This window comes from Ursus arctos, unplaced genomic scaffold, assembly GCF_023065955.2.
Source record: "Ursus arctos isolate Adak ecotype North America unplaced genomic scaffold, UrsArc2.0 scaffold_18, whole genome shotgun sequence".
In the NCBI taxonomy this organism is placed as follows: domain Eukaryota; kingdom Metazoa; phylum Chordata; class Mammalia; order Carnivora; family Ursidae; genus Ursus; species Ursus arctos.
This window is the reverse complement of record NW_026622852.1, coordinates 26134929-26255683: the sequence shown is the minus strand read 5'-3', so window position 1 is coordinate 26255683 and position 120755 is coordinate 26134929. Positions and strand designations below refer to the sequence as shown.

At 43.1% G+C, this 120755-nt stretch overlaps 8 protein-coding genes and 3 pseudogenes across 8 annotated transcripts; 10 read left to right on the top strand and 1 right to left on the bottom strand.

Moving 5' to 3' along the window:
- Window positions 1–13305: 13305 nt before the first annotated feature.
- Window positions 13306–14380, bottom strand: LOC113260272 (olfactory receptor 13C7-like). Its single transcript, XM_026505979.3, has one exon. It carries the CDS (start codon window positions 14251–14253, stop codon window positions 13306–13308), a length of 948 nt encoding a protein of 315 aa, XP_026361764.2. The 5' UTR covers window positions 14254–14380.
- Window positions 14381–24035: 9655 nt separating this feature from the next.
- LOC113260273 (olfactory receptor 13C7-like) lies at window positions 24036–24992 on the top strand. The gene has a single exon (XM_026505980.3). The coding sequence runs from the start codon at window positions 24036–24038 to the stop codon at window positions 24990–24992; it is 957 nt and encodes a 318-aa protein (XP_026361765.2).
- Window positions 24993–30488: 5496 nt separating this feature from the next.
- On the top strand, window positions 30489–31445 carry LOC113260274 (olfactory receptor 13C7-like). Its single transcript, XM_026505982.2, has one exon. The coding sequence runs from the start codon at window positions 30489–30491 to the stop codon at window positions 31443–31445; it is 957 nt and encodes a 318-aa protein (XP_026361767.2).
- A 14718-nt stretch (window positions 31446–46163) lies between these two features.
- LOC113260275 (olfactory receptor 13C7) lies at window positions 46164–47120 on the top strand. Its single transcript, XM_026505983.2, has one exon. It carries the CDS (start codon window positions 46164–46166, stop codon window positions 47118–47120), a length of 957 nt encoding a protein of 318 aa, XP_026361768.1.
- A 7763-nt stretch (window positions 47121–54883) lies between these two features.
- Window positions 54884–57928, top strand: LOC113260276 (olfactory receptor 13C7-like). Its single transcript, XM_057313584.1, has one exon. The coding sequence runs from the start codon at window positions 56091–56093 to the stop codon at window positions 57048–57050; it is 960 nt and encodes a 319-aa protein (XP_057169567.1). The 5' UTR covers window positions 54884–56090; the 3' UTR covers window positions 57051–57928.
- Window positions 57929–71853: 13925 nt separating this feature from the next.
- On the top strand, window positions 71854–72813 carry LOC125283267 (olfactory receptor 2S2-like). Its single transcript, XM_048223438.1, has one exon. It carries the CDS (start codon window positions 71854–71856, stop codon window positions 72811–72813), a length of 960 nt encoding a protein of 319 aa, XP_048079395.1.
- Window positions 72814–74017: 1204 nt separating this feature from the next.
- Window positions 74018–76351, top strand: LOC125283266 (olfactory receptor 13C7-like; annotated as a pseudogene).
- A 12098-nt stretch (window positions 76352–88449) lies between these two features.
- On the top strand, window positions 88450–96211 carry LOC125283256 (olfactory receptor 2S2-like). Its single transcript, XM_048223314.2, has one exon. The coding sequence runs from the start codon at window positions 91375–91377 to the stop codon at window positions 92332–92334; it is 960 nt and encodes a 319-aa protein (XP_048079271.1). The 5' UTR covers window positions 88450–91374; the 3' UTR covers window positions 92335–96211.
- Window positions 94133–95027, top strand: LOC125283257 (olfactory receptor 13C7-like; annotated as a pseudogene).
- Window positions 96212–108390: 12179 nt separating the features above from the next.
- On the top strand, window positions 108391–112230 carry LOC125283265 (olfactory receptor 2S2-like). Its single transcript, XM_048223437.1, has one exon. The coding sequence runs from the start codon at window positions 111271–111273 to the stop codon at window positions 112228–112230; it is 960 nt and encodes a 319-aa protein (XP_048079394.1). The 5' UTR covers window positions 108391–111270.
- Window positions 112231–114033: 1803 nt separating this feature from the next.
- LOC125283255 (olfactory receptor 13C7-like) lies at window positions 114034–114928 on the top strand (annotated as a pseudogene).
- Window positions 114929–120755: the final 5827 nt, after the last annotated feature.

The window sequence follows — 120755 nt, the reverse complement described above, 5'->3', positions numbered from 1 at the left end:
AATGGCTGAAATCTGAGTTGTGATGATGAGCCACCAAATGGAAGCTGCTTGAGATTGTTCCACACCAAAAGATGGCTGACCAGCCACTATAGCCTGGGGGAAGTCAAGAAATAGGGACATCAAGGCCCTTCTTGGCCAAGCATTTTCTGGCCAACTACCTGGCTCATTAACCTTCCTGGGGGTGGGGGGGGGACACCCTAAAAGCATATAGGATCTAGAAACTATTGATGGTTGCCCACTGAGGCAAGTGATCTGACACTGGCCTCAGGCAGTATGCTTGAACAAGCAGCATAGCGGTTTTGGGATTACCTTACTGTATTCTGATGAAGCCAATAGCTTATTTCCTGTTTCCCTCTGATCAGACGACCAGAAGCAGTTAGGTTTCCCATGACACAGAAAGCAGCTATGTAATGTAGAGTAAAGAGCATGGGCTTAAGATACCCCTGAGTCCGAACTGCACTAACTAGCCGTTAATCACATTAGCAGTTCAGTGTGTTCAAACTAGCTCTCTGACCTTGGGCAAAGTCATTTAACTTCTCTGAGTCTCAGTTTTTTCCTTTACTTTTATCTTGGACTTCATAAGAAGAGGAAGGAAGATATTGTATTTAAAATGTCTAAGGCAGTGCTTGACAGACAGTGAATGATGTTAAACACTCTAGAACTATAATGAGAGATATGGACAACCTTCAACTTGGGTCACAGAACTGACTGGCTGGGTTTACTGCCCACCTTACTTCGCAGCTCCTCCCAGGAGAGAAGAATCAAAAGTCTCAGTTGTACTGTTTAATATGGTAGCGACTAGTCACATGTGGCTCTTGAGTACTGAAGAGATAGCAAGTCCAAACTGAAATGTGCTGACACCAGATTTTAAAGACTTAGGATGAAAATAAGAATGTAAAATATTTTTTTCCTTTTTTTTTTTTATAATGATTTTTTATTACATTATGTTAGTCACCATACAGTACATCCCCGGCTTCCGATGTAAGGCTCGATGATTCATTACTTGCGTATAACACCCAGTGCACCATGCAATACGTGCCCTCCTTACTACCCATCACCGGCCTATCCCATTCCCCCACCCCCTCCTCTGAAGCCCTCAGTTTGTTTCCCAGAGTCCATAGTCTCTCATGTTTCATTCCCCCTTCTGATTACCCCCCTTTCTTTATCCCTTTCTTCCCCTACTGATCAAGGAATGTAAAATATTATTAAAATTAATTCCACCTGTCTCTTTTTACTTATTTTGGGTTTTGTTTTTTGGGTTTTTTTTTTGGTTTTAAAGAGACTTTTTTTCTTTTGAGCAGTTTTTAGTTTGCAGCAAAATTGAGCAGAAAGTATAGAGATTTCCCATACACCCCCCACGCCAACATAGGCACAGGCTCTTCCACCATCAACACCCTGCTCTGAGTGACACATTTGTTACAATCAATGAACCTACACTGACTCATTATTGTCACCCCAAGTCCAGAGTTTACATGAGGGTTGATTCTTGGTGTTATACATTCTATGGGTTTTGACAAATATATGAAGACACACATCCGCCACTATTCTTTTTACTCTTTTTAGTGTAGCTGTTAGAAAACTTAAAATTACACATGTGGTTCACTTTGGGACTTACATAGTTCTATTCCACGGCAGTGTTGTAATTATCTTTCATTCTAAAGAAAGGTTAACGCTTAGAGGTCAGAATGGCAATTTTAAAATATTACCAATAGGGCGCCTGGGTAGCTCAGTTGTTTAAGCAGCTGCCTTTGGCTCAGGTCATGATCCCGGGGTCCTGAGATTGAACCTTGCATCAGGCTCCCTGCAGGGAGCCTGCTTCTCCCTCTCCTCTGCCTGTAGCTCGCTCCCCTTGCTTGTGTTTTCTCTCTCTCTCTCTCTGTTAAATAAATAAAATCTTTAAAAAATAAAATGAAATAAAATGTTACCAATAATTTTGTCCTGAGCTCAGAACATCTTTCTATATTTTAGATAAATAAAGCCCATAAAATCTTTTGATTCATGTTTGCGTGGTATGATTTCCCTATCATTTCATGTTTAATTCATCTGTTTCCTTATATTTAAAGTAGGTTTCTTATAGAAATTATATAGTTGGTTGCTTTTTTTCTTTTTAATTTAATCTATCTTTTATTTGGAGGGTTCAGGTAATTTATTTTATTTTTAAAATTTTTTTAATTTAAATTCAATTTAGTTAACATACAGTGTATTATTAGTTTCAGGGGTAGAGTTTAGTGATTCATCAGTTGCATGTAACACCCAGTGCTCATTACATCAAGTGCCCTCTTTAATGTCCATTAGCCCCATCCCCCCACCCCCCCTCCCCTCCAACCACCCTCAGTTTGTTCCAGTTAAGAGTCTCTTATGGTTTGCCTCCCTCTCAATTTTCATCCACTTTCTTTCTCCTTCCCTTCCCCTATGTTCATCTGTTTTGTTTCTTAAGTTCCACATATGAGTGAAATCATATGGTATTTGTCTTTCTCTGACTTATTTAGCTTTAGCATGATACCCCCTAGAGGGTCGTTTAGATTTAATATAATTTTTTTTTTTTTAAAGATTTTATTTATTTATTTGACAGAGATAGAGACAGCCAGCGAGAGAGGGAACACAAGCAGGGGGAGTGGGAGAGGAAGAAGCAGGCTCCCAGCGGAGGAACCTGATGTGGGGCTTGATCCCATAACACCGGGATCACGCCCTGAGCCGAAGGCAGACGCTTAACCGCTGTGCCACCCAGGCGCCCCAGATTTAATATAATTATTGATATGGCTGAGTTTAAATCTACCATCTTCCTATTTGTTTTCTATTTGATCTGTTTGTTCTTTTTTCCATTTTCCCATTTTTTTCTCTTTTCCTATGTTCTTTTGGAATAATAGAATGGAGTGTTGTTTTTATGATTTCATTTTATCTTCTCTATTGGCTTAGTAGCTCTCTCTCTTTATTTTTCAGTAGGTGCTCTAGGATTTATAGTGTACATTTTAACTTATTACAGCCTATCTTCAAATAATAATTATCACTTCATGTAAAATGTAAGAAGATGACAACACTATGATTCCATTTTCCCCTTCTTTTTTTTTTTTAAGATTTTATTTATTTATTTATTTGACAGAGAGAGAGACAGCCAGCGAGAGAGGGAACACAAGCAGAGGGAGTGGGAGAGGAAGAAGCAGGCTCCCAGCAGAGGAGCCTGATGTGGGGCTCGATCCCAGAACGCTGGGATCAGGCCCTGAGCGGAAGGCAGACGCTTAACGACTGAGCCACCCAGGCGCCCCTCCATTTTCCCCTTCTTATCTTTTATGCTAATGTTGTCATACACTTTGCTTCCACACACTATTATTATTTTGCTTTAAATAGCCAACTATTAAAACAAGGGATTATAAAGCAAGAAATAATGTCTTTTATATTTACCCACGTTAAGCATTTCAGATGCTCTTCATTCATTTACATAGATCCAAATTTCTCTCTGGCATCTGGAGGAGAGAAACTTTTTGATAAAGAACACAGCAGATCTTGATGATATTAATTAGCTAGGATTCCATACTTTGTTTTCAGGGATTTATGCACAGTAAATTTCTGAAATTAATATTTAAGGAAAATAATTTTTCTGGATTTGTTTAGCCTAAACACACTTTACTATCATGAATCGATCTATCTTGAAAAGGAAGAGGTCCATTTTGAATTCTTTAAGACTTGATGATATGTGGGAGCACTTGGGTGGCTCAGTCGGTTGGGCATCTGACTCTTGGTTTCAGCTCAGGTTGTGATCTCAGGGCCTTGTCAGGCTTTGTGCTCAGTGAAGAATCTGCTTGAGATTCTCTCTTTCTCTCTCTCTCCTTCCCTCGGTGTCTCCCCCATCAAAATAAATAAATAAATCTTTAAAACAAGACTTGATGATATCTGGCTTCATATGTATACAGTGGGCCAATTTTTAAAAATATTAGTATATTTATTATTTCTAGTAATTCCTTCATTAGAACTAAAACATGAGAGTAAGGCATTCATTTCTTCAGAGACGATTACTAGAGTAGAACAGTAGACAAAGAGGACAATTTCTAACTTTTTGGTTTTAAAAATAGACCTTTGAGATTCCAGGCAGAGACAGTGGTCATCGGAGTAAAAGCTTTTGAGATATCAGAATCTAGCTCCAAAGGCAGAGGGAGTAAAACATTTATATGAACAACAGACTTGGAAGAGTACTCTGAGAGACACAGTCCTGTCCCCCTGGAACTCGGGAAAGTGACATATGTCATAAAACTCCCCTGCCCTCATGTGATGTGAGTGTTGATGAGAAATGGCTGCAAGGATGCCTTGTTGCCTGGTCTCTGCTTAGAGTGCCACCGAAGAGTAGCTGAATGTTTGCTCTGCCCCTTGAGAGGGGCAAGCAGGAGTTGCAAAAGCACTGAGAGCCTGCAGAGGCCGTGGCTATCCTTTGCAAGATCTCTACAACTGGATACCACATGAGAGTGCAGGTGTCAACAGAAATTGACGATGACAACTGAGGACAAGATGTCCTGCCTTCTTTCCCAGTCCCAGCTGGTGGGTTTGGCTCTATCTAGGCCTCTGAAAGCTAGGGAGGGTGTTGAGGAGATATCCCATTGAATTGACTGAAATTAAGTTTTAGTCACTTAACAGGAGAGGGACTTGCAGAGACAACTAGCTGTCCATCAGCCCTTCTAGAAGTTGTTGCTTAGAAGCAACGGTCCATCCAGAGAAAATATTTTCTAACTGTTAATCATGTTCACTGCTGATTTAATAACTGGGAGTATGGCTTTGTAGAACAAAGGCGATCCCTGTCCCTTAAAGCAGAATCTGTGTGTATCTGACCTCCCCATTGGCCCCTGTGTTGAGATCTCACAGGAGGAAGAGAAGCCCTACGCCAAGGCACCCAATATCGACACATTATACAAGTCAGCACTGTGACCCTCAATCTGGGATGCTGGTAAAGTGCCTGCCAGCCTCTGATGAGCCCTCTAAAGACAGGAGACTGCCAACTATGGAGAGAGCCCAAATGTCCATCGAACTGATGAATGGATAAATGAATATTACTCAGCCATCCAAAAAAAAAAAAAATCTTGCCATTTTCAATGACGTGGATGGAGATAGAGTGTATTATGCAAAGTGAATAAGTCAGTCAGAGGAAGACAAATATCATACGATTTCACTCATATGCGGAATTTAAGAAAACAGATGAACATAGGGAAAGGGGGAATAGAAAAAAAGGAGAGAGGGAAACAAACCATAAGAGCCTCTTAACAATAGAGAACAAACTGAGGGTTGATGGAGGGAGGTGAGCAGGGGATGGGCTAGATGGGGGATGGGCATTAAGGAGGGCACTTGTTATGATGAACGATGGGTGTTATATGTAAGTGATGAATCACCAAATTCTACCCGAATCCCTAAATTCTACACCTGAAACCAATATTACCTTGTATGTTCATTAATTCGAATCTAAATAAAAATAAATAAAAACATGAGACTGTGAGAATGAAATTGGCCCTATTCTCTACTCTCTTTGCCTGTGTATTTCAGTAATTTTCAAACTTAAAAAATATTATTTTTATTTTTTAGCAGGGGAATCTTTTTTTCCAACAAAATCCTGTAGAGTCCTGCTATGTAAGAAAGGAGGGGGAAAGCTGAGTTTTATTGTTAATTTCTTTAATAAGTTTAAATTTATAACAATTACTTAGTTCAAAGATAATGAATGAGAATTCAAAGATAATGAGATTTTGATGAACCCAAAAACTTGAAATCTGGAATTATGGATGATAATTGCCTTCGTACCAGTTTCAGCCCCCAATTTATTTTGGTATTTTGTTTTGGTTGCCTGCTGTAGAGAAAATTCTCATTTGTACAGATGAGTAGTTTGCACAGGGTCATGGTTTTTGAAATAGCTCACCTTGCAATCTCAAACTACTTTTTATTTAAATTAAGATGGTACCTTGAAGAAGGAGTACTGAGAAATTTTTTTTCGGTATTGATTTGTGAAAGTTTATGTCGGTATTGATTTGTGAAAGTTTATGTCCATACCAAAATCTGCACATGGATGTTTACAGCAGTTTTATTTTTAACTGGCAAAACTTGGAAACAACCAAGATGCCCTTCAGTAGATAAGTGGATAAATAAACCGTGGTCCATGTAGACTGTGGAATAGTGTTCAGCACTATAAAGAAATGAGCTATCAAACTATGAAAAGACACAGAGGAAGTTTAAAAGCATGTTATTAAGTGAAAGAAGCCAATCTGAAAAGGTTATATATTGTATGATTCCCAACTATATGACATTCTGGAAGAGTAAAGAGACGAGGGGTTTTTAGGGGTTAGTGGGGAGGGAGGGATGAAGAGGCAGAGCACAGAGGCTTTTTAGGGCAATGAAGCAATTTTGCACAAAACTATAGTGCTGAACACATGTCATTATACATTTGTCCAAACCCACAGACTGTACACCAGCAAGAGTGAATCCTAATGTAAATTATGGACTCTGGGCAATGATGTGTCAGCGTAGGTTCATTGGTTGTAACAAAGGTAATCACTCTGGCGGGGGATGTTGATAATGAGGGGGATGGTACGCAGAGAGGGGGCTATATGGGAACCGTCTGCGCTTTTTGCCCAGTTTTGTTGTGAACCTGAAACTGCTTTAAAAGACAAAGTTTATTAATTAAAAAAATGCTAGTTTGACATTAAAAGTCAGAAATAATAAGATAATAAGATTGGCTAACCGCTCAATTCCTTATCTTAAATGTAGTCAGAGAAGTAGCACCCCAAATTTATGATTAATCCCATTACCAGTTATAATGTGACATTATTACCGTGGACCAGTTACACGTTCATTTGTCATTGTGCAATCGGCTATGACACCATGACGAGAACATGCACCGAGCAGATGATGCTGAACCTTGCCCGGCACTTTTTTTTTTTTTTAAGATTTTATTTTTATTTATTTGAAGAGATGGAGACAGCCAGCAAGAGAGGGAACATAAGCAGGGGGAGTGGGAGAAGCAGGCTCATAGCGGAGGAGCCTGATGTGGGGCCCGATCCCATAACGCCGGGATCACGCCCTGAACCGAAGGCAGACGCTTAACGACTGCGCCACCCAGGTGCCCCTGTCCGGCACTTAATTGAGAACGGTGCTTATGTGTACTCCCCGGTACAATTATATATACATGAGCGCATGCGCATCAGCCTAGATGAAAGATCGGTGCACAACTACACTTTTTCTAATCAAGGACACATTTAAAGAAGATAAAACAAATGCACAGAGATGGCAGGAAGAGATTTATTCTGAGGTCTTTGCAAAAGGAAGTCAACTCAATGGCATGCATACTAATGTGATCGCGGCCACTAGAGTGTAAACAAATCAAAACTTCGCAAATTTGCACGTGTCCATTGTTTTACTACCTCTTAAGAGTTACTGGGAATATATATATTTTAGAGAAATACTTGTGGAGTCTGACAAACTTCCTTTTGGGAGTAGTTTGGTACTTGTTTGATCAGACTTTATTATTCAGGATTTTTGTACAACGTATGTTTGAGCTTGTCTATTTTAATTCTGATAACTTCTTTCTTCCAACATAATGAATCACACCCCCTTCCACAGCTGGAATAAATATGTTTTTCTGTTCTTTTTTAGCTTTTTGTCGTTACGATGGTATTTTCTGTTTAATTCCGATCCATCAGAAGTGTGTGATAACGTATGGTGTGACGTGTGGATCAGAGGCAAACCTTCATTCAATTGGAAGTTGTGGCTGCCCACGATTGAAAAGTGATTTTTTTTTCTTCACACTGTGAATTTTGACCTGACATATATGTATTTAATTCTTACAGTTGGAATTTTCTGGTGCCTCTGATACCACTGATGTCACAAAACTTTAAAAAGCAATGGTATGGAGTTCCAGAAATTGCTACCTTGTAGTAAGCTCAAATCTGGTGGGAAAAATCTAACATTGTTCCCTTGAAAAAATATTTGTATTGTTCAGTTGTTCTTCACTAGCAATTTATGTAGCTCAGTGGAGCCTTGGAGGGATTTAAAAACACTAAATAACTATTTCTGAGCCCTGAGCCCATCTTTCCTATTGGCCTTACCTCTGACATAGGGGAATTGAAATATTTGGAGGTAGAGCCCGTATTAAAGAGGGTCTTCTGTTTGATACAATTTGAGAGCTTCCACCGTAGAAATTAAGGTCATTTTTATTGTATTTCTTCTCCCTTGCTTCTCCCGAGAGTGATCTCTGGTCAAAATTGTGCCTTCCCCTATACTCTCAAAACACTCTTACAATTTTTTTTTTCTTAACTCCGTCATGCCTGGAATTATGTTTGCTTCCAATTATTGGATATTTGTTGCCACTGTAAATAGCATATTATTCCTGCTTTTTTTCCTTTTGTATATTGATGGTATGTAGGAATACAATTGATTTTTGGGAAGTTATTTCTACCTCCTTAACTCTTCTGAACTCATATTACTGCTAATAGCATTCTGGTTAATTTCTGGAAATATAATAATTGTGTTTTTTGCAAAATTTGATGTTTCTTTCTCTGCTATAATTATGCCTCTTATTCTGCACCTGACCACATTTTATTTTATTTTATTTTTATTTTAAAGATTTCTTATTTATTTATTTGAGAGAGAGAGAGAGAAAGAGCACAAGCAGGGAGGAGAGGCAGAGGGAGAGGGAGAAGCAGGCTCCCCCCTGAGCAGGGAGCCTGACACAGGGCTCAATCCAAAGACCCTGAGATCATGACCTGAGCCGAAGGCAGATGCTTAACTGTTGAGCCACCCGGGTGCCCCTGACCACGTTTCATATTTGCACTTGACCGCACTTTGGAGCTATTTGAAAAGGGAATGGCTAGCTTCCGGTCTACCATGTAAGAAGCTAGGTAGTCAACACTCTACTGACAGGTAAGAAGCTGAACAAACCGATCAATCAACAGTCCTTAGATCCATAGAGAAGTGAGGTCACAGGGCAAACTGCTGCCCTGGAAACCTGCGAGACCAGAGTGGGTGGCTGACGCCAACGTACCCGGCACACGGCAGGAGACTTGCATGCGGGCGTTGCTTCCCTGCCTCTTCCTTCAGTCACTCGGTCCTGGTCCCAAGTCTTCTAGGGCTTGCTGCTCAAAGTGTGGCGTGCAGAGCAGCGCCATAGGCATCCCCTAGGAACCTGTCGGAGATGTAGGGTCCCGGGTCCCACCTCAGACGGACTGAACCCAAATCCGCCTTTTCACAACATCCACAGGTGACCCTTGAGCACGTTCGGATTCAAGCGGCACTGATCTCCGAGGCTTGCAGAACTGGCCACCAGATGGCGGGCGTGCAGCGGGCACACATAGCCAGGGCCACAAATCCGCCACCCGGGGCTCCTTCAAATCCTGCCCCAAGTGGCATTAGCAATTTGGAGCCATAGCTCATGGACTGTGGAGGGGGAGCATCCAGAAGGGACAAGTGGTGGGGTGTGAGCCGTGAATTCCTCCCTTCTGGGCTCTCCCTAGCTGTCTTCCCACGCGTTGTTTATTGAGAGGGATGGGGGGGGGGATATCTCTCATTTCACAGACAAAGAAACTGAGGCTCAGAGAGGGAAAGAAACTCAACAGTGGCAAACAGCGTTGGAAGCAGAACTGGAAGGCAGGTCTCTGGCTCCCTGGCCTGGGCTCACCATGCCTCCAGAGAGAGGTGGCAAGATGGCTCAGCCCCAGCCTGTGCCAACGGGAGCAGCCACGTGTCTACCTCCCAGTTCTCCCCGACCCAGCTGCTCTTTGAACTGCTCTCTTGTTTTCTTGGGGAGTGCTAGAAGCAGCTGTTGTAATAATTCAATTTGGAATACTAATGGACTTTCCACAATACTCCGGTTCCTGGCTTAACCCCCAGGGGAACAAAGCATCGGTCTTAATTGGGAGCAAACAGAACCAGCCCTGGTCCTCAAAGGATCCCCTGGGAATCTTAATGGTTCCTGAGTCTGCGGCCAGTACCAGCTGTGAGCCACTGACTCTTCAGTGAACTTTCATCTCAATCTGCTTAGTTTTGCTCTCTTAGTTAGAAGAACAAAGATTTACTTGCATAGGCGCACGTAAATTTTTTCTCATTTTTTCCCAAGAATTCATTTGGGTTGATGAGGGAAATCACCTAGAATTCATGAACAGAGTTTCGGTAGAGCTGAAGCTGATGGAGCCGAACATTGGTGTTCCCAGACTCTAAGGAAAAATTTTTAAATGGGGTAGGGAAGCAAAGGACTGTAATAAAGCTCAACTCCATCCCTCTTACCCGCTGTTAGTAAGACTTGCTCTGAGCACGCTGTTAACACAGCGAGTCATGAAACAAAGGAAAATGCAGAGACAGCAACAGATAGCCCCAGACCCTCCCCATATCCCCCACCCGCCTTCTCCTGGGGTAACCCACTTTCCTCTATTTGCCCAAAGCCCTGCTCACTTCTGGTGGTGAAGAGGGTTGGATTGTGGTTAATTCAACAAGAGTAGGACCCTCATTTTACAGCTTTCCAAGGAGGGAGGTTCTGACCCCTTTTCACTGACCCCAAGCCCAAAGAGAATTTTCGTAGAGACCTTCTTGGTGTTCTCTTTCCTCTCTCCTGCTAGAAGGCCCACAAGATGTCCTAAGCTTTGCAGGTTGTTTTGGTATTTTATGTACAATCCTACGTGAAAGGAACCTCTACCACCACCCAGAATCTGGGAATGAGCAGAATCTTTCAAGTACAATCGCCAGATAGCACAGACATACCTTTGGGGATGTCCGTGACAAATGACCTGAGATCCGCTCATAGAGCCTTGTATTCAGGTAAATCTAAGTACATATGTAGAAATAATTATAATCACCATCTCCTGTGTCATGTAACACATATAGTAAATCCAGGGGACTGGGAGTTGAGGAAGCAGCTCAGGACAAGGACGCTGTAGGGACCGTGATACTGGAAGGTGACTTTGACAAAGTCTCATTTCACCATCCCTAGTCTCATGCCTATGGCCGGGGTTAGAATCACCACCTTGGAAGGTCAGCCTTGAGAGGGCCTGGAGGGCATCCAGTCCCTAATGAAGCTAGAGCAGGGGAGAGACAGCAAGGCCCAGAGAAGGAGCTGTGAGGGGCTACACTCCAACAGTCCCCCCACTGCCGCCCCACTGCCATGTTTTGTCATTAGTTCATTTGGGTTTTGTTTGTTAATTCTTTTGCTTGCTTGCTGCTTTGTTCGCTTGTTGGTCTTATACGTCTGGCATCATTCCACAAAGGACTGACATAACCCAAAATACATCTGAAGCCAAAAAATTAAAAATAGACAAGTGAGAAAATGGGGCAAAGGAAAACTAAAAGTAGACAAATTATAAAATTACAAAGCCAAGGAGGAGTAAGATTCACCTTGGAAGGCAAACCATCAAGAGGACTTCTCAGCTGCAGAGTTGGAGACATGATACAAACAGACCAGGAACAGGTTTGAATCTAGGACAAAAACTCAGATGTACAAGGAATATTCTTGAATTTGTTTTCTTTAATCAAATTAAGTCTCGCAGTGAGCCGCCATTTGACCAGGCTGGGAATATTCTGCCTCCATATTCAATAAGAGACATTCTAGGGACACCGGGGTGGCTCAGTCGGTTAAGCGTCTAACTCTTGGTTTCGGCTCAGGTGGTGATCTCAGGGGTCCTGAGATCCAGCCTCTCCTGGGGCTCTGAGCTCAGTGGGGAGTCTGCTTCCCCTCCCTTTCCCCCTTCCCCTCCCCCCATTCGCACACACTCTGTCTAATAAAAAAATAAATAAAATCCTGAAAAAAAAAAAAAAGAGGCACTTTACCCTCCTAGGGATTTCACAGAGGCAGGAAGCCTCACATAGGGCCCAGAAAATGGTGGACATTTGTTGGCTGCCCTTCCGGGGTCCATTGCCCCTCTACCACTTTCTTACAACTCCAGATGTTCCTCTGGAGAGCAGCTGTAGACTTAGGTTAGCCTGACCCCACCTTTTGTTTCAGAGGAGCGTCCTGAGGGTCTAAGTCAATCTACATAATCTTATCTCACCTGCCACTGTGATAGGTTTGCAGTTTGCTTTGATGGGTCCAGTCAGAGCAAACCTCTGGTGTTCTCTGGTTGGAGGACCAGTTGTTTCTATCCCCTAAGTGAATGGGGAAACTGCAGGTCCAGGGCTACGGCAGCCATTTGTGACCATAAGAAGAGTCAGACTGAGAACAAACCCGACATTCGGAAGAGTGAAGAGTCAAGAGAATCTCAGAGCAAAGGAGCTAGAGCCTGATTAACTTTGCCTCAGGTTGGCCCTACTTTTGGATAAAACCACATCATTCTTAAACCAGGCTGAGTAAAATTCTCTCTTTTGTGCTGTCAAAGGTCTCTCACCCAATATGACCTCCATCCTCCAAGCTGTTATGGCTGCTACCCAAGAGCCCCAGCCTGTAGCCCCCCAGCCCGTCACGCATCCCAGCTGTGCCATAACCAACTCTTACTAATGGCTGATGATAGCTGTGCAATTGAGGATTATTATAACCCTTTGCTTTCCCCAAAACATTTTTTGGACTTCCTTATTGTCTGGACACCCGCATAGGAGTGTTTGATGCTGTGAGTCATGTAGTTTGTGTGGGGAACAAGAGATTGAGAGCTGCTGCCTCCCAGCCACGGATACCGCATCAGTGCGTGATTGCAGCTGGGGTGTGGGGAGGAGAGTGCAAACATCTCTGTGCCTCCTCAGAGAGTTCCACACTCAAGGTAAGAGTCCTCTTTTCCTGGTGATAAGATGTAAGGTGAATTCTTGCCACGGTGCTATCAGCCAACATGCTGTGATGGTATAGATGATATTTTTCATGTTATTCTTACTGAACACAGGCCTCTAGGATAATGCCAAAGCGTGTACAGTGATTAGCAGTTCTACATGGGGCCTCACAGTACATTCTAAGAGCCCAGGTCTACTAAAACCAGATTCTGTGTTTGTCTCTTAACGTTGCACACACCACACCAATGAGGCTTCTCGGACATGCACCAGTTTCTGGTGGCAGAGAATCTAAGATTTTGCTAGCATAAAATAGCTACGATACGATGTCGCTGTGGTTGTGCACAAAGCCAACAACTAGCTAACATTTCTAGAAATATGAAGGCTCTTTCCTTCTAGGGTCATAGACAGAAGCTTCCATTAACTATGGAACAATGGGTGGGTAGATAGAGAACCAGTTTACTTTTTAGTCTTAGTCCCATGGTCTACAGCATGGACCTTAGGAAACTCCCTTCTCTATACTGGGTCACCATTTCCCCATGAATACAATGAGGAGTTTGGAGGTCTTGCATTCTGGCAGCCTGGAAATCATTGACAGTCACTCAGGTGTTATTGACGTACCAGGTTCCTCACAGCAGCCTTCACGTCCTTGTTCCTGAGGCTGTAGATGATGGGGTTGAGCATGGGGGTCACCACCCCATAGAAGAGGGAGGTGAGCTTGTCTGAAAGGTCCTGCTTGTCTGCCCCGAGGGGGTCCTTGGATTTGGGTTTCCCATACATGAAGAGGATGGTCCCATAGAAGACGACCACCACTGTGAGGTGGGCGGAGCAGGTGGAGAAGGCTTTTTTCCTCCCCTCAGCTGAGGGGATCCTCAGGATGGTAGCAATGATGAACACATAAGAGACAGAGATGAACAGAACTGGGACCCCCAGGAAGATCACATTGGCCACGACCATGCTGATCACATTGATGGAGATGTCAGCACAGGTCAACTTCAGGACAGCCAGGATCTCACAGGTGAAGTGGTTGATGACATTGTCCCCACAGAAGGGCAGTCTCATAGCCTGGGACGTCTGAACTACAGAGTTGGTGATACCAGCTGCCCAGGAGCCGACAGCCATGGGCACGTAGGCAGCCTTGCTCATGACCACAGGGTACCTCAGGGGGTTACAGATGGCCACATAGCGATCAAATGCCATCATGCCCAGAAGCACACACTCTGTGGCTCCCATGGCAAAGGAGAGAAACATCTGCACGGCACAGGCTGAGAAGGGTATGGTTTTCCTGGGGGTCAGGAAGCTGTCAAGAATGAGGGGGACTGATGAGGTTGTGTAGCAGATGTCCAGGAAGGAGAGGTTCCCCAGAAAGAAGTACATGGGCGTGTGCAGGCGGGAGTCAAGGACGGTCACCAGGATGAGGACCCCGTTGCCCAGCAGGATCACCAGGTACACGGACAGGATGAGCACAAAGAATGTTTTCTCCAGCCTTGGGTGGGCTGAGAGTCCCAGGAGGATGAACCCCCCCACAGGGGAGGTCTGATTGGTACGGCTGTCCATGGTGCGGCTGCTCTGTCACCTGCGGGAACTCTGCTGTCAATTTCAGCATTCTCTGACTCCAAAAGTGCCTGGGCAGCAGGGCAAAAATCCCCACCCTGCTGAGCAACTGGACAATAGCTCTGACAATTTGGTCATCTCTATAGTATTCTAGGGAAAATGTAGTAGAGAATAATATTTAACTTCTGCTTCCAGTAAGAAAGAAGCGTTAAATTGGACTAACTCTCCTGCATATGACAATTAAAAAAAAAAAAACAAAACCCTACACAACCACATAAAACATGCGTATACAGCATTGGTGAGGTTGTAAGACAGTAAAGGATCATAGGGTCATGATTCTGGGAATCATGGAATTCTGGGAATCGGGAATTCAGAGAAGTCCAGCATTTGAGGCCATGAGTCAACGGAGGCACGTGCAGCATCTCGAGGTAGCTACTGAGAAGCTAGGAAGCACTGCGGACGGCCTTCTGAAGGTGGGGGACAGGGTTTGAAGTGCAAGGCTCACTGTGAAGGGCCTCTCAGTCAACTTCCTCCCTTTGGTAGGGGATCCCCAAGGGCAGCCCCAAAGAGTCAGAATCAGAAGGAGACCCTTTTTTTTACAGGCGTTGTAGATCGGCTTCTACTCTGCACAAGCCCTGAAATTGGTTTGAGGTGGTCCCCGATTTTTGGTGCTTCCCAAATCAGAAGCAAATATAAACCCATGCTGAAGGAAAGTAACGTCGCCCCAGTCTTCTAAATCACTTCCATAAAGAATTGTGCAAAGACACCATCTGGCACACATTAAAAAAAGAATAAGGCATGCAGGAGTCAAGACGGCATAAATGAAAACCAACAGAGAATCAAGCATCGCTTTTCTTGGGACCAAGGGGAGCCGACTGCCCGTCTGCCTTGGTGCCGCCTGCTGGGAGAATCCGCTCGGGCCGCAGCGCCGAGGTCCTAACAACCTGTTGATCCTCTGGTGCGTTTGGGGCAGCAAATGGGCCTCTTGTGCACCGTGGCCACACTATGGGGAATTCTGACTGAATGTCCCTTCTCCCTGAGACTGTTCACAAAGCCCCGAGTCCCACTCTGCCAGCTCTTCTTTCTGGAAAGCTTGAATCTCTCCTCAGACTTCTAAGAGCTCCCCAAACTGGGACTGATTCTGGACCAGTTAAAAAAGAACAAACTTGTAGGCAACATTGAGGGTGTTGGGCATTCCGTTTTACCTGTTCCGTATCTAAAACATTCATGAACTTTCCATCCAGCTCGCCAAGTGCTCTCAGCAATCCAGCCCCTTCCTCAGTTACGCAGGGCACATCTGCCTGGGGAGCTCTGAGACACTCTTCCATTGGTTCTTAGCATTGGAGCTGTGAGCAAGTAAGTGCCATCAAAATTCAGCTCAGGTTCACAGACGTTTATTGAGCACGTGCTCTGGGCCGGGCATCATTCTGGGGGATGGGAGCCCAACAATGAAAGGCACAGCCCATGACCTCAAAGAGCTGAAAATCTAGTGGTGAAGATAGTCATGCAAATAGTCATGCCAACGAGTAAGCACATCAGTAGTAGCGGCAACCACAATAATCACGCTAATGCTGACAGTGGGCCTTAGGATTTAGCTAGCAACGTGCCCCCTTTCCAACGCAGACAGCCCCTTCCACCTTGTCCTGGTCCTCCAGCCTGCGCCCGGCTCCCCCAGTGACGTGGGGCACTGCACCTCCTGACGAGGCTCATTCGCTTTGAAGTACTTTCACCCTGGACTGAGCTGAAATCTGCTCCTTTGCAACTTTAATCCCTCTTCCAAGTTGCAGGCCTCCAAATACCTACAAATCACTTGGCTTCAACATGAAGATAAGCAAGAGTCGATCTCCCTTTTTCTCCTAGCATCTTAAAAGCATTGATCTATCTCTTTGAGGCAAACGGACCATCCAGGAATTGACAAGGTTGCTCAGTACTGAGAATGGCCCCCAGCCTGGGGCTGGCTCCGGTGCCCAGGACACACTACTACTTGTGACGTCCGTCCTGGGGCAGTAAATCGGTCCCTGAGTTGGCCAGTCCTCTCCCAAGAACCTGGATCATGTGAAGAAAATATTCCCTTTATGCCATTATCACCAGACCCAGAAACATGGCTCATTATTATTACTGCACTTTGGATTCTTAACTACAAAAAAAAAAAAAAAAAAAAAAGAGCCCCCCCACCCCCGCCTTGGGTTTAATCAAGAAAGGACAACTGCATGTGTGGAAAAGACTATGAGCTGTGTGGTCCTGGGCAAGTCCTGCCCCCTCTGTATGAACTGGGCTGAGGCCAGATGATCTCTCTTAGAGACTGTTGCAGTTTGCTGGGTCTACGTGAGTCTATGAGAATAACACCATACCAATGAAGGGGCTTCTCCCCTTCCACTACAATCAAGTCTGACGACAGAAATGTAGCTTGCTAACGAAAATTTTGATATGATCAAAACCTGCACTTACCTGGATCAGAAACATGGTGAACACAACTGATCCATTCGTTTCCTAAGGGTTGGGAAGAGGCCACAGGTCAGAAGTAGCAACACTGGGTCTGAAGTGCCAGGGTGAGGGCTCCGAACGTGTGACAAGGAAGGTGAGGGGTCCAGCCGGTCCTCTCCCCTCCACCTGCCTCCTGTGCTCAGGGCACAGTCTCCAAAGGACTGGCCATCGCATTTAGGAGATAATTTAAATTCTAGCATGTTCTTCGGGACCATTTTAGTCCCTGAAGTCATTTAAAGTTTGGAAAGTGAGCGGTACCCAGTTTAGAAACTTTGTATCCTTCTGGGATAACATCCCCAAGATCCAATTATGCTGAAGGCACTGGAGGAAGTTTGTTGCCTGCTTGCTTCCCGCCCTCCCCCCCCCTTCTTCCCTCTGAGCACCATAATCCTGTTAAGACAGTCCTACAGCCTGCTGGGCAGTGATTCCAGGACTCATCCTGACTCCCAAGTCTTTTCTCCTGTGCTCTGGCCAAGCCCCGTCACCCCAAGTCTGTGCTTATGCAGTGGTTTTAGGAGTCTGAGTTGAAGACTTTTTTTTTTTTTTTTAAGAGATTGTATTTACTTATTAGAGAGAAAGAGAGGGAGGGAGAGAGAGTTTGCGAGCAGGGGCAGGGACAGAGGGAGAAGGAGGCTCCCCCTGAGCAGGGAGGCCCTGATGTGGGGCTTAGTCCCAGGACCCTGGGATCATGACCTGAGCCGAAGACAGACCTTAACTGACTGAGCCGCCCAGACGCCCCCTGAGTGGAAGATTTATACTTTCCGTTTAAATTTTCAACTTGTTGAATTAGGCCCTTTGAAGCAACCTGCTGCATTCTTCCTCAATCCTCACCCAGCCTCCATTTAAATCACTATCCTTTCCACTTCCTGTCATGTGTGCATGTGCTCTGAAACCTCCTGGAAGTCAATGACAGACTGTGGCCAAGAGCAGGGGTGGGTCCACAGGATGGGCACATTTTTTATTCGGCCAACAATCACGGAGTGTGAGCACGGAAGGCAGAGATGTGCCTAGCAACCGCGGTCTCCGCCTCCTGGACTGCGCCCTCTAGTGGCAAGAGGGGAACATGGAAAGAAATGGCCAAGGGAGGAAGTGCAGTAGGCGGGGAAGAGAATGCCCAGATGCTGGGAGGCCCCAGAGGGAGGCAGGGGTCAGACTCCTGGGATGAGGGGGATGATCCACAGCCCATCCTGTGCTGGAGCTGTTTGCCACTTGTGTACATTTCTTCCCAACTCCCATTCAGTGACTTTGTTGGTTGCTTGAAATTGGCCATCGTGGGAGTGTTTACACCACAGAAATCAGCAAATGCTCCAGACCAGGGCTTTTTGACCTGGAGATCCTGCTGTTAAACCTTGACCAGAACACCCCTGGAGTGCATGAGTGGCAACTGACCTGACAAAGGGGAGTGGGAATCATTCCAGGAAGAAGCAGCTGCATAAACAAAGATACAGAATGAGAAGGAGCCCCAGGGTGGCCAGCAGTGCAGTATTGCTGGGGCACAAGGGCAGGTGCTGCTGATGGGAAGGAAGGCAGGACTGGACTCTAGTTGGTCTTTGGGGGCATCCTGAGAAGTTAGGACTTACTCCTGTAAGGGCTACAGAGGCATTTAGGGAGTTTAAGTAAAGGTCTGATGTGGTCAAATTTACATCTGAGGTTGATCCTTCTGGACACTGTGTGGGGGAAGATTGGGGGCAGGAGGACAGAACTAAACAGACAGGAAAACACTAAAAGGCAAGTGAAGATAAGGACGTTAACTGAGAAGGGATGGGGGGATGAAGAGAGAGGTTCAAGAAATGTTTGGTGGATACAAAATACAATACTAGAGCTTGGATGCATATAGCAGGCAGGAAAGAAGGTAGAGTCACTATTTCCAGCTCAGATGATGGGTGGATGATGGTGACAGCACTGAAGTAGAGAAGACTGACCGAGTTGCTGGTTTTAGGAGAGAAGATGAATTCATTTTGGGGTATAGGTGTTTGGTAGAGATGGGAGAGATGTCTGCGCTGGAGACCCGCCGACTAAACATCTAGAGTGGCTGGAGCCCTGGGCTTGCTGGCACTGCTCTGCCGTCTCTGGATACAACTGCGACTGTACTACCGTAAGAGATGGTTGGCAGTCCCGGAAATGCAAATTCAGAGTAGCTACAGGATTTCCTTTACCTCTGGGCCGCTAACGTCCCACTACACTACTGTGAGAACCCTCTGAGAAAGTGAATCTCCAGGATAGAAAGACCCCAGAGAACAGTGACCCAGAGGGGGTCCGCAGGGGGTGAAGGGTCAGGAGTTAGGGGCAAACAAGCCTGAAAGAGCACTGACTCCAGAACAGAGGAATTCTAGGCAGCTGCTCTGATCGTTCACAAGAAATCCCTCCCTCCTCTTAGATTCCAATTCTAGGAAAAGTCTAGATGGACCCGTGCTGCTCAGACATTAGCATGCATCAGAATCACCCAGAGGACTTGTTAAACAGAAATTAGAAAAACACAGACCACACAAATAGAGATTTGGCACACACTGGCAGAGATTGATTCTGTAGGTCCAGGGAGGGGCCCAGGAATCTGCATCATTAACAAGTTGCCAGGTGATGCCAGTGCTGTCTGTAGTCTCACTTGAGGAGCACTGAGCTAGACCTCTTATTAACTCCGTGTGTGGGATCCCAGGGCATTGAGATTAGAAGTATTGCTGAAAATGTCTCTCTTCATTTCTCCTCACTGCCTAGGGAAGCTCTAGTCAGACCAGCCAGGGAATATTTGGGTTTTAATTGGCCAAGACAAAGCTTTGTGTGTCAGAAATACCCTTATTCCATGTGTTTGGGTGCGTGTTAATGTGAGTTTGCCAAAGATGAGTGGAGTTGACCAACGTGGTAGTCCAAATCCCAGCAACTCCAGCATTTTCTAGGGAGATATCTGCTTATTGTGGCTTCCTGGGGACAAATGTGGACATGACATCCCATGGAATTCACAAGGCTTGTGACCAGATCACTCGTCAAAACTTTTCAATCTTACTCAAAAACACTTTGAGATTCTTTCAGGAATTATTCTAGCACATTCTCTGTGAAGGCAAAAAAGAACCACCACCATTTTGAGATAAAACCAGGACCGGAATCAGGTGCTATAAGGTCAGAGAAACAGAACTTCCCCTAAAGAGGGAAAAGGGAAGAGGCAGGAGGGAGAAGTTGTCTCCATGGTAGGTGAGAGGGCCAAGGCTTTGCCTGTTCATGGAAAGAAGACCACTCATGCGGCAAGCACTAAGTGGAGATACAAGTGTATAATTTTTGAAGTCCAAATGTTGGATTATCTAAACAATATTTGTCTGATTCGCTGCTTCATGCCAGCAAGCCTCACTTACTGGATATACCCATGTTCTCCTGCCCCTCACATCCTCACATTGTTTCCATGCTTTGTACCATGGAGCACTTAGGCCTCAGGACTCACCTGACTAGACCAGGTGGACACCAGTTCTAGGGTAGTTAACGTGCGAGCTCTCTGGTGGCCTATACTAGATGACGACTAACCAAACCCTTTAGATCTGTCTCTCAGGAGCTTGAACTCAAAAGACCAGGCTGCAGTCAGCAGCTGGTGTAAGGAGGAAGGAGAGGAAGGAGAAACCACAGTAACGCAGGTGGTTAGGCCTGAGAAGAAGCCAGAGCCGTGGTAAGCTGAAGTCGAGTCAGAGGGAAGAGAGTCGGGGGCAATTAGTCCCACCTGGAGTAAGTCCAGAGTGGTTGAGTCTCCCACATGGTAGAGCCCTAGAGGTGGGGGACACAGAGCTCTGCCACAGAGGGGCCAGTGGGAGCCACCCAGATTGACATTCCAGTGCCTGTCCAACCATAAGGCCCACGTACACAAACCCTATAACATCCCCTCAGCCTAAAACCAAGAGTGAAAGAGGGACAGGCTCCCAGAAGTTCGGGGGCAGAGGTCAAAGATGTTAGACATCATGAATCCAAGGCTGGAGCCCAGCGATGGAGGGTCCCCCACCTGCTCACATCCAAGTGTCCCTCACACTTACCTCAAGGGATCTTGCGGAGCATCAGGTAAGACAAGGTTAAAGAAATAGTTATAAATTGATGGTAACTCTTCTTAATATCGACATCTCATCATCATCTCAAATATAACAAATCCAATAATCCATAAACTCCTCAATCACAGGAACTATTTCTTAGTCGCATCTTTATTACTAGTAACCAATGAGCTGGGGACAAAAGAGGTACAAAAACTGTACACTGAAATGTCGGAAATAACGCTGCAGCCACCCAATCCCTACCAGCCCGGACAGGCTCTCCTCCACGTCACTGGCCGGTTCCCAAGATCTGGGATTTGAGCCACTGTTGATTTTTCTCTCTCCTGCCTCTCTCCCAGATCGACCTCTAAATCCTATCATTTCCTCCTCCTGAATGTCTCCCTGGGCCCCTCTCTCCCCCACCCTTGTTATTTTCATCCTAGGTAAGTTCCGCATAGCCCTCCTGTGCACAGCCCCCTGGACGGCTTAGTGGCCCTCAGTCATGCCTCGCTCTCTAGATATTTCTGCTATGCCAGCATTCTCTGAAGACAAAGACCCATTCCTGGTCATCATGTCCCCCATTTCTACTCTTTGGTACTTGGCACAAGGCTTGGTACGTATGACGTGTTCATAGCAGTTGTTCAGAGTGGTTGTTGAGATAGACAGAGAGAGAGAGAGAATGAACGCCAGGTCATGGGTCACTGAGTGGAGGAGAGGAGGTGCCTGGTTGGCAGGGAATCTGTTTGGCTCAAAGTTCCTGGAATATTTGAATCACGGAGGCCCAGCTCTTCTTCCTTCCAGGCCCTCTGAGGGCAATGAGAGAGCGTCTTGGACCCATTGTTGTGATCCAAACCCAGGGAAACTCTGATTACCTGGCCAGAGAATGTTCTAAGCTGAGATTTCCTTGTAGTGAGAGGGGGGCATTGGGTAGACTTCACAACATTGCCTAATTGGGTCTGTGGGAGTGAAGTCTAAATTCTGAGCCTCTCTCCAAACTTTAAATTGCTTCTGGGATAAGGCCTGGCCCCAAAGCAACCCAGCCTTAATTCCTGAGAGAGTCATCATGGGGCCCTCTAGAGAAAGTGTGGAGCACAGAGAAGAGGGTGCTGGGCCCAGGAGCCAGGCATGGCTTGCCAACCCACCCTGGGATACAGCCTCCTCTGGGCTGAGGCTCCTGGCTGGGTCTCAGCCTTGAGAGTCAGCCTTTGTCTCCTTGTCTCACTGAACCCCAAGGTCAGGCAAAGGCACTGTGAGTAGCTGGGGCTTCTATGGGCCGTGACTTGTGGCTGCACTTTGGACCCCTCTATACCCAGGGTCATTTAGAGACCCCAGGAAGTCAGACGACAGTTAACAATGTGCCCATGTTAAGAACGTGTATCCTTGTTGCTGGAGCAGCTCTGAGAGATAAGGTCTGTATGGCCTGCTTGGTTATGGCTTTGGTAGCACCCAGATAGGCAGGTGACACCAGAGACAGTCATTTCTCCTTGCTCCTGTAAACTGGCAGCCTCCCCACTCCGGGCCTCCCTTCCTGCGAGCCGCTGATCCAGCCTAGACGTCACCCCATGCTGGGTAAGTGCCAGGGGATGTCTATGGCCAGCTCTTCGCCAGCTGGGAAGGAAGAAAAGAGGCTGATGCAGAGTGTTGTGCAGGGTGGTGGTGGGGGTGGGGTGGGGGGAGGACTGGGCTGGGGGACAAGACAACTATTTCCAAAGCTCTGTGGCCAGGGAGCAGGTCTGTTTTGCATGAGCCCAGAGGAGTCTTAGGGCCAGTGGAGGAAGGAAGAAGTGAGAAAAAGGGCAGATATCAACAGCCCAGCTTCCTGACAACAATATGTTGTTTCAGTGTTGAAGCAGAGGCAGAGAAATCACTTCCTGAAGAGAGGATCTCTGTAACAGGTGGGTTAGACAAGGGGACTGGACTGGTTTAATAGCTGAAGATTCTGCCAAGCCTCAAATTCTGTACTCCCTGGTACTAACGGAACCTTTCTCTAAAAACGATTCTCTGTCCTTTAATTCCACATATCCCGGGATAAGCTCTTCTGAGCGTTGTGTCATTACCAATTCGAAAAAGCACCCCTTCTTCAGGGCCACGTGCAATTCACAAACCTCTCTCCAGACCTCAGTTCCTCCACCTTTAAACTAAGAGGTCGGTGATTCCCGAGACTGGTGTGGATCAGAATACATGAGGAGCATTTCTTTAAAAAGCAAGCAAACAAGAAACTAATCTCTAAGATCATGTACAAATGTAGGACCCAGCAATCTGTATTTTTAACTGGCAGTCACGCCGTTCTGGGCGCCCTGCTGCAGACCCTGAAGACATCTGGTGTTCCTAATCTCGTAGAAGTAAAATTGTGATGATCTTCAGCGTGGCGTTGGAAGCTTCTGGGAAGCTGAGTAGATTTACATGTGACGAAGTCTGCAAAGCATCTAAGTGGCACTGGAAGGCCTGTGATTCAAGGCCCCACTCAACCTACCCTAAGGATGTGAATTATGAATGGCCTTTGACCATCAGGTACGATTTTATTCCTTGGGCCCAACTTCCAGAGAAGCAGAGGCGCAGACAGGTCAGCTGTGGTCACAGAGGCAACACACAAGGCCTGCTCTTCAGGCTTCTGGAGACTTCGGTGGGAGTTCCATGGGGTAGGCTCCAGAAATTCAATTTGGTCAGATTTTTCAGAGAAGAGGGCTAAGATCAGATAAACTGATTTACACTCACTAAACTCACAGAATACTGAAGTGTAAACCAGATACTGTATAAGAAATCAAACTATTCAAGATATAAGTAACTTTATGTTTTCAAGCCAGTACCTTCTCTTTCTATAAGACTGTGCTGGAAGTCCAATTATAATAGAAACTGGCCGCACAAAGAGGAACTAGATCCATAGGAATGGGCCACATGACATCAATGGCCAGTGTCACTGAGCTGTGCTAGTTTGAGGTCCCAATTATATGACAGAGACAGAGTTATTCAGAGGCCCCAGGTTCCCTGTAAAGTGTTGAAGACACACAGCATATGCAGACATACAATTTTTGCCTCAGGTATATTAATATCATTGACTAGACAGAAATGTCTTTTATTTTATTACGTTTTTTTTAGTTTTCCAGGTTCTGCATTTCATGCTTTGGACCGATACACAGCCTAACTTCAGATAGCTTGGTCTTTTAGTTGAATCCCACAGTTTAAGTTTATTTACAATTTTAGGGACATCATATTGTGATCCCTGTGTACGGACGCAAGCAAGCCATCAAAAAAACCAACACGTATTTCTGCCTTCAGTATTTTTAGGGATAAAGGAGAGAGTTTGAAATGGAAGCATCCAACCAATCTGCTGTGACAGAGTTTGTCTTGCTGGGGCTCTCAGCCCATCCAAAACTAGAGAAAACGTTCTTTGTACTCATCCTGTCCGTGTACCTGGTGATCCTGCTGGGCAACGGGGTCCTCATCCTGGTGACCATCCTTGACTCCCGCCTGCACACGCCCATGTACTTCTTCCTGGGGAACCTCTCCTTCCTGGACATCTGCTACACAACCTCCTCAGTCCCTCTAGTCCTGGATGGCTTCCTCACTCCCAGGAAAACCATCTCCTTCTCCGCCTGTGCTGTACAGATGTTTCTCTCCTTTGCCATGGGAGCCACAGAGTGTGTGCTTCTGGGCATGATGGCGTTTGATCGCTATGTGGCCATCTGTAACCCCCTGAGGTACCCTGTGGTCATGAGCAAGGCTGCCTACGTGCCCATGGCTGTCAGCTCCTGGGTGGCTGGTGGAGTCAATTCCTTGGTGCAGATCTCTCTTGCAGTACAATTACTCTTCTGTGGGGACAATGTCATCAACCACTTCATCTGTGAGATCCTGGCTGTCCTGAAGTTGGCCTGTGCTGACATTTCCATCAACGTGATCAGTATGGGGGTGGCCAATGTGATCTTCCTGGGGGTCCCAGTTCTGTTCATCTCTGTCTCCTACATCTTCATCCTCTCCACCATCTTGAAGATCCCCTCAGCTGAGGGGAGGAAGAAGGCCTTCTCCACCTGCTCTGCCCACCTCACTGTGGTGGTCATCTTCTATGGGACTATTCTGTTCATGTATGCGAAGCCGAAATCTAAGGACCCGCTGGGGGCAGACAAGCAGGATGTTTCGGACAAGCTCATCTCCCTCTTCTATGGACTTCTGACTCCCATGCTCAACCCCATCATCTACAGCCTGAGGAACAAGGATGTTAAGAGCGCTGTGAGGTACCTGGTGGCTCGGAAGCACTTCACCCAGTGACAGTGGGATATGTCGTGACCCACACTGATTCACTTGAGAAATTCAGTGCATATTAATACTAGGTGAGGGGCAAAGTGAGTTCAGAGCCATGCTGCTCACAGTGTGGTAGCTAGCATCACCTGGAGCTTTTTACACATGCAGAATCTCGGGGCCGGTTCCAGACCTACTGAATCGGAATCGACACGTTAACGAGATCCCTCAGGGGATTCATATGCACATTAAACCTTGAGAAGTATTGGTTACAGGTGTGTAGTGGATGCTGTGGTGGGTGTGTCACCCAGACCCCACTCCCACCCCACCCAGGACTGAAGCTCCTCTTTCCCCAGCTGTTGGGAGTGTTGGTAGCAGACAGAATTCAGTTGAGTTCCTGTGCTGGCTTGCCCTTGGCCCATGAGAATTATGGGCAGTTCAAGTCTGCCCTCTGAGCTCAGTCCTCCTCTTTCACCTCCACCCCATAAGAGCTCTCCCCAGTAAACATCCTGCGTGAAAATCTCCCCAACAGATTTTTCCTGGGAAAGTTTACCTGCAACAGAGAACAATTGTCACATCTCAGCACTGGCTCGTGAGCTGTGCGTGTGACTGGCCCACGTCCTTCTCAGGTGTTTCCTGCACCCTGGTTGCCAAGGATAGTAACTGGGCGAATTCCTTTTGTTCAAGGAAAAAATTATTCCCCAAAAATGATTTGCTAAGTTAAATTCCTATAAATGGATCTTAATATGTATTTACTGTACCAGTGTCTTTACTCCCGAGCAGAGTCAGCAGAGCTGTTTGACCCCCTGCGCATGAGGGTGCTGTAGTCAGCTCTATGGGGTGTTCGCCAGGTACAAAGGTGTTTGAGGTCCGGAGAACATGTTGGCTCTTAACTACAAAACCAACAAACAAAAACCCTTAAAAAATCTTAATAGTTGTTTATTTACATGCCTTAAAAGGGGAGCAATATGTCAACCTCAGTAATTGGTAAATGCTTGTATTTTAAAGATTTATTTATTTTACAGAGAAAGAGAGAGAGCAAGAGCACGGGGTGGGGGAGGGGCAGGTGGAGATGGAGAAAGAGTCCCAAGCAGACTCCATGCTGAGCCCAGAGCCTGAGGTGGGGCTCGATCTCACGACCCTGAGATTAGGACCTGAGTCAAAACCTAGAGTCAGATGCTTAACTGACCGTGCCACCCAGGCGCCCCATTATTTTAGAACAATCTGTAGTTACTTTCACTTTGCAAGAATCCCCAGAGTTTTTATGCTTATTTTTGAGAAGTCATAGAATTATAAACGGAGTCACTTGTAGGCCAAATAATTTTAAGAACAGAAGTAGAAACATCATTATAAAATACCACAAAATTATACTTCAAGTGGGATGCAGGTGCATTTTGACATGATTGGGGTGGGACCTTCTAAAGTAAGAATGTCCAGGTGAGGGGGGCAGTCTTGAGATGGACCCGATAGTTCCAGATGTATTTGTCTTCAGTGCCTAAAAATGTACTTAGCGTACAGGTGCTAAAGAAGACACACAGACGTCTCTCCCCAACTTCCTCTCAACATTCTCTTCTCCCCCCGCACTCCTTGTGCTCACAGAGATGTGGTATGTGGCTTGTAGACTTCTGGAGAAGGTCTAAGTGAGGACGTGAGGGTGAAACTTTCTCTTAAGAGAAAATCCAAACACGCCAGTCCCTAGCCTGAAGCCTGCGGTGGTCTGTGGGTTATAGAGATCCCCAGCCAGGGGGCTCCAGGGCTGCTTCTCCTCAGTCTTCGTGAAAATGACACCATTGGTGGAGAGGGGCTGAACCCACACTCTGTAATGAGATCTTTGTGCATTTCCCCCGTGGTAACATGGACCATGATGTCTACCCGGATGTTGGGGATATACAATGAACCCCGATACCAAATTCCATCTTCTTACCAAGGGAGAATTAGTACCCAAGGTCTTTCTTTCTTTCTTTTTTTTTTTTTTTTAAGATTTTATTTATTTATTTGACAGAGAGAGAGACAGCCAGCGAGAGAGGGAACACAAGCAGGGGGAGTGGGAGAGGAAGAAGCAGGCTCCTAGCGGAAGAGCCTGATGTGGGGCTCGATCCCAGAACGCTGGGATCACGCCCTGAGCTGAAGGCAGACGCTTAATGACTGCGCCACCCAGGTGCCACCCAAGGTCTTTCATTAGCAAATTCAGCCTCCAGATAAGTCTTTAGCAGTTGCTTTTGATAGATTAGGCTTCAATCCAAGGCTCCCCTACCTCCTCCCTGCCTTCCCCCTCATCAACTTCTAAGGGAAAATTCCTGTCCTCTGGCCCTGCTGAGCAGGCATTGCCAAGCTCCATGCTGCCTGACTCTCACCTCCTGGACCCCAGTTGAGGTTCCTGAAGGATTCTCCGTTCCCCATCACCAAAGATCTCTAACTAATAGAAGCTCTTAGGAAAATGCTAGTTACCTCGTTCCCTGCCTGGCCTGTGACTCCAGACCTGCTTCTAAGGCTGAATGTTGTTGTTCTCTCACCAAGCCCAGAGTTCTCTTCTGCCCTCGTGCCCTCTGCTGCAATCCGTAATCCTTGCTCCCTGAGTTACTATAGCATGGCAGGACGCAGGAAGAGTTGCTTCCTAGTTGAGACCTAAACTGCCTTGACTTCCGTCCTCTGACTCTTGTCTACTCTGGGCTCCCATACGGCTTAGAGGCACCGGGAAATCATCTCTCAGACCGTAGCTGTCACTGGGAACTTTCTGGAAATCAGAGGTGCCACCCTTTTCATTTCTGCCCTCTTTCTAGTGCCTGGTGCTGGCCTGTGGTACATGTCTGTTGCTTCCTGTCTTTGAGGGCAAGGGCTAGAGCTTGTCAGCCCTGGACGAGTGCCGAGGGACAGAAGTGGGGCTCAGCTCGTGGGGCATGAGGATGCCCGGTGTGTCTGCCAGGGCCTAGGCATAGCTTCCACCTCTTGTTTGGACAGTTAGCCTTGCAAAGACAAGCGCAGGCCCCCTCTAGCAGATACCATTGTGGTAAAAGCACAGTCAGAACTTAGTCATCTCCTCTACTTCTGGGAAGGTTGGCAAGGAGACGATGGGAATTTTCTAATCTAAGGGACATCTCTTCGTAATGAGAATTAGGATTTACATAGTGTTGTCTACAACTTCTTTAATTGGGTTCATAGGACACAGGCCCTAAACTCCTATGAGGCCTTCACCAAACTTTAAATTGCTTCTGGGATTAAACTGGCCCCAAACACCCAGAACTCTAAATTGCTCCATGGTTCTTTGACGGAGCCTATGGAGAGAGGGCAAGCGGCATAGAGCAAAGTGTGTCTGCTCCAAGCACGCAGGCTGGGCATGACTGTCAGGACCACCGGGAAACAGCAACTTGAGATGTCCTTCTTGCTATTATCTCACCGGACATGGAGAAGGCCAGGAAAGGGAACAGGGAGAGCCTCTTAGGCTATGGCCAACCCTGAATATTCTTTACCTTGCTGTGAAATTTGAAGGAACCGCTTAGCTCCAAGGCAGCTAAAGAGAACTGGCTGCACGTTTCCAGGCCCGGCCTCAACAGATAGAGCTGGACAGGGGATGGTGACGGTGGGCAATTGAAGCAATCACCTCTAAAGCCAGAAGCCTTCCAGCATCCTTCCTGCCATGAAACCTTCTGTCCAGGTAAGCTCCTGACTCCACCATGGCCTCGTCCCCATACTGGATATAGAGCGAGTTCTCTCTCTGGCCAGAACTTCTCCAAATAGGTGGGAGAGGAAAAAAGATGGTTGTGAGTGGGGACTTGGTCACAGCTCTCATGTCTATGAAGGGCTTTTATAAGGGAAGGGAGCGGGCATGTCCTGGGAGCCTAGGCCAGTGTGGTGGCGGGGCTGGGGGTATGGTGTGGGGATGACCTTAGAAGAATAAAGTTGTGCTTAATGTAAGGGAAAACTTTCCAACAATCAAGGCTGTATGACAAAGGAATGATACAACATAGCTCAGGGTGTTCAAAGCAGAAATGGGAAAATGGCATTTCACAGATGTTCATACAACGGAGGGGAAAGAGGCAAACCAGTTATGTTACAACATTCCTGCCGAGTCTGAGAGTCTCCAGCCAATGGTACTGATGTCTCTAAAAACATAACTTTTTTTTTTCCCCAAATGCTCCCAATGCCCACAGTTACTCTCTTCTGATAATTGCATGAGGCTAGCTTCAGACTGGCAGCAATAGTGTAAGAGTCACAGACACAGTGTGTGAAGTCCAGGGACACCCCCTCGCCCAAGCTCTGTACAAGGCGGATACCTTAGAGAAAGGTGTGGCATCCCTATTTTTCATGAGTGTCCTAGGAAAAGCAAGGATGACCAGGAATTCATAATGGATCTTTTGCGCCTCAGTAGACCTGCTCTGGTACAACAGGGGAGCACTTGTGAGCTTCTGTTTCCTCATGTTTAACATGAGAAGCCAAGGCTTAAGGTTTTCTCTAATGTATTGGATTTACTGGTCTACACAACTGGAGTACATCCTATGTGCAATGCCTCTTTGGAGCGACCGCTCTGCAAGGCTGCATAGAATTGTCTGCTTTTCTTTGGGGTAGAAAGCATTATTGCGGCATTGCCATGGCTTTAATGGTCAACTCAGATACAGAAGGGTTTGAGTGGGGAGTTGTAGCCTGCAGAGCAGCCTCAAAAGCATAGAGCCTGGTCACAAAGTCGCAGATGCTCACGCTGGGAGGCATGAGGGACATTTGTCCTTGGATTTTGTTCCTGCTCCCCAGCCCTGGGAGCTGGAGAACTGCAGTGCTGTGGACAAAGGCCACGGTTACAGAGGAGGGATGTGGAAGTGTTTCCATTAGGGTCTCTCTGAACTATTAGCCAGATATTCCCTATTGACAGCACAATGACTGGAGATCACCAACCAAACTCACAAGAAATGAAGTATAAACCCGACATCAAGTAACAAAGTAAACGCTAGGCAGCTCTTCATGTTCCTGGCCTCTGCCCATCACATTCTGTCCATGTAGGACTCCATGTGGAGCCAAATTATAGTCAGAAAATTATTATACAAACACAGAATTAGAGCCAGGGGAGTGAGTGAGGTGATGTCAGCGGTTAACATCACTGAGTACGACAGCTTGAAGCCCCCAAGGACACTGCAGGGACAATTATGGGCGGGCAGGGCTGGCCAGAAGAGCCAGTCAGTGCTCTGGACCCACGCGTGCAGCACACCCTCAGGGTCCCCCTTTCATGGTTCCCATATAGACCGTTCCTTCAAGTGTGTCAATACTATCGATCTGGCTAAAGTTCTGTCATATATCATGGTTTGGTTAGGTTTCCAGGGTCTGCTCTTCCTGCTTTTCATTTGATATATCCTGACTTTTAAGGTAATTTCAGTGGACAATGATTTTTATGACTTTGATGCTGCTACTACACGTTGGCATGTCAAAGGATAAACTTAACTTTAAGTTCTAGAAGGATCTCATTGTTACCCCACATATTGATTCTTATAAACATGTGTTTGCTGCCATCAGTTTTCCTAAGGGTAGAAAAGAGAATTTAAAATGGAAGTGGCCAACCAATCTATTCTGGCAGGATTTGTCTTGCTGGGGCTCTCAGATCAGCCAAAGCTTGAGAAAACGTTCTTTGTGCTCATCCTGTCCGTGTACATGGTGATTCTTCTGGGCAACGGGTTGCTCATCCTGGTGACCATTCTTGACTCCCGCCTGCACACGCCCATGTACTTCTTCCTGGGGAACCTCTCCTTCCTGGATATCTGCTACACAACCTCTTCCATCCCTCTAGTCCTGGATGGCTTCGTCACTCCCAGGACAACCATCTCCTTCTCAGCCTGTGCCGTGCAGATGTTTCTCTCCTTTGCCTTGGGAGCCACAGAGTGTGTGCTTCTGGGCATGATGGCGTTTGATCGCTATGTGGCCATCTGTAACCCCCTGAGGTACCCTGTGGTCATGAGCAAGGCTGCCTATGTGCCCATGGCTGTCAGCTCCTGGGTGGCTGGTGGAGCCAATTCCTTGGTGCAGATCTCTCTTGCAGTACAATTACCCTTCTGTGGGGACAAGGTCATCAACCACTTTACCTGTGAGATCCTGGCTGTCCTGAAGTTGGCCTGTGCTGACATCTCCATCAACGTGATCAGTATGGGGGTGGCCAATGTGATCTTCCTGGGGGTCCCAGTTCTGTTCATCTCTGTCTCCTACATCTTCATCCTCTCCACCATCTTGAAGATCCCCTCAGCTGAGGGGAGGAAGAAGGCCTTCTCCACCTGCTCTGCCCACCTCACTGTGGTGGTCATCTTCTATGGGACTATTCTGTTCATGTATGCGAAGCCGAAATCTAAGGACCCGCTGGGGGCAGACAAGCAGGATGTTTCGGACAAGCTCATCTCCCTCTTCTATGGAGTACTGACTCCCATGCTCAACCCCATCATTTATAGCCTCAGAAACAAGGATGTTAAGACCGCTGCGAAGACTCTGGTGAGTCAGAAATGCTTTGCCCAGTGAGAGTGGGAGGAAGCAGCATATCTTGTGGTTCTGTGCACACGGTTCCCATAGGAAATGGCTACTTCATAAGCATAGATTTGTTCGGTGGTCCCACACAACAGTTTCATCACAAAACTGCCCAAACAAAGCACATCAGGATGGGGCTTTCCTGAATGTCTGACAATGGAATACCAAGCCTTTCAAATGAAGAGGGGTTGTGTTAAATCACCCAGAAACGAGGATAAGTGACTATTAAATTTTATTTTTATTATGAAAAAGTAAGTAAAAACTAAAACTTTGAAAGAAAAACATACTTTCCTTGTTCATGTGCAGACCAGCTGCAGTTCGTATGTGCCATTATGTTGTTTTCTGCTCTACCGCGCAATGGGGAGGGAGGGTGGCAGTGAGGAAAAGTCACTTCTTAATTGTTGTCCAAACTGAAAGCCAACCTGCCATTTTGGAAAATCACCAACACCAAGACATCCCAAATGACACCATTTCACCCTGCAAGGAGCCCAGAGTGTTTCCTGTTTAATTATTTCCTGCTTAATATACTAGAACCAACTTTGGAAAACTCCTTCTTCTTTTACTGTACATAAAGCACATCTATTCCTACCCAAACTTGTGAAGGAGGACTTTGTCTCAACACTAATCAAACTCCAGATATTGTAGAACAAGAACAAAATTTCTAGCACTCTCGAGTTCATTATTACTACAATGCAAAGTTTATATTCTGAGTCCTTTTATTTCCCTGGAATTGATGTTTGCAACCATCCAGACCCCAATGGTCAAACTCAGTTTCCTCTCTGTCTTCAGGATTTGGACTGGATACTGGCACCAACTGCTAAAAATCTACTTGTAATTACCCTGGTGGTTAAGAGCATGGACTTTGGAGCCTGACTGATGTGAAGGTGCCTCTGCCTGTGTAATTTCAGGTATATTAAAAAAAAAACTACTTAATCTTGTAGACTCTTCGTTTTCTAATTTGCAAAATGGAGATAATTAAGCTAACCCCATAGAGTTGTTGTGAGGATTAAATTAAAATAAAGTGTGCGCGCACACACACGCACGCGCGCACACACGCACGCGCGCGCACGCGCGCACACACACACACACGCACGCGCACACACGCGCACACACACGCGCGCACACACATGCGCGCGCACACGCGCACACACACGCATGCACGCACACACATATAAAATGCACAATGGCTAACAAAGAATATCTTCCCAATTGATAAACGAACATTATTCTTATTACAGAAATATGTTAAATAACTCCTCTGTGGAAGCCTTATGACGTTTGAAGACAAAGTTCAATTCCGCCTTCTGTCTAACTGAATCAATTCTAATTTATTATTATAGCACATTTCTGTTTGGCTTTCTAGCTTATGAGCCAACAATCCCATTTCTCTGGGCATTTTTCCCAGTCACCTCTCTTCTTTATCCACATAGATGAGGTACTCATGTCTGTGCTGTGTGACACTGACCTTGCCTAAACCAATCAGATTCTTTCCGCCAGGTTTTGGGGATTGTTGTGAGTAGCCAGGGAGTGAGTCACTGGATCCATAACAGACAAACTTAGGGGTTTTGGGGTCATGTGTTTGCCCATGTGTACTGGGGTGGTAAAGAGAAACCAGGTCTGCAAAGAGCCAAGATGATGAGGGCATCCTCATATGTCCCCAGTTCTTGGTTTCCAATTTTCCCCAGGCTTGGCGCATATTCCTGCACTTTCGCTTCTAAAGGACACTCCTCTATATACTAGATTCTATTTTTCACAAATCTAGATTAAGTTACTTTCTTTGAAGGAGGGCAACAAAAGTTATATCTAATATGATTACTAACTTGTGTAAAGTAGATATTCTCTATAGTGTGCCTTGTGCAAAAAGAGTGCCAGGCTATAATGCACAGCAGAAATCTTATAGAACTCAGTTTTAAAACAACTGTTGTTAGCTCAATATGTAATGCTTCTTGTAATCAATTACTCCCTTTCTGCCACAATGGCTTTTCCCTCTGTGGATCCTATCACCTGCAAATTTGGAACATGTCCAGAAGGTCTAGGTTCAAATCCCTGCCCTCCCACATAGAGCTGAGAGACCAAGAGTGCATTCTCTGCTCTTGAAGAATTTCCGGTATATTCTTCCATACAATGAAGTGGGAGTACTAAATCTCAGGTGACACCCACCTGTGGATTTCCCTCGATCTGTGATTCCATTCTTTGGTGGAAGAATCCCTCTCCGTCTTATAACAGTATTTCAGTATTTGGAACTGAGTCCGGTTTCTCTCACTTCTTTAGCTCTTCATGTGCTAGGAGCATCTTCAGAACCTCCTTCTCTCCACTAGGCTCAACAACCAAACAGAACTCGGGGACTCAGGGAGCTGATGTCATCCAACCCCTGTCATTGGTACAATGAACAGAGCAGCCATGATTGCAGGAGGCCATTTGCTAAACAGCAGGGTCTCATTCACAAAGGCTGACGTAGACCAACCCTCATTCCAAGAGACTAATCAGCCACTTGGTGGTAAGAAGATTGCATTAGGCCATTTCCATTCTGAAAGGGCAGTGATTCGTCTTGATTAAAATCAACACGTCTTCTGAGTATGGGTTACCTTTCCTCTCTGTAGGGCATCAGCCAACACCACCATCTGAAAACTCACAGAGGATTTGATTTAATGACAGGGGATCCTGCATAATATCTCTCTTGGCCAAGACTCACTTAGTAAAGTTGGTATAGCTGTGAGATCATGATTATGCGCTCCACTGATCCTTCCGTACACTGCACCATCCAGAAGTAGCTGGCCCAAGAGAGTGACATAATGGCCTTATGAAAGCACAGCTAAGGCACCAGCTTAGAGATAATACTCTTCAAGAATGGGGCACCACCCTCCAGAATGTAGGCTGAACCCTAAATCAATGACCGTTTTATTGTACTGTGTTCCCAACAGGCAAAATACATGGTCCAGGAATCAAGGGTAGTAGCAAGAATAGCCCTGGTTACGTCACCTCCAGTTACCTACTGAGGGAATTTGTGCTTTCAGTCACTGTAACTCTAGGCTTTATAGGTCTAAGGATCCTAGTTCCTAACGGAGGGTTGCTTCCACCAGGGGACACAGAAAGAGCCTCATTAAATATTTGTAGCACTTAATTGAATTATAACTTATATACCATAAAATTCACCTACTGTAAGGTATAGTTCAATGATTTTTGATAAATCTTTACAGTTGTGCAATTATCGCTACAAACCAATTTTAGAATATATACATCATTCAAAAAGTCTCTCATGCCCATTTGCAGTCAATCCCCAACTCCAGCCCCAGGTACCTACTAATCAACTCATTTCTGGAAAGATTTGCCTTTTCTAGAAATTTCGATAAGCGGAACCATACAATATGTAGACTTTTGTGTCTGGCGTCTTTCATTTAGCATGTTTTTGAGACTCGTCCAGTCATAACACGTATCAGCCGTCTCCTTTTTGCTGCAAACAAGTGTTACACATGGGTCTACCACATTGTGTTTATCCATTCATCGATGGACACTTGGATTTTTCCGGTTTTTGGCTATCGTGAATAATGCTACTATGAACATTCAAGTACAGAACTTTGTTTGGAATTGGTGGGTCACACGGTACAAATGTGTTTAAGAAACCGCTAAACTATTTTCCGAAGTGGCTGTATCATTTTAAATGACCACAATGTACGACATGTCTAGTTTCTCTACGTCCTTACCAACCCTTGGTGTTAAAGTCTTTTCAATGCAGCTCTTGTAGTGGATGTGTCTTAGTATCTCAGTGTAGTTGTAATTTGCATTTCCCTGATGGCTACTAATGTTGAACATCTTTTCATGTGCTAATTAGTCATTCACATACCTTTCTGGTGAAGATATTTTAAATTGGGCTGTTTGTCTTTTTATTATTGAGTCATATGTAGGAGTTTTATTCTTTTAAAGATTTGTTTGAAAGAGAGCGCATGAGCGGGGGAGGGGCAGAGGGAGAGAGAGAATCCTCAAGCAGACTCCCCACTTAGTATGGAACCTGACATGGGGCTCAATCCCAGGACCCCGAGATCATGACCTGAGCTGAAATCAAGAGTTGGGCACGTGGGGCGCCTGGGTGGCACAGCGGTTAAGCGCCTGCCTTCGGCTCAGGGCGTGATCCCGGTGTTATGGGATCGAGCCCCACATCAGGCTCCTCTGCTGGGAGCCTGCTTCTTCCTCTCCCACTCCCCCTGCTTGTGTTCCCTCTCTCGCTGGCTGTCTCTATCTCTGTCAAATAAATAAATAAAGTCTTTAAAAAAAAAAAAAAGAGTTGGGCACTTAACTGACTGAGCCACCCAGGCACCGAGTCATATGTATGAGTTTTTTGTGTAACCTGGACATAAGTCCTTTAATATATATATAATTTGTGAATATTTTTAGCCTTTTTTGTCTTTTCATTTTTATGGTGTCATTTGAAAAACAAAAGTTTTTAATTTTGTAGTACAATACTCAATTTTTAAAAATAAATTTTGGTGTCTTATTTAAGAAACCTTTACTTAACCCAAGGTCACAAAGATTTTCTCTCATGAGAAACTTCTTCTAGAAGTTATATAGTTTTAAATCTTACATTTAGGTCTGTGATCCATTTTGAGTTAACTTTTTGTATGGTGTGAAATAAGTGCCTTACTTTTTTTTTTTTTTTTTTTACATATGAATATCCAATTGTTCCAGACCACTTGCTGAAAAGATTATCTTTCCCCCCATGGATTGCCTTGGCACCTTTGTTGAAAGGCAATTGACCATAAATATAAGGACCAATTTCTATAAGGACTTTCTATTTTGTTATATCTACTAAACTTACAGCTGTGACTATCCCCCAGTCATGATGAGCTTCTCATGTCAAGGGACCAGCAGTTATAATTACATATAACTGATCCTAGTCATCAGGAGGAGATAGGGCTGTTTTTACACAGTGAGGGCTGCTATGGACTAAATGTCTGTGTCCCACTAAAATTCGTATGTTGAATTCCTCAGAGTCTATTACCTGGGAAACTCAACCTATGACTAGTATGTATCCAACAGTAGGGCCATATCTCAGAAATTCAGAATCAGGTTGTCTGGATTTCAAGAGAGCTATCATTTCAGTACAGAAGTTATTCCATTGTAAGCACAACACAGCTGTGGAGATAGAAGACAACATTTCACCGAAAAATAAAATAAATGTGGCATTGCATGGAGCAAAAGCATTGTGCATCTTCCATTTAGAGGGGCTAGGTAAGCATCAGGTTTCAGAATGATGCAGAAAGCCAAGCAACTGCTAGTACAACAGAAGATTGGTTGTGTGGTTGTGGCCAATTGGGGACAGTATGCACAACAGGAGCAAACAAAACTACCCGAGTTGACTGAAGACGATCATGGTATGGTGGATTCCAAGAAGTGAGGGACATCATCAAATAGTGATGCTGATGTGCCTAATATTTGCACTGTTACTACAGATTGTCAATTACTGAGGACAGCACTTCCTAAACTTTAATGTGTATATGAATCATCTGGGGATTTTGTTAAAATGCAGATTATGGTTCAGTAAATCTGAAATGGGACTAGAGATTCTGCAGTTCTAACACGATCTCAAGTGATGGCACTACTGGTCTTAGACTGACTACAATTTGAATAGCAAGTACCTAGAATATTCTGGCAGAAGTAGTCTGTCACTGGGATTGATTTATTAATTTCTTTTCCTGATTGATTTATATATTCTTGTTTGAGTAATAATTTTGAGAAAGCTAAAAGATTCAGATGTATATAGTAATTTCTAGAGCAATGACTAGAAAAATAAGGCAAGGAGATATAGCCAAAAAGCCAATAGATAAATTAAAATGGAATTAGTTCTAAGAACTATTCAATTAACCCAGGAGATTGCAGGAAAGGAAGAACAGAGGAACAAAAAATAGATGAGATAAATGGAAAACAATAAGAAAATAGTAAATCTAAACCCAACCAATGAATGATTACGTTAAATAGAAATAGATTAAACATATTAATTAAAATACAGAGACTATCAGCCTGGGCAACAAAAATAAACCCAAAATGAATGAAAGACCTAAATGTGAGACAAGAATCCATCAAAATCCTAGAGCAGAACACAGGCAGCAACCTCTTTGACCTTGGCTGCAGCAACTTCTTCCTAGATAAGTCTCCAAAGGCAAGGGAAACAAAAGCAAATATGAATTATTGGGATTTCATCAAGATAAAAAGCTTTTGCAGAGCAAAGGAAACAGTCAACAAAACTAAAAGGCAACCTCCAGAATGGGAGAAGGAATTTGCAAATGTCATATCAGATAAAGGGATAGTATCTGGAATCTATAAAGAACTTATCAAACTCAACAACCAAAAACCAAAAGATCCAGTCAAGAAATGGGAAGATGACATGAACAAACATTTCTCCAAAGAAGACATACAAATGGCCAACAGACACATGAAGAAATGCTCCACATCACTCGGCATCAGGGAAATACAGATCAAACCCACAGTGAGATACCACCTCACACCAGTCAGAATGGCTAAAATTAACAACTCAGGAAACAACAGATGTTGGCAAGGATGCAGAGAAAGAGGAACCCTCTTACAGTGTTGGTGGGAATGCAAGCTGGTGCAGCCACTCTGGAAAACAGTATGGAGATTCCTCAAAAAGTTAAGAATAGAGCTGCCCTATGACCCAGCAATTGCACTACCAGGTATTTATCCAAAGGATACAGACATAGTGATTCAAAGGGGCACCTGTAACCAGTGTTTATAGCAGCAATGTCCACAATAGCCAAAATATGGGACGAGCCCAGATGTCCATCAAGAGATGAATGGAAGATGTGGTATATACACACAACAGAATATTACTCAGCTATCAAAAAGAATGAACTCTGGCCGTTTGCAATGATGTGGATGGAACTAGAGGGTATTATGCTAAGTGAAACAAATCAATCAGAGAAAGACAAATACCATATGATTTCACTCATATGTGGAATTTAAGAATCAAAACAGGTGAACATAGGGGAAGGGAAGGAGAAAGAAAATAAGATGCAAATTGAGAGGGAGGCAAACCATAAGAGATGCTGAACTCTAGGAAGCAAACTTGAGTTGCTGGAGGGGAGGTTGCTGGGGGGAGGTGGGTGGGGGAAGGGATAATTGGGTGATGGGCATTAAGGAGGGCACTTGATGTAAGGAGCACTGGGTGTTATAAGCAACTGATGAATCACTAAATTCTACCTCTGAAACTAATAAAAAATGGAAAAAAATACAGAAACTATCAGACTGTGTAAAAAAGAAAGACAACTCAATTCTGCCTAAAAGAAGCATTTTAAATATAAGGACACATACAGGTTCAAAGTGAAAGGATGTAAAAATGTATCAATCAAACAGTTAGCTGGAGGGTTATATTAATATCAGATAGGGTAGACTTGAAGAAAAGAGTATTACCAGAGATAAAAAGAGACATTTCATAATGACAAGGTGTCAGTCAGGAAGACATAAAGATTATAAATGTATTTCACCTAGTAAAAAAGCCAGAAAATAATATGAAACAAAAAATGGACATAATTAAAGGAACAGGAGAGAATGAGAGATTCTCTTTCTTTCTTTCTTTCGGTAAGATTTTATTTATTTATTTAACAGAGAGTGAGATAGCAGGAGAGGGAACACAAGCAGGGGGATTGTGAGAGGGAGAAGCAGGCTTCCCGCCAAGCAGGGAGCCTGACACGGGGCTCAGTCACAGGACCCTGGGATCGTGACCTGAGCTGAAGGCAGACACTTAACGGCTGTGCCACCCAGGCACCGCAGGAGATTTTCATACCCTTTTCTCAGTAATTGATAGAACAACTAAACAAAAAATTAAAAATTAAAAATTAGTTTCACTATGGATCATAGGTCTAAATATAAAAGCTAAAACTATAAAGGTTTTTATAATAAAACTTTAAAAAATATCTTTGTGTCTGGGGGTAGGCAAAATTTTCTTTGATAGGCTGTGGAAAGTTATAACTAAATAAGAAAAAAATGATAAAATTCATCAAAATTTAAAACATCTGCTCAGCAGAAGACACTATTAAGAAAATGAATATGGAAGCCACATACACTGGGAGAATATTCACAATACATATATCTGACAAAGGATTTGTATTTAAAATAAATAAGGACTCCTATAAACCATTGTTTTCAAAAACAACAAAAAAGTATGCTAAAGGGCAAAATAAACAGATAATTGGCAAAGATTTATAAATGACCAATGGGCACATGAAAAAGTGCTTGATGTCATTAGTTATCAGGAAAATGCAAATAAAAAACACAATGAGACCACTACACATCAATCAGGCAGGCTAAAACACCACTGACAAGAATGTGATGCAATGAGAAATCTCGTACATTATTGACAGGAATGTAAAATGGTGAGTCTTGGCAAAGGATCTGTTTATTATAAAACTATGTGTATACCTATGTTATGAGCCAGCAATCCCATATTCAGGTATTTAGCTAAGAGAAGTTGAAATACATGTCTACAAAAAGACTTGTATGAAAGGATACAAAAGTGCTGATTCGAAGGGACACATGCACCCCAATGTTTGTAGCAGCACTATCAACAATAGCCAAACTATGGAAAGAGCCCAAATGTCCATCAACTGATGAGTGGATAAAGATGATATGGTGTGTGTGTATATATATATGTAATGGAATATTACTTAGCCATCAAAAAGAATGAAATCTTGCCATTTGCAACAACACGGATGGAACTAGAGTGCATTATGCTAAGTGAAATAAGTCAGCCAGAGAAAGACAAATATCATGATTTCATTCATATGTGTAATTTAAGAAACAAAACAGATGAACATAGGGGAAGGGAAGGAAAAATAAAATAAGATAAAAACAGAGAGGCAAACCGTAAGAGACTCTATAGTTAAGAGAACAAACTGAGGGTTCCTGGAGGGGAGGTGGGTGGGGAGATGGGCTAAATGGGTGATGGGTATTAAAGAGGGCACTTGTCACTCTGGAAAACAGTATCGAGATTCCTCAAGACGTTAAAAATAGAGCTACCCTATGACCCAGCAATTGCACTACTAGGTATTCATTCCAAAGATACAGAGATAGTGAAAAGAAAGGGCACATGCACCCCAATGTTCATAGCAGCAATGTCCACAGTAGCCAAACTGTGAAAGGAGCTGAGATGCCCTTCAATAGATGAATGAATAAAGAAGATGTGGTTCATATATACAATGGAATATGACTCAGCCATCAAAAGGATGAATACCCACCATTTGCATCGACATGGATGGAACTGGAGGGGATTATGCTAAGTGAAATAAGTCAAGCGGAGAAAGACAATTATCATATGGTTTTACTCATATGTGGAACATAAGGACTAGCATAGAGGACCACAGGGGAAGGGAGGGAAATCTGAAGGGGGAGCAATCAGAGAGGGAGACGAACCATGGGAGACTCTGGACTCTGGGAAACAAACTGACAGTTACAGAAGGGGGGGTGGGAGGATGGGGTAACCAGGTGATGGGTATTAAGGAGGGCACATATTGTGATGAGCACTGGGTGTTATGCGGAACTAATGAATCATTGAACACTACATCAAAAACTAATGATGTACTGTATGTTGGCTAACTGAACATAATAAAAAATAATAAAACAAAGAAGGCACTTGTTGGAATGAACACTGAGTATTATATGTAAGCGATGAAACTAAATTCTTCTCCTGAAACCAATACTACAGTATATGTTAACTGACTTGAATTTAAATAAATTAAAAAAAAAGACTTGTATGGGAATGTTTTTTTGTTTGTTTTTGTAAGTAGCTCCATGCTGGGAGTGGGGCTCAAACTCACAACTCCGCGATCAGGACCTGACCTGAGATCGAGAGTCAGATGCTTAATTGACTGAGCCACACAGGGCACCCCATTGTATGAGAATGTTAATAATGACTTTATTCATAACAGCCCAAACTAGAAACAGCCCAGATGTTCATCAACAAGGAGAATGGATAAACAAACTCGGATGGTCATAATGGAACACTATTCAGTAATAAAAAAGGACAAACCACTAACTCATTTAATAACATAGACGAATCTTGATAATATCATTCTGAATAAAGACTTAGACAAAAGAATACTTACTGCATGATTCTATGCATATGATGTTTTTAAAAAGGTCAAAAATATCAGAACAATGGAGGTTGCTCTGGGAGGGTGGTACTGGGGACTGACTGGGAAGGGGCATAAGAAACTCATTGCAGTGTTGGAAATATTCTCTCTCTTTTTTTTTAAAGATTTTATTTATTTATGTGACAGACAGCCAGTGAGAGAGAGAACACAGCAGGGGGGGTGGGAGAGGAAGAAGCAGGCTCCCAGCGGAGGAGCCTGATGTCGGACTCGATCCTGGAACGCCGGGATCACGCTCTGAGCTGAAGGCAGACGCTTAACGACTGCGCTACCCAGGCGCCCCTGGAAATATTCTCTAACTTGACTGGATTTGGGTTGCATGGGTGTGCACATCTGTCAAAACTCACTGGATGATCCACTTAAGATGTATACATTTCACTGTAAGTGAATTTTACCAAAAAAAGGTGAACAGCTTATCAGTCTGCCTAAATGTATGGACTTGTTATAATGACTGCTATTGGCAAGGCACAGATTTGTCTAATGGACTTCCTAGTAGCCTCAACACCATAGGAAGGTGTGTTCTACTGGGAGCTTGTTACTGTATTTGTTACCATTTCTTTGCTCTTAATCATGTGAAAAGTTCCTCTCACAAGCAGGTCATTTGAGGGCCCAAGATTCCTTCTGCCATGGGGTCTGATGCTAGGGACTGGCTTCCCAGGATGGTTCTCAGTCATGATTTCATCATATGTTTATTGAGTTATTGTTTAGTTACTGTTAGTTACCTGCAAAATTATTGTGGAAGGAATGTTGTGCTTAGTTCAGGCTCACATCTTCAGTGTAACTGATCATGTCTACAATGACTCACTTTTTTTTTTGGAAAGGCTGATACACAAGAGGGAGCAACCGTGTCCTACGTGTCCCCCAAGAGCTAAGCAAGGACCCAGGTAGACAGATAAGCAAACTTTGGTCCAGAATGAGGAAAATCCTTCTGATCACCAATGTTCTCTGGCAGTGAGACAGACTTTTGGGAAAGTAGAGGGTCCCATTCACTGAATGACTTTTTCCTAGATGTGTCACCTCTTTCTTTTCCTAGCTTCTTCCTCACAGCTCATAACCATACTCCATGAGTCAGTTATTTACTGATTAGAAGAAATACGTGTATTGTTTCATAGTTTCTGTAGGTCGAAAACCTGAACACAGATTAGCTGGGTCTTCCCCTTCAGGGTCTTTCACAAGACTGCAGTCAAGATGTTGACTAGAGCTGAGATCTCTTCTGGGGTTTTCACTGGGGATGAGAGAAGAGCTTTATTTCCAAGCTCATTTACATGGTTGTTGGCCATGTAACTTGAGGGTAGTTGGTCTGAGGACCTCAGTTTTACACTGCCTGTCAGCCAGAGACTTCCCTCAGTTCCTTGCCACAAGTCCTCTCCAATATGACAGTTTGCTTCATCAAACCCAGAAAGACAGTGTAGCCTTTTGGTCAGAAGCAAGCCACTAAAAGGAAGGGAATTACACAAGGCCATGAATAATAGGAGGATAGAATCAGCAAGGGGAATCCTAGAGGCTGCCACCACATTCCGGATTCCACCAGCATAGAATATCTCCCCTGGACTTTGTTCTATACCTCCTGTTTCATGATGCTTTTCAAACAAATGACTTGTTGAGGCTATGGAAGAAATACTCAAGCCCAAGACCTGCCAAGCTCTGTCCCCAAGATAGTTTTCCCTTTCTCCCACCTCTTTCCTATCTCTTCATGTGTAAATTCCCCTCCATTGTTCAAGTCCTGGCCACAAATCTCCTGCTCCTTGAAGTCTTCTCAGGGTTCTCGGTGGAAGTCCCCCCAAGTGTCCACTGCCATGCCTTGAGCACTTGGCTTAGAAGCACTGTGCCCACAGCTGCTGGTTCCATAATGCCATGAACATAGAATGTTTGTAAATAATGCCTCTGGCTGCTTTTTTCAGAATTTTAAGCCTTTTGAAGTTTGTAGAAATTCAAGCAGGACATGGAAATGCCTCCCTTGATGTCCTTCAGTGGCTTAAGAGTGGGAAGTTCCAGCAGGAATGAAGGAAAGAGAAAAAGAAGTCCTCTTAGAGTGTTTTCAGCATGATTAGATCCTGGGGACATTGTCCCAGAAGTATAAAAAGTTTTCTTACTTTGTTTGATTCCATTTCCAAACTTTTAATCACTTCAGGGAACACAACAGTCCCAATTACTCCACTGATTTCAAATTGCCTTCTGCATGTACTGGCTGTTCCTCTGGAGAGTTTGCCTACAACACACAGTCAAGACAGATGGGAAGAACTGGTTTTCACCCCTTCTTCAAATCCGAGGTGGACATCTCAGCTTGGGCCTTTCACACTAGTGTTGCCATTTCTGGCCCATGCACTATTCCCAAACTGTAGGGATCCTTTCTCAGTAGGTTCCTGATAAAGGTAAGTGAGGGTTCTTATCAGAGTAATCCTCAACCATTTGTTAGCACAGTAACATTTCCAGCTTCTAACTTGATTTTTCAAAGGGGTTGGAGCTTGAAAAGAGAAGAGATGAAGCAATTTCAGTCTCACAAAGACTGAGGGCAACACAAACCCCTTCTTCCTGGATTAGAAAAACCTAGATGGCGAGAAGCCTATGAAACTTATCAGCCTCATTTAATGGACTCATCTAACTTTAGAGACACTCTCAGAAATGAGATGGGCCCATGGTTTCAGAGCCCCTTCTTGTATAACTCTGGGGAGCATCATTCACATAGTAGCCATGGAAAAGCTGGAGTTGTCCCAGAGTTAGGCTCTAGAGGGCGCCATTTAAACTGCCTGCAATGCCTTGAAGGCGCCTCACTGGCCGGATAGCCCAGACTTTCCCAGCCCTCTTTCCCTATTTCAACAAGAGCACCTCTGCTTTATATTCGGGGTTCTAAATTTAAGAAAATGAAAGTTCTCTTTCCTAAATAGTTTGAACATCCTTGATCTCTTATAATCCCAATACAGAATAGGGTAAGCTGAGGATGTAAGAGAGGGAAGGAAGTACTGAAGTCTACAAATCTCTGCCTTACAGACCTGATGACTTTCCACAGATTCAACGCAGTTCCAGAAGGAAGCTGACTACCATCATATGAATAAGGAACTCTTAGAAAATTGCCTGCTTGGTTCAACATGAAGAAACATTTTCTAATACTCGAGAGCCTGCAAATAATGCAGTATGCTGTTTGGGAATATAGTGAGCTCTTCGTTTTTAAAAGATAGTAAGGAGGGCACGTATTGCATGGTGCACTGGGTGTTATACGCAACTAATGAATCATGGAACTTTACATTGAAAACCAGGGATGTACTGTATGGTGACTAACATAATATAATAAAAAAATATTATTATAAAAAAATAAAAGCAAACTGAAACTGAAAGCCGTGCATCAGTGCAGTGCAGAAAATGATCTAGAGTGGGAGAGAGGACTGGACTAGATTACTTGGGGAGCATAATCAGTGACAGAATATTAGTCTGGGTGACATATCTAGCAGCTGCGTCAAAAGGCTCAAGGACTACTAATGTCCATTGATTCCTATAAGGGTGCTCATTCAGAGGAAGGGGGACCCAGGAGAATAAGAAAAAAAGCATTGCTTTAGTTATCTAAGAGACCTAGATTTCCAGAAGCTGTGATCCACTGTGCATTTTTAGAGCCAGTCCTCTATCTCCATGGAACATTAGATTCAACTATTGGGACATACCAGCATTTCCAGAGCATGAAGTTACTTTGGAGACCCCCTCCCACCAAACACACACAACTTCTATTTCCAGCTCTGCATGCCCAGTCTCTTTTTGTCCTTGAAAGCCCAGCTGGATTCTGTATCATCAAAGAAGACTTCTGTAAATCTATTCCCATCAATACCCTGGATGCCCTTTCAGATACTCTAGCCTCTCCTGAATCCTTCTGCTTCCCTTTCCTGCTAAGTTGTGAGCATACTTAAGTCTGGACTATGGGGCACCCCTGTTTCCCATAGGTACTGTCATACCCACATACTAGTTGATCAACAAATATTTTAGTGGAAGGATGTTCAGACACTAATGGATGAGTGGATGGGTGGGTGCGTGGGTGGATGGGTGGATGGATGAATGAAAATACAGATGGATGGAAGGTCCTGGAGCAGGTGGGGCCCATGAGAAAGGAAATCTTAGGAACAACAAGAGTATGGTTTCTGTGAGAATGATCTGGAGAGAAGAAAGAAAGTATGCAGCCACAACTAATCATTTCACTAGTAACTGGCACAAAGTTGGAGAACATGAGGCAAACTTAACGTCACTTTCCTGATCGAAGTTGAATGAGATGAACTGCCATATGGACATAGAATCATAAAAATGAATGTGTTATATGTCTTATCTCTGATGAAATGCATTAAATTATCAGAATCACCATTTTAAATATTGTAAATTTGATGTTCTATGGGCCCAAAGTAATTCATGATTTTATCGCTTCTTTTTCTTGGAAGAAATAGAGACTGTGGGCTTTCAAGATTATTTTCTAATCACTCAGCCTAACCGGAACTCCAGACCAGGTGCCCTGGACCTAAGCAAGGCAAAGAATATTGAGTTTGGATCTCTGAGTGTTTTCCTCTGTTGAAAGAAGAGACATACCATGGAAAGTGCCAACCAGACCGTCTCTGTGACAGAGTTTATTCTCCTGGGACTCTCAGCCCACCCACGGCTGGAGAAAACGTTCTTTGTGCTCATCCTCCTGATGTATCTAGTGATCCTGCTGGGCAATGGGGTCCTCATCCTGGTGACTCTGTCTGTTTCCCGCCTGCACACACCCATGTACTTCTTCCTGGGGAACCTGTCCTTCCTGGACATCTGCTACACAACCTCCTCGGTCCCCCTCATTCTCGACAGCTTCCTGACCCCCAGAAAAACCATACCCTTCTCTGCCTGTGCTGTGCAGATGTTTCTCTCCTTTGCCATGGGAGCCACAGAGTGTGTGCTTCTGGGCATGATGGCATTTGATCGCTATGTGGCCATCTGTAACCCCCTGAGGTACCCTGTGGTCATGAGCAAGACTGTCTATGTGCCCATGGCTGTCAGCTCCTGGGCAGCTGGAAGTGCTGCCTCTACGGTTCAAACATCCCTTGCAATGAAGCTTCCCTTCTGTGGGAACAACATCATCAACCACTTTACCTGTGAGATCCTGGCTGTCCTGAAGTTGGCCTGTGCTGACATCTCCATCAATGTGATTAGTATGGGAGTGACAAATGTGATTTTTCTGGGGGTCCCAGTTCTGTTCATCTTTGTCTCCTACATCTTCATCCTCTCCACCATCCTGAGGATCCCCTCAGCCGAGGGGAGGAAGAAGGCCTTCTCCACCTGCTCCGCCCACCTCACAGTGGTGGTCGTCTTCTATGGAACCATCCTCTTCATGTATGGGAAACCCAAATCCAAGGACCCGCTGGGGGCAGACAAGCAGGATGTTTCAGACAAGCTCACCTCCCTCTTCTATGGAGTGGTCACCCCCATGCTCAACCCCATCATTTATAGCCTCAGGAACAAGGATGTGAAGGCTGCTGTGAGGAACCTGGTGAGTCAGAAATGCTTTACCTAGTCATATCTGGAGGACAATTGTCCCTATAGTTCTGTGCTCTTGGCTCTCGCACCCATGAATCTCAGAAGAACATGCCCCCAAAGAAGAGATATGTGAAGAATGATTACCAGAAAATATAATCACATACATAATGGAGAACTTTGGCTATTACTGGACCCAAATTCTAAAAAGGATGAAACCTAAAACCTGACGGGGTGGGACTTGAGGGGATGGAGTGGGTGCTGCTGAAAAAACAAGTAGTGATTTTCTGGTTTCCTTCTGGGCACATCTGAATTCACCCTTGTGAGCAGTTGCTTCATTGTTTTGGGAAAAACAGCTTAGTGTTCTTTTGAGTTACATTAAGATCCACGATCCTTTTGTGCAAAGAAGACGTGGAAGACAGTGTGGGGCAAAACTTCATGACATAACAGTATAAAAAACTGTTCACATTGGAGATGAAATGGCACATCTTTCAATGTTGTTTTTCTTAGTGGCAGGGCTGAGATTGGGGATGAGAACAAAGTTGGCTCTTTCTTTCCCCTGATACTCAGAGGAGCTGGGATCATGTAGATTCCATGTAGAGTATTTCCTTTGAGGGCAAGAAAGCTGGTCTTACAAATGCATGTGGAAGATCTTAGCCCAGGAGCACTCATAGCTGGTATCTGGTTTTAAGCTTCCTTTTCCTGCCCTCAGTAAGTCTTACATATTTAAGTACATAGTCTGGCCCTGTAGTCCGGAGAGTTAGAGGGGGGACCTATGGGCAAGAGCAGAGCAGGAGCACCACAGGACCAGCAGAAGATGGGGCAAGGTGGCTGACCGAGGGGAAGTGGAATGATAAAACTGAAAGGCAGAACCAGTTCACGGAGCACCTGAGAAGGGGTCCACAGGTGTAATGTGGATCTCAGGATCTCAGTTACTAGAGACATAAAAAGGGACAAAGATTCTGTGAGGCAGTGAACTCTGAATGTCTCTCTTCCCTTGAGGTAACTGGACGTCTATTTTTTCCTGAGAATCAAAATTTCCTGATAAAAACAAATGCTCCCTGCTTGCCTTGCTTGGGTGTCCTGGACTTCTCCCATCTGAGATGTGGCCAGCCACCCCCTTCAGCCCTACAGCACTCTCCTGTCCACACTGGGCAGAAACGTGGTTGCTGGTCACTGCCTGTGTGGGCCCTTAAACAGTCTCTTTGGCTATTCCTGTCTCACCATTTCAAACCCAGTATTATCTGTCCCACTCTGGTGTGAATTTGCCTTTCCCTGTTGAGCACAGAGCCCATTTATGTCCTCTTAGCTCACTGCAGAGAGGATAACATCAATTCAGGATCAGTTCCATCCTTTATAAGTCAAGAATTGACTTAAAAAATGAAACATACTTGCAGAGCAAAATTCTTTTTCAACATACTTCATTTTGCTGGTTTTGACTTAGAGAACTGTAACTAGTTTCCACCCAGATCTTTCTACAGGACTCTCTACAGGACTTCTTCAGCTGATGGAAGTGTTACCCTCGGAAAGCCTTCAGTTGTCACTCTCCTTCAGGAATTAGCTAAAGAGTGCTCTTAGCTGAAGAGAGTTGACTCCCCCAAGGTCATGCCCCCTTCCTTAGGGAAGCTCATATCCAATGATTGACTGATGAAGAGATATAAACATCTTGCCCCTACTCGGGATACTTCTGAAGGGTGATCCTACTGCTAGAGGTCCCCATGAGGTTGACTGCGGCCTTTTTTGAGACCACATCATGGGCCAACTCCTCCGTCTCCCCATTCCTGCTTTCTTATCCTCCCTTCCACCAGTGTTGATCCCAAGAGCACTCCCTAATAAACATGATGCGCTGCGATATCCATACCAGAGTCTGCTTCCTGGCAAACTCAAACTGTGACATCATGCAAGCTCCATTGCTCACATAATGCATATATTCTCTTTTCAGAATCCATGGAGACTGGCAGTCCTCACAAGTACCATGTACAATACTGTGTTAGCACCAGAAGCTTTGAAACCAGACCTTGGTTAGGTTCTAGTTCTTCTATTTATCAACTTACTTTGAAGTTTGTTTTACACTATAGTTAAGGTCTCTGAAATCTCCCTACTACCTCCTTATTCAGTGTTTCCCATTCCCATTTTTTGCCATGAACCACATAGAAAATAATGGGATTTGTATGGGCACCCTGGGATAGGTAGATGGTGAAGGAAATTCACCTGGGGGATTAGATCACAACATGTCCTGCTTAATGACCCCAGGGGGACTCTAAGCTTGGCATATCTGGACCTTGTAGCAAACTAACTAGAAAGTTCTGCCAGAGGTAAGATGTTTCCTCCTTAGTAGCTGATGAGAGGACAGTAGTGCCCCTTCCCCTGGGCACAGATGATCGGACTATTGGCCAAAACAGCGTTAATCATATTTTCTCTCCAGGGAATATGAATGTGGATATAGAGACTCTTATTAGTTGGCATAGGGCTCTTGAGCTGAGAGGCTACATAAATGCAGGACGAATGTGGCTATGTGCCCTGCCAGAAAGAGAAAGGTGGTCTGCAGAGAAATGACAAATCAAAAGAGAACCGTACAATATATTACCCAAGACATGGAGAATTTCTCTCTCATTTTATGGAAAAATTTAAATCTACAGAAAAGTAGAAAAGATAATAAAATGAATCCTTAGGTATTCATGTCCCAGATCCAAAAATGAGCCATTCATGATGTATCTTTTTTTAAAAAATAATTTTTTATTATGTTATGTTAGTCACCCTACAGTACATCCTTAGTTTTTGATGTAGTGTTCCATGATTCATTGTTTGCGTATAACACCCAGTGCTCCATGCAATATGTGACCTCCTTAATACCCATCATCGGCCTATCCCACTCCCCCACCTCCTCCCTCTGAAGCCCTCAGTTTGTTTCCCAGAGTCCACAGTCTCTCGTGGTTCATTCCCCCTTCTGTTTACCCCCCCTTCATTCTTCCCTTCCTTCTCCTACCAATCTCCCTGCTATTTCTTATGTTCCATAAATGAGTGAAACCCTATGATAATTGTCTTTCTCTGCTTGACTTATTTCACTTAGCATAATCTCCTCCAGTCCCGTCCATGTTGCTGCAAATGTTGGGTACTCATTCTTTCTGATGGCTGAGTAATATTCCATTTATATATGGACCACATCTTCTTTATCCATTTGTCTGTTGATGGGCATCTCAGCTCCTTCCACAATTTAGGTGCATATGGCCCTTCTCTTCACTACGTCTGTATCTTTGGGGTAAATATCCAGGAGTGCAATTGCTGGATCATAGGGTAGCTCTATTTTTAACTTTTTAAGGGACCTCCACACTGTTTTCCAAAGTGGCTGTACCAACTTGCATTCCCACCAACTGTGTAAGAAGGATCCCCTTTCTCCACATCCTCTCCAACAATTGTTGTTTCTTGCCTTGTCAATTTTTGCCATTCTAACTGGCGTAAAGTGGTATCTCAATGTGGTTTTGATTTGAATTTCCCTGATGGTTAATGATTTTGAACATTTTTTCATGTGTCTGTTAGCCATTTGTATGTCTTCATTGGAGAAGTGTCTGTTCATATCCTTTGCCCATTTTTTGATTTGATTATTTGTTTCTCATGTATTGAGTTTGAGAAGTTCTTTGTAGATCTTGGATACCAGTCTTTTATCTGTAGTGTCATTTGCCAATATCTTCTCCCATTCTGTGGGCTGCCTCTTAGTTTTTTTGACTGTTTCCTTGACTGTGCAGAAGCTTTTTATCTTGAAGAATCTTGTTCATCTATAACTCCAAGGATTATTTCTCTCTCTCCTGAATTATTTTGAAACAAATCCCAGATAGTCAAAGCATATCATCCTTAAATATTTCTGTTTTTACCTCTAAAAATGACTAGCACTCTTGTAAAATATAAATAAGTAACCATTATCCTACCTAAAACTCACACTAATTCCTTGAAATCATCAATTATCCAGCATTTTCTATTTCCCCAAATGTCTTATAAATGCTGTAATTATTTCAATTTGTTTGAGCCAAAATCCAAATAAGACTATACATTATGATTAGTGTATTTTACTCTGCAAGTCCCTTTCCCCTCTCCCATTCCCCTCCTGTTCCACCCCCCACCCACTCCTTAATTTCCTCTTTATTTGCTAGAGCAGCTTCCAGAACTGAGAGAAGCATTTTACTTATTAGACCACTGGTTTATTATAAAAGGATGTAATTCAAGGATAGCCAGATGGAAGAGATGCATAGCGCAAGGTATGGGTAAGGGTGCAGAGCTTCCATGCCCTCTCCACTCTCCCCCATGTTCCCTGTTCACCAACCCGGAGGTTCCCTGAATCCCGACCTTTTTCATTTTTTTGGAAGATTCACTACATAGGCACAATTGACTAAATCATTGGCCATTAGTGGTTGTTCAATTTCCAGTTCCTTTCCCTGCCCTGGAAACTGGGGATGGGGATAGAGAAGGTGGGACTGAAAGTTCCAACACTCTATTCAAGGTTGGTCTCCCTGACAAACAGCCTCCATTCTTATATGCTTTCCAAAAGTCACCTCATTAACATAAACTCTGGTGTCTCTGAAAGGGGCTTGTAATAAATAATGAGACACCATTTCACCTTTATGGCTCTGAAGTGTTTCTCAGGAACTGAGGACAAGAGACCAGACATTATAACAAAGGTGCTCCCATTGCTCTTGTTCTGGAAATTCCGGAGGTTTTGGGAGCTGTGAACCAGGAATTCTTGACAAAGACCAAATATATATATGAGAAATATATTTTGGTCATCTGAATGAACAAATATATACCTCTTATCTGTTTCACATTACTACAATCTACTTTTTTTTTTAATAATGATTTTTTATTATATTATGTTAGTCACCATACAGTACATCCCCGGTTTTCGATGTAAGCCTCGATGATTCATTAGTACATTACTACAATCTACTGATTACTGTTCTGTAGTGTCTGTCCCTGTATTTCCTATAAGTTGATGATTAGGTCTAGATACTTGAAAGGTTTATGTTTTAGTGCAGTTATGAGCTCATGGCTCCTGAGTTCTTCTGATATGACCCTAGTATCTTTGATGGCTTCCTTGCTTTCTGGTAAAGATATTATAGGCTCAACATTTGTAGTTCCTTTACAGACATGGAAATAATTATTTTCTCTAAGGAGTTCTTGTTTCCTTTACTGGGGACTGGTATTTAGAAACCACAATCTGGGTGCCAAGGGTGCTATTGAGTTTATCATAGTTTCTAGGCCTTTCAGTGGAAAGAGGAAATATATGTAAATATAAAATATTTATACATATATAAAATTTATACCTACAATTTCTACAGAATTTTTACTTAACCTATTGATTAAGGTTATCTCTTCCCACATACAATCTCATTCCAGGAAAGTATGGAGAGGGCTTAAAGTTGTTAGAGGCAGTTAGTTAGGTTCTGACAGGATGCCTGGAAGCCAGCAAAGAGAAAGTCACAGCTAACTAAAGTCAGGGGTCTATCCTGACAGCACTCCAAAACAAAACCACAGGAAACCATATTAAACCAGACAGGCCCAAGATGGCTGACAAAGTCTCCTCCCTAAGGGTGCCATGACAGAAAACCACTGACCAAGTAAGGAAGAAAAGGCACATAACCCATATTCCTGGAAGAGACCACCTGCTTTGAAGAAAACTTCCACCTTTGAGTAAAGAATATTCCACCTCTTTGTTAAAAACTGTCGATTACAGATAGAAATCCAAACCCCTATGGGTGCAGCACTCCCTTGAGCTCGCCCACTCTCACATCTAGAGAGTGAATAATGAGACTTAATAAACTCTCCTGTTTGTACTGCTCATCAGCTGTGTTGTGTCTGTCCTTGAATTCTTTCTCATGATAAGACCAAGAGCCCCCCACAATATCTTTTAGATGGGCTGTGTCAAGGCCTTGGAGCTCAAGGTATCCCCAGTTCACCCAGCAACAAAGTCACACCAACGTAATAAGATGTTAAGAGCGAATGTGGGCAAAGCTCCTGTAAAGAGCAGAAGTGAATCAGGTTGTCACTATGATATGTGTCCCGATTCCTGTGTGCCTGGCAGTACTGGGGCCAATCCTAAGAGCTTAGGCAATGGTGTGGGCCCTCCCACTTGTTCCTGAGCTTTCCACAGGTGACCGAAGCTCATGAGTGGAATACTGAGGGGTGACAGACTGTAGAAGAGTTGCAGGAGAAACCGAAGTTAGGAGAGAGAGAGACTCCAAACTAGACCCTCAAGGCATCTCGAAGCTCAGAGGTGACTTTCGAAAACAGGAGCACCCACCCCTGTTCACCATGGATGGCCTCCAACAAAGAAATGTACATGGTACAGACAAGTGAGATGGCAGATTCTCTTTCAAAAGGGCCAAAAGTCCTGAGTTCTGCGAGCTTGTTCTACTCAAGGTAGATGTTTCCAGTATTTAAGAGCCACTTAGAAAAGAGAGATTTGTTACATATCTGAAAGGCTGGAGCCATAGCCAGAAGCTAGGTCTGGGGACAATGGTCCCCTAGGTTTTAAAGCCATGCTTCCTTTCAGTTTACACTGTCTGGTTATTTATTTATAAAATGCATAAATGTTCTACTGTACCAATATGTTATATACGTTATAAAATGTTTATAAAATAAAACTTTAAAAAGATGGAATAAAAGTAAAAATACAAAAAGAAGAGCTTCCACAGAGCAAAGAAGAAAACAAGAGTAGGTCACAAATTCATTTATTGATTTATTCAGCAACTCTTCATTGAATGCTTCCTGTAAACAAGGTCCAGTTTTTATACTTAGGGTACATTTATAAACAATGTAGAAAAAAGTCCTTGCTTTTGTGAAACTTGCATTCTAGCAGATGGAAACAGACAAGAAACAATTGACTAACACATATAAGAAAATAATAGGGGATGTTAGAAACTGCACAGAATCAGGACTGAGGCATACAGGAGGACTGAACACATGCACCTAAATTTGCTCGCTCCCGAAACACACAAAAACTACAGTTTTTTTTGTTTTGTTTCATTTTTTTAAAAATGGCAAACCGCAAGCTTAAGAAGAAGGGGGACATCAGAGTGATAACGTTTTGAAGGCTGGAAAGTGGATAAACTAGTGGTCATGGCTAAGGCAGATCTGACAGAGCTAAATCCTGAGCCAGAAACGGGGAGAGTGCTGTGCTGCAGTCAGATCTCCAGCATTGAGAAGCCGCTGTACCAGGTCCCTCTAGGTCCCAGGGTGAAGGGCTGCTGCTAAAACAAGGAAGATTAGGCCAAAAAAAAAAAAAAAGTATAAGAAACAGAGTCCCCACACCCCCTTGCTCAACCCATGACATTGGCTAACTGTCTCCTAGCCATCCCCCAAAAAAGTTTATTCTCTGGAAAGGATAAAACAAATAAGCATAAGAAAGACTTCAAACAGCAGGACATCACTTTTGCAATCAACTGGCTTTTTTCAAGTCCACAGCTTCTATACCTGTGAAACTCTCATGGCAAGAGCTAGAACCAGATTCATTTATGACTCTCCCAATGCCTTATAAAGGCCTGGCCTATGGCAGGAGCTCCGAATCTATATGGTGGGACACAGACAAGAAGGAATTTTCTAGGTCACTTGCCTCTTTCCAACCCCAACATCCTGAATTTGGAAATGCCAGTGATACTGAGCTGTAAGGATTTGTCCTGTGCAGTGAGTTTCACACTCTCCTAGAACTATCATGGACTCTACTGAGTATTCTCATTGACTGGGGGTTTATGTTAATTCTGGCAGGACCAGAATGACCCTTCCTTTCTAATGCTTTCCAATAGCTCAACAGGTTGGGTATAAAGGGAGGAAGGGAGAAGAAAGTATTTCTGGAAGGACTTCAAAATAATTGGATCATGGGGACATAATCCCAGATGTATAAAGTTTCTAAACTTTGTCAGTTTACTTTCAAAACTTTAAATCACTTCTGGGACTGGAATAATCCCAATAGCAGGGTGGAATTTAACTGGCTTCATATAGGCAATGCATGGTCCTTTGTGGATTTTACCTAAACATACAACAAAGACCAGAGAACTTAGCTCTCATCCATTTTAGGGGCTAACTCCTCTGGCTGCTACTTTCAGATCAGATTGGCTAATTTCAGACTCTGGACATTTCCCGGACCTCAGACAAGTGGTTTTCGTCATTGCCCTATTTACAGAAAAGGTAAGAGAGAACTTGTATAAGAGAATGTAAACTCTGTGGGCCCAGCCAAATTCCTGGCTTCATTCCTTGTGACTATGTGGCACGGGGTGAACTGGAAGGAAAGAGAGAAGGACATCTCAGTGGTAGGACAGAAAGTCCTAGAATGAGAAATTCATGAGATCAGTTAGTCCCTGGATAGAATATCTCAAAATATAATCCATTCCAAAATGAGTATTAGGGAAACAGAGCCCAGAGAGGAAAAGGGACTTGATAATCTCCATACATTGAATTATTGGTGAAAGTCAGTTCTTTGGTAAGTGCTCCAAGGAGTTTGGAAGGTGAGTGAAGAAATGAATGAATGAATATCCCAAGGGTCTGTGGACTGTGAGAGAGAACTATAAAAGAGGAGGGAAGTCATATCCAAAATTACTTGGAGAGGAAAATGATCAGGAATTGAGAATTAAGATCAGTTATTTCCACCAGTCTTATTTCCCAAAAGAAAAAAAAAATTCATACAAATGGAGTATAACAATTCTCATAAAATTGATTAGAATGAATCAGCCACATATGGTATAAGCTGAGGTAAATGTGTGATGGTAATTGTAAATGTGCTTAGGAAAATTAAATCCAATTTTGTGAAATGTCAAACACCTCTATGGGTGGCCAAATATCACAAAGTAGATTTTGACCAATTTCTCTGCATTTAATTAGATCAATGTAAAGAGCCCCCAGATTGCCAGAGCTGTTCTCCAGCTGCTTAGCAACGAAAGTATCCTCAATGGCTTTCTGGCCACTTTAGGTATCAAAGAATCCTGAAGTTGGCTTCCTGAGTTCCCACAGGTGACAGGGAAGATATACCATGGACAGGTCCAACTGGACCTCTCCTGTGGCGGGGTTCATCCTCCTGGGACTCTCAGCCTACCCGAGGCTGGAGAAAATATTCTTTGTGCTCATCCTCCTGATGTACCTGGTGATCCTGCTGGGCAACGGCGTCCTCATCCTGGTGACCATTCTTGACTCCTGCCTGCACACGCCCATGTACTTCTTCCTGGGGAACCTGTCCTTCCTGGACATCTGCTACACAACCTCCTCAGTCCCCCTCATTCTTGACAGCTTCCTGACCCCCAAGAAAACCATACCCTTCTCTGCCTGTGCTGTGCAGATGTTTCTTTCCTTTGCTATGGGAGCCACAGAGTGTGTGCTTCTGGGTATGATGGCATTTGATCGCTATGTGGCCATCTGTAACCCCCTGAGGTACCCTGTGGTCATGAGCAAGGCTGCCTACGTGCCCATGGCTGTCAGCTCCTGGGCAGCTGGAAGCATGACTGCATTGGTGCAAACATCCTTAGCGATGCAACTGCCCTTCTGTGGGGACAACGTCATCAACCACTTTACCTGTGAGATCCTGGCTGTCCTGAAGTTGGCCTGTGCTGACATCTCCATCAATGTGATCAGTATGGCAGTGGCCAATGTGATCTTCCTGGGCATTCCAGTTCTGTTCATTTTAGTCTCCTATGTGTTTATCATTGCTACCATCCTGAGGATCCCCTCAGCTGAGGGGAGGAAAAGGGCCTTCTCCACCTGCTCCGCCCACCTCACAGTGGTGGTCGTCTTCTATGGAACCATCCTCTTCATGTATGGGAAACCCAAATCCAAGGACCCGCTGGGGGCAGACAAGCAGGATGTTTCAGACAAGCTCACCTCCCTCTTCTATGGGGTGGTCACCCCCATGCTCAACCCCATCATCTACAGCCTCAGGAACAAGGACGTGAAGGCTGCTGTGAGGAACCTGGTACTTCGCAAACACTTCATCCAGTGATGGTGCGGGGTCCTGAGAGATCTCTATTCCCTAGTTTCTCTCACCTGAGGGTCTCAGAGGATAAGATAAAGGGCCAATTTCATCAAAGATGCATAGGCAAACTTGATCACACGAAAGGCTTTATGTGAATAGGAAGCATTTAATGGGACGTCTCAGCCCCGTTCTAGAAGCACTTCTGCGAAAGTATATACCACTGGTCAAGCCTTAGAGTTGTCTATTTTTGGGATGCATACTGAACTAATTGATGTCCAGGAAAAATAACACTTCAAGTTTTATTTTTAACTTACAAAAAGCGCTAGTCTATAGATCTGTAATTCAATCGCTCCTTGGCCTCTATCTTTGAACATATTTGGATGGGTCCTTGATTCATGTTACCTTTCAACATGTCCTATTCCATATTAAACAATAGTAATATTTTTATCTTTATGCTCATTGTTTCTTTCACTTTTTTTTCATATTAATTCCTAAAACTGTTTCTTGAATTGTTCTCTACCTATGTCTCCATAATTAACCTCTTTTTCTGTCCTCAATCATGGTCCCCACCAGAAAATCATTCACACCTTTGAAGCAGAGAGGAGAGTGAGTAGGTTGTGGCAAAACTGATGTAAGGGTCAAACACTCAGGCCTTTTTTCTTTCCCGTTTTTGAAGATGTTATTCACCCCTGGCTTCTGTCCCTGGATAGCTGAGGCTTCCCATAGGTCATCAGAGTGATGTGGAAGCTGAGATGTATTTAAGAGAATCAAATGAATTCTCTTAACTTCCTGACATGGCTTGACCAAGCATGTAGCCAAGTGGTGACTGTCAGTTGCTTTTCTACCTAAGAACACCCAACCTTACATGGCAGTCAGAGGGAGAAGGAGGTGATGTTCACCAGCAGACATCTAAGAATCACCCCCATGACTGGTGAGGAATTCCAAGCCAGCTCCCAATTGTTAGCAATCTAGACGTCCAGTTAAAAGAATGAGCGGGACAGAAAGCCTCTGAGAGCTGAAATGAACTTTTAACACAACAGGGAGGAAATAAATAAAGTAACCATGAAAACAAACAGCCTCTCCTGAAAAAGACTCATTGCAGGAAGATGGTGAGACAGTAAAGAGAAGCCTCAGTGGTATGGTCTGTGGAATTCAGGAGGTTGTTGAACCAATAAAGCAAAAGCAGTCTATCAAAGACAAGCTAGGAGAAAAGGTGACTGGGAGATAAAAATTTGTCTTAGGGGAAAAAATTGACATTGTTGATCAAATAAAATCCAGTAGAAAGTATTTAAAAGTAGATAAAACAATGCATAAAAATGAATTTTTAAATTGAAAAGAACTTAAGTTTCTCTCCCAGGCTTAGAGGGAAAAAGAGAGAGAGAGAGAGAGAGAGATAATTTGGTTATTTGAGAACAGGTGAGAGACATAAAAAGTAGACCAGGGGAATACATTATGTAATTCAGGAGGAGAAAACAGAACAGATGAAAGACAAACTATAAAGGAGGAGAAAAACATTTCACTGAACAGAAATTCTGCATATTTATTCATAAAAGGTTCATCAATCACCAGATAAGAATTGTAGCAAAAGACATACCTATGTACAGTTGATCCAAGGATAAGTTTGATTTTCATATATGCCAAAATAATTCTATAGACTTTTCCACAGCATAAAAGCGTATTTCCCAGCTTTGTAATATAGTTTGAAACGTGATGCCCCCAGCTTTGTGTTTCTTTTTTAACATTTCCTTGGAGATTCGGGATCTTTTCTGGCTCCATACAAATTTTGGGATTGTTTGTTTCAGCTCTTTGAAAAATGCCATTGGTATTTTGATTGGGATGGCGTTGAAAGTATAGATTGCTCTGGGCAGCAAGACATTTTAACAATGTAGTCTTCCAATCCATGAGCATGGAATGTTTTTCCATCTTTTTCTGTCTTAATTTCTTTCATAAGTGTTCTGTAGTTTCTAGAGTATAGATCCTTTCCCTCTTTGGTTAGGTTTATTCCAAGGTATCTTATGGTTTTTGGTGCTATGGTAAATGGAATTGATTCCCTAATTTCTCTTTCTACAGTTACATTGTTAGTAAGTGTAGAAGACATACGAATGGCAACTGATTTCTGTGCACTGATTTTGTATCCTGCCACATTACTGAATTGCTGTATGAGTTCCAGTAATTTGGGGGTGGAGTCTTTCGGGTTTTCCACATAAAGTATCATGTCATCTGTGAAGAGAGTTTGAATTCTTCTTGGCCAATATGAATACCTTTTATTTCTTTTTGTTGTTTTGTTGCCTGATTTCAAGCTATATTACAAAGCTGTGATCACCAAGACAGCATGGTACTCGCACAAAAACAGACACATAGATCAATGCAACAGAAAAGAGAGCCCAGATATGGACCCTCAACTCTATGGTCAACTACTCTTCGACAAAGCAGGGAAGAAATATCCAATGGAAAAAAAAAACCAGTCTCTTCAATATATGGTGCTGGAAAAATTCAACAGCTATATACAGAAGAATGAAACTCGGCCATTCTCTTAACACCATACACAAAGATAAATTCTAAGTGGATGAAAGACCTCAATGTGAGACAGGAATCCATCAAAATCCTAGAGGAGGACATAGGCAGTAACCTCTTTGGCATTGGCCACAGCAACTTCTTCAAGGCACGTCCCCAAAGGCAAGGGAAATAAAAGTGAAAATGAACTTTTGGGACCTCATCAAGATAAAAAGCTTTTGCATAGCAAAGGAAACAGTCAACAAAACAAAGAGGCAACCCATGGAGTGGGAGATGATATTTGCAAATGACACTACAGATAAAGGACTGGTATCCAAGATGTATAAAGAATTTCTCAAACTCAAAACCCAAAAAGCAAATAATCAAGTCAAAACATGGGCAGAAGACATGAATAGATACTTCTCCAAAGAAGACATACTGATGGCTAACAGACACATGAAAAAATGTTCAACATCATTAGCCATCAGGGAAATTCAAATCAAAACCACATTGAGATACCACCTTATACCAGTTGGAATGGCAAAAAATAACAAGGCAGGAAACAACAAATATTGGAGAGAATGTAGAGAAAGGGGAACCCTGTTACACTGTTGGTGGAAATGCAAGGTGGTACAGCCACTTTGGAAAACAGTATAGAAGTTCCTCAAAAAGTTAAAAATAGAGCTACTCTACAACCCAGAAATTGCACTACTGCATATTTACCCCAAAGATACAGATGTGGTGAAAAGAACGGGCACATGCACCCCAGTGTTCCTAGCAGCAATGTCCACAATAGCCAAACTGTGGAGGGAGACGAGATGACCTTCAATGGATGAATGGATAAAGAAGATATGTCCTTATATACAATGGAATATTACTCAGCCATCGGAAGATAGAATACCCACCATTTGCATTGATATGGATGGAACTGGAGGGGATTATGCTAAGTGAAATAAGTCAAGCAGAGAAAGACAATTATCATATGGTTTCACTTACATGTGGAACATAAGGAATAGCATGGAGGACATTAGAAGAAGGAAGGGAAAAATGAAGGGGAGGAAATCAGAGGGGGAGATGAACCATGAGAGACTGTGAACTCTGGGAAACAAACTGAGGGTTTCAGAGGGGAGGAGGAGGGGGGGATGGGTTAGCCCTGTGACGGGTATTAAGGAGGGCAGGTATAGCATGGAGCACTATGCAAACAATGAATCATGGAACACTACATCAAAAACTAATGAAGTACTGTATGGTGACTAACGTAACATAGGAACAAGAATCTGACTGCCATTGGCCTGCTGCTCTGCTGCCCTAAATGTAGATGACAGTGGAAAAAGACTGACCCAGTTCTGAGGGAAAGGGGCTGTGAGTTCCAAATTCTGCACATCCTCACCATTGCATAAATATGACAGTTGAAAAGACATTGTTGGCACGTGCAAACACAGACAGCACATACCCCTGTAATCTCTTTTGCAGAAAGAAATTTTATTTATAAAATTTTCCCAACAAATAGTTAAAAATAAATAATGGAAGGACTGGGACAGATATGGTATGTAACACACAGTGGAGAATGGTCAAATGTCCGAAGACCGATGAAGTCTAATGAACGCTTGATACCAAATGTGCAAAGACAAATATATGAAGGAATTATTAGGAAATGCAATGAGGTAAACAGTGACAACAAGGCAATGGCATAACTCCAGTTATAATTCTAGATGACTTTATTAAGCTGAAAAATTTAGAAAAAGAAGTATAGTTACATCCCATTTATGGTCTCGTCTTATGAAGGATGTGGTGGGAAGGGGCATCTTATGAGTATAATACATGAGTGTAATGCATTGATACTGAAATAACAAAAGTATTAATATGCTTGTTGAGGGGTGTCTGGGCGGCTCAGTCAGTTAGCAGCCGCCTTCAGCTCAGGTCACGATCCCATGGTCCTAGGATGGAGCCAAGCGTTGGGCTCCCTGCTCAAAAGCTCAACTTGGAGCCTATTTTTCCCTCTTCTCCCCCCTCCCCTGCTTGTTATCTCTCTCTCTCCCTCTCTCTCTCTCTCTCTCACTCTAGGATGGATAAAAATCTTTTTAAAAATAGATGCTTGTGGAAATTTTAAGAGAAAATACCAGCAGACAAGTATTAGCATGAAGACTTTTGAAAGAATAAGAGCATGATGAATGAGCAAATTAAGTTGATCAAATGAAAAAAGTCATCTACTGAACCTCAGTAGATTTAAATCATTGTATATTAAATGATACAAAGTATCATTTAAACCCAGTTTCTTAAGGAGCTTCAAAATTTCTAACTTAGGAAAGATTAGGAGATCTATTGCAACCATTTTATTAATAGATTCAGGAAGAAAAGTGATCCATCAACAGATGTTCACAAGTCACTTGATAAAATTTCACATTGATTTCTGACTTTTTTAAAGTAGCACACTTCAATAGAGGAAACTACTCTTGACATGAAAGAAAGTATCAGAACATCAGCAAACAGCATGCCTACAACTTGGATTAGGTCACCAGCTTTCAACGTCTACATCATGTTGCAGTCTAGCTAATTAGATGAGATGAGGAAAATAAAGAACATAAATATTGAAAAGAAGGAAAAAAAGAAAACTATTCGCAAAAGGTTGTTTAACTAGAAAAAAATTTTACTCAAATGCCAAAACTATGAGACATAGTAACAAAGTATCCTAGAGTGCTTGTATATAATTCAGAGCAGTCCCAAAAACTTTACAATACCTGTGGAAAATATATAAGAACTACAAGAGACCTCTATCAGTATCATATATTTACAATGATCATATAGTAACAGGAGAAATAATAAGATATTTTCTTTTGAAGAAGGAAAAGCCCTGAATGTAAGCCCTGGGATATTTAACTACCCTCCAAGTGCCCTCATTCCAAGCCTTTCTCCCTCTTGCCAACAGGTTGGGATGAGCCCAGCTCCACCCACTTTCCCATCCCTAGAGAAGGCCCATCCTCTTAGTTGGGAAGGAAGGCCCAAGCCCTGAGGCAAACACGAAGACTCCCTCCTCTAAAGATCTCAGGAGCACAGAAAATCAACCTTCAACTTAGTCCATGCTTTTGGAGGTAACCGAAGACTCTAGAACAGCCCACTGACAAATGGAGGCTTTCAGAGCTCTGCTTACGTGCTGATTACTTTCCACCTCATTACAACTAGTGACCATTTATCTCAGGTTAGGATGATCCCTAAAATCTTGAAGAGATTACAGTCTCCAATGAAAGTCTTTACCAACAGGACCAAATCAAACATGCCAGATGGTCACAGACAACAGGGCAAGAATGTATTCACCCAAATAGGTTAAATCAGAGCATTTTAGATGCTGGACTGTGGGAAAGGACCAGAAGCAGGAGCTGACTGCCTCTTCCAGCAGATAAGCTTCCTGGATTCCAGTCAACTGATGCCAGGAAGGAATGTGGGAGTGGGGGAGGGGATGCAGAGCAGCTGTCCCAGCTGCAGGTTCCATGTTTACCTCTGGTATCACGGTAAGTATTATGAGGGCCACACAGTATTTGTTCCATAGCCAGATTTGGCTAGAGGCTGCCGAATTGCAACGTCTGCCCTTAGCACTCACAACTCACAGCTGGACTCCCTAGGAATGCCATCACAGGAGTCAGCTACATCCTGCACAGTACACCTACTGTTTTGGCGGGGAATCTGCTCCCTCTCACTCTTATGTCATTCAGTGCAGCTACCAATCATAGAACACCAACTCTTGGCACAGCAATCGGTCTAATGGAAGGCATGTAACCTAAGCCAAACTCAACAGAGCGATTCCTCAGGACACTTGTAATTGGAGCAAGCAGAGAAAAGGGTCCTTATTAGCTTTCTGTGCTGCTCAGCAGATCACCACCAACTTATTAGCTTCAAGCAGCACACACTTATCATCTTGCAGTTTCTGTAAGTCAGGAGTTTGACCAAGTCCTCCACAAGGCTGCAGTCTAGGTGTTGGCCAGGGCTCGGTTCTCATCTGGAGACTCCAAGAGAAGAACCCGAATCAGGCTGCCGACAACCCTCTTACCTCCCAGGGAAGACTGAGGAAGTCTGCCCACCAGAGTGTAAAATGAAGCCAGGAAAAGACAATAGAGAGAAGAAACAGATGAAAAGACCCAAGTCCTAATGACATGTTGAGTCCCTAATTCCAGCTGAGCCTGGGACTGAATCCACCCTTGAGCGTAGTTGCATGAACATCACAATCCATTGTGGGTTTAAGCTGGTTGGAGTAAGTTCTCTATCTAGCAGCCTAGGGAATCCTGACAATGACAAAACCCAAAGTAGAAGCATCATTATCTGCTCTCCCTCTCTTGCTGACCAGCATTCTCCACCTGCAATTTCACGTACATGGCAGACCATTCTCAGTTGACATACAAGAAACTGCAAACCAGTCTTGGTCAAATGCCAGGCTCTTTTTCTAATAAAAGAAAAGCAATAAACTCTCTTCAGGTCTACACTGCCCATGAACACTGACGCAAAAGTCCTAAATCGAATGTGGCATCAGAGGAGGCTGAGCAGGGAGGTGGGACTTTTATCTCCACTGCACGGTAACAAATCTCCACTCAGGTGTCAGTGGAGACCAGGTGGGAAGCCTGCACTTTCACCCTCTACTTTGTGTAATGAGGTGCCCCCGCTCCTTCCCAATTGGGTGGTATCAGAGAGGGTCTAAAGGAGAGTCAGGACTGTGCCTGTGGCAGTGAGGCCACTCTTCCCATGATGTCAGCAGAGGACATGGCAGTAGTAAAAATGTACCCCTGCCCTTGCCGGTCAGCAGGGAATCAGCAGAGCCCTAGTGTGGAGCTGAAACTCCTGCTCTCCGGCAGCAAGGAGGCTCTCCTTCACTCAGAATGACAGGCTGGTTCAACAGCCAAAGAGCAGTCAGTACAATCAGCACATTAACAGGCTAAATAAGAAAAATCACATGATTACATCAAGAGAAGCAGGAAAAGCTTTTCAAAAAACAGCACCCATTCAGATAAAACAAAACAAAATAGAAAAAGCTCAGCATTGAACTGGAGGTCCCGCCAGTGCAGTAGGGCCAGAAAAGAGGCAAGTCTGTCAATTTTGAAGGAAGATGAAAGTTGTTATTATTTACTGCTGTTATTACTGCCTACTATATACAAAATCTAAGATAACTGAGAGGTATATTTAACAGAGTGTTCCTCAACACTAAATCAATGTATAAAAAGTCTACTGTATTTCTATATTCCAGCATCAGGTTATGAAATATTTTAAAACATACCAAGAAATATAACCATACATATTTATATATTTAAATATAAAAGTCTAATACGTTCCTATTAAAATATAAATATCATCATATAGGGGGAAATCTGGCAAAAGATCTCCATGGCCTTCATGCATAAAATTTTTAATTATAACATGTCTTGAATGATAGTAAAACAGAGAAATGTTTCCCAATCATGGGTCAGAAAATTTGTTATGGAGATATTAGTTCTCCACTAATTGATATATAGATTCAAAGTAGTAACAATTTTTAAATCCCCAAAATAATTATTGTACAATTTAAAAAGTTGGTTCCATAATTACAGAGATGAACAAACGACTAAAAACAGCCATGACACATTTGAAGATGTACTAGATGGGGATAAAAGGACTTACCCTACAAGATATCAAAGTATACTGTAAAGCTTAATGACTGGAACAGCATAGCATTGACACATGAACAGAAAAATTAATGAACTGCGTGTTATATGCAACTAATGAATCATCGAACTTTACATCAAAAACCAGGGATGTACTGTATGGTGACTAACATAATATAATAAACAATATTATTATAAAAAAAATAAAGTACCAAATGAATACCAAAAAAATAAAATAAAATAAATGAATGGAAAAGAATAGAGATCCCAGAAATGGACCCATTCATGTTTGGAGATTTGATATATAACACATTTGATGTATTACACATCACTGAGAAAGGATGGGTCATAAATGCAAGCACCACAATTGGAAAAACGTGTACCAAGGAAAAATGTACAAAATATTTACAGCAGCTCTCCACTAGGAGGCAATCCGATCGTCCATCAAAGTAGAATGTGTAAATAAGCTGGGCTGCATTCATATAATGGAACTTAGCGATACAAATTAATGAATTTAGCTAAACTCATAAACATGAATAAAGCTCACGAACATTGAAGAAACAAGTCAAAAAGAATACTTATAAGGGCTCAATTTATGCTGTTTAAATTTTTCCTTTATTAGAGAGAGAGAGAGAGAGAGAGAGCACGAGCAGTGAAAGGGGCAGAGAGAGAGGGAGAGAGACAGGGAGAAGCCGACTCCCTGCCGAGCAAGGAGACCAACAATGTGCTGGATTACAGGACCCCAGGATCACCCCAGGAGCCTAAGGTATTCAGACAACCAACTGAGCCACCCAGGCACCATGTATATAAGTTTAAAAAGGTGAAAGCCTGAACTATAGTGTTTAAGAATGTATATACAGAGATAACATTCAGGAAAACAAATAAAATCAGGAATGTGGTTATCTCTGGGAGGAGAGGGAGAGGATTGACAGGGAAGGAATACCCATGGAGCTCCCAAGGTACTGGCAATGTTCTACTCCTCAAAGTAGGAGATTATTACTTTATTATTCTTTAAATTAAAAATATGTGTTTAATGTATTTTCATATGCATGCTTTTTTTCACATTTTAAATAATTTTAAATTCCTAAAGTATTAAACACTACAACGTGATATCACTTCTCATCTTTCAGACTGGCAAAGACCAAAAAGAGTACCCGAGAGACTAAAATAGTATGTAAGCAGAGTGTGGAAAACACATATGCTTATACGCTGATGATAGGAATGTATAAATTTGGCAATAACTCTCAAAATTACAAACGTACGTAAACAGGTATGTTTTTCCCACATGCAACATTATGAATATGCAAGGATATTTGTTGTACCATTGATTGTAACAGAATGAGATTGGAAAATACTGGAATATCTATATGTCCATTAATATTAGACAGGTTAAAGAAATGATGACACATCCTTACAATGGAATAAATGCAGTCATTTCAAAGAATGAGACAGTATTACACATTTTTCCCAGATACATCCAAGGTATATTGTTCAGTGAGAAAATCAAGGTATTAAAACAGTGCATTGTTGTGCAAAATTTGTCACTGTCCTAATAACTTGATTTTCTCACTTAACAATATCCATAGAATATGTCTGAAAAAAAAAAAGCATGAGGACATTGTTAACATTGGTTGCCTCAAGAGTACTTAACTAGATGACAAGATAAAGGCTTAATTTTTATTCTATATTCTTCTATAACTTTTAAATATTTTTTCACATACAAGTAACACCTACTAATGGGATGAAAATCCCATTAGGTCAAGGAGGAGGATGAAATCAATGATGATAAAGAGAATCAGATGCATTGAGACTGAAATTCCTGCTCTGCCATTCACAAAAGATGTGGTGTTTGGTAAACTGTTTAACCTTTCAAAGTCTATTGCCTGGAATAAGAAACTAGGGAGATAATACATTTCAAGCTATACGACAAACTATTGTAATCAAAACCGTTTGATGCTGACACAAAAATAGACACACAGACCAATGGAACAGGATAGAGTGCCCAGAAATGAACTGATGCTTATCTCATCAATTAATCTACAACAAAGGAGACAAGAATACACAATTGGGAAAGGACAGTCTCTTCAATAAATGTTATCCAGAGAACTAGAGATCTATATGCAGAAGAATGAAACAGTACTACTTTCTTATATCATACGAAATGTAAAATTAAAATGGAGTAAAGACCTAATAGTAAGACCTGACCATAAAACTCCTAAAAGAGAACATAGGCAACAATCTCTTGCAAATTTGCCTCAATAACATTATTCAGGATATGTTCCTCAGACAAGCAAAATAAAGGCAACAAAAACTCTTGGACTTCACTGAAATAAAAAGCTTTTGTACAGCAAAGGAAACCACCACCTAATTGAAAAGGCAACATACTGAATGGGAGAAGATATTTGCAAAAAATATATTTGATAATACATTTGGATACAATCCAAAATATGAAAAGAATGCATAACTCAAAAGCAAGAAAACAAATGATTTGATTAAAAATGGGCAGAAGACATGAATAGACGTTTCTCCAAAGATGACCTGCAGATGGCTAACAGACACATGAGAGGATGCTCAACATCACTGGCATCAGGGAAATGCAGATCAAACCCACAGTGAGATACCACTTCACACAGTCAGAAAGCCAAGAACCAAAATGACAAGAAATAACCTGTGCTCGCGAGGAAGTGGAGAAATGTTTAAATGAATGTTTGTGAAGTGTTTGGTACAGTGACTGGCACATGGGAGCGCCTCACTGAATGGAGCCAATCCTAACGTTGCTGTTGTTAGACATTCATTCTGCCTCCCCATTCTGGATGTCTAGGACTCAGCGAGCGGACAACATACTCTGGCCCCGAATTGAGCACTGGCTTCTCTGGGAGCCCGGGGAAAGCTCAGGAGGAAGCCACCATCTGCTATACACTCTTCTCCATCTCCACTTGACCGTGTCCCACTCGTTACCTCTAATTGGGACAGGGAGATGGTCCCTGGAGGCCACAGGTATGCCTAGGGCCCGTACCCTGTGCACACTTGACATTCCAAACTTTAAATTGCTTCTGGGATTAACAGGGTCCCTGTAGGAGTTCACAGCTGCTGCTAGAGGACTCCTCTCACTGCTGGGGAAAATGTACCCTTGGGATTTCTGGGCCTCAGACCAGGGTGACAGGTCCTCTCCATGAAGACTCTGTGGCTGAGGCACCCACTCAACCTGCACGTCTAGGAGGAAGGATGTGAGAGAAACCCCACCAGAATCTAACGTTGCCACAGGGAGGCAACTTTTGGGGAAGAAGGAGAAAGAGGGTCTCAGAGGTAAAGGAAGTCAAGCAGGGGAGTGTCTGGGGTCCTTGTCTGGCATCCAGGGTCTGGCCCAGGGCACAGTGAGGAGCTGAGAAATGTGTCTGGGATCAGGAGACTCAGAGAAGAGGCTGCAAGCAGGATGCAGGTGGGAGGGCTGCGCTGTGGTGGGGACAGGGGTGGTGGCCATGACTTCTGCAGAGCATTTTCCAAAGATGGATTTTCCTCCTCACCCTGCCTCTGCTCCAAGCACCTTCCAGCTGCAACCGACTGTGAGGAGCTGATGCTGGAGCAGGAGGAATAGCAGAGGCTAAGCCCAGGCAGTCCCTCCTGCTCTACGGAGCTCACCAGTGACCCAGCCCCTGCCCTGACATTGTTGTTCTGTCTTCCCCGGGAGGAGCCCAGAGCCCTGGGAGGAAGGCAGCCAGATTTCCACCCCCAACTTGCTGAAATTTCCCAGAGATTGAGCCTTCCTCAGGGTCAGAAGGTGAGCAGACAGGCAAGCTAGGACCCATCTCTGTTTGTGATTCCCAGTCTGTGACTAGTTCTCTCTGTTTTCCTCACTTTCTTTCTACCCCTTATTCACAGGGGATACTCCCCAAGACCCCCCAGTGGATGCCTGAAACCACAGATAGTACTGGACTCTTTGTATCCTGTTTCTTCCTATACACATGTACCTATGATAAAGTTTCATTTATAAATCTGACGCAGTGAGAGGTACAACATAGCATATAAAGTTAGGTGAATGTGGTCTCTCCCTCAAGGTGTCTTATTGTGTTGGACTCCCCCATCCACCTGTGATGATGCAAGATGATGAAATGGCCACACGATGAGCTGATGAGGTGAGTGACTTAGGTACTGAGATGCAACATAAGGCTATTCTTGACCTTGTCACCATATATCAGAAAGGCTATCTTCTGCTCCAACCCACAGCTGGAGGTGATGGCAGGGCAGGAATGGAAGCTTTGGAAACAACATGTGAGTGAGGATGGTTATTATACTGAGAATGTTTTTCCCTGAATACAAAGAAATTTTTGCCCATTGTATTAGAAAATCTGATAATATTGGGGCATCTGGGGGCTCCATTGGTTAAGCTTCCTGCTCTTGATACCAGCTTGGTCATGATCTCATGGATGTGAGACGGAGCCCGCTTCGCGCTCTGAGGTCAGTGAGGAGTCTGCTTGAAATTGGTCTGCCCGTCCACTCCCCCAGTACTGCTCCCACAACTGCTCTCTCTCTCTCAAAATAAATAAATTAAAAGTTTTAAATAAAGGAAAATTATAATATTGAGGAGGTACGAAGTGGAATCCCTACATCTATTGATTTTGCTAAAACTTCTTTTCAGTCACTCTTATCCAGATACATTGTTTACCTAATTGAGATCACAATAGTGTGTATAATTTTGTATTCTCTCTTCTATTATTGAAGTGTAATGATGCAGTTGTGTAAAAACTATAAATATAACTTCAATGTCTAATATTCCATTATATGAAATGCACCATTAGGCATTTAATGGTAGACAGTTATTTTGTCTCCTATGTTCATTCACAAATACGGCTGTGATCAATACTTTTAGTGAGAGACACCAGCCTTCACTCTCATTGTTCCTTTAGAATTCTTTCCCAGAGGTGGAATTACTGAGTTATACGGGTTTTTCAGGTTTACATTTTTCTATTCAAGCTGCTCTCCAGAGAGGCTGTATGACAATGCATAGGACTCTGGACTGCATCGTGTTCCCTTCCATTTCTTTTTAAAATATTTATTTTAGAACCAAGGAGCAGGTGCTACTGGCAGCAGGTGGGCAGAGGCAGGGATGGTGCTAAACATCCTTTGATGCACAGGGCAGCCCCGCACAACAAAGAATTCTCCAGCCCCAAGCTCACTGGTGCCAAGGCTGACAGAGTCTGGGTTCAATTTAGAGCAGGAGTTACTCTGCCTGACAAGGTACCTGACATAAACTCTGAACGTGACGGAAGCAAGAGCGCGCTGCACGATGAGACAGATCAGAGAAACGCAGAGCTGGTACTGGAGACAGACTCTCCTAAACATCTGTGCAGGAAAGTGAGGCAGCCATTGGGTGGAAAGAACTCAGATTTGGGGCCTGTGATCCAACCCCAGCTCTGTCCTTCAATCTTAAGAACCAAATCGTTGGCTCCACTGAGCTTTGGTTACTTTTATCTATAAAACTTGAATGATGATATTTTCTCCGTGGGGTGTTTCAAAGAAAATGGCACAGAATAGATGCTCCTTAATACCAACCATTCATCCTCTACCCTCCACCCACTACACACACACACACACACACACACATGCACGAGCACACATGCCTGTACACACACCACTGCATTAAGAATGTGCTACAGATGTGTAACAAATGAGAATTAGGGAATGTAGAGTCTGGGCAACGTAGCTGCTAGACTGGAAATCCTCTCCACAAAGGCATGTAAGTCTCCCGTAAGCTAGCTGCTTGTGTGGCACACAATAATGGAGCCAGAGAGCCGGTTATTATGCAAAATAAAAGATAAACATAAGAGGACAAAGAAAAAACAGCCCTTATTCACCCCTGGCTAAGATTTCTCCATATTCTAATGAACTGGAATTAGATGTTAATGCCATGTATCCTGATGTCCGGTAATTAGACTCAGCCTGGTTATTAAGAACTGAGTTAACAGGTCAGTAAGCTGCGTGGCTGTCATCCACAGTGTGGGTCCACTCACTCCAATTACTCCTTCTGTGGACTCATAAAGTTCCTCCCCAAGGGGGAACCTCCCTCACACATTGTGTTTAATATGTATTCAAACAGGCAGATCCCAATTCTGACAGCAGTCAGGTCTGTGCTGCTGAGGGTGGGCAGACTAAGGACGTGTCCCTCATACGTTGAACGTTTACCTAGGCTATGCTGCCTGCATGTGAATTAACACTTTTAAACAGGTACCTTCCAAATGTAATCAAAGTCTAAAGAGCCTTGAAACGTTGGTAGTTTCAAGGATCAGCTTGGGGATTCTCCTCTCTGAGAATCTAAGAAAGCCCAGACTAAATGAAATTTCTATGCATTTACATCAAAAAGAAATAATTTACAGCATTTTCCCATGCTCATCATAAAGCAGAGTAAAAGCCCTCCTTGACTGGAGATTAGCTCTGTTGGGCTAGTTCCTGTCTCTTTCTCCACCTTGCTCAGAAGACTTGGACAGGTCACTTCCCCTCTCTGGACCTCATATCTGTAAGCTCTGTTGCAGCCCTGACCTTCTCTCATTGAACAGCTAAGCACACTCCCACCTATTGCCTCTTTCAGTCACTTATCTCTTATACACATATGCTCTCCTATTATGTAGCTCGGAGTGACGGTATACCAGATGGCTGAGACTCTTCTCAAAAATACCTGCCATCCTGCCTTTGTACTTTGCTGATGACAGAACCGATAGCACATGGAAAAAGCCAATTGGTCCTCCCCTATGGCAGGGTTCATTATCCTGGGACTCTCAGCCTACCCGAGGCTGGAGAAAATATTCTTTGTGCTCATCCTCCTGATGTACCTGGTGATCCTGCTGGGCAATGGGGTCCTCATCCTGGTGACCATTCTTGACTCCCGCCTGCACACGCCCATGTACTTCTTCCTGGGGAACCTCTCCTTCCTGGACATCTGCTACACAACCTCATCAGTCCCTCTAATCCTGGATGGCTTCCTCACTCCCAGGAAAACCATCTCCTTCTCAGCCTGTGCCGTACAGATGTTTCTCTCCTTTGCCATGGGAGCCACAGAGTGTGTGCTTCTGGGCATGATGGCATTTGATCGCTATGTGGCCATCTGTAACCCCCTGAGGTACCCTGTGGTCATGAGCAAGGCTGCCTATGTGCCCATGGCTGTCAGCTCCTGGGCTCTTGGTGGGACTGCCTCTGTGGTACACACATCCTTGACAATTCAGCTGCCTTTCTGTGGGGACAATGTCGTCAACCACCTTGCCTGTGAACTCCTGGCTGTCTTGAAGTTGGCCTGTACTGACATCTCCATCAATGTCATCAGCATGGGGGTGACCAATGTGATCTTCCTGGGGGTCCCAGTTCTGTTCATCTCTGTCTCTTATGTGTTCATCATTGCCACCATCCTGAGGATCCCCTCAGCTGAGGGGAGGAAGAAGGCCTTCTCCACCTGCTCTGCCCACTTCACTGTGGTGGTCATATTCTACGGGACCTTACTTTTCATGTATAGGAAACCCAAGTCTAAGGCTCTCCTGGGGGACAACAAAGAGGACCTTTCAGACAAGCTCATCCCCGTCTTCTACGGGGTGGTGATCCCCATGCTCAACCCCATCATCTACAGCCTCAGGAACAAGGATGTGAAGGCTGCTGTGAGGAACCTGGTGCCTCAGAAATGCTTCACCTGTTGATATAGGATGTCTTTTCTGTGGTCTCACCGCATGGGAGACAGACTTTTGATCATTATAACTACCTTTGAAAAGACAAATCCAGTTATCCAGATTGGTCTCCTGGCATTCAGTGCACTTTCAGGGAATGTTAACTTTTCAGAGTTTATTGTTTGTTTTTTTTTTTAAGATTATTTATTTGACACAGAGAGAGAGAGAGTGCACACACAAACAGGGGGAGGGGCAGAGGGAGAAGAAGAAGCAGACTCCCCACTAGCAGGGAGCCTGACTCAGTGCTCAGTCCCATGACCCTGGGATCATGAACTGAGCCAAAGGCAGATGTTTAACCAACTGAGCCACCCAGATGCCCCCAGAGTATATCTTCTGAGATTTGGCCATATATCTGAGAGTTTCGACAGATCCTGTAAAATAAATATCTAATTGAATACACAAGACATTCTGAACACATGTTAGACCTGAGGAGAGAAGAACCACGACAGCACGCTGAATGGCCGTGCTGTGTCTAAGCTACACAGTCAGTACCCGGAGGAGAGAGGGCGCTCCCAGCACCGTGGCCATCCCTCTTGGATTCCCCAGGAGAGTCACAGGAACAAGGAGGAAGTGGAAATGTTCATTTTGGATTTTTTAATTAAATTCAGTTTGCCTGAAGTACTAAGAAGAGACAAAGACAATTTCTCCACATAGAGAGCTTTTGGCTGGGAACAATCTATTCCGATACACTAAATTGAGGTTCTTTTTTCTCAATGCACTTCACATTATGAAACATGCTAGTAAGTTAACTGCAAAAAGAGTATAGAGCTTGAATTTGATACTCATCATTTACAGGAATTCCCACCAGAAAAGCTAGTATTTGGTGAGATAATAACTCACATTCTGAAAAAAGAAAGGTGATAGAGAAATAGACAGACAGAGGCTAAACATATTTGAAGAATTTGGGGGCTAGCATTTGACATGTTTCTTTGTTCCAGGACTTCTCAACATCTTTCATATGCTACTGTACCCTGTGACTGTCCAAGTCATGGAAACTCGGGAGCACTTCCTGAGACTCCGTAGCTCAGCAGAACAAAAATTGGGAAGCATTTCCTTCCCTGTGACCTCGGGTGGGCTGCTTAACCTTTCCCAGTCTATTTCTTCATATTTTACACCTAACCACTTGATTTTACACGAATTAGTTATTATAGATAAGTATTTTATAAATGGCAGCACAATGAAACGATTAGATACTAGTAGTAGTGATATCATGAATGTTGCACAGTGCTGGGTGCCGTGTGGAACAGAGTAAGACATGGTCCCTATATAGAGCAATAGACACACAAGGTAAATGAGAGACTCAAGAGATGTTAGCAGATGAATAGAAGGATTTTTATGGCAAGTTCTATGAAATGCCTTGATCATTGGCTGACTTATTTAAAAAGCGTATGTAGCAGGGGATCGGTAGGAGAAGGAAGGGAAGAATGAAGGGGGGTAAACAGAAGGGGGAATCAACCATGAGAGACTATGGACTCTGGGAAAGAAACTGAGGGTTTCAGAGGAGGGGGGGGGGATGGCCTAGCCTGGTGAAGGGTATTAAGGAGGGCAGGTATTGCATGGAGCACTGGGTGTTATACAAAAACAATGAATCATGGAACACTACATCAAAAATGAATGATGTACTGTATGGTGACACATCATATCATAATAAAAAAAAGAAAAAATTTAAATCATAAAGAACTTTTAAAAAAGAAAAAAAAGCGAAAATAGAAAGTGAGTCCAATTTTAAGAATAGATCTTAGAGGGGCGCCTGGGTGGCTCTGTCATTGAGCATCTGCCTTCGGCTCGGGACGTGATCTCAGAGTCCTGGGATCGAGCCCCCCATCTGGCTCCCTGTTCCTCTGGAAGCCTGCTTCTTCCTCTCCCACTCCCCCTGCTTGTGTTCCCTCTCTCACTGGCTGTATCTCTCAAATAAAATAAATAAAATCTAAAAAAAAAATGAATAGATCTTAGAAGTTGGAAGGTTCTGCTTCAAGCAATATTTACATTTTCTTGTATTTATTAAGAATGAATTGCCTAAGGATGCATATTTTGTTAATAAAATTTCACATCCTTATGTTAGTCCTGTTCCTGATTTCTACTTGGCACCAGTAGGGGAACAATCTCGCTATTGTAAATCCACAAATGACATCTAGTAGCCATTTAAACAAACTTCAGACATTTAGGGGAGCCATGCAATATCATTGTTAGAAGAGGCTTCGGGGGGTTTTCTTGTTCAATCCTATGGACAGGACGCATGCAGTTCCTCTCCAATGCCCCTCACCCCAGTCAATGCGCAATCGCTGAACACCTCCAGTGACAAAGAATTCAATACATCAGATTCTAGATTTTTCACTCAGCCCTAACAAATTTTTCCTTGAATTATGCTTAACCATACCCTCAAGTAGCTTCTACCTTCACTCCTAATTCAGCTTCATGCCACAGCAGACGATGCACCCAAACTCTTCTTCTGAGTCCCCTCCAGCCAAGGGACCCAGTATTTCCTCCTATGCCAATTCTTCTTTCTGCTCATTCTCTCAGTGTATGTAGTGATCCTGCTGGGCAATGCCGTCCTCATCCTGGTCACCTGTCTACCACCTACCAGTGCACGCCCATGTACTTCTTCCTGGGGAAGCCCTCACTCCTGGAGATTTGGTACACAACCCTCTCAGTCCCGCAGATTCCTGACATCTTCCTAAGACCCAAGAAAAGCATGCCCTTCTCATCCTGTGCCAAGTAGATGCTTCTCTCTTTTCCACGAAGTCATGGAGTGTGTGCTTCTGGGCGTGATGGCATTTCATCTCTATGTGGCCATCTGTAACCCCCTTAGGTATCCTGTAGTCACGAGGAAGCCTGCCTACGTGCCCATGGCTGTCAGCTCCTGGGAAGCTGGAAGCATGACTGCCATGGTGCAAACATCCTTAGCGATGCAACTGCCCTTCTGTGGGGACAATGTCATCAACCACTTTACCTGTGAGATCCTGGCTGTCCTGAAGATGACCTGACATCTCCATCAGTGCGATCAATATGGCACTGGCTAATGTGATCTTCTTGAGCATTCCATTTCTGTTCATTTTTGTCTCCTGTGTGCTCATCATTGCACCATCCTGAGGGTCTCCTCAGCTGAGTGGAGAAAAAGGCCTTCTCCACCTGCTCCGCCTACCTCACATTCGTGGTCATCTACTACAGAACGATGCTCTTTGCGTATGGAAAGCCCAAATCCAGAGACCCCCTGGGGGCAGACAAGCAGGATGTTTCAGTCAAGCTCACCTACCTTTTCTATGGAGTTGTCACCCCCATGCTCAACCCCATCATCTACAGCCTCAGGAACAAGGATGTGAAGGCTGCTGTGAGGAACCTGGTACTTCGCAACCACTTCATCCAGGGATGGTGGAGGGGTCCTGATAGATCTCTATTCCCTAGTTTCACTCACCTGAGGGTCTCAGAGGGCAAGATAAAGGGCCAATTTCATCAAAGGTACATAGGCAAATCTGATCACACAGAAGGCTTTATGCGAATAGGAAGTATTTAATGGGACGTCTCTGCCCCATTCTAGAAGCACTTCTGCAAAAGTATATACCACTGGTCAAGCCTTAGAGTTGTCTATCTTTCCGGTGAATACTAAACTACTTGACGTCCAGGAAAAATAACATGTTGAGTTTTAGTTTTGACTTACAAAAAGTTCTAGCCCACAGAGGAGTGCGATTCCCAAATTCTGCTACCCTGACCATTGCACCAATACGAGAGTTGAAAAGACATTGTTGGCACGTGCAAACACAGACAGCACATGCCCATGTAATCTCTTTCTCAAAAAGATATTCTATTTTTAATGTTCTCCCAACAAATAATTAAAAATAAGTAATGGAAGGACTGGGACAGATATGGAGAATATCTGTATGGGACAGTGGAGAAAGGTCAAATGTCTGAAGACAAATAAAATCTAATGAATGCTTGATACCAAATGTGCAAAGGGAAATATATGAAGGAATTATTAGCAAATGCTATGAGGTAAACAGTGACAAGAAGACAATGGTGTAACTCCAGTTACAATTCTAGATGACTTTATTAAGCTGAGAAATTTAGAAAAAGAAGTATAGTTCCTCTTTTGATGGTCTCATCTCATGAAGGTTGTGGCAGGAAGGGGAAACTTATGACTATAATTCATTGAATTGATACTGAAATAACAAAAGTATTAATATGCTTGTTGAGGGGAACCTGGGTGACTCAGTTAGTGGCTGCCTTAGGCTCAGGTCATGATCCTAGGGTCCTGGGATAGAGCCAAGCTTCAGGCTCCCTGCTCAACTACTCAATGTGGAGTTTCCTTCTTCCTGCCCCTCTGCCCTCCCCCACTTGCTCTCCTTCTCTCTCTCTCTGATAAATAAAATCTTTAAAAAAAATAGAACTTTGTGGAAATTGTAAGAGAATATACCAGCTGACAAGTATTAGCATGAAGACTTTTGAAAGAATAAGAGGAGGATGAATGAGCAAATTAAGTTGATCAAATGAAAAAAACTCATTTACTGAACCTCAGATTTAAATCATTGTATATTAAACACATGATACACATTACCCAGTTTTTTAAGGGGCTTCATGGTTTCCATCACTAGTAAAGATTAGGAGGTCTATTGCAATCATTTCATGAACAGATTCAAGAAGAAAAAGTGATCCCTTCAACAGCTGTTGAGAAATCACTTGATAAAATTTAACATTGATTTCTCACTTTTTAATTTTTTTAAAGATATATTTATTTATTTGTCGGAGAGAGAGAGCACAATCAGGGGGAGCAGCAGGCAGAGGGAGAAGTAGTCACCCCGCAGAAAAGGGAGCCCAATGCGGGACTAGATCTCATTGTCCTGGGATCATGACCTGAGCCGAAGGCAGACGCTTAACCAACTGAGTCACCCAGGCATCCCTTTTTCTGACTCTTTTAAATAGCAGACCTGAATAGAGGAAACTACCCTTGACCTGACAGAAAGAATCAGAACATCAGCAAGCAGCATGCCTACAACTTGGATTATGTCACCAGATTTCAACATCTACATCATGTTGCAGTTTAGCTAATTAGATGAGATGAGGAAAATAAAGAACATAAATATTGAAAAGAAGGGAAAAAAAGAAAACTATTCACAAAAGTTGTTTAAAAATTTTACTCAAATGCCAAAACTATAAGTAGTAAGAAAAAACACTTGGAGTGCTGTATATAATTCACAGCAGTCACAAAAACGTTACAATATCTATGGAAATACATAAGAACTACAAGAGACCTCTATCAGTATCATATATGTATAATGATCATATAGTAACGGGAGAAATAATAAGATATTTTCTTTTGAAGAAGGAAAAGCTCTGAATGTAAGCCCTGGGACATTTAACTACCCTCCAAGTGCCCTCATACCAAGACTTTCTCCCTCTTGCCAACAGGTTGGGATGAGCCCAGCTCCACCCACTTTCCCAACCCTAGAGAAGACCCATCCTCTTAGTTGGGAAGGAAGGCCCAAGCCCTGAGGCAAACACGGAGACTCCCTCATCTAAAGATCTCGGAAGCACAGAAAATCAACCTTCAACTCAGTCCATGCTTTTGGAGGTAACCAAAGACTCTAGAATAGCCCACTGACAAATGGAGGCTTTCAGAGCTCTGCTTACCTGCTGATTATTTCCACCTCATTACAACTAGTGACCATTTATCTCAGGTTAGGATGATCCCTAAAATCTTGAAGAGATTACAGTCTCCAATGAAAGTCTTTACCAACAGGACTAAATCAAACATCCCAGATGGTCACAGACAACAGGGCAAGAATGTAGTCACCCAAATAGGTTAAATCAGAGCATTTTAGATGCCGGACTGTGGGAAAGGACCAGGTGTGAAGCAGGAGCTGACTGCCTCTTCCAGCAGATAACCTTCCTGGATCCCAGTCAAGTACTGCCAGGAAGGAATGTGGGAGTGGGGGAGGGGATGCAGAGCAGCTGTCCCAGCTGCAGGTTCCATGTTTACCTCTGGTATCACGGTAAGTTTTATGAGGGCCACACAATATTTGTTCCATAGCCAGATTTGGCTAGAGGCTGCCGAATTGCAACGTCTGCCATTAGCACTCACAACTCACAGCTGGACTCCCTAGGAATGCCATCACAGGAGTCAGCTACATCCTGCACAGTACACCTACTGTTTTTTTTGGGGGGGGAGGAATCTGCTCCCTCTCACTCTTATGTCATTCAGTGCAGCTACCAATCATAGAACACCAACTCTTGGCACAGCAATCGGTCTAATGGAAGGCATGTAACCTAATCAAACTAAGTAGAGCGATTCCTCAGGACACTTGTAATTGGAGCAAGCAGAGAACAGGGTCCTTATTAGCTTTCTGTGCTGCTCAGCAGATCACCGCCAACTTATTAGCTTCAAGCAGCACACACTTATCATCTTGCAGTTTCTGTAAGTCAGGAGTTTGACCAAGTCCTCCACAAGGCTGCAGTCTAGGTGTTAGCCAGGGCTCGGTTCTCATCTGGAGACTCCAACAGAAGAACCTGAATCAGGTTGCCGACAACCCCCTTCCCTCCCAGGGAAGACTGAGGAAGTCTGCCCACCAGAGTGTAAAATGAAGCCAGGAAAAGACAATAGAGAGAAGAAACAGATGAAAAGACCCAAGTCCTAATGACATGTTGAGTCCCTAATTCCAGCTGAGCCTGGGACTGTATCCACCCTTGAACATAGTTGCATGAACATCACAATCCATTGTGGGTTTAAGCTGGTTGGAGTAAGTTCTCTATCTAGCAGCCTAGGGAATCCTGACAATGACAAAACCCAAAGTAGAAGCATCATTATCTGCTCTCCCTCTCTTGCTGACCAGCATTCTCCACCTGCAATTTCTCTTACATGGTAGATCATTCTCAGTTGACATACAAGAAACTGCAAACCAGTCTTGGTCAAATGCCAGGCTCTTTTTCTAATAAAAGAAAAGCAATAAACTCTCTTCAGGTCTACACTGCCCATGAACACTGACGCAAAAGTCCTAAATCGAATGTGGCATCAGAGGAGGCTGAGCAGGGAGGTGGGACTTTTATCTCCACTGCACGGTAACAAATCTCCACTCAGGTGTCAGTGGAGACCAGGTGGGAAGCCTGCACTTTCACCCTCTACCTTGTGTAATGAGGTGCCCCTGCTCCTTCCCACTTGGGTGGTATCAGAAACGGTCTAAAGGAGAGTCAGGACTGTGCCTGTGGCAGTGAGGCTACTCTTCCCATGATGTCAGCAGAGGACATGGCAGTAGTAAAAATGTCCCCCTGCCATTGCCAGTCAGCAGGGAATCAGCAGAGCCCTAGTGGGGAGCTGAAACTCCTGCTCTCCGGCAGCAAGGAGGCTCTCTTTTACTCAGGAATGACAAGCTGGTTCAATAGCCAAAGATCAGTCAATGCAATCAGCACATTAACAGGTTAAATAAGAAAAATCACATGATTATATCAAGAGAAGCAGGCAAAACTTTTCAAAAAACAGCACCCATTCAGATAAAACAAAACAAAACGAAAAAAGCTCAGCATTGAACTGGAGGTCCTGTCAGTGCAGTAGAGCCAGAAAAGAGACAAGTCTATCAATTTTAAAGGAAGATGAAAGTTGTCATTTTCACTGGTGTTATTATTGCCTACTAAATACAAAATCTAAAAAAGCTTTGAGATATATTATATTTGATAGAGTGTTCCTCAACACTAAATGCATGTACAAAAAAAATCTATTTCATTTCTATATTCCAGCAACAGGTTATGAAATATTTAAAGCATATCAAGAAATAGAAATATTTAAGTTTAAAAATGATGATTAAATATTTAAATATTTATAAATTTAAATATAAACATGCATGTTTACCTATTTAAATATAAAATTGTGATATATTCATATTAAAATGTAAATATAAATATCATCATGCAGAGGTAAATCTAGCAAAAGATCTCCAAGACCTTTATGTGTGAATTTTTAATAAGAACATGTTTTGAATAATGGTAAAACAGAGGAGTATTTCCTATTCATGGGCAAGAAACTTCACTATGGACATAATAGTTCTCCTCAAGTTGATCTACATATTCAATGTAATGCCAATTTTTAAATCCCCAAAATAATTATTCTATAATTTAAGAAGTTGGCTCCATAAAAAATAGAGAAAAAAATGGACTAAAAACAGCCATAACACCTGTGACGGTGTATTGCGTGGGGATAAAAAGGACTTACTCTACAAGATACCAAACTATACTATAAAGCAATATTGATTCGGGCAGCATAACATCAACACGGCAACAGGCAAATAAACCAATGGAAAAGAATAGAGATCCCATACATCGCATTAAGAAGAGAAAGGACAACAACATATGATCCTCTCAACTGATGCAGAAAAAGCATTTGACAAAATATAGCATCCTTTCTTGATTAAAACTCTCTACAGTGTAGGGATAGAAGGAACACACCTCAATATCATGAAAGTCATACACGAAAAGCCCACAGTGAATATCATTCCCAATGGGGAAAAACTGAGAGCTTTTCCCCTAAGGTCAGGAACATGACAGCGCTGTCCACCCTCACCACTGTTGTTCAACACAGTATTAGAAGGCCTAGCCTCAGCAATCAGGCAACAAAAAGAAAGAAAAGGCTTCCGAATAACCAAAGAAGAAGTCAAACTCTCACTCTTTGCAGATGACATGATACTCTATGTGGACAACCCAAAAGACTCTACCCAAAAATTGCTAGATCTCATACAGGAATTCAGCAAAGTGGAGGGTATAAAATCAATGCACAGAGATCAGTTGCTTTTCTGTACAGTAACAAAGAGACAGAAGAAAGAGAAATTAAGGAATCGATCCCATTTACAACTGCACCAAAAACCTTAAGATACATAGAAATAAACCTAACCAAACAGGCAAAGGATCCGTACTCTGAAAACTATAGAACACTTATGAAAGAAATTGAGAAAGGCACATAGAAATGGAAAAACATTCCATGCTCGTGGATGGGAAGAACAAATATTGTTAAAATGTCTATGCTACCCAGAGCGATCTACACATTCAATGCAATCCCTATCAAAATACCATCAACACTTTCCACAGAGCTGGAACAAATAATCCTAAAATTTCTATGGAAAGACACTGAATAGCCAGAAGGATGTTGAAAAAAAAAAAAACCAAAGCTGGTGGCATCACAGTTCTGGACCTCAAGCTATATAATAATGCTTTAACCCTCAAGACAGTACGGTACTGGCACAGAAACGGACACATAGATCAATGGAACAGAATAGAGAACCCAGAAATGGACCCTCAATTCTATGGTCAACTAATCTTCAACAAAGCAGGAAAGAATATCCAATGGAAAAAAGACAGTCTCTTCAACAAATGGTGCTGGGAAAATAGGACAGCCACATGTAGAAAAACGAAACTGGACCATTTTCTAATACCATACACAAAAATAAACTCAAAATGGACGAAAGACTTAAATGTGAGACAAGAACACATCAAAATCCTAGAGGAGAACACAGGCAGCAACCTCTTCAACCTCGACCGCAGCAACTTCTTGCTAGAAATGTCTCCAAAGGCAAAGGAAACAAAAACAAAAATGAAGTATTGAGACTTCATCAAGACAAAAAGCTTTTGCATAGCAAAGCAAACAGTCAAAACCCAAAAGACAACCTGCAGAATGGGAGAGGTATTTGCAAATGTCGTATCAGTTAAAGGGCTAGTATCCAAGATCTATGAAGAACTTATCAAAGTCAACACCCAGAGAACAAATAATCCAGTCAAGAAATGGGCAGAAGACATGAACAGACATTTCTCCAAAGAAGACATACAAATGGCCAACAGACACACGAAAAACTGCTCAACATCACTCGGCATCAGGGAAGTACGGATCAAAATCACAATGAGATACCACCTCACACTGGTCAGAATGGCTAAAATTAACAAGTCGGGAAATGACAGATGTTGGTGAAGATGAGAGAAAAGGGAACCCTCTTACATTGTTGGTGGGAATACAACCTAGTACAGCCACTCTGGAAAACAGTTTGAAGATTCCTCAAAAAGTTCATAATAGAGCTATCCTATGCCCCACAATTGCACTACCAGGTATTTGCCCAACGATACAAACCTGCACTCCAATATTTTTAGCAGCAATGTCCACAATAGCCAAACTATGGAAAGTGCCCAGACATCCCTCAACAGATGAATGGAAAAGAAGAGGTGGTATATATATACAAGGGAATATTACTCAGCCTTCAAGAAAAAAGAAATCTTACCATTTGCAATGATATGGATAGAACTAGAGGGTATTATGCTAAGCAAAATAAGTCAATCAGAGAAAGACAATTATCCTGTGATTTCACTCATATGTGGATTGCAAGACACAAAATAGAGGATCATAGGGGAAGGGAGGGAAAAACAAAATTAGACAAAAACAGAGAGGGAGACAAACCATAAGATACTGTTAACTGTAGGAAACAAACTGAAGGTTGTGGGAGGGGAGATGGGTGGGGGGAATGGGGTTACTGCGTGATTGGCATTAAGGAGGGCACCTGATGTAATGAGCACTGGGTATTATATGCAACTGATGAATCCCTGAACTCTACCTCTGAAACTAATAATACACTCTATGTTATTAATCAAATTTAAATAAAATAAAAAAATTTTTAAAAGAATACAGATCTCAGAAATGGACCCATGCATGTTTAGAGATTTGATATATAACAGATTTGTACAGATCACTGGAGAAAGGGTAGGTCACAAATGGAAGCAGGACAACTAGACATATCTGTACCAAGGAGAAATGTATAAAATATTTAGAGCAGCATTCAGCTAGGAGGCAACTCAATTACCCATCAAAGTAGTAATCTATCATTACATAAGCTGTGCTACATTCATATAATGGAATTTAGCAATACGAATTAATGCATTTAGCTATACTCATAAATATGAATGAATCTCACATAATATTGACTAAGGAAACAAGTCAAAAAGAATACCTATAAGGATTCAATTTATATTGAGTTTAGAGAGAGGAAAGCCTAAACTAGACTATTTAAGGATATATGCATAGGTCATAAAACTCAAGAAAAACAAGGAAATGATTAACTAAAATCAGGAATGTGGTTATCTCTGGGAGCACAGGGAGAGGACAGACTGGGAAGGAATACCCAGGGAGCTTCCAAGGTACTGGCAATGTTGTACTCCTTAAATTAGGAGATTATTACTTTGTTATTCTTTAAGTTAAATGTATGAGTTCAATGTACTCTCATATGCTTTTACATATCTGTGCTATTTTTCACATGTTCAATTCCTTAAGTATTAAATACTAAGACATGATATCACTTCTACTCTTTCAGATTGACAAAGACCAAAAAGAGTTCTTAAGAGACTAAAATAGTATGTTAGCAGAGTGTAGAAACAGACATGTTCATATGCTAATGACAGGAATGTGTAAATTTGGCAATACCTATCAAAATTACAAACTACATAAACAGTTATATTTTTTCTATGTGCTAAATTATGAATTCGTGAGGAAATGTGTTGTAGCATTGATTTAAATAGCGTAAGATTGGAAAAGTCTGGAAGATCTAAATGTCCATCAGTATTACGCTGGTTAATTAAATGATGGCACAAACATACAATGGAACATAGGCAGCCATTAAAAAGAATAAGGCCGTCTATTGTCTTGCTCAGTGGGTTAAGCATATGCCTTGGGCTCAAGTCATGACCTCAGGGTCCTGGGAACATGCCCCAAATGGGGCTCCCTGCTCATCAGGGATTCTGCTTCTCCCTCTCCCTCTGCCCATCCCCACACTCAAGCTCTCTCTATATAATAAATAAAATATTAAAAAAAAATAGAGGCAGTATTGCATATTTTTTCCAGATACATATACCCAAGATATATTTTTCAGTGAGAAAATCAAGATATTAAAATAGGACATTGTTGTGCAAAATTTATCACTGTCTTAATATCTTGATTTTTTTCATTGAACAATATCCATAGAATATCTCTGAAAAAAAAAAGCATAAGGACATCGCTAACATTGGTTGCCTCAAGGGAACATACTTATGACAAGATAGGGGATTAATTTTTAATCTGTATTTGTTTATACCTTTTAAATTTTTCTTCAGGTACAAATAAGACCTCCTAATGGGGTGACAATCATGATGATGAGGTCGAGAAGGAGGATGCAATCAATGATGATAAAGAGAATCAGAGGTATTGAGACTGGAATTCCTGCTCTGCCATTCAAAACAGATGTAGTCTTTGGTAAATTGTTTAACTTTTTAACGTCTGTTCCCTGGAATAAGAAACTAGGGAGATAATACCACATTTCAAGCTATACTACAAAGCTGCACTAATCAAAACAATATGGAACAAAAATACACACACAGGTCAATGGAACAGAATAGAGTGCCCAGAAATGAGCTAATGCTCATTTCATCAATTGTCTACAACAAAGAAGACAATAATACACAACAGAGAAAGACAGTCTCTTCAATAAATGGTGTTGACAGGCACCTGGATGGCTTAGCATCTGCCTTGAGCTCAGGCCACAATCCCAGGGACCTGGGATGGAGACCTGCATCGGGTACCCTGATCAGCACAGAGCCTACTTCTCCTTCTCACTCTACCATTCCCCCCAGTTCTGCTCTCTGCCTCCATCTCTCTGTTAAATAAATAAAGAAAATCATTTAAACAAATAAAAGAAAATAAATGGTGTTGTGAAAACTGGAGAGCTACGTGCAAAAGAATAAACTGGACTACTTTCTTATAGCATAAAAAAATCTGAAATAAAAGTAGATTAAAGACATAAAGGTAAGACCTGACCGTAAAACTCCTAAAAGAAAACATAGGCAACAATCTCTTACACATCTGCCTCAACAACATTTCTCAGATTTTATTTCCTCAAAGAAAACAAAGACAACAAAAAATCTTGGACTTCATCCAACTAAAAAACTTTTGTACAATGAAGGAAACCATGGCTAAACGAAAAGGCAACCTACAGAATGGGAGAAGATATTTGCAAACAATATAACGGGATACTATCCAAAATATATAAAGAATGCACAACTCAACACCAAGAAAACAAATGATTTGATTAAAAACGGGCAGAAGACATGAATAGACGTTTCTCCAAAGATGACGTGCAGATGGCTACAGACACATGAGAGGATGCTCAACATCACTAGCATCAGGGAAATGCAGATCAGACCCACAGTGAGATACCACTTCACACAGTCAGATGCCAAGAACCAAAATGACAAGAAATAACCTGTGCTCGCGAGGAAGTGGAGAAATGTTTAAATGAATGTTTGTGAAGTGTTTGGCACAGTGACTGGCACATGGGAGCGCCTCACTGAATGGAGCCAATCCTAATGTTGCTGTTGTTAGACATTCGTCCTGCCTCCCCATTCTGGATGTCTAGGACTCAGCGAGCGGACAACATACTCTGGCCCCGAATTGAGCACTGGCTTCTCTGGGAGCCCGGGGAAAGCTCAGGAGGAAGCCGCCATCTGCTATACACTCTTCTCCATTTCCACTTGACCGTGTCCCACTCGTTACCTCTAATTGGGACAGGGAGATGATCCCTGGAGGTCCCAGGTATGCCTAGGGCCCGTACCCTGTGCACATTTGACATTCCAAACTTTAAATTGCTTCTGGGACTATCAGGGTCCCTGTAGGAGTTCACAGCTGCTGCTAGAGGACTCCTCTCACTGCTGGGGAAAATGTACCCTTGGGATTTCTGGGCCTCAGACCAGGGTGACAGGTCCTCTCCATGAAGACTCTGTGGCTGAGGCACCCACTCAACCTGCACGTCTAGGAGGAAGGATGTGAGAGAACCCCCCCCCCCCCCCGGAATCTAACGTTGCCACAGGGAGGTAACTTTTGGGGAAGAAGGAGAAAGAGAGTCTCGGAGGTAAAGGAAGTCCAGCAGGGGAGTGTCTGGGGTCCTTCTCTGGCATCCAGGGTCTGGCCCAGGGCACAGTGAGGAGCTGAGAAATGTGTCTGGGATCAGGAGACTCAGAGAAGAGGCCGCAAGCAGGATGCAGGTGGGGAGGGCTGCACTGTGGTGGGGACAGGGGTGGTGGCCATGACTTCTGCAGAGCATTTCCAAAGATGGACTTTCCTCCTCACCCTGTCTCTGCTCCAAGCACCTTCCAGCTGCAACCGACTGTGAGCAGCTGATGCTGGAGCAGGAGGAACAGCTGAGGCTAAGCCCAGGCAGTCCCTCCTGCTCTACGGAGCTCACCAGTGACCAAGTCCCTGCCCTGACATTGTTGTTCTGTCTTCCCCGGGAGGAGCCCAGAGCCCTGGGAGGAAGGCAGCCGATTTCCAGCCCCAACTTGCTGAAATTTCCCAGAGATTGAGCCTTCCTCAGGGTCAGAGGGTGAGCAGACAGACAAGCTGGGACCCATCTCTGTTTGTGATTCCCAGTCTGTGACTAGTTCTCTCTGTTTTCCTCACTTTCTTTCTACCCCTTATTCACAGGGGATACTCCCCCAAGACCCCAGTGGTTGCCTGAAACCACAGATAGTACTGGACTCTTTGTATCCTGTTTCTTCCTATACACATGTACCTATGATAAAGTTTCATTTATAAATCTGACGCAGTGAGAGGTACAACATAGCATATAAAGTTAGGTGAATGTGGTCTCTCCCTCAAGGTGTCTTATTGTGCTGGACTCCCGAATTCTCCTCTGACGATGCAAGATGATAAAATGGCCACACGATGAGCTGATGAGGTGAGTGACTTAGGCACTGAGATGCAACATAAGGCTACTCTTGACCTTGTGACCTAAAGGCTATCTTCTGCTCCAACCCACAGATGGAGGTGATGGCAGGGCAGGAATGGAAGCTTTGGAAAGAAAATGTGAGTGAGGGCGGTTATTGTACTGACATGTTTCTCCCTGAATACAAAGAAATTTCTGCCCATTGTATTAGAAAATCTGATAATATTGGGGCATCTGGGGGCTCCATTGGTTAAGCTTCCTGCTCTTGATATCAGCTTGGTCATGATCTCATGGTTGTGAGACGGAGCCCCGCTTCGGCTCTGAGGTCAGTGAGGAGTCTGCTTGAAATTGGTCTGCCCGTCCACTCCCCCAGTACTGCTCCCTCAACTGCTCTCTCTCTCTCAAAATAAATAAAAGTTTTTTAAAAAAGAAGTTTAATAATGTTGAAGAGGTACAAAGAGGAATCCCTTCCTCTGTTGATTTTGCTAAAACTTCTTTTCAGTCACTCTTATCCAGATACATTGTTTACCTAATTGAGATCACAACAGTGTGTACAATTTTGTATTCTCTCTTCTATTATTGAAGTGTAAGAGGCAGTTGTGTAAAAACTATATATATAACTTCAATGTCTAACATTCCATAGTATGAAATGCACCATTAAGCATTTAATGGTAGACAGTTATTTTGTCTCCTATGTTCGTTCACAAATACGGCTGTGATGAATACTTTTAGTGAGAGACTCTGGCCCTCCACTCTCATTGATCCTTTAGAATTTTTTCCCCAGAGGTGGAATTACCGAGTTATTTCGATGTTTTTGTTTACGTTTTTCTATGCGCACTGCTCTCCAGAGAGGCTGTATGACCATGTATGGGGCTCTGGACTGCATCGTGTTCCCTTCCTCTTCTTTTCTTTTCTTTTTTTTCTTTAAAGATTTTATGTATTTATTTGACAGAGAGAGAGACAGCCAGCGAGAGAGGGAACACAAGCAGGGGGAGTGGGAGAGGAAGAAGCAGGCTCTCAGCGGAGGACCCTGATGTGGGCTCAATCCCAGAACGCCTTGATCACGCCCTGAGCTGAAGGAAGACGCTTAATGACTGAGCCACCCAGGCGCCCCTAAAAATTTCCCTTTGTCCCCAGCTGTCACAGACTGACTCCTGTCCACCTGGGACTGTAGGTGCCAGAGCTCCTTGTTTTCTTCCATCCCGAGTCTCCTCCAAGACCTGACACAGCACTATTTTCTACTCACCATATCTTGATGGGAAACCAACCATTCAGATCACACTTTCACACACACACACACACACACACACACACACACACACACACACACACACACAGGAGGGGGCTGTCTCCTTCACCCAGGACTGCTCCCTGCCTGGTGAGGACAGTGCTGGGCAGAACACCACAGAGCTGGGATGCCCTGGGAAGCACCTGTTCAGCCTTTTCATGATGCACATGGGGAAACTGAGGCCTGGGGACTTGCTCAGGCTACACAGAATATCCACGTCACGGGCAGGGGCAGGTACCACAGCTCTGGGCTCAGTGAGAAAGATCTTCAAGCCATTCGGTTCATATCCATTGAACCAGCTCTCATTCAGCAACTTTTACATGGCGGGGCACTAAGGACTTCCAAGGCTGCAGCTCTCACGTGGGGCAAATCCTAGGCATCACTCATGCCAACAGCTCATTGTTCAGGGGAAGAAGCTTCTGTGTGCACAGCTCTGTCTCACGGGAGTGGACAGGATGGCTTCTCTAACAGAAGCCACTCTCCTTGGCCTCTCCGTTCATAGCATATCTTTGTCACTATTGAATCCTGCTTGTGGCACTGACTGCAATGTTTACTTTGCCTTTTCTGGGACAAGGGAGGGGCTGGGAGAGCCACTGGGAGGAATGGGAGATAAGCTGGGGCAGAATTTCATGATGGGGCAACCAGAGTGGACCTGCACTGAGCAGATGGGAACACCCTCATGAGCTGAATTCAGGGATAAGGGAAGGGTCATAGGCTCGCACAGAAAATACAATGAAACCCATGGTGGCATTACGGGGGAGACCTCTCCTGGCTTAGATCAATGCTTCTCTGCAGGGCATAACCTGTACACCCTTCTCCTCCCAGAAACATTTGGCAATGTCTGGAGACATATTTGGTGGTTACAACTCAAGGAGCAAGTGCTACTGGCAGCAGGTGGGCAGAGGCAGGGATGGTGCTAAACATTCTTTGATGCACAGGGCAGCCCCGCACAACAAAGAATTCTCCAGCCCCAAGCTCACTGGTGCCAAGGCTGACAGAGTCTGGGTTCAATTTAGAGCAGGAGTTACTCTGCCTGACAAGGTACCTGACATAAACTCTGAACATGACGGAAGCAAGAGCGCGCTGCACGATGAGACAGATCAGAGAAACGCAGAGCTGGTACTGGAGACAGACTCTCTTCAACATCTGTGCAGGAAAGTGAGGCAGCCATTGGGTGGAAAGAACTCAGATTTGGGGCCTGTGATCCAACCCCAGCTCTGTCCTTCAATCTTAAGAACCAAATCTTTGGCTCAACTGAGCTTTGGTTACTTTTATCTATAAAACTTGAATGATGATATTTTCTCCGTGGGGTGTTTCAAAGAAAATGGCACAGAATAGATGCTCCTTAATACTAACCATTTATCCTCTACCCTCCACGCACTCCTACACACACACACACACACACACACACACACACACACACATGCACGAGCACACATGCATGTACACACACCACTGCATTAAGAATGTGCTACAGATGTGTAACAAATGAGAATTCTGAATGTAGAGTCTGGGCAACTGTAGCTGAGACACTGGAAATCCTCTCCACAAAGGCATGTAAGTCTCCCGTAAGCTAGCTGCTTGTGTGGCACACAATAATGGAGCCAGAGAGCCAGAATATTATGTAAAATAAAAGATAAACATAAGAGGAGAAAGAAAAAACAGTCCTTATTCACCCCTGGCTATCATTTCACCAATATTCTAATGAGCTGGAATTAAATGTTAATGCCATGTATCCTGATGTCCGATAACTAGACTCAGCCTGGTTATTAAGAATTGAGTTAACTGGTCAGTAAGCTGCGTGGCTGTCATCCACAGTGTGGGTCCACTCACTCCAATTACTCCTTCTGTGGACGTCATAACGTTCTTCCCCACGGGGGAACCTCCCTCACACATTGCGTTTAATATGTATTCAAACAGGCAGATCCCAATTCTGACAGCAGTCAGGTCTGTGCTGCTGAGGGTGGGCAGACTAAGGACGTGTCCCTCATACGTTGAACGTTTACCTAGGCTATGCTGCCTGCATGTGGATTAACACTTTTAAACAGGTACCTTCCAAATGTAATCAAAGTCTAAAGAGCCTTGAAACGTTGGTAGTTTCAAGGATCAGCTTGGGGATTCTCCTCTCTGAGAATCTAAGAAAGCCCAACTAAATGAAATTTCTATGCATTTACATCAAAAAGAAATAATTTACAGCATTTTCCCATGCTCATCATAAAGCACAGTAAAAGCCCTCCTTGACTGGGGATTAGCTCTGATGGGCTAGTTCCTGTCTCTTTCTCCACCTTGCTCAGAAGACTTGGACAGGTCACTTCCCCACTCTGGACCTCAGTGCAATATCTGTAAGCTCTGTTGCAGCCCTGACCTTCTCTCATCGAACAGCTAAGCAGACTCCCACCTACTGCCTCTTTCAGTCACTTATCTCTTATACACATATGCTCTCCTAGTATGTAGCTCGGAGTGACGGTATACCAGATGGCTGAGACTCTTCTCAAAAATACCTGCCATCCTGCCTTTGTACTTTGCTGATGACAGAACCGATAGCACATGGAAAAAGCCAATTGGTCCTCCCCTGTGGAAGGGTTCATTATCCTGGGACTCTCAGCCTACCCGAGGCTGGAGAAAATATTCTTTGTGCTCATCCTCCTGATGTACCTGGTGATCCTGCTGGGCAACGGCGTCCTCATCCTGGTGACTGTCCTTGACCCCCGCCTGCACACGCCCATGTACTTCTTCCTGGGGAACCTCTCCTTCCTGGACATCTGCTACACAACCTCATCAGTCCCTCTAATCCTGGATGGCTTCCTCACTCCCAGGAAAACCATCTCCTTCTCAGCCTGTGCCGTGCAGATGTTTCTCTCCTTTGCCATGGGAGCCACAGAGTGTGTGCTTCTGGGCATGATGGCGTTTGATCGCTATGTGGCCATCTGTAACCCCCTGAGGTACCCTGTGGTCATGAGCAAGGCTGCCTATGTGCCCATGGCTGTCAGCTCCTGGGCTCTTGGTGGGACTGCTTCTGTGGTACACACATCCTTGACAATTCAGCTGCCTTTCTGTGGGGACAATATCGTCAACCACCTTGCCTGTGAGCTCTTGGCTGTCTTGAAGTTGGCCTGCAGTGACATCTCCATCAATGTCATCAGCATGGGGGTGGCCAATGTGATCTTCCTGGGGGTCCCAATTCTGATCATCTCTATCTCTTATATGTTCATCATTGCTACCATCCTGAGGATCCCCTCAGCTGACGGGAGGAAGAAGGCCTTCTCCACCTGCTCTGCCCACTTCACTGTGGTGGTCATCTTCTATGGGACCTTATTTTTCATGTATACAAAGCCCAAGTCTAAGGATGCCCTGGGGGCAGACAAAGAAGACCTTTTAGACAAGCTCATCCCCCTCTTCTATGGGGTGGTGACCCCCATGCTCAACCCCATCATCTACAGCCTCAGGAACAAGGATGTGAAGGCTGCTGTGAGGAACCTGGTGCCTCAGAAATGTTTCACTCATTGATGGAGGGCTTCTCTGTGGATCACCATATGGGAGAAAGACTTTTGATCATTATAGCTGCTATTCAAAAGACAAGTCAAGTTATTCAAAATGCTCTCTTGCCCTTCTGTCCATTTTCAGGGAGTGTGTAACTTTTCAAGGTATATCTTCTGAGTTTTGGCCATAGATCTGAGAGTTTTGACAGGTCCCGGACAATAAATCTCTAATTGAATACACAAAGACATTCTGAACACATGCTAGACCTGAGGAGAGAAGAACCATGACAGCACGCTGAATGGCCTGTGCTATGTCGAAGCTACACAGTCAGTACACAGAGGAGAGAGGGCGCTCCCAGCACCGTGGCCATCCCTCCTGGATTCCCCAGGAGAGTCACGGGAACAAGGAGGAAGTGGAAATGTTCATTTTGGACTTTTTTATTAAATTCAGTTTGCCCAAAGTACTAAGAAGAGACAAAGACAAGTTCTCCACGTAGAGAGCTTTTAGTTGGGAACAATCTATTCCGATACACTAAACTGAGGCTATTTTTTCTCAATGCACTTCACATTATGAAACATGCTAGTAAGTTAACTGCAAAAAGAGTATAGAGCTTGAATTTGATACTCATCATTTACAGGAATTCCCACGAGAAAAGCTAGTATTTGGTGAGATAATAACTCACATTCTGAAAAAAGAAAGGTGATAGAGAAATAGACAGAGGCTAAACATATTTGAAGACTTTGGGGGCTAGCATTTGACATGTTTCTTTGTTCCAGGACTTCTCAACGTCTTTCATATGCTACTGTACCCTGTGACTGTCCAAGACATGGAGACTCGGGAGCACTTCCTGAGACTCCGTAGCTCAGCAGGACAAAAACTGGGAAGCATTTCCTTCCCTGTGACCTTGGGTGGGCTGCTTAACCTTTCCCAGTCTATTTCTTCATATTTTACACCTAACCACTTGATTTTACAGGAATTAGTTACTATAGATAAGTACTGTATAAATGGCAGCACAATGGAACGATGTGATACTAGTAGTGGTGGTATCATGAATGCTGCACAGTGCTGTGCGCCGTGTGGAACAGAGTAAGACATGGTCCCTATATAGAGCAATAGACACACAAGGTAAATGAGAGACTCAGAGATGTTAGCAGATGAATAGGAGCATTTTATGGCAAATTATGAAATGCTTTGATTATTGGCTGACTTATTTAAAAAAGAGAATTTAGAAAGTGAAACAATTTTGAGAATAGATATTGGAAGGTTGTGCTACAGGTGGTATTTACATTTTCATATATTTATTAAGAATGAATTGCCTAAGGATGCATATTTTGTTAATAAAATTTCACATCCTTATGTTAGTCCTGTTCCTGATTTCTACTTGCCCCAGTAGGGGAACAATCTCGCTATTGCAAGTACACAAATGACATCTAGTGGCCATTTAAACAAACTTTAGACACTTAGTGGAGCCATGCAATATCATTTTTAGAAGAGGCTTCGGGGGGTTTTCTTGTTCAACCCTATGTACAGGATGCATGCAGTTCTTCTCCAATGTCCTTGACCCGATTCAACCAGCATTTTCTTGGACTTCCCCAGTGACAAAGAATTCAGTAATTCCAGATTTCAGCTTTTTTGTTCAGCTCTTGCAAATTCTTCTTCAAATTATGCTTAACTATACTCCCTAGTAGCTTCTACCTTCACTCCTATTGGGTTTAGTGCCTCTTCATGAGATGTATCCAATCTCTTTCCTTCTGGAATATGAAGCTACTTTGGTCTCTTAAGTCACCTGCATTACAAACAACCCCAGTGCTTCCTCCTATGCCAAATGGTCTTTGTGCTTATCCTCATGATCTATCTAGTGCTCCTGCTGGGCAGCGGGGTCCTCATCCTGGTGACTGTGTGTCTACTTCCACCAGCACAAGTTCATGTACTTCTTCCCTGGGAATCCCTCCTTCCTGGAGATCTGCTACACAACCTGCTCAGTCACCCTCATTCTCAACAGCTTCCTAATCTCCGTGAAAACCATACCCTCCTCTGCCTGTGCTGTACAGATGTTTCTCTTATTTGCCATGGGAGCCACAGAGTGTGTGCTTCTAGGCCATCTGTAGATCAAATGATGGCATTTGATCGCTATCTGGCCATCTGTAACCGTCTCAGGTACCCAGTGGTCATGAGCACAGCTGCCTATGTGCCAATGGCTGTCAGCTCCTGGGCAGCTGGAAGCATGACTGCCATGGTGCAAACATCTTTAGTGATATGATTACCCTCCTGTGAGGACAACGTCATCAATCACTTTACCTGTGAGATCCTGGCTGTCCTGAAGTTGCCTGGGCTGACACCTCCATCAATGTGATCAGTATGGTCGTGGCCAATGTGATCTTCCTGGGCATTCCAGCTCACTACACTTTCATCTCCTATGTATTTATCATTGCTACCATCCTGAGGGTCCCCTCAGCTGAGTGGAGAAAAAGGCCTTCTCCACCTGCTCCGCCTACCTCACATTCGTGGTCATCTTCTACAGAACGATGCTCTTTGTGTATGGAAAGCCCAAATCCAGAGACCCCCTGGGGGCAGACAAGCAGGATGTTTCAGTCAAGCTCACCTCCCTGTTCTATGGAGTGGTCACCCCCATGCTCAACCCCATCATCTACAGCCTCAGGAACAAGGACGTGAAGGTTGCTGTGAGAAACCTGGTACTTCGCAACCACTTCATCCAGTGATGGTGCGGGGTCCTGAGAGATCTCTATTCCCTAGTTTCTCTCACGTGAGGGTCTCAGAGGATAAGATAAAGGGCCAATTTCATCAAAGATGCATGGCAAATCTGATCACATGGAAGGCTTTATGTGAATAGGAAGCATTTAATGGGACATCTCTGCCCTGTTCTAGAAGCACTTCTGCAAAAGTATATACCACTGGTCAAGCCTTAGAGTTGTCTATCTTTGGGATGCATACTGAACTAATTGATGTCCAGGAAAAATAACACTTCAAGTTTTATTTTTAACTTACAAAAAGTGCTAGTCTATAGATATGTAATTCAATCACTCCTTGGCCTCTATCTTTGAACATATTTGGATGGGTCCTTGATTCATGTTACCTTTCAACATGTCCTATTCCATATTAAACAATAGTAATATTTTTATCTTTATCCTCATTGTTTCTTTCTCTTTATTTTCATATTAATTCCTAAAACTGTTTTTTGAATTGTTCTCTACCTATGTCTCCATAATTAACCTCTTTTCCTGTCCTCAATCATGGTCCCCACCAGAAAATCATTCACACCTTTGGAGCAGAGAGGAGAGTGAGTAGGTTGTGGCAAAACTGATGTAAGGGTCAAACACTCAGGCCTTTTTTCTTTCCCGTTTTTGAAGATGTTATTCACCCCTGGCTTCTGTCCCTGGATAGCTGAGGCTTCCCATAGGTCATCAGAGTGATGTGGAAGCTGAGATGTATTTAAGAGAATCAAATGAATTCTCTTAACTTCCTGACCTGGCTTGACCAAGCATGTAGCCAAGTGGTGACTGTCAGTTGATTTTCTACCTAAGAATACCCAACCTTACATGGCAGTCAGAGGGAGAAGGAGGTGATGTTCACCAGCAGACATCTAAGAATCACCCCATGACTGGTGAGGAATTCCAAGCCAGCTCCCAATTGTTAGCAATCTAGAAGTCCAGTTAAAAGAATGAGCGGAACAGAAAGCCTCTGAGAGCTGAAATGAACTTCTAACTCAACAGGGAGGAAATAAATAAACTAACCATGAAAACAAACAGCCTCTCCTGAAAAAGAGTTATTGCAGGAAGATGGTGAGACAGAAAAGAAAAGCCTCAGTGGTATGGTCTGTGGAATTCAGGAGGTTATTGAACCAATAAAGCAAAAGCAGTCTAGCAAAGACAAGCTAGGAGAAAAGGTGACTGGGAGATAAAATTTGTCTTATGGGAAAAAATTGACATTGTTGATCAAATAAAATCCAGTAGAAAGTATTTAAAAGTAGATAAAACAATGCATAAAAATGAAATTTTAAATTGAAAAGAACTTAAGTTTCTCTCCCAGGCTTAGAGGAAAAAAAAACAGAGAGAGAGAGAGATAATTTGGTTATTTGAGAACAGGTGAGAGCCATAAAAAGTAGACCAGGGGGATCCATTATGTAATTCAGGAGGAGAAAACAGAACAGATGAAAGACAAATAATAAAGGAGGAGAAAAATATTTCACTGAACAGAAATTCTGCATATTTTATTCATAAATGTTTATCGATCACCAGGTAAGAATTGTAGCAAAAGTCATACCTGTGTACAGTCAATCCAAGGATAAGTTGTGATTCTCATACATGCCAAAATGTTTCTATAGACTTTTTCACAGAAAAAAAGTGTATTTCCCAACAAGAAACAGGAATCTGGCTGCTGTTGGCCTGCTGTTCTGCCGCCCTAAATGTGGATGCCAGTGGAATAAGGTTGACAGAGTTCTGAGGGACAGGGGCTGCAAGTCTGAATTCTACACACCCTGACCATTGCATAAATATGAGAGTTGAAAAGACATTGTTGGCACGTGCAAACACAGACAGCACATACCCCTGTAATATCTTTCTCAAAAAGAAATTATAAAGTTCTCCCAACAAATAATTAAAAATAAATAATGGAAGGACTGGGACAGATATGGTATGTAACACACAATGGACAATGGTCAAGTGTCTTAAGACCCATGAAATCTAATGAATGCTTGATACCAAATGTGCCAAGACAAATACATGAAGGAATTATTAGGCAATGCATCAAGGAAAACAGTGACAACAAAGCAACGGTGTAACTCCAGTTACAATTCTAGATGACTTTATTAAGCTAGAAATTAAGAAAGTAAAGTATAATTACATCGCACTGAAGGTCTCATCTTATGAAGGATGTGGCGGGAAGGGGAATCTTATGAGGGTAATTCATTGCACTCACTGATACTGAAATACAACAAAAGTCTTAATATGCTTGTTGAAATTTTAAGGGAAAATACCAGTAGACAAGTATAGGTTGAAGACTTTCGAAAGAATTAAAGAATGATGAATGAACGAAGCAAGTGGATCAGGGGTGCCTGGGTCGAGCAGTCAATTAAACATTCCACTCTTGGTTTTGGCTCAGGTCGTGATCTTGGGGTGGTGAGACTGAGGTCTGCATGGAGCTCTGCACTCAGCACTGAGTCTGCTTAAGAATCTCTCTCCTCTGTCACTACCCCCCTCTCTCTTACCGTCTCTATCTCAAATAAATACATATTTTTTTAAAAAAGAAAGTTAATCAAATGAAAAAAGCCACTTACTGAGCCTGAGAAGATTTAAATCATTGTACATTAAATACATGATACAAACTACCCAGTTTCTTCAGGGGCTTCAAAGTTTCTAACATTAGGAAAGAGTAGGAGATCTATTGCAACCATTTTATTAATAGATTCAAATAGAAAAGTGATCGCATTAACAAATGATGAGAAGTCACTTGATAAAATTTAACATTGATTTTGGGCTTTTTAAAGTAGCAGACCTGAATAGAAGAAATCATACTTGACATGAAAGAAAGTATCAAAACAACAGCAAGCAGCATGCCTACAACATGGATTAGGTCACCAGCTTCCAATGCCTACATCATGTTGCAGTCTAGCTAATTAGATGAGATGAGGAAAATAAAGAACATAAATATTAAAATGAAGGAAAAAAAAGAAAACTATTCACATAAGGTTGTTTAACTAGAAAAAAATTTAACTCAAATGCCAAAACTATGAGACATAGTAACAAAGTACCCTGGAGTGCTTGTATATAATTCAGCAGTCACAAAAACTTTACAATACCTGTGGAAAATATATAAGAACTATGAGAGACCTATATCGATATCATATATTTACAATGATCATATAGTACCAAGAAAAATAAGATATTTTCCTTTAGAAGAAGGAAAAGCCCTGAATGCAAGCCTCAGGACATTTAACTACCTTCCAAGTGCCCTCTTTCAAAGCCTTTCTCCCTCTTGCCAATAGGTTGGGATGAACCCAGCTCCACCCACTTTCCCATCCTTAGAGAAGGCCCAGCCTCTTAGCTGGGAGGGAAGGTCCAAGCTCAGGGCTTGGAGGCAAACATGTAGCCTCCCTGATCTAAAGATCTTGGAAGCAAAGAAAACCAGCCTTCAACTCACTCCATGCTTTTGAAAGTAACTAAAGAGTCTAGAACAGCCCACTGACAAATGGAGGCTTTCAGAGCTCTGCTTATGTGCCTATTACTTTCCACCTCATTACAACTAGTGACCATTTATCTCAGGTTAGGATGATCCCTAAAGTCTTTAAGATATTACAGTCTCCAATGAAAGTTTTTACTGACATGACCAAATCAAACATCCCAGATGATCATAGAAAACAGGTCAAGAATGTAGTCACCCAAATAGGTTAAAGCAGAACATTTTAGATGCTGGACTGTGGGAAAGGACCAGGTGTGAAACAGAAGCTGCCTGCTTCTTCCAACAGGTAACTTCCCTGGAAACCCAGTCAACTGATGCCAGGAAGGAATGTGGGAGTGGGGGAGGGGATGCAGAGCAGATGGGCCCGGGACTGAATTCCCCCTTCAACTTCTCAGTTGTATGAACATTACACTTCATTGTGGGATTAACCTGTTTAGAATAAGTTCTCTATCTAGCAGCCTAGGGAATCCTGACAATGACAAAGCCCAAAGTAGAAGCATCATTATCTGCTCTCCCTCTCTTGCTGACCACTACATTCTCCACCTGCAATTTCTCTTACATGGTAGATCATTCTCAGTTGACATACAAGAAACTGCAAACCAGTCTTGGTCAAATGCCAGGCTCTTTTTCAAATAAAAGAAAAGCAATAAACTCTCTTCAGGTCTACACTGCCCATGAACACTGATGCAAAAGTCCTAAATCGAATGTGGCATCAGAGGAGGCTGAGCAGGGAGGTGGGACTTTTATCTCCACTGCACGGTAACAAATCTCCACTCCAGGTGTCAGTGGAGACCAGGTGGGAAACCTGCACTTTCACCCTCTACTTTGTGTAATGAGGTGCCCCCGCTCCTTCCCAATTGGGTGGTATCAGAGAAGGTCTAAAGCAGAGTCAGGACTATGCCAGTGGCAGTGAGGCCACTCTTCCCATGATGTCAGCAGAGGACATGGCAGTAGTAAAAATGTACCCCTGCCCTTGCCAGTCAGCAGGGAATCAGCAGAACCCTAGTGGGGAGCTGAAACTCCTGCTCTCCAGCAGCAAGGAGGCTCTCCTTCACTCAGGAATGACAGGCTGGTTCAATAGCTAAAGATCAGTCACTGCAATCACCACATAAACAGGTTAAATAAGAAAAATCACATGATTACATCAAGAGAAGCAGGCAAAACTTTTTAAAAGACAACACCCATTCAGATAAAACAAAACAAAACAAAACAAAGAACGCTCAGCATTGAACTGGAGGTCCTGCCGGTGCAGTAGGGCCAGAAAAGAGACGAGACCATCAATTTTGAAGGAAGACGAAAGTTGTCATTTTCACTGGTGTTATTATTGCCTACTACATAAAAAATCTAAAAAAGCTTAGAGATATATTATATTTAATAGAGTGTTCCTCAACACTAAATGCATGGACAAAAAAATCTACTGCATTTCTATATTCCAGCAACAGGTTATGAAATATTTTAAAGCATATCAAGAAATAGAAATATTTATGTTTAAAAACAGTTAAATGTTTAAATATTTCTACATTTAAATATAAACATGCATGTTTACCTATTTAAATATAAAATTTTGATATATTCATATTAAAATGTAAATATAAATATCATCACACAGAGGTCAATCTAGCAAAAGATCTCCAAGACGTTTATCCATGAAATTTTTAATAAGAACATGTTTTGAATAATGGTAAAACAGAGGGGTATTTCCTATTCATGGGCCAGAAAATTCACTATGGACATAAAAGTTCTCCTCAAGTTGATCTACATATTCAATGTAATGCCAATTTTTAAATACCCAAAATAATTATTCTACAATTTAAGAAGTTAGCTCCATAATAAATAGAGAAGAACAAAGGACTAAAAACAGCCATAACACCTGTGACGGTGTATTGGGTGGGGATAAAAAGGACTTACTCTACAAGATACCAAACTATACTATAAAGCAACATTGATTCGGGCAGCATAACATCAACACGGCAACAGGCAAATAAACCAATGGAAAAGATTAGAGATCCCATACATCGCATTAAGAAGAGAAAGGACAACAACATATGATCCTCTCAACTGATGCAGAAAAAGCATTTGACAAAATATAGCATCCTTTCTTGATTAAAACTCTCCACAGTGTAGGGATAGAAGGAACATACCTCAATATCATGAAAGTCATACACAAAAAGCCCACAGTGAATATCATTCCCAATGGGGAAAAACTGAAAGCTTTCCCCCTAAGGTCAGGAACATGACAGCACTGTCCACCCTCACCACTGTTGTTCAACACAGTATTAGAAGGCCTAGCCTCAGCAATCAGGCAACAAAAAGAAAGAAAAGGCTTCCGAATAACCAAAGAAGAAGTCAAACTCTCACTCTTCGCAAATGACGTGATACTCTACGTGGACAACCCAAAAGACTCTACCCAAAAATTGCTAGATCTCATACAGGAATTCAGCAAAGTGGAGGGTATAAAATCAATGCACAGAGATCAGTTGCTTTTCTGTACAGAAACAAAGAGACAGAAGAAAGAGAAATTAAGGAATCGATCCCATTTACAACTGCACCAAAAACCTTAAGATACATAGAAATAAACTAACCAAACAGGCAAAGGATCCGTACTCTGAAAACTATAGAACACTTATGAAAGAAATTGAGAAAGGCACATAGAAATGGAAAAACATTCCATGCTCGTGTATGGGAAGAACAAATATTGTTAAAATGTCTATGCTACCCAGAGCGATCTACACATTCAATGCAATCCCTATGAAAATACCATCAACACTTTCCACAGAGCTGGAACAAATAATCCTAAAATTTCTATGGAAAGACCCTGAATAGCCAGAGGGATGTTGAAAAAGAAAACCAAAGCTGGTGGCATCACAGTTCTGGACCTCAAGCTATATAATAATGCTTTAACCCTCAAGACAGTACGGTACTGGCACAGAAACGGACACATGGATCAGTGGAACAGAATAGAGAACCCAGAAATGGACCCTCAATTCTATGGTCAACTAATCTTCAACAAAGCAGGAAAGAATATCCAATGGAAAAAAAGACGGTTTCTTCAACAAATGATGCTGGGAAAATAGGACAGCCACATGTAGAAAAATGAAACTGGACCATTTTCTTACACCATACACAAAAATAAACTCAAAATGGATGAAAGACCTAAATGTGAGACAAGAACACATCAAAATCCTAGAGAAGAACACAGGCAGAAACCTCTTCAACCTCGTCCAAGCAACTTCTTGCTAGACACGTCTTCAAAGGCAAGGGAAACAAAAGCCAAAATGAAGTATTGAGACTTCATCAAGACAAAAAGCTTTTGCATAGCAAAGCAAACAGTCAAAACCCAAAAGACAACCTACAGAATTGGAGAAGGTATTTGCAAATGTTGTATCAGATAAAGGGCTAGTATCCAAGATCTATAAAGAACTTATCAAAGTCAACACCCAGAGAACAAATAATCCAGTCAAGAAATGGGCAGAAGACATGAACAGACATTTCTCCAAAGAAGACATACAAATGGCCAACAGACACACGAAAAACTGCTCAATATCACTTGGCATCAGGGAAATACAGATCAAACGCACAATGAGATACCACTTCACACTGGTCAGAATGGCTAAAATTAACAAGTCGGGAAATGACAGACATTGGTGAGGATGAGAGGAAAGGAACCCCCTTACGCTGCTGTTGGGAATGCAACCTAGTACAGCCACTCTGGAAAACAGTTTGAAGCTTCCTCAAAAAGTTCAGAATAGAGCAACCCTATGCCCCACAATTGCACCTCCAGGGATTTACCCAAAGGATACAAACCTGCACCCCAATATTTTTAGCAGCAATGTCCACAATAGCCAAACTATGGAAAGTGCCCAGACATCCCTCAACAGATGACTAGAAAAGAAGAAGTAGTATATATATATACAAGGGAATATTACTTAGCCTTCAAGAAAAAAGAAATCTTACCATTTGCAATGATGTGGATAGAACTAGAGGGTATTATGCTAAGCAAAATAAGTCAATCAGAGAAAGACAATTATCCTATGATTTCACTCATATGTGGATTATAAGACACAAAACAGAGGATCATAGGGGAAGGGAGGGAAAAACAAAATTAGACAAAAACAGAAAGGGAGACAAACCATAAGATACTATTAACTGCAGGAAGCAAACTGAAGGTTGTGGGAAGGGAGGTGGGTGGGGGAATGGTGTAACTGGGTGGCTGGCATTAAGGAGAGCACCTGATGTAATGAGCACTGGGTATTATATGTAACGATGAATCCCTGAACTCTACCTCTGAAACTAATAATACACTCTATGTTATCAATCAAATTTAAATAAAATAAAAAATTTGGGGGGCGCCTGTGTGGCACAGCGGTTAAGCGTCTGCCTTCGGCTCAGGGCGTGATCCCGGCGTTATGGGATCGAGCCCCACATCAGGATCCTCCGCTATGTGCCTGCTTCTTCCTCTCCCACTCCCCCTGCTTGTGTTCCCTCTCTCGCTGGCTGTCTCTGTCTCTGTCAAATAAATAAATAAATCTTTAAAAAAAATTTTTTTAAATAATACAGACCTCAGATATGGACCCATTCATGTTTGGAGATTTGATATATAACAGATTTGATGTGTTACAGATCACTGGAGAAAGGGTGGGTCACAAATGCAAGCAGGACAGTTGGAAATATGTGTACCAAGGAGAAATGTATAAAATACTTACAGAGTCTCTCAACTAGGAAGCAACCCAATTATTCATCAAAGCTGAATGTATAAACAAGCTGTGCTATATTCATATAATGGAATTTAGCAATACAAATGAATGCATTTAGCTATACTCATAAACATGAATGAATCTTACAAACATAATAGTGACCAAGGAAACAAGTCAAAAAGAATACCTCTAAGAGTTCAATTTATATTGAGTTTAGAGAGAGGAAAGCCTAAACTATACTATTTAACGATGTATACATAGGTCATAAAATTCAAGAAAAACAAGGAAACGATTAAAACTAGAAACTAAAATCAGGAACGTGGTTATCTCTGGGAGGAGAGGTAGAGATAAGACCAGGAAGGAATGCCCAGTGAGCTTCCAAGGTACTGGCAGTGTCCTACTCCTTAAATTAATAGATTATTAGTTTATTATTCTTTAAATTAGAGTTTAATGTACTTTCATATGCAGTTACCTATCTATGCTAGTTTTCCACATTTTATATTATTTTAAATTCCTAGAGTATTAAATACTACGTGATAGCACTTCTCATCTTTCAGACTGAAAAAGACCAAAAAGAGTTTTAAGAGACTAAAATAGTATGTTAGCAGAGTGTGGAAACAGACATATACATATGCTAATGATAGGAATGTGTAAATTTGGCAATACCTATGAAAATTACAAAGGTACCTAAACAGGTATATTTTTACCAGGAGCTAAATTATGAATTCGCAAGGAAATCTGTTGTGGCATTGACTGTAAAGCATAAGATTGGAAAAGTTGGGAACATTTAAATGTCCATCAATATTAGACTGGCGAATGAAATGATAGCACATCCTTACAATGAAATATATGCAGCCATTTAAAAGAACGAGACGGTATTTGTGTGGCTCAGTCTGTAAAGCATATGCCTTGGGCTCAAGTCATGACCTCAGGGTCCTGGGATGGAGCCCTGTATTGGGCTCCCTGCTCATCAGGGAGTCTGCTTCTGCTGTCCCATGCCCATCCCACCACTCATGGTCTCTCTCTCTCTCCCGCTCTGAAAGAAAGAAAGAAAGAAAGAAAGAAAGAAAGAAAGAAAGAAAGAAAGAAAGAAAGAAAGAAAGAAAGAAAGAAAGAAAAGGGAAGGGAAGGGAAGGGAAGGGAAGGGAAGGGAAGGGAAGGGAAGGGAAGGGAAGGGAAGGGAAGGGAAGGGAAGGGGTTGCCTGGGTGGCTCAGTCCTTAGTTAAACATCTGCCTTTAGCTCAGGGCCTGATCCCGGTGTTCTGGGATCGAGCCCCACATCCAGCTCCTCCATTGGAAGCCTACTTCTTCCTCTCCCACTGCCCCTGCTTGTGTTCCCTCTCTCGCTGTCTGTCTCTATCTCTGTCAAATAAATAAATAAAATCTTAAAAAAAAAAGGGAAAGAGGCAGTGTTACACATTTTTTTCCAGAAAAATATACATAAAATATGTTGTTCAGTGAGAAAATCAAGATATTAAAACAGGGCATTGTTGTGCAAAATTTGTCACTGTCTTAATATCTTGATTTTCTCACTGAACAATATCCATAGAATGTCTCTGAAAAAAATAAAAAGCATAAAGACATTGCTAACATTTGCTGACTTGAGGGTACTTCACTAAGTGAAATGCTAGGCTTAATTTTTATTCTATATTTGTTTATACCTTTTAAATTTTTATTCAGGTACAAGTAATACCTCCTAATGGGATGATAATCATGATGATAAGGATGAAGAAGAGGATGTAATCAATGATGACAAACAGAATCAGATGTATTGAGGCGGAAATCCAGCTCTGCCATTCACAAAAGATGTGGTCCTTGGTAAATTGTTTAACCTTTTAATGTCTGTTCCCTGGAATAAGAAACTAGGGAGATAATACCACATTTCAAGCTATACTACAAAGCTGCACTAATCAAAACAATATGGAACAAAAATAGACACATAAGGTCAATGGAACAGAATAGAGTGCCCAGAAATGAGCTAATGCTCATTTCATCAATTAATCTACAACAAAGGAGACAAGAATACACAACAGGAAAGACAGACTCTTCAATAAATGGTGTTGACAGGCACCTGGATGGCTTAGCATCTGCCTTGAGCTCAGGTCACAATCCCAGGGACCTGGGATGGAGACCTGCATCGGGTACCCTGATCAGCACAGAGCCTACTTCTCCTTCTCACTCTACCATTCCCCCCAGTTCTGCTCTCTGCCTCCATCTCTCTGTTAAATAAATAAAGAAAATCATTTAAACAAATAAAAGAAAATAAATGGTGTTGTGAAAACTGGAGAGCTACGTGCAAAAGAATAAACTGGACTACTTTCTTATAGCATAAAAAAATCTGAAATAAAAGTAGATTAAAGACATAAAGGTAAGACCTGACCGTAAAACTCCTAAAAGAAAACATAGGCAACAATCTCTTACACATCTGCCTCAACAACATTTCTCAGATTTTATTTCCTCAGACAAACAAAACAAAGACAACAAAAAATCTTGGACTTCAGCCAACTAAAAAACTTTTGCACAGTGAAGGAAACCATGGCTAAACGAAAAGGCAACCTACAGAATGGGAGAAGATATTTGCAAACAATATAACGGGATACTATCCAAAATATATAAAGAATGCACAACTCAACACCAAGAAAACTAATGATTTGATGAAAAACGGGCAGAGGACATGAATAGACGTTTCTCCAAAGATGACCTGCAGATGGCTACAGACCCATGAGAGGATGCTCAACATCACTGGCATCAGGGAAATGCAGATCAGACCCACAGTGAGATACCACTTCACACAGTCAGAAAGCCAAGAACCAAAATGACAAGAAATAACCTGTGCTCGCGAGGAAGTGGAGAAATGTTTAAATGAATGTTTGTGAAGTGTTTGGCACAGTGACTGGCACATGGGAGCGCCTCACTGAATGGAGCCAGTTCTGCTGTTGCTGTTGTTAGACATTCGTCCTGCCTCCCCATTCTGGATGTCTAGGACTCAGCGAGCGGACAACATACTCTGGCCCTGAATTGAGCACTGGCTTCACTGGGAGCCCGGGGAAAGCTCAGGAGGAAGCCGCCATCTGCTATACACTCTTCTCCATCTCCACTTGACCGTGTCCCACTCGTTACCTCTAATTGGGACAGGGAGATGATCCCTGGAGGCCACAGGTATGCCTAGGGCCCGTACCCTGTGCACACTTGACATTCCAAACTTTAAATTGCTTCTGGGACTATCAGGGTCCCTGTAGGAGTTCACAGCTGCTGCTAGAGGACTCCTCTCACTGCTGGGGAAAATGTACCCTTGGGATTTCTGGGCCTCAGACCAGGGTGACAGGTCCTCTCCATGAAGACTCTGTGGCTGAGGCACCCACTCAACCTGCACGTCTAGGAGGAAGGATGTGAGAGAACCCCCCCGCCCCGGAATCTAACGTTGCCACAGGGAGGCAACTTTTGGGGAAGAAGGAGAAAGAGGGTCTCAGAGGTAAAGGAAGTCCAGCAGGGGAGTGTCTGGGGTCCTTGTCTGGCATCCAGGGTCTGGCCCAGGGCACAGTGAGGAGCTGAGAAATGTGTCTGGGATCAGGAGACTCAGAGAAGAGGCCGCAAGCAGGATGCAGTTGGGAAGGGCTGCGCTGTGGTGGGGACAGGGGTGGTGGCCATGACTTCTGCAGAGCATTTCCAAAGATGGACTTTCCTCCTCACCCTGCCTCTGCTCCAAACACCTTCCAGCTGCAACCGACTGTGAGCAGCTGGTGCTGGAGCAGGAGGAACAGCTGAGGCTAAGCCCAGGCAGTCCCTCCTGCTCTACGGAGCTCACCAGTGACCAAGTCCCTGCCCTGACATTGCTGTTCTGTCTTCCCTGGGAGGAGCCCAGAGCCCTGGGAGGAAGGCAGCCGATTTCCACCCCCATCCTGATGAAATTTCCCAGAGATTGAGCCTTCCTCAGGGTCAGAGGGTGAGCAGACAGACAAGCTGGGTCCCATCTCTGTTTGTGATTCCCAGTCTGTGACTAGTTCTCTCTGTTTTCCTCACTTTCTTTCTACTCCTTATTCACAGGGGATACTCGCCAAGACCCCAGTGGTTGCCTGAAACCACAGATAGTACTGGACTCTTTGTATCCTGTTTCTTCCCATACACATGTACCTATGATAAAGTTTCATTTATAAATCTGATGCAGTGAGAGGTACAATATAGCATATAAAGTTAGGTGAATGTGGTCTCTCCCTCAAGGTGTCTTATTGTGCTGGACTCCCGAATTCTCCTGTGACGATGCAAGATGATAAAAATGGCCACACGATGAGCCGATGAGGTGAGTGACTTAGGCACTCAGATGCAACATAAGGCTACTCTGACCTTGTGACCTAAAGGCTATCTTCTGCTCCAACCCACAGCTGGAGGTGATGGCAGGGCAGGAATGGAAGCTTTGGAAAGAAAATGTGAGTGAGGGCGGTTATGGTACTGACATGTTTCTCCCGGAATACAAAGAAATTTCTGCCCATTTTATTAGAAAATTTGATAATATTGGGGCATCTGGGGGTTCCGTTGGTTAAGCTTACTGCTCTTTATATCAGCTTGGTCATGATCTCATGGTTGTGAGACGGAGCCCGCTTCAGGCTCTGAGGTCAGTGACGAGTCTGCTTGAAATCCATCTGCCCCTCCACTCCCCCAGTACTGCTCCCACAACTGCTCTCTCTCTCTCAAAATAAATAAAAGTTTTTTAAAAAAGAAGTTTAATGATGTTGAAGAGGTACAAAGAGGAATCCCTTCCTCTGTTGATTTTGCTAAAACTTCTTTTCAGTCACTCTTATCCAGATATATTGTTTACCTAATTGAGATCACAACAGTGTGTATAATTTTGTATTCTCTCTTTTATATTATTGAAGTGTAAGAGGCAGTTCTGTAAAAACTATAAATATAACTTCAATGTCTAACATTCCATAGTATGAAATGCACCATTAGGCATTTAATGGTAGACAGTTATTTTGTCTCCTGTGTTCGTTCAAATACGGCTGTGATGAATACTTTTAGTGAGAGACTCTGGCCCTCCACTCTCATTGTTCCTTTAGAATTTTTTCCCCAAAGGTGGAATTACCGAGTTATTTTGATTTTTGCGTTTACGTTTTTCTATGCGCACTGCTCTCCAGAGAGGCTGTATGACCATGTATGGGGCTCTGGACTGCATCGTGTTCCCTTCCTCTTCTTTTCTTTTCTTTTTTTCTTTAAAGATTTTATGTATTTATTTGACAGAGAGAGAGACAGCCAGCCAGAGAGGGAACACAAGCAGGGGGAGTGGGAGAGGAAGAAGCAGGCTCTCAGCGGAGGACCCTGATGTGGGGCTCGATCCCAGAACACCTTGATCACGCCCTCAGCCGAAGGAGGACGCTTAATGACTGAGCCACCCAGGTGCCCCTAAAAATTTCCCTTCTTTCCCAGCTCTCACAGACTGACTCCTGTCCACCTGGGACTGTAGGTGCCAGAGCTCCTTGTTTTCTTCCATCCCGAGTCTCCTCCAAGACCTGACACAGCACTATTTTCTACTCACCATATCTTGATGGGAAACCAACCATTCAGATCTCCCCTACACACACACACACACACACACACACACACACACACACACACAGAGAGGAGGGGGCTGTCTCCTTCACCCAAGACTGCTCCCTGCCTGGTGAGGACAGTGCTGGGCAGAACACCACAGAGCTGGGATGCCCTGGGAAGCACCTGTTCAGCCTTTTCATGATGCACACGGGGTAACTGAGGCCTGGGGACTTGCTCAGGCTACACAGAATACCCACGTCATGGGCAGGGGCAGGTCCCACAGCTCTGGGCTCAGTGAGAAAGATCTTCAAGCCATTCGGTTCATACCCATTGAACCAGCTCTCATTCAGCAACTTTTACATGGCGGGGCACTAAGGACTTCCAAGGCTGCAGCTCTCACGTGGGGCAAATCCTAGGCATCACTCATGCCAACAGCTCATTGTTCAGGGGAAGAAGCTTCTGTGTGCACAGCTCTGTCTCACGGGAGTGGACAGGATGGCTTCTCTAACAGAAGCCACTCTCCTTGGCATCTCCAATCACAGCATATCTTTGTCACTATTGAATCCTGCTTGTGGCACTGACTGCAATGCTTACTTTGCCTTTTCTGGGACAAGGGAGGGGCTGGGAGAGCCACTGGGAGGAATGGGAGATAAGTTGGGGCAGAATTTCATGGTGGGGCAACCAGAGTGGACCTGCACTGAGCAGATGGGAACACCCTCATGAGCTGAATTCAGGGATAAGGGAAGGGTCATAGGCTCACACAGAAAATACAATGAAACCCATGGTGGCATTAGGAAGAGACCTCTCCTGGCTTAGATCAATGCTTCTCTGCAGGGCATAACCTGTACCCCCTTCTCCTCCCAGAAACATTTGGCAATGTCTCGAGAATTTTTGGTGGTTACAACTCAAGAAGCAGGTGCTACTGGCAGCAGGTGGGCAGAGGCAGGGATGGTGCTAAACATTCTTTGATGCACAGGGCAGCCCCGCACAACAAAGAATTCTCCAGCCCCAAGCTCACTGGTGCCAAGGCTGCCAGAGTCTGGGTTCAATTTAGAGCAGGAGTTACTCTGCCTGACAAGGTACCTGACATAAACTCTGAACATGACGGAAGCAAGAGCGCGCTGCACGATGAGACAGATCAGAGAAACGCAGAGCTGGTACTGGAGACAGACTCTCCTAAACATCTGTGCAGGAAAGTGAGGCAGCCATTGGGTGGAAAGAACTCAGATTTGGGGCCTGTGATCAACCCCAGCTCTGTCCTTCAATCTTAAGAACCAAATCTTTGGCTCCACTGAGCTTTGGTTACTTTTATCTATAAAACTTGAATGATGATATTTTCTCCGTGGGGTGTTTCAAAGAAAATGGCACAGAATAGATGCTCCTTAATACCAACCATTCATCCTCTACCCTCCACGCACTCCTACACACACACACACATGCTCCCACACACATACATGCATGTACACACACCACTGCAATGAAGAAAGAGCTACAGATGTGTAACAAATAAGAATTCTGAATATAGAGTCTGGGCAACTGTAGCTGAGAGACTGGAAATCCTCTCCAGAAGGGTATGCACGTGTTCCCATAATCTTGCTGCTTGTGTGGAACACAACAATGGAGGCAGAGAGCCAGAATATTCCACAAAATAAAGAATAAACATAAGAGGACAAAGAAAAAACAGTCCTTATTCATCCCTGGGTAAGATTTCACCATATTCTAAAGAACTGGGATTAGATGTTAATGCCATGTATCCTGATGTCCGATAACTAGACTCAGCCTGGTTATTAAGAACTGAGTTAACTGGTCAGTAAGCTGCGTGTCTGTCATCCACAGTGTGGGTCCACTCACTCCAATTACTCCTTCTGTGGACTTCATAAAGTTCCTCCCCAAGGGGGAACCTCCCTCACACATTGCGTTTAATATGTACGAAAACAGGCAGATCCCAATTCTGACAGCAGTCAGGTCTGTGCTGCTGAGGGTGGGCAGACTAAGGACGTGTCCCTCATACGTTGAACGTTTACCTAGGCTATTCTGCCTGCATGTGGATTAACACTTTTAAACAGGTACCTTCCAAATGTACTCAAAGTCTAAAGAGCCTTGAAACGTTGGTAGTTTCAAGGATCAGCTTGGGGATTCTCCTCTCTGAGAATCTAAGAAAGCCCAGAGTGATGAAATTTCTATGCATTTACACCAAAAAGAAATAATTTACAGCATTTTCCCATGCTCATCATAAAGCAGAGGAAAAGCCCTCCTTCACTAGAGATTACCTCTCCTGGGCTCTCTCACCACATTGCTCAGAAGACTTGGACAGGTCACTTCCTCTCTCTGGACCTAATATTTGTAAGCTCTGTTGCAGCCCTGACCTTCTCTCATCAAACAGCTAAGCACACTCCTACCTACTGACTCTTTCAGTCACTTCTCTCTTATACACATATGCTCTCCTAGTATGTAGCTCGGAGTGACGGTATACCAGATGGCTGAGACTCTTCTCAAGAAAGCCTCCTGTCCTGACTTTGTACTTTGCTGATGACAGAAGCGATAGCACATGGAAAAAGCCAATTGGTCCTCCCCTGTGGCAGGGTTCATTCTCCTGGGACTCTCAGCCTACCCGAGGCTGGAGAAAATATTCTTTGTGCTCATCCTCCTGATGTACCTGGTGATCCTGCTGGGAAATGGGGTCCTCATCCTGGTGACCATTCTTGACTCCCGCCTGCACACGCCCATGTACTTCTTCCTGGGGAACCTCTCCTTCCTGGACATCTGCTACACAACATCCTCAGTCCCTCTAGTCCTGGATGGCTTCCTCACTCCCAGGAAAACCATCTCCTTCTCAGCCTGTGCCATACAGATGTTTCTCTCCTTTGCCATGGGAGCCACAGAGTGTGTGCTTCTGGGCATGATGGCGTTTGATCGCTATGTGGCCATCTGTAACCCCCTGAGGTACCCTGTGGTCATGAGCAAGGCTGCCTATGTGACCATGGCTGTCAGCTCCTGGGCTATTGGTGGGACTGCTTCTGTGGTACACACATCCTTGACAATTCAGCTGCCTTTCTGTGGGAACAATGTCGTCAACCACCTTGCCTGTGAGCTCCTGGCTGTCTTGAAGTTGGCCTGTACTGACATCTCCATCAATGTCATCAGCATGGGGGTGACCAATGTGATCTTCCTAGGGGTCCCAGTTCTGTTCATCTCTGTCTCTTATGTGTTCATCATTGCTACCATCCTGAGGATCCCCTCAGCTGACGGGAGGAAGAAGGCCTTCTCCACCTGCTCTGCCCACTTTACTGTGGTGGTCATATTCTATGGGACCTTATTTTTCATGTATGGGAAGCCCAAGTCTAAGGATGCCCTGGGGACAGACAAAGAAGACCTTTCAGACAAGCTCATCCCCCTCTTCTATGGGTTGGTGACCCCCATGCTCAACCCCATCATCTACAGCCTCAGGAACAAGGATGTGAAGGCTGCTGTGAGGAACCTGGTGCCTCACAAATGTTTCACCCACTGATGGAGGGATCCTCTGTGGATCACCGTATGGGAAAAAGACTTTTGATCATTATAGCTGCCGTTCAAAAGACAAGTCAAGTTATCCAGAATGCTCTCTTGCCCTTCAGTCCATTTTCAGGGAGTGTATAAGTTTTCAGGGTGTATCTTCTGAGTTTTGGCTATAGATCTGAATGTTTTGACAGATCCCGGACAATAAATCTCTAATTGAATACACAAGACATTCTGAGCACATGCTAGACCTGAGGAGAGAAGAACCATGACAGCACGCTGAATGGCCTGTGCTATGTCTAAGCTACACAGTCAGTACCCGGAGGAGAGAGGGCGCTCCCAGCACCGTGGCCATCCCTCTTGGATTCCCCAGGAGAGTCACAGGAACAAGGAGGAAGTGGAAATGTTCATTTTGGACTTTTTTATTAGATTCAGTTTGCCCAAAGTACTAAGAAGAGACAAAGACAAGTTCTCCACATAGAGAGCTTTTAGTCGGGAACAATCTATTCCAATACACTAAACTGAGGCTATTTTTTCTCAATGCACTTCTCATTATGAAACATGCTTGTAAGTTAACTGCAAAAGGCGCATAGAGCTTGAATTTGATACTCATCACTTCTAGGAATTCCCACTAGAAAAGCTAGTATTTGGTGAGATAGTAACTCACATTCTGAAAAAACAAAGGTGATAGAGAAATAGACAGACAGAGGCTAAATATATTTGAAGACTTTGGGGGCTAACATTTGACATGTTTCTTTGGTCCAGGACTTCTCGAAGTGTTTCATATGCTACTGTACCCTGTGACTGTCCAAGACATGGAAACTCGGGAGCACTTCCTGAGACTCCGTAGCTCAGCAGGACAAAAATTGGGAAGCATTTCCTTCCCTGTGACCTTGGGTGGGCTGCTTAACCTTTCCCAGTCTATTTCTTCATATTTTACACCTAGTCACTTGATTTTACACCAATTAGTTATTATAGATAAGTACTGTAAAAATAGGAGCACAATGGAACGATTCGATACTAGTAGTGGTGGTATCATGAATGCTGCACAGTGCTGTGTGCCGTGTGGAACAGAACAAGACATGGTCCCTATATAGAACAATAGACACAAAAGGTAAATGAGAGACTCAGAGATGTTAGCAGATGAGTAGGAGCATTTTTAGGGCAAATTATGAAATGCTTTGATTATTGGCTGACTTATTTAAAAAGAGAATTTAGAAAGCGAGTACAATTTTGAGAATAGATATTGGAAGTTGGAAGGTTGTGCTACAGGTGGTATTTACATTTTCATATATTATTAAGAATGAATTGCCTAAGGATGCATATTTTTTAATAAAATTTCACATCCTTAATTAGTTCTGTTCCTGATTTCTACTTGCCCCAGTAGGGGAACAATCTCGCTATTGCAAATACACAAATGACATCTAGTGGCCATTTAAACAAACTTTAGACACTTAGTGGAGCCATGCAATATCATTTTTAGAAGAGGCTTTGGGGGGTTTTCTTGTTCAACCCTATGTACAGGATGCATGCAGTTCCTCTCCAATGTCCCTGACCCGATTCAACCAGCATTTTCTTGGACATCCCCAGTGACAAAGAATTCAGTAATTCCAGATTTCAGTTTTGTTCAGCTCTTGCAAATTCTTCTTCGAATTATGCTTAACTATACCCCCCAGTAGCTTCTACCTTCACTCCTATTGGGTTTAGTGCCTCTTCATGAGATGTATCCAATCTCTTTCCTTCTGGAATATGAAGCTATTCTGGTCTCTTAAGTCACCTGCATTACAAACAACCCCAGTGCTTCCTCCTATGCCAAATGGTCTTTGTGCTTATCCTCATGATCTATCTAGTGCTCCTGCTGGGCAGCGGGGTCCTCATCCTGGTGACTGTGTGTCTACTTCCACCAGCACAAGTTCATGTACTTCTTCCCTGGGAATCCCTCCTTCCTGGAGAACTGCTACACAACCTGCTCAGTCACCCTCATTTTCAACAGCTTCCTAATCTCCGTGAAAACCATACCCTCCTCTGCCTGTGCTGTACAGATGTTTCTCTTATTTGCCATGGGAGCCACAGAGTGTGTGCTTCTAGGCCATCTGTAGATCAAATGATGGCATTTGATCGCTATCTGGCCATCTGTAACCGTCTCAGGTACCCAGTGGTCATGAGCACAGCTGCCTATGTGCCAATGGCTGTCAGCTCCTGGGCAGCTGGAAGCATGACTGCCATGGTGCAAACATCTTTAGTGATATGATTACCCTCCTGTGAGGACAACGTCATCAATCACTTTACCTGTGAGATCCGGGCTGTCCTGAAGTTGCCTGGGCTGACACCTCCATCAATGTGATCAGTATGGTCGTGGCCAATGTGATCTTCCTGGGCATTCCAGCTCACTACACTTTCATCTCCTATGTGTTTATCATTGCTACCATCCTGAGGGTCCCCTCAGCTGAGTGGAGAAAAAGGCCTTCTCCACCTGCTCCGCCTACCTCACATTCGTGGTCATCTTCTACAGAACGATGCTCTTTGTGTATGGAAAGCACAAATCCAGAGACCCACTGGGGGCAGACAAGCAGGATGTTTCAGACAAGCTCACCTCCCTCTTCTATGGGGTGGTCACCCCCATGCTCAACCCCATCATCTACAGCCTCAGGAACAAGGACGTGAAGGTTGCTGTGAGAAACCTGGTACTTCGCAACCACTTCATCCAGTGATGGTGCGGGGTCCTGAGAGATCTCTATTCCCTAGTTTCTCTCACCTGAGGGTCTCAGAGGATAAGATAAAGGGCCAATTTCATCAAAGATGCATGGCAAATCTGATCACATGGAAGGCTTTATGTGAATAGGAAGCATTTAATGGGACATCTCTGCCCTGTTCTAGAAGCACTTCTGCAAAAGTATATACCACTGGTCAAGCCTTAGAGTAGTCTATCTTTGGGATGCATACTGAACTAATTGATGTCCAGGAAAAATAACACTTCAAGTTTTATTTTTAACTTACAAAAAGCGCTAGTCTATAGATCTGTAATTCAATCGCTCCTTGACCTCTATCTTTGAACATATTTGGATGGGTCCTTCATTCATGTTACCTTTCAACATGTCCTATTCCATATTAAACAATAGTAATATTTTTATCTTTATCCTCATTGTTTCTTTCTCTTTATTTTCATATTAATCCCTAAAACTGTTTTTTGAATTGTTCTCTACCTATGTCTCCATAATTAACCTCTTTTCCTGTCCTCAATCATGGTCCCCACCAGAAAATCATTCACACCTTTGGAGCAGAGAGGAGAGTGAGTAGGTTGTGGCAAAACTGATGTAAGGGTCAAACACTCAGGCCTTTTTTCTTTCCCGTTTTTGAAGATGTTATTCACCCCTGGCTTCTGTCCCTGGATAGCTGAGGCTTCCCATAGGTCATCAGAGTGATGTGGAAGCTGAGATGTATTTAAGAGAATCAAATGAATTCTCTTAACTTCCTGACCTGGCTTGACCAAGCATGCAGCCAAGTGGTGACTGTCAGTTGCTTTTCTACCTAAGAATACCCAACCTTACATGGCAGTCAGAGGGAGAAGGAGGTGATGTTCACCAGCAGACATCTAAGAATCACCCCATGACTGGTGAGGAATTCCAAGCCAGCTCCCAATTGTTAGCAATCTAGACATCCAGTTAAAAGAATTAGTGGCATAGAAAGCCTCTGAGAGCTGAAATGAACTTCTAACTCAACAGGGAGGAAATAAATAAACTAACCATGAAAACAAACAGCCTCTCCTGAAAAAGACTCATTGCAGGAAGATGGTGAGACAGTAAAGAGAAGCCTCAGTGGTATGGTCTGTGGAATTCAGGAGGTTATTGAACCAATAAAGCAAAAGCAGTCTATCAAAGACAAGCTAGGAGAAAAGGTGACTGGGAGATAAAAATTTGTCTTATGGGAAAAAATTGACATTGTTGATCAAATAAAATCCAGTAGAAAGTATTTAAAAGTAGATAAAACAATGCATAAAAATGAATTTTTAAATTGAAAAGAACTTAAGTTTCTCTCCCAGGCTTACAGGGAAAAAGAGAGAGAGAGAGAGAGAGAGAGAGAGAGATAATTTGGTTATTTGAGAACAGGTGAGAGACATAAAAAGTAGACCAGGGGAATACATTATGTAATTCAGGAGGAGAAAACAGAACAGATGAAAGACAAACAATAAAGGAGGAGAAAAACATTTCACTGAACAGAAATTCTGCATATTTATTCATAAAAGGTTCATCAATCACCAGATCAGAATTGTAGCAAAAGACATACCTATGTACAGTTGATCCAAGGATAAGTTTGATTTTCATATATGCCAAAATAATTCTATAGACTTTTCCACAGCATAAAAGTGTATTTCCCAGCTTTGTAATATAGTTTGAAACGTGATGCCCCCAGCTTTGTGTTTCTTTTTTAACATTTCCTTGGAGATTCGGGATCTTTTCTGGCTCCATACAAATTTTGGGATTGTTTGTTTCAGCTCTTTGAAAAATGCCATTGGTATTTTGATTGGGATGGCGTTGAAAGTATAGATTGCTCTGGGCAGCAAGACATTTTAACAATGTAGTCTTCCAATCCATGAGCATGGAATGTTTTTCCATCTTTTTCTGTCTTCTTTAATTTCTTTCATAAGTGTTCTGTAGTTTCTAGAGTATAGATCCTTTCCCTCTTTGGTTAGGTTTATTCCAAGGTATCTTATGGTTTTTGGTGCTATGGTAAATGGAATTGATTCCCTAATTTCTCTTTCTACAGTTACATTGTTAGTAAGTGTAGAAGACATACGAATGGCAACTGATTTCTGTGCACTGATTTTGTATCCTGCCACGTTACTGAATTGCTGTATGAGTTCCAGTAATTTGGGGGTGGAGTCTTTCGGGTTTTCCACATAAAGTATCATGTCATCTGCGAAGAGAGTTTGAATTCTTCTTGGCCAATATGAATACCTTTTATTTCTTTTTGTTGTTTTGTTGCCTGATTTCAAGCTATATTACAAAGCTGTGATCACCAAGACAGCATGGTACTCGCACAAAAACAGACACATAGATCAATGCAACAGAAAAGAGAGCCCAGATATGGACCCTCAACTCTATGGTCAACTAATCTTCGACAAAGCAGGGAAGAAATATCCAATGGAAAAAAAAAAAACAGTCTCTTCAATATACGGTGCTGGAAAAATTCAACAGCTATATACAGAAGAATGAAACTCGGCCATTCTCTTAACACCATACACAAAGATAAATTCTAAGTGGATGAAAGACCTCAATGTGAGACAGGAATCCATCAAAATCCTAGAGGAGGACATAGGCAGTAACCTCTTTGACATTGGCCACAGCAACTTCTTCAAGGCACGTCCCCAAAGGCAAGGGAAATAAAAGTGAAAATGAACTTTTGGGACCTCATCAAGATAAAAAGCTTTTGCATAGCAAAGGAAACAGTCAACAAAACAAAGAGGCAACCCATGGAGTGGGAGATGATATTTGCAAATGACACTACTAAATAAAGGACTGGTATCCAAGATGTACAAAGAATTTCTCAAACTCAAAACCCAAAAAGCAAATAATCAAGTCAAAACATGGGCAGAAGACATGAATAGATACTTCTCCAAAGAAGACATACTGATGGCTAACAGACACATGAAAAAATGTTCAACATCATTAGCCATCAGGGAAATTCAAATCAAAACCACATTGAGATACCACCTTATACCAGTTGGAATGGCAAAAAATAACAAGGCAGGAAACAACAAATATTGGAGAGAATGTAGAGAAAGGGGAACCCTGTTACACTGTTGGTGGGAATGCAAGGTGGTACAGCCACTTTGGAAAACAGTATAGAAGTTCCTCAAAAAGTTAAAAATAGAGCTACTCTACAACCCAGAAATTGCGCTACTGCATATTTACCCCAAAGATACAGATGTGGTGAAAAGAACGGGCACATGCACCCCAGTGTTCCTAGCAGCAATGTCCACAATAGCCAAACTGTGGAGGGAGACGAGATGACCTTCAATGGATGAATGGATAAAGAAGATATGTCCTTATATACAATGGAATATTACTCAGCCATTGGAAGGAAGAATACCCACCATTTGCATTGATATGGATGGAACTGGAGGTGATTATGCTAAGTGAAATAAGTCAAGCAGAGAAAGACAATTATCATATGGTTTCACTTATTATGGTGGAACATAAGGAATAGCATGGAGGACATTAGAAGAAGGAAGGGAAAAATGAAGGGGAGGAAATCAGAGGGGGAGATGAACCATGAGAGACTGTGAACTCTGGGAAACAAACTGAGGGTTTCAGAGGGGAGGAGGAGGGGGGGATGGGTTAGCCCTGTGACGGGTATTAAGGAGGGCAGGTATAGCATGGAGCACTATGCAAACAATGAATCATGGAACACTACATCAAAAACTAATGAAGTACTGTATGGTGACTAACGTAACATAGGAACAAGAATCTGACTGCCATTGGCCTGCTGCTCTGCTGCCCTAAATGTAGATGACAGTGAAAAAAGATTGACAGAGTTCTGAGGGAAAGGGGCTGTGAGTTCCAAATTCTGCACATCCTCACCATTGCATAAATATGACAGTTGAAAAGACATTGTTGGCACGTGGAAACACAGACAGCACATACCCCTGTAATCTCTTTTGCAGAAAGAAATTTTATTTATAAAATTTTCCCAACAAATAGTTAAAAATAAATAATGGAAGGACTGGGACAGATATGGTATGTAACACACAGTGGAGAATGGTCAAATGTCCAAAGACCGATGAAGTCTAATGAACGCTTGATACCAAATGTGCAAAGACAAATATATGAAGGAATTATTAGGAAATGCAATGAGGTAAACAGTGACAACAAGGCAATGGCATAACTCCAGTTATAATTCTAGATGACTTTATTAAGCTGAAAAATTTAGAAAAAGAAGTATAGTTACATCCCATTTATGGTCTCGTCTTATGAAGGATGTGGTGGGAAGGGGAATCTTATGAGTATAATACATGAGTGTAATGCATTGATACTGAAATAACAAAAGTATTAATATGCTTGTTGAGGGGTGTCTGGGCGGCTCAGTCAGTTAACAGCTGCCTTCAGCTCAGGTCACGATCCCATGGTCCTAGGATGGAGCCAAGCGTTGGGCTCCCTGCTCAAAAGCTCACCTTGGAGCCTATTTTTCCCTCTTCCCCTCCCCCTCCCCTGCTTGTTATCTCTCTCTCTCTCCCTCTCTCTCTCACTCTAGGATGGATAAAAATCTTTTTAAAAATAGATGCTTGTGGAAATTTTAAGAGAAAATACCAGCAGACAAGTATTAGCATGAAGACTTTTGAAAGAATAAGAGGATGATGAATGAGCAAATTAAGTTGATCAAATGAAAAAGTCATTTACTGAACCTCAGTAGATTTAAATCATCATATATTAAATGATACAAAGTATCATTTAAACCCAGTTTCTTAAGGAGCTTCAAAATTTCTAACATTAGGAAAGATTAGGAGATCTATTGCAACTATTTTATTAATAGATTCAGGAAGAAAAGTGATCCATCAACAGATGTTCACAAGTCACTTGATAAAATTTCACATTGATTTCTGACTTTTTTAAAGTAGCACACTTCAATAGAGGAAACTACTCTTGACATGACAGAAAGTATCAGAACATCAGCAAACAGCATGCCTACAACTTGGATTAGGTCACCAGCTTCCAACGTCTACATCATGTTGCAGTCTAGCTAATTAGATGAGATGAGGAAAATAAAGAACATAAATATTGAAAAGAAGGAAAAAAAGAAAACTATTCACAAAAGGTTGTTTAACTAGAAAAAAAGTTTACTCAAATGCCAAAACTATGAGACATAGTAACAAAGTATCCTAGAGTGCTTGTATATAATTCAGAGCAGTCCCAAAAACGTTACAATACCTGTGGAAAATACATAAGAACTACAAGAGACCTCTATCAGTATCATATATTTACAATGATCATATAGTAACAGGAGAAATAATAAGATATTTTCTTTTGAAGAAGGAAAAGCCCTGAATGTAAGCCTTGGGACATTTAACTACCCTCCAAGTGCCCTCATTCCAAGCCTTTCTCCTTCTTGCCAACAGGTTGGGATGAGCCCACCTCCACCCACTTTCCCATCCCTAGAGCAGCCCCATCCTCTTAGTTGGGAAGGAAGGCCCAAGCCCTGAGGCAAACACGGAGACTCCCTCCTCTAAAGATCTCGGGAGCACAGAAAATCAACCTTCAACTCAGTCCATGCTTTTGGAGGTAACCAAAGACTCTAGAACAGCCCACTGACAAATGGAGGCTTTCAGAGCTCTGCTTACCTGCTGATTACTTTCCACCTCATTACAACTAGTGACCATTTATCTCAGGTTAGGATGATCCCTAAAAATCTTGAAGAGATTACAGTCTCCAATGAAAGTTTTTACCAACAGGACCAAATCAAACACCCGAGATGGTCACAGGCAACAGGGCAAAAATGTAGTCACCCAAATAGGTTAAATCAGAGCATTTTAGATGCCGGACT

Bases quoted from the DNA above. Each gene is read 5' to 3' on its own strand.
- LOC125283267 (XM_048223438.1), top strand. From the start codon at position 71,854: ATGGAAAAAGCCAATTGGTCCTCCCCTATGGCAGGGTTCATTATCCTG.
- LOC113260274 (XM_026505982.2), top strand. From the start codon at position 30,489: ATGGAAGTGGCCAACCAATCTATTCTGGCAGGATTTGTCTTGCTGGGG.
- LOC125283256 (XM_048223314.2), top strand. From the start codon at position 91,375: ATGGAAAAAGCCAATTGGTCCTCCCCTGTGGAAGGGTTCATTATCCTG.
- LOC113260276 (XM_057313584.1), top strand. From the start codon at position 56,091: ATGGACAGGTCCAACTGGACCTCTCCTGTGGCGGGGTTCATCCTCCTG.
- LOC113260273 (XM_026505980.3), top strand. From the start codon at position 24,036: ATGGAAGCATCCAACCAATCTGCTGTGACAGAGTTTGTCTTGCTGGGG.
- LOC125283265 (XM_048223437.1), top strand. From the start codon at position 111,271: ATGGAAAAAGCCAATTGGTCCTCCCCTGTGGCAGGGTTCATTCTCCTG.
- LOC113260275 (XM_026505983.2), top strand. From the start codon at position 46,164: ATGGAAAGTGCCAACCAGACCGTCTCTGTGACAGAGTTTATTCTCCTG.
- LOC113260272 (XM_026505979.3), bottom strand. From the start codon at position 14,253: ATGGACAGCCGTACCAATCAGACCTCCCCTGTGGGGGGGTTCATCCTC.